General features: G+C 39.2%; 7 protein-coding genes and 2 long non-coding RNA genes across 13 annotated transcripts; 4 read left to right on the forward strand and 5 right to left on the reverse strand.

The window, feature by feature from the left end:
* The first annotated feature begins 5,517 nt into the window (after positions 1-5,517).
* On the forward strand, positions 5,518-7,385 carry LOC146321177 (homeodomain-interacting protein kinase 1-like). The gene is made up of 3 exons (XM_084725832.1): positions 5,518-5,688; positions 6,288-6,485; positions 7,200-7,385. The coding sequence occupies exons 1-3, from the start codon at positions 5,518-5,520 to the stop codon at positions 7,383-7,385; spliced, it is 555 nt and encodes a 184-aa protein (XP_084581958.1).
* Positions 7,386-8,553: 1,168 nt separating this feature from the next.
* LOC146321178 (uncharacterized) lies at positions 8,554-9,699 on the forward strand. The gene is made up of 3 exons (XR_014771374.1): positions 8,554-8,665; positions 8,792-8,875; positions 9,545-9,699. It is a non-coding gene; the product is annotated as an uncharacterized LOC146321178 (long non-coding RNA).
* A 15,815-nt stretch (positions 9,700-25,514) lies between these two features.
* mtcl3a (MTCL family member 3a) lies at positions 25,515-45,071 on the reverse strand. Of its 2 annotated transcripts, XM_084726229.1 has the most exons (8): positions 43,702-45,071; positions 43,175-43,342; positions 36,098-36,388; positions 32,601-33,173; positions 32,255-32,334; positions 29,474-31,334; positions 26,983-27,018; positions 26,764-26,900 (listed from the first exon to the last, which is right to left on the reverse strand). In XM_084726229.1, exons 1-7 carry the CDS (start codon positions 44,125-44,127, stop codon positions 27,001-27,003), a joined length of 3,417 nt encoding a protein of 1,138 aa, XP_084582355.1. In that variant the 5' UTR covers positions 44,128-45,071; the 3' UTR covers positions 26,764-26,900; positions 26,983-27,000. The 2 variants fall into 2 exon arrangements, with proteins under 2 accessions (XP_084582354.1, XP_084582355.1); XM_084726228.1 differs by lacking the exon at positions 26,983-27,018 and having other exon boundaries at positions 25,515-26,900; positions 43,702-45,069.
* A 3,237-nt stretch (positions 45,072-48,308) lies between these two features.
* On the reverse strand, positions 48,309-56,192 carry mtcl3 (MTCL family member 3). Its single transcript, XM_084726231.1, has 11 exons — positions 56,051-56,192; positions 54,177-54,989; positions 53,736-53,960; positions 52,877-53,035; positions 51,856-51,927; positions 51,178-51,497; positions 50,802-50,961; positions 49,880-49,949; positions 49,128-49,671; positions 48,779-48,908; positions 48,309-48,637 (listed from the first exon to the last, which is right to left on the reverse strand). The coding sequence occupies exons 2-11, from the start codon at positions 54,927-54,929 to the stop codon at positions 48,527-48,529; spliced, it is 2,544 nt and encodes an 847-aa protein (XP_084582357.1). The 5' UTR covers positions 54,930-54,989; positions 56,051-56,192; the 3' UTR covers positions 48,309-48,526.
* A 10,079-nt stretch (positions 56,193-66,271) lies between these two features.
* elovl4a (ELOVL fatty acid elongase 4a) lies at positions 66,272-74,777 on the reverse strand. Of its 2 annotated transcripts, none has more exons than XM_084726232.1 (7): positions 74,544-74,777; positions 72,402-72,484; positions 71,791-71,978; positions 70,641-70,721; positions 69,058-69,229; positions 67,615-67,742; positions 66,272-67,328 (listed from the first exon to the last, which is right to left on the reverse strand). In XM_084726232.1, the coding sequence occupies exons 2-7, from the start codon at positions 72,466-72,468 to the stop codon at positions 66,999-67,001; spliced, it is 966 nt and encodes a 321-aa protein (XP_084582358.1). In that variant the 5' UTR covers positions 72,469-72,484; positions 74,544-74,777; the 3' UTR covers positions 66,272-66,998. The 2 variants fall into 2 exon arrangements, with proteins under 2 accessions (XP_084582358.1, XP_084582359.1); XM_084726233.1 differs by having other exon boundaries at positions 74,539-74,777.
* Positions 74,778-76,844: 2,067 nt separating this feature from the next.
* Positions 76,845-82,658, forward strand: prelid3a (PRELI domain containing 3A). 2 transcript variants are annotated; one of them, XM_084726234.1, is made up of 7 exons: positions 76,845-77,212; positions 79,235-79,403; positions 79,685-79,774; positions 80,158-80,228; positions 80,401-80,503; positions 81,042-81,118; positions 81,276-82,658. In XM_084726234.1, the coding sequence occupies exons 1-6, from the start codon at positions 77,181-77,183 to the stop codon at positions 81,111-81,113; spliced, it is 537 nt and encodes a 178-aa protein (XP_084582360.1). In that variant the 5' UTR covers positions 76,845-77,180; the 3' UTR covers positions 81,114-81,118; positions 81,276-82,658. The 2 variants fall into 2 exon arrangements, with proteins under 2 accessions (XP_084582360.1, XP_084582361.1); XM_084726235.1 differs by lacking the exon at positions 81,042-81,118.
* Positions 82,659-88,477: 5,819 nt separating this feature from the next.
* Positions 88,478-97,920, reverse strand: fbxo32 (F-box protein 32). The gene is made up of 9 exons (XM_084726236.1): positions 97,685-97,920; positions 96,917-97,038; positions 96,511-96,560; positions 96,289-96,381; positions 92,103-92,196; positions 91,229-91,413; positions 90,951-91,133; positions 89,955-90,098; positions 88,478-89,812 (listed from the first exon to the last, which is right to left on the reverse strand). Exons 1-9 carry the CDS (start codon positions 97,795-97,797, stop codon positions 89,723-89,725), a joined length of 1,074 nt encoding a protein of 357 aa, XP_084582362.1. The 5' UTR covers positions 97,798-97,920; the 3' UTR covers positions 88,478-89,722.
* A 2,383-nt stretch (positions 97,921-100,303) lies between these two features.
* LOC146321184 (uncharacterized) lies at positions 100,304-103,487 on the forward strand. Its single transcript, XR_014771354.1, has 3 exons — positions 100,304-101,320; positions 102,501-102,575; positions 102,657-103,487. It is a non-coding gene; the product is annotated as an uncharacterized LOC146321184 (long non-coding RNA).
* Positions 103,488-104,586: 1,099 nt separating this feature from the next.
* klhl38b (kelch-like family member 38b) lies at positions 104,587-110,529 on the reverse strand. 2 transcript variants are annotated; one of them, XM_084726238.1, is made up of 5 exons: positions 110,131-110,529; positions 107,358-108,578; positions 106,497-106,638; positions 106,283-106,388; positions 104,587-106,108 (listed from the first exon to the last, which is right to left on the reverse strand). In XM_084726238.1, exons 2-5 carry the CDS (start codon positions 108,575-108,577, stop codon positions 105,819-105,821), a joined length of 1,758 nt encoding a protein of 585 aa, XP_084582364.1. In that variant the 5' UTR covers position 108,578; positions 110,131-110,529; the 3' UTR covers positions 104,587-105,818. The 2 variants fall into 2 exon arrangements, with proteins under 2 accessions (XP_084582364.1, XP_084582363.1); XM_084726237.1 differs by lacking the exon at positions 110,131-110,529 and having other exon boundaries at positions 107,358-110,116.
* Positions 110,530-123,749: the final 13,220 nt, after the last annotated feature.

Here is a 123,749-nt window from a genome sequence, read left to right on the forward strand (position 1 = left end):
TATTAAGTTCCTATGTAATTCCTGGGTGGTAATGGGAACAAGGGTTTATGTAATTCCTGTGTGGTAATGGACCCAGTTTCATATAATTCCTGTGTGGTCTTGAAACTAATAATGTAGAAAAAAACGGTGTACTAAGTTGGAATATGCTAAAAAGTCACTATCAGATATCAATATTGTTTGTTAATCACTGAAAGTTTAAGAAATTATGATGTGAAATTCCCAATATAATGTGTTGACACTTCGTGTCAAAAGGGGGGAATGTGGAAGATGAACAAATTTGATGAATAATCAATGTACTAACTTTGTGAGTCTCGGTATGTAAGTTGTGAAACAGGAAGGTGACTGTAAGCCTGAGTGAACAATCAATCAATCAAATCAGTGGAACAGTATACTCAGGAAGACTAGTGTGCCTACACATTGTTAAAGGATTGATTGAATCGACACTGTTACAGAATCAGCAACTGTTGTTTTGCATATAAGGCAAGATGCTTTGTAAGACCTTCAGAGAACACTGTGCAAGAGTCTTCTCTCCATGCTGCATGAAGTAAAGAGATCTGATTCATCACACTGTCTTGGTAATTCTTCAGAGAACTAGCAACTCTCACTATTTAGACGAAGAATTTTTTCCACAAGGGTGAGGAGGATTAAAACTATTCTTTATGTAAACAGGTTTTCTGTCTGGGAAAGAAACTTGGTTCAACGCATAATAATATCCTTTTTTTATATATTTTGGGGCCTTTATTATCTATATGTGTGCCTTTATTTTAGACAGGACAGCTGAAGTGAAGACAGGAAAGTTGGAGAGAGAGTCAGAGCTGAAGCAGAATTAGAACCCACAGCCTCAGTACATGAGGAAAACACCCTACCAACTGAACTATCAGGCCACTCTTAGTTTGAATTTAAAGTAGCAGACAACTTCATTTTTTGGGCTCTGTAAAAAAAAGAATGCTGCCTGTTAAGATGAAAAGAGTCTGCATCAGTGGTGGTGACATCATTTATTATGAATGGCTAATGATTGGGATGTGATTGGGATTATTGGATGTATGTTCCAAGTTGTCCAAGACAGCAAATCAAATCACGTTACCAAGGTCTCTTTCGCACACCTGATGAATTCATAGTTGTCACACCTTGGTCTAATTCTAATCCGGCCTCTATAGGCTCCCACTATACACTGCACTGCATTTGTGCAAACTACAAGAGTAGCACCTCTTTAGTGTCCAGGATTAAGGAAACACTTTGTATCTACAAATCTAAGTTCTGTGAGGTTACTTCCAAAGGATAAGTAATAAGCAGCCAAGAGAAAGACTGATTGTGTCCCAGAGCTTGTTTTGGGTATTAATTTCTCCCCCCTTAATGAAGAGACCCTCCACAGCCATGAGTGTGATTCCACACAGTTATACTCATTACACTGAGAGGGTGTATGGGCCAGATAAGAATCCGGTCTCTAAGTAGCTACAACAGACGACCACTAGGCGTCAGCAGAGAGGGAACTTGTAAAATCTCCCACATATTTAGAGACCTTTTAGACCTCTGGGTGTTATTAAGTTTGTCTGCTTCATAGACAGTATCATGATTATTATCATATGTTGTTTTCCAATATATTTCTATTTCACAGATATGGGGAAAAAACATTTTTAGGGGGTTAAAAAACAAACAAACATGGGAGTGTGGTTACAACAACTAATTTGATTGGATATGTCTGAAAAAAAACAGGAGGGGATTTCTGTTCTACCTGTCAATCATCCATTCATCCATCCAGCTGATCAGTTCTGTATTTATCTGCTGAGTAAACACATCCTGAGTTCTGGTTTCTGTTTTAGACGACAATCTGTTGTATGCTCAAGTCAACAAATGCAATAAAGGCAAAGCCAAGAAAAACAAAGGTAAGTAAAGTTTGCATTTGCCTGCAGCTGTTTTTGTCTAACATGCTGATCTTGGACACAGTGCAGTATGTGTTCATTTTTTTCTGAAACCAAAGTTGCTTTCATCATTTTTAATATTTCTTAAGGTTAAGTATCTTTTTTTAGAAATATTATTATTATATAGTATTAGTGGAGACACTGACAATGTACCTGTCAGCTCAGTACGTTATCTTTTTTATTTATCATGACATCAAACATTTCTCCATTTATAGGAAAACCACCTCCTGAAGGACCTGATGAAGCTCTTTATTTTGAAGTTAGACCACGGACAGATTTTGGTAATAATGCTGCCATAAGATATGCATACTTTCAAAGGATAAAAGTCAGAACAACATGTCAGAAAGCATCCTTACATCTTCAATAACCTTACGTCATGTTTGTTGGTGTGTGTTTTTTCCAGGTCCGTAAAAGAGATACGGCAGAAAACAGCAGAAACATGGTTCACTTAGTATTCTGTACAGTTAAACAACAACAGCAACAATAATAACAATAATATTGATAATAATAATAATAATAATAACTTTATTATAAACATAGAATTTACAAAGTGCCTTGACAGACAAAGCAAAAGAGCAGGATACCCAGGAGGCAATGCGACAACATGAAGCCAAGCCAAGGATTGAATTATAATATTATTTGTGATTATTATTAGAATTATTATTATAATAATGTTTTCATTGATGTATAATCACATCCGCAACTAGAAGGCATCTCCTCAGACGGCAGCTGTTGGTTGGGGCCCCTCCTCACTGCAGGCTTTTGTTTTTCTTTTCTTTTATCTATTCTTTTTTAGCCAAAAGGTCAAAGGTCAGCTTCACTGTGATATCATAATGTTCAGCTCTCTCTCTCTCTTTCTATTAGTCTGTGCTTCTCTTTAAAAATAGTCTCTACTCAGCAGAGCTTGAATGTTTTCTAATGTTTTATCTGCACTATAGAGTTTGTTAACATTAATCAGTGTTAAAAAATAATACTTGTTGGTGCAACTCAGCCTTTTTGTGTCTTACTGCATTCATTCGTCGCTGTCAGCCCAGCTACAGTTACTTTGTGCATTTTTAAAAACTATATTATAGTCAAAAAATGAAAACTTGAGGATATTTAGTGGAAGAAGTTCTTTGCTTTAGTAGCAATTAACACAGAAAAACGTCTTAATCACAAATAAAGATGCATTCGAGATGTTTCTCTATTAAAAGTCAGCAAGTGCCAGCTGAAAACCTTGCCTCCACAGCTGGAAATATTTCTGACACATTAGTTCTTTACTTTAAATTTAAAAAAAGTCAGTTTAAGGTTTCACTTTAGGGCCACATTGTTTATTCTCTTATATGAACATGTAATATTTTATCACAGTCTAGTAAAATCCTTGTATCTCCAGTGTTGGAGGATAGAGTGACCAGATGAAAATTTGGCTGCGGTCAAACACTGTCAAACAGATTGAAATGTATTGAATAATTTACAGTAACACCAGAATGAAGCACAGTGTCCTGGCTGTTTACAAGACATATGAACATTTACACACAGCTGACAGATGTGTTACAGTCATTTTAAACATCCTTTCAGCAACTAGGTTTGTCATTAAGCTGTAGGAGCTCACACATTTTTTAAATAATATATATTTTATATTAAATTCCTCCCACTGTAGCAGCTGAACTTTCTGTTATCTGGTTTAAAACAATTCGACAGCAACAATCCATTATTTATGACAACCTATCCAGTGCAAACGAATATTCCATATTTTACAAAATGTAACAGGACATTTTATTAAATAAAAGCAGGAATTATAACCTATATATAATTTCATACAGTATGCAGACAGCTCTTGTTGTAGCTTATCGATGTAGGCTAACAGACAATTTTCAGGACCAACTGGACAGGATTGGGATTCGGGACAACTGCTCAAAATTCAGGACTGTTAAAGATTATATATGGCATTATGCTTCTTACAGGTTGAAAGGGGTTTTCCAACAGCTGAGACGAACCAAAAAATGCTTTGTGATTGAGTGTTTACATATGAAAAAGTAGCTAATTAAATATGTAGAACCATGCTGAATGGAACACGGAACCTTTATATGACATCATGATGATGCTGTAGAACTCCTGTCACACATCAGACACTTTATCATTTCAAAGAGTACAAGTGGACAGAGAAGACGAGTTTATCCTCAGCCGACTGAAAATCATAGTTGATACAGGTAAGACATCGTTTGGTCATACTTTATTTGATAAATAATGATAAGATGTAACAAGCCGAACTTGGTATCAACTAGAAATAACATTTTTAGTAGCCAGTAAACACAAAGTTATACCCCTATAGGAGTTAACAAGCTGTACTTGGTATCAAATTAGACAAAAACAGGAAACTGTATTTTTATTAGACCTTAAACAAACACAAGCGTAACCCAAATAAGAGCTATTAAATCAAACTTTAATCTACATCAAATTACACAAAAATTAGTAATGTTTTTATTAGCAGTAAACAAACAGTTATACCATTATAAGAGCTGGCAAGCTGTACTTTGTATCAAATTAGACAAAAGCTAGAAATATTTATTATTATTTATTATTAACCACAGAGTTATACCTGTACACTGTTAAACCAAATGCTCAATTTAATTAATTGTAGTAAGTAGTCAAAAAGTAAAATTTACTGAATATGAAATGATGTCTTAAGTTAAAATTAATCAATTCTGTACTGTACAAAAAAGTTGAGAAAACTCATAAATTCAGGGCAAATGCATTCAACAGATTTTAGAGTTCTGATTCAAGCTCAAGTTCACAAAGCTCAAAGTTTTGAAATAACCTTAAAAGTTTTGCTGACCTATAATCTTTTGATGAGTTAATTTACTTTTCTTCTTTAGATAAAACTGAATCTTTGCTTTTCAAAAAATTTTCACGGTAAGTTATGAACCTGATGTGTCTTTATTTGAGCGCTTGAAAATTAGTTGCAAGTGAAAATTAGTATAAATTATTAACCATTACTAACTTCAAATAGTTTACTCTCTCTAGAGTTTATCTAAAGAAGAAAAATAAACTGTGTCAACAAAATGTCATTAGCTGGCAAAACTTTTCCAAAACTTGAGTTTGGGTTGTGCTCAAAACCCTAAAAGTAAATTGCCTTGAAAAGTTTTTCTGGTTTTTACAGTGTGTTAACTTTTAGCAGTGAGTGGTGTGAGTTACATTTACTGACAATATTTGAGTTCCCTTAATCAAATACTTAAATTTACACACTGTTATCATATAACAGTAACTATATTTAAATTCTGATAATTTCCAACTTTTAAGTTTATCAACTCAAAAAAAAAACTGGCAACAGATTTTTTGAGAATTGCTAACTTATTTGGGTTTACAGTGTATAAGAGCTAGCAAACTGTGGGTTATTAAAATCGAAATAGACAAAAACTATAAATAATATACACATATATATCTATATTTGTGTGCAATAATGTAATGCAAATGTAGTTGCAGGATCGGATGTCAGACACGCAGCTGAACACTGAGTTGTTTAACAGGAGATTATCACAATTCAGAACAATTCAAACTAATCCGCTCTTCTTCTTCTCTCTTTAAGAAAACTACAATGGATGAGAAACATTCATTTAACATGGGACCCCCTGACCTTGTTGAAATGGAGTTCCTGTTCCCTGAGAACTATCAGGTGGAGTCATATTTGGGTGGCGGTGCTTTCGGGCAGGTGATGAGGTGTCTCAAGAAGGACACCAACGAGGTTGTTGCTGTAAAGGTTCCTAGATGCAACTCCGACATCCGTGATGAAGTAAGTCCATTCTTTCATCAGCATGTTTACACTGCTTTTATCTAAATATCAGTGTTTATTAGGGATGTAACGACACCAGAAACGCTGAATACCGCAGTGAAAAGTCCATGATACTATCATGATATTAACACTTTTGAAGATTAATCTCAAGTATACAGCAGTTTTCGTTCATGTAAAATTTGTTCTTCCTTTTAAGTGAAAGCACTTCTGGTTTCCTTCCCTTATTAAAATAAATTAAAATTAGTCCCTCTTGACAAAAACAAAAACAATGCTGAGTCACTAGCAGTCCTTTCATAAAGAAATAAAATAAAAATTACAATTTTATTACAATTTTTTTTACAAATTAACCATGTTTGATACGGTATTAAGACAAGTTTTTATTGACGATATTCGAAATATTGTTACATCCCTAATGTTTATATAGCTTTTATCTAAATATCAGAGTTTATATTGCATTTATCTAAATATTATTGTATATATTGCTTTTATCTTAATATCAATGTTTATGTTGTTTTATTTGAACATCATTGTTTAATTTGCTTCTATCTAAATCTCAAAAAACTAAACATCAAACTTGTCATGTATTGTTTTATCTGCAGTTGAATGTACTGAAGTATCTTAAGTCCAACCACCTGGACGAGTACAACATCGTCAGGTTCATTGAAACGTTCCTGACGGAGGACAAGAGAATCGCTTTGGTCTTTGAAAATCTAGACATTACTCTACAGGACTACATTTTCAGAAGGGGTGACTTCAAGGGTCTGTATTTGCATGAGGTCAGGAGCGTAATACAACAGGTATGAATACAGGCAAATCAACACAACACTACAGTCACAGAGCTGTCAGTGGCTACATGTACATGCACACTCATTTTCCACTGTTATTCAAAATATGAAAATATTCTGAATTTGATAAAAGTCGTGTAAACGGTATATTCCTGCTGGATATTCTGAATTAGTCCTTATTCTGATTAGGACATGTTCAGTAGGTGAGGTGGGGTTTTTACAGCCTCGTCTTTATTCACAGTTAGTTCTGTGCTGTAAACAAACCAACTAGCTAATGATGAGACCAGAGTAGATATGCGTGCACAAAAGAAAATCCCCAATTTTTGGTCAAAGGGAGAAACAAACTTACTTTTAAACATTATTTGAAACATATGATATCAACGGGTTTTTGGATATGCATGAATATTGCAGTGCTGATCTTTTCAAGAGGGTGAATACATGAATGAAAGAGGGAGGCTGTGTTTGCACAGTCAAACAAGTCTGCCAACAGTGGCAAACTTTTAAAAAATCCTATTTTGATGCAAAGAAGCGTCCGTAATCAGAGTATGCACGGCTGCTTGTAAACATAATATTAGAGCAATATTTATTTACACGAGCCATGTGAACAACTTAGTGTGCATATTGTCTTTTTCAGAATAAGGACAAAAACTGGAATATTGTGTGCATGTAAACACCATCAGTGTTACTCTGTTGTCTGACTGTCATCACTGATCTTTGGATCTGCAGATGGCCACAGCATTAAACCTGATGAAGAGCAAAAGTTTGATCCATTCGGATATAAAATCAGATAACATCTTGCTAGTGGATGAGCAAGCGCAGCCGATCAGGGTGAAACTAATTGACTTTGGATTGGCTATTCCATCTGGTAAAGCAAGGATTGGCACCACTTACCAGGTTGCAGAGTACAGGTGAGCTACACAGAGACAGGATTCATGATTCCACTAATCTGTAGAATATTTCTGTCATCTGCTTGAATGTGACAGTGTTCCTCATTCTGTGCTCTACATTTGTTTCCCACCCAGAGCTCCAGAAATGTATTTAGGACTGCCATTTACAGAGGCCATTGATATGTGGGCTCTAGGTATTGTTATGGCGATGATGGTGCTTGGAATTGACCTCATCCCGGGGAATACTAGATATGATCGTGTGAGTAATTTATTTGAGTAATTTGAACTACAGATTTTGTGTTTGTGTATGTGTGTGTTTGTGTGTGTATGTGTTTGTGTGTGTGTTGTGACAATTCAAATATTTCTGATATAGAAAAGTAAATCACCTCAACAAAAGTTTATAGGTTAGCAAGAATTTTAAAACTTTAAGCCTCTGAAAACTTTGCTTTAAATGGTAAAAATGCACAAACGATATCAAAGTTTAGTTTCTTATTAAGCATTCACAAAGAGTAAACTCAGCTCTTGTATACAGTGTTAGACATTAACTATCTCACATAGTAACTGGTTTAAAAATTCTTTAAAAATAAAGTTTGCTTAAATAAAGAGGTCAAATAAAAAAAAAAAAAAAAAAAATGTGCACTACATAAACACTTTAAAACATAACAATATGGGAAAAGTATGCTGTCTTGCTAGTTTAGGGTCTTAAATAAGTGAGCTGGTCAAAATAGCACAGCATGTTCATTATTATGCTCTTCTGCATAATAAATCTCAGAGCACAAACATGTCCAATTCATGTCCAATACAGGAAAGTGTACAAAAACTTAGATGACAACATGAAGAATTTGGGTTAAATCCGATTTCTAATACTTTTACTTTTATGTACATAAGATCCTAAATAACATGGTTTGAAAACTACAGTGGATTCTGGTTTACAGATGCTTTAAAAGCTCGAGTTTAACTTAAAACTCAAAGCTTAATCAAATACAGTTACCTTAAAATTATGGGTTTTCTCACCTTTTTTGAAGTATACATGTTGTGGCAGTATTTCTAGCAGATGTAAAATAATTTGCACTTTGAAATATGCTCTACAACCAAGGTTTATCATAAATATTTTGACTGCAGTATAGGTTCTAGCCACAAAGAGACAAGAAGCATCTTATTGCATACCTTGATGTGACTGTGTTTTGTCTTCAGATGCGAAGATTAGTCGGGCTCTTTGGTGTACCTCCAGACCATCTTCTGAATGTGGGGTTGTACACACAGAATTATTTTACCAAAACATCTTCTGGCCACTGGAGATTAAAGGTATGAAAAAAAAAGTTCTCTTTCATTCTCTTTTCTTCAGTTTAGATTATATTTCCTAACATTTTCTCCAAGTTGATCAGTTAAAGTGATTCAGAGGTATTTGAAATATATGTAACCTTCTTTTAGACACCAAGGGAGTACTGGGGACCTCAAGTGACTAAGGATGAGAATGCAAGCTTCAGATTCCAAAGCCTGGACGAGCTGGAAACGGTAAGGTGTTCAAGTGCACTGTCCTGTAGAAGCTGAAGACTGAGACATAAAGCAGGGGGAAAAGGCCTTTATTCATATTCTGAGAAGGAACACGGTCACAATAGTAGTCAATCGATATGAGTTTTTCAACAGTTGATGCTGATGTCAGTATTTAAAAAGCATATCCAAATGTGAATGTTTTTTGTTTCCTTTACTCTTCTCTAACAGTAAACTGAATATTTTTGAGTTGTGGATCAAATAAGACATCTGAGGACTTGATCTTAAGCTTTGATCAACATTTTTCACCATTTTCTGACATTTTATGGTCAAAACAACTGCTTGATTAACTGAGAAAATAATCAACCTATTAATTGATGGTGGTGATAATCATTAGTTGCAGCCCCCAAAAACACTATACTAGGCTGAACAATTCATCATATTTTATACTGAAGTAATCCAAAAGGAACAGAAAAAAAGCCTTTTTTCTTTCTGTTTTCTAGTGATTCTATTTCTTGTTGTATGAAGTAGAAAAATAAAATCATTTTAATTTTTGTATTTTAAAATGAAAATCAAATAACCACTCTGTTTTTAATATCTGTTTCTGAAAGAAAAACTCAATGACCAAAAGACGCACTGAGCCAGAATGTTTACCTCACTGTTGTTGGATTTGCTCTTTGTTTCCCACATTAGTTATCTGTGGTGAGCCTGGATATGGTGGAGGCCGATGAGAGGAAAGAGTGCATCGACTTGATGAAGGCGATGCTTCAGATAGATCCCTACGAAAGGATTACCCCCTATGAAGTCCTAAACCATCCATTTATCACAAGGGTCACCATCCAGCATAGTTCTGAGTAAGTGTTTGTGTTTGGAGTCTTCATTTTACTGCTTTGTATTCAGATTATCAGACAATTGTCAATCAATGGTCAGCTATAAATATCTGATGCTGGGATTATGGCAGGTTTTTAAAATATTGCTTTCATTTAAGATATCTAGTAGGATCGAGCGGTGGAATAACATCTAGACATTTTCAGGCTACTTTGCAATATATAATATATATTTCAATATACACATTTTCTCTGATATAACTTGATGTAAATTCTCAAAGAGTGCAAACATGATGATCTTCTATTGCCGTAGATTAATCTATCCAACAGTATATAAAGTAGTTCAAATTAGCATAATTATAAACATCTACAGCAATGTAGCCATAATATTAATCCAAAAACATCTGATATAACACTGCAGTAAAATACTGACAGGGACCATTTTACTGCACCATGAGTATTTTAAGTAAATTTGGCTGTAATACTTTTATTATTATATTATATTTACTTCATATTTTTACTTCAGTAAGATTAAAAATGCATTTACTTGTAGTGGAGTACAGAAGGAGTTCCTAAACTCATAGCTGAGTCCTATCCTGTCTCAGATCTCATATCTTAAGTTCAGAACTCTTAACTAGAACTGTAAATTCATTCTTCAATCAGCATTCATCTTGTTATGTCTGTATCTGTGTTTAGATAACTGAGCTAACTAGCTAATGACAGCCACAGCACAGTTAGCAGCAGTGCAACAGTGATTTAACAGAAAAAGGTCTATGATGCAACAATAAGATTTTGAGGTGTTTTTACTTGTGACTAACGGACTCATAAAAACATGGTCCACTAAGACTCTTCTCTCCGGCTAACAATTTAGTCGACCGTAGCAGCCCCAGTTCCTCCTCAGCTCTCTGTTGTACCTTTGATGAAATTCATGTGTCTTAATTCCACAGCTCGAATGACTCCCGTGGATTTCAAGGATCGATTTCATCATCTCGGCGTGTTATCTTCGTGCAGCCTGCACCGCCTGACTGCTGCTGTGATTTAGTTGAGGACAACGACTTGCAAAGTGAATCTTGGTGAGTCGATTTCTTGGACATGTCAGGTGAGACACTGAGAAGTTAAGACACCATTAGAGCAGATCAGGGAGTGTGTGTGTACATCATCACACATTAGGAATTATTTTTTTCACTTGTCTATGGCCGATTCTGAGTTAAATTCCTATTCTAAGATAAGATGTTTTTTTCCTAAATGCAGTTAAGACACATTTTTTGTCAGACCAAATCATCCTAAAATGAGATTAGATAGGACTGCAGATTTTGGAAGTTTCTGTCATGAGGCCCTAGGTCCTAGTCCTAATTACCATGGTTGCCACATGTAAGATTGGATCTGCAAGTCAGGAAGTTTCTGTGATATGGCCAGTGGCCTCATTATAGAAAGATTTCTAAACTTCTTGTCCTATCTTAACTTAAGTCAAAGATGGGAAAATTCCTATGGTCCTATTACAGAAAAAAATGCCTAAACTGGCTGTGTCCTACCCCCGTATCTTATCTTAACTCAGGAAATTCTGCAAAAATTAGATTCTTCAATCGGCACTTGACCTCTCAGGCCTGTATCTGTGTTTAGATAACTGAGCTAACTAGCTAATGACAGCCACAGCACAGTTAGCAGCAGTGCAACAGTGATTTAACAGAAAAAGGTCTATGATGCAACAATAAGATTTTGAGGTGTTTTTACTTGTGACTAACGGACTCATAAAAACATGGTCCACTAAGACTCTTCTCTCCGGCTAACAGTTTAGTCGACCGTAGCAGCCCCAGTTCCTCCTCAGCTCTCTGTTGTACCTTTGATGAAATTTGTGTGTCTTAATTCCACAGCTCAAATGGTTCCAGTGGATCTTATGAACCAATTCCAGCATCATCATCTCCGCATGTTATCTTCGTGCAGTCTGCACCGCCTGACTGCTGCTGGGATTTTGTTGAGGACCACGACTTACAAAGTGAATCTTGGTGAGTCGATTTCTTGGACATCAGATCAGTTATGAGATAGAGGCGAGACACCAGTGTGTGTACATCATCACACTTCAGGAATCATGTATTACCTGTGTGTCTGTGTTTGTGTTTTTAGCTCTACTAATAAGCTGAAGGATGCTTCTGAAGATAACAGTGACAGCCCTCGCAGAGTCTTTTTAGTTAAGTCCTGCAACTCAGAGCCCAGTGCCACCACATCTGGTAGGAAATGCTCACCTCCAATTTTGTCTGACCTGTTAAGTTTTTAAGTGCTGTAAATTCCACTGAGGACAGCTGAGACACTTAATGCCCTTTTGATTTTCAGACCACACCAACCCCGAGAAGAAGAAGAAGAACTGCTTCAGCTGGATGAGGAAGACATTCTGCAGCTGCGTCGCCGCCAACGGAGACCAAGACTGAGTCATTCTGTTTTTTTGTTTTTTGTTTTGTTTTTTACACAGAGATTGTACACTACTGCTGTAACCATGGCTGGTCTTTATGCCCCCCATTGCATGTCCACAACCTTTATGCAAACGTAGAAACAGAATAACAGTGCAACAGTCCGACCTTGACTGTCTTCATGAGGTAGTCCCACAATTCTGAGATTATTTCTTCTTTGTGTTAGGCTTCCAATGTGCTAAGTTTTTCTTTGACTTCTTTTACAGCTGGGAGGACTCCATCTATTTTAGAAGACACAGTTTTCACTCATAACATCTCCTTTTTTCAGGTTGGCATTGCTGTTGTCCTACTGTTGTGTATTAGCCATGTTAGTGTCACATGCTCCATTGTCTTCCTTCAGGTTTTGCATGCTGAATCCTGACTTCTTTTGCTGTGATGTTTTTTGTCTCCACTAAGTAGCTACAGAGAATTTTAGAGTATTAAATGGCTTTTGACACAGCCTGTTCGAGGCTGGACTGTTGCACCTTCTGTACAAAACTTCTGGATATGAAATGGGGGGTCATTTTTATTACGCCTTTGATCTACTACCTAGTGAAGGCAGTTACAGAGCTGGATTGTCATCTGTGTAAAAAGGTGAGCCGGCCACATCGGACCGGACACTGTTTTTTAAATTATCCACTTTTTCCACCAATTTGTCAGATTACTTCATAATTTCATGAGGTAATCAGCTCTACATTTGAGCAGAGGAACAATCAGTCACACTAGACCCAGTGTTGTTGTATTACATCACACCTCTTTCAATTCCACAGCATCATGCTGTCTAAAATCACACACTGGGGCAGTTCTGTAGCTGCGTAGTTTGGGTCAGTTTAAAAAAACAAAGATGGCCCGTTTGCGTGGATTTTCTCCGGGTGCTCCGGTTTCCTCCCACAACCCCAAAACATACAGATTAAAGTGATAGTTTACCCAAAACTAAAAATTAAAAAAAAAAAAAAAGATGGCCCGTTTGCGTGGGTTTTCTCCGGGTGCTCCAGTTTCCTCCCACAACCCCAAAACATGCAGATTTAAGTGATAGTTTACCCAAAACTAAAAATTCAAAAAAACAAAGATGGCCTTCAGTGCACCACTATTTCCACTACTGTGATTTGCCGTTCTTGCTTTAATTCACATTAATTTCTTCTACTTTTCTTCTACTTCTTCTAGTTCTCTCCCTGCTGCAATCACAGCTGATGATGTGAGTGCACTTCTTAGGGCAGCATGGTGGCTCAGTAATTAGCACTGTGGCCTCACAGAAAGGTCCTGACTTTGACTCGAAGCTCAGTTCCTTTTTGTGTGGAGTTTGCATGCTCTCCCCGTGTTTGCGTGGGTTTTCTCCAGGTGCTCCGGTTTCCTCCCACAACCCCAAAACATGCAGATTTAAGTGATAGTTTACCCAAAACTAAACATTCACTCAATATCCAATATTCCAGTTCACGAAACACTTCCAAAGTTTCAGCAGAAAACAGCGTTGCAGCCAAATCCGGTACAATTGGAGTGAACGGTGAGCAGTTTTAAGATGATTTTAAAAAAAGAACAAAAAAAGCACAAAATGTCTCCATACTGTTCATGTGGTGTAATTCAAGTGTCTGTAAACTGTGACATTAAAATTTGACCCAAAAAGATGCCATTTACACCAAGTTTTTAGCCTAAATTTCATCTGTAGTCTCTCAGACCGGAGCTGCGTGCACACGTCTGAAGTGGGTACACAAGCTCTCGCCCAAAAGGCACATTTTAAAACTGGTCACTGTTCACTTTGTGAACTGGAATCTTCACCCATCCTCACATCAGCACAGGGGTGACTATATATTGAATGAATTTTTTAGGGGGTGATCTATCACTTTAAGTTGATTGGAAACTCTAAATTGACCCTAAATCTGATCCTCTTTTAAATCAATCAGTCAATAAACACTAATCAAATCAGAATTCTGTGTCATGATTTCTTTACAAGCAAGGGCAACTACTAATATATTTTTCTTTATATCTTGTCTTTTAATGCCAGGAATTATTATAATGTTTAAAGCTGTAGTAGAAAGACATGTTATATATAATAAGAAGTGCATCAAACTGCCTAAAATAAAATAACAGTTTTAAAATGTCTGATTTCTAATGCTGATGCTGAGCACAAAATGCTGATTTGGTCATTGGAATTCAATGGATTCCACATGTTAACAGTGCAGTATTCAGATTATGTGTTTTAAGAGAATAAATTACATGCTGCAAAAATCAACATGACATGAAATTAATTCAGACTAAATAAAATATTGTCCATTGTACTGAGAAACTACATCTGTAAGACACAAATCATAGAGAAAAAAATACACAGATGAGTACTGTAGTGTTCTCGTGCAGGGTGTATAGAAACTCTGACTAAACACCAAGGTAAACCGATGCCAATGAAGACAGAGTCGTAGCAAGTTTGACCATTTATTGTCACACTTCTTCAATGACAACTGGGGAAAACTGTAAATAAAACAATACAAAAATATTAAGTATCTGTGTTTTAAACTAAATATTGCATTGTACGTAAGAGTAAATAAGCCTGCTTTTAACTAACTTATCAAATCTCATTTTTAACGAAATAACTTCTAATATCTATTTTTTAACATCACTAAAATCATATAAATCAACTTATGGCATTGCCTCTCTGATATTTAACAGTGGATTGCTCCAGGAGCATGCAGCACATGTTTCTCCAGCAGGACCAGGTAGGCAGGAAGAAACTGAACAGGAAGTGACCTAACAGGATGCAGTGTAACTATGATACAAAAAAAATATAAAAATATACATTTTTAAACTTAATAATAAACAATAAACATAATAAACAGTGTGGTATTAATTCACCCTCTTTTTTTTAAACCAGAAACTAAGTTAAGTTGTAAACAAGTAAGGATGAAAGTGAAAGTGAACCTTAAAGAAACTGCTTTCTAGGCATCACAAGTACAAAAATTGTATTGGAGCATAAAGGTAAACACAATAGGTAAGTAAGTTTTTTAAGCTGTCACTCTTCTTAATAGCAACCGCTACCAGGAATGAATAAGACTTAACAAGACAAAAAAGACGTAACAAGAAAAAAAAAAATCCAAAGACGTAATGAGACAAAAACTGTAATAGATATAATATGACTAAAAAGATGTACTAAATTAAAAACTATGTAAATTATGCAACAGGACAAAAAAGACATAATAAAACAACTGGTTATATTTTACTTGATACTTTCAGAGCTTGTACTTTTTTTTACTTTTACTTGAGTAAAAAGTTGAATCAGTACTTTTACTTTTACAAGAGTCTTTCTGTACTGTACATATATATATATATGGAAGCATACAACATTTAAACCTCTACAGCTTTTTTTTTTTAACTTTCATAAAGAAATGACCCATTAATTGGAAAAAACTGAACCAAATAACTGAAGCCAGGCCAGAGATCTCTAACTTTAGTGGGGTGATGATTTAATCTTTGGGGTAAAAACTGAACTGAACCACTAAAACTTTCCCACAGATCCTCATTTGATATGTTTCAGTGAAGATGGTTAACTTGGGCCAAATTCTGAGATCCTGAGTTGAACAAAGAGTTCTGGAGTTCTTTTTTGCTGTCTATTGCTGAAGCCCTGAAAAGTTGTGTTTTTCTGTTGAAGTCTGAAGAGTTTCAGAGAAAATGACTTTCTCCCATGTCAAATGTGGTTTTTCATTGTCCCACTTATTAATACTGAACTGACTTGTACTGCATTGTCACCCTGATTATTTCCTGTTGGTCTGATGGTTCATTTTTATGAAAAGTGGGGTTGTTACAGAGTGTATTCATGCATCCATGTGGGGTATTGACAAAATTAAAAAAAAAACAGAATTATGAAATATTTTGCTGACAATCAGCGCATCATAGTAGTTTTGCTTCATCACATCTACAAGAAAATGTTCTGCAATAGTCATAGCGCCACCTACTGGTAACAGGAAATGACATGTTTTAGACTTTGACGTGCTCCAGTCTTGATGTATCATCAAACGGCATTGCCATGAGAACACTGCAAAGGTCAGTGTTTCACAAAAACACAGGAAGTTGCCTTAACCTCGAATTTACCTGCCTGAATCTGTTCACTAGTAGTCCAGGCCTGAATTGATTATTTTTGTAAAGTGTAGTCCCAGGAGCACATCTCACTGACCTGAACAAAAATCAGTACGCACATCTCATATGACCAGTCGCACAAAAAAGTCTCTTGGACCCATAGGCTAAACCCAACAGGAAGTCAGCCATTTTTAATTATGTGGTCAATTTTGGCATTTTACATGCACTGTATTTTAATGAACTTCTCCCACTGAAATAATCCAGTTGACTGCAAAATTGGCATGTGACATCTAGATTACTTTGTGATCAAAAGTCATTAAAAGATTTGGTCAGTGTGTCGTCAAGTTTTTGTGTCTCGCCATGAAACATGAAATTGCTATAACGTTGGGTTATATGATGCAATATGCACCAAATGTCACATATTTGATAACAGTCCCACCCCGAATACATCTACATGACAATCAGGACATAGTCATAGCGCCACCTAGTGCCTGTTGGGCCTCCGACCTCGCTGCGATGAAAAGCGGCCATAACACTGTGTATGCCAGAACAGCCTTAATTTTAACTCTGATTAAGGTGAACCTGCCAAACCAAAACACTTTAAAACATTTTTTAAAATGTATTTGAGTATAAAAGTTCCATGAATTGATTAAATAAATTAAATATTTTTTATTAAAGTATCTTCATCTTACTCTATGTATTTATTCTACAGTTTATTAATTTATAGTATTGAAATAATGCAGTGATGTATTTTACAGTAGATGAATTAGTCTTTTGATAAACAATACAGCGTGCTGATTATTACTGTAATATCAATTACAATACTATGGTTCTGTGCTTAGATTTACAGTAATCATACTGTGAAATGTATTTACAGCAACCTCCCAGGTAATTGCTGCCAGTTAAATTTTAACAGCATTCTTGTTACAGTGCAATATTGCCTATTTAAGGAGGAATGGCTAATTAGATGTCAATTATCAGACATTAATAGACATAAGAAATGCAAGAAGCAGTAATTGTCTTTCATTAGGGTTTTTTGCAAAATAAGTTCAAATACCTTGTTATTTAGTATTTAAGGATTCATGAATATGCAAACAGTCCCCACCCTCTCTGGACACCTAACACCCCCACCCCTACCCCTTAGAAGCTGCACCTGGCCTCTCTGTTTTGCAAGATGGAAACTAGTGGGGTGACGGTGACTGATGATTGATTAAATATGTAATTTAAATCAATTAACTGACTAATTACCAGGCAGAAGACTGAAAGCTCATTGTTATGTTTTAGTATTTTCTACATTTTATGTATTCTATAATTTATTTATTCTAATGTCAATATTCACTTAACTTAAAATTCTGCACAAAAAATTTCTTTTCAGTTCATATTGTTGGTTGGTAGTTTTTTTTTTTTTTTTAACCTCATTCTGTTCCATACAGATTTACTTATTCTTTGACCGACAGATGGAATAAAATGTTTGACACCCCAGTGCTTCCACTGCAATCCCTTCTCCTTTCAGATGTGACAGTGGCAAATAGTTTACGTTGCTCTCGGGTCAGTTTGGAGGGTCCCTTAGCAGAATTTTGCTTAGGGCCCCATGGAGGTCTGGGCCGGCTCTGCCAGACTTGGCCTGTGGGCATTGAGTCTGACACATGACTTGCACAATTTATGAATATACTGCATTTGATTTTTGCAAGAGGTGATTGTGTAATTGGGATATTGGGCCACATACATTTTATACAACACTCTACCAACCATTATTTATTGCTAATGAACTGTAATAACATTCATCATTGGCCAATGCACTGCAAAGAGAGATCTGTTCTTTGTCTGTCACAACTCTGTAAACACAGCATACTGAGCAACTGGCTTCACAGACATGTCCTTATTCAGTAGTATTGACAGAGCGCTTTCAGTAGCACCTACAAGTCATTGCACAGTGTTGGCACAGGCACCAGACAGTTATATTAACATGACCTATTGTCAAATAAAGTTTTTATTATTATACTGTGTCCTTGTGAAGGTAAAACACCAAAATGGCAGGTTCTGTTTGATTCAAGCAATGAAACACATTTTCTTGACACCAGTGAGCAGTTTCTTTAAGGTAACATTACAGTGGCAACTTCCAAGTCTAACACTGAGTCAACATCTTGTCAAACAAAAGCCTCCTCTGAGATTTGGTTTTATGCTGGGCCAAGTAAAACAATCAAAATTGTATACATATTTCAATGTCGGTGATGAACATAATAGGTATTTTCAAAGTAGTTTGGAATAATATAATTGAGGCTCAGGCTGGGGATAAGACGAGGCTGAGGCAAAATGTAGCAGACACTTGTAACTTCTTTTTTTTCCATTTTCCCTCTGAACTTATCCATCTTATCTTGATTAAAGAATATGTGCACTAATTATTAATACAGTTGATATATTTTGACAAATAAGGACAAGACTATAATATCAAATTTAATACAACGTCATAATGTTATATTTAAACAGTGGTTGGGAGGTAATTGCAATATTGATTTTTTTTTTTAAGTCATTAATCCACTGTATCTGAAATAGATTTTATTATTTTTTTAATATGGTTTAAAGTCTATTTCTACTTTTGTAGAGGACTAGGTAACTATTCCAGTGGCAACTAGATTTTAATTATTTGAACTGAGTTAAATGTAATTTTAAATTTAAATTTTGGGAAATATGTTTGTTTTCTAACATCAAACCTCAACACAGACAAACAAGGTGCTTACATTGGCCCATGAGTCTCTGTGGTAATTGTAACACAATGTTATAATTGTCCCTGATCTTGCAGCCATAATCAAGTCTTGTATACTAACTAGCAGCACTTATATTAGCATGGTTTGTTCATGTTCATTTTTAACCAATAACTTAGAGATTACATTGATTTAAGTTTAAATTCAGTTATTTAAATCTTACACAACAGAAGAAAAATACTGTACATTCAAAAGTAACTTTTATACCGAAACGTTTTTTTTTTTGTTGAAAACGACATTGTGAAATGATGCTGCTCCTGTTTTACAGGCAGAGGAAGAATCCTACTGAGCGTGTGCAGACTAAGTGTCATCATGCCCCAGTTTCCCCTACTTTTACTATTGATTTAAGGGCAATCAGAGGCACTGTTTTACACATTTAATACTCTATTTTATACTTGTATATACATGTATATTGATACATGATTTTTTTTCAATGAACTGTTAAGAACCTGCTAACATGTTCTGGCTTTGTACTTTTGCTATAAAAAAAAAGTCCTTAGAGGGGAGCTGGTTTGTTTGAGGAATGGACAGCTCCTCCTAGAAACATGTAATATCACACCAAGAGAGACTAGCACCTTTCTGACAGGCAGTAAAAAGTGTGAATTCCTCTGTAGTTTACATCCGTCTGTGTTTGTACTGTACTGTGGCTTCAGACTTGAAAGTGCATCATTAAAATAAATTAACACAAGTTATTTAAGAGAGTATAGCCAAAGCATCAGTTTAAATTCTTGATCTGTGTGTAAAGAAGACAGGTGGAAGGTGAAATATGAGATAAATGTAATGTTTGGTGTTTGAGCCGTAGAATTGAGGGCGTTCAGGCAGTGTGACACAAACAGGTGCGAACAAACAAAAAGAAGCGGATGATATAAAGGCCAAGAGATGTGCAGAAAAATGAGGGGAAATGTGCCAAAACAGAGGGAGGTTAAAGACACTTCCTGTCCTGTGGTCTGATCTATGGCTACTGGGAGCATAAATCCTTCACTTCTATCCGCACATCCTGTACCGCCATTTACTGCCCTGAACATGTCTGTGAAAACAAACTACGGAGCCAAAAATACCTTTCTGTTTCAGTTGGATCACTGAGGACTCCAGAAACATGCCGAATCAAAAAGCAAACAAGTTTTAGTGTTGTGAAAATGATGTGGTGTTCCATTTATCCTAACATCTAACATCTAAAAACTATTGTGAAAGTGAAGATTGTTTCACAATTACAACCCCAATTCAGAGAGTTGGGATGTGTAAAATGCAAAAACAGGCTGAAAAGATTTTGCAAATCATTGCATTCTATGTTCAATTGAATCCAAGTGACCTCTGACCTTTCAGTGGCACTGAATTAAGACTCTCCCATGCAAAGAGAAAGTAATGTGTCAACAACATCCAGAGGCATAGCTGACTTCTCTGGGCCTGAGCTCATCTGAAAAGGGCTGAAGGAAAGTGGAAAAGTGTGCTGTGGTCTGACAAGTCAACATTTCAGATTGTTTTTGGAAATCACGGACGTTGTGACCTCTGAGCTAAAAGAGGAGAATGACCATCCAGATTGTTGCCAGTGCTAACGTCGAAAGCCAGCATCTGCAATAATATAGGGGTGTGTTAGCACCCATGGAATCATGGGTAAATGTCACATCTGTGAAGTCACTATTAATGCTCAAAGGTATAGGTACGTGTTTTGGAGAAACATATGCTGCATTCCAGTTGAAGTCTTTCTCAGGGACATCCCTTCTTATTTCAGCAAGACAATGCAAAGACACATTGTGAATATGCTAAAACAGCATGGCTTCATTGTAAAAGAGTTCAGAAACTTGACTGACCTGCCTGTAGTCCTGACCTGTCTCCACTGAAAATGTGTGGTGCATTGTGATTCACAAAATACAACCAAGACCCCGGACTGGTGAGAAACTGAAGTCATATATTAAGCAAGAATGGGAAAGAATTTCGCTTTCAAAACTTCAATAAGCATTTCCTGAACGCTTACGGAGTGTTGGTTAAAAAAAAAAAAAAAGGTGGTGAAACACAGTAGTTAACATGTCCCTGTACCAATTTTTAGAACCTGTTACAATCATCAAATTCTGAAAATGTATATATTTACAATAATAATTACATTTATCGGTTTCAAAATTAAATATATTGTATTTGTACTGTCATCAGTCTAATATAGGTTGTAAAGGATTTGCAAATCACTGCATTCTGTTTTTATTTATATTTTACACAAGATCCCAACTTTTTTGGAATCATAGTTGTACATAGGAATCACTAATGCTAAATATTTGCATACATCCTTTAAAGTTCAATTATTTGCATGGATTGGGTATTTAAGACATAGTAGTGTATTTTTCCCACAAACATAAAAGGCAATCAACATTGATACACTCCTGCATCCAAGACTGCAATAGGCTCAACTAAGTTTAAAAGTACACACCTCTCCAGTCTATTTAAAAGTGGGGAAGGAATTCAAAAAGGTCGGTGGGACTCGTCCCAGGCAGGCATTCCAGACACGCTGACTCTCCTTCTTGCTGTGTACTGTACATTCAGCTGGGTCAGCCAGCCGGCAACCTGTCTCTAAATATCATTCTGTGAAGTGCAGCACCTGGACGACGTGGTGGCTCAGTGGAATTTACATACATACCGTGTGTGTGTGTGTGATCGACTGGCAACCTGCCCTGAGTGTTTATATTCTTTTATTTCATTCTCAAACCATCATCTCTCTTGCTGTCCACTGTCATTCATTTTCTGTTCCGCCCTCTCAGTCATTTTGATTAAAGTCAGCCCTGCTGTTTTATGATCCGTCCGGATATCAGTGATGCAGCCGCAGACTCCAGCTGATAATGGAAGACTGTCTGAAATTACAACCTGCCTAATGGGAGAGAGAGAAACACAGAGATACACATTTTGCATGTGTGTCTATATGCATGCACTCGTGTTGTTGCATGTATATCTGTGTGTGTTTCAATGTGTGGTTGTGTGTGTCCTGCATGTGGCCTCTAAAGTGATCCATCAGTGTCCTGATCGATAGGCAGCTGTCTGGGGCTCCACAGGAAGTCAGGGAATTCGCTGCAGTCAGCATGGCTCTATACCAACTTACCAAGATGAGAAAACATGCACACACACACACACACACACACACACACACAGACACACACAGAGAGAGAGAGAGATCAGATAAGTGCCAGTAAGGGTCTATTTCAGGGCAGGAAGAATGGCAGGTTGGCAGGTGCCAGAGGCTCTCAGGGACCTGGAGGTTTCCTGTGAGAGTGTGGGGAGGTCAGTGGAGCTGGAGGGCAGAGAGCCAGGAGACACTGGAGGGCCAGTGAACACTTTACAAGAGCTAGGCAGCAACAACTGGGATTTCACTCAGGAGAGACGTGAATGAAGTAAAGATAACTGTTTATTATACAGATTATATGTGAAAATTAGTCTTGACAGAAAGTCGTTGGCACTTTGACTCTGCAGGGAGACTTTGTAATTGAGGGGCATCTGCCCTGAGTGGCGACAAGATAAATACCCCCATGGGGTCCAGACACTGGTGGTGATGATGTCAGTGGGAACTGATAGGCTTATGAGGCTAATGAAATGATGAAATGATGAAGTGAATGAATCTGTGAACACTGGGCAGTGATGCGGGGGGTAAAGGGGCTCACATCACATACTAATAGCAAGAACAACTAAAGGCAGAGAGGGATGCATATTTAAAAAGACAGCAGCAAGATGATAGGTTAACGATTAAGCTGTGACCCTTTTCTGTTGCACCGAAGTGACCAACTGATGGAACAGCTGATATTACAATTGCCCCTCCCCTCTACTTAGATACGCTTTCTGTTGAAAACAAAACCAAGTTTTGAGGATGGATAAAAGATGTCGCTGTATTGGTGTAGAATACATGATGAATACTAATTTACACCTGTAGCTCCTTGGTAGCTAGGAGAAAAAAACTAAAAACCCCAAACAAAACAAATGACCAATACACTACAAAACAATAAAAACTTCACATAAGATGTTGTGTGTAGCTAGTTAGCTGGTTAACTAGTTAACCTGTTATAGCTGAGCAGCCTGATACTGTGCATGAGCTTTTTGCTGACACATTACTCTGACATACATTTATCTAATTTTTTAAACGTTGTTAAACATTGTGACAAAATATATGTGACCGAAAACAAGGAAAAGCCTAGCAGGTCCCCTTTAAAAATGACAGAATAAATCTGAGGCTGAGCATTGTATCCAAAGAAAAACTAGTGGAGGCTCTCTATGGTTCCTCTCACCCCTTATGAAAGTTGCAAAAAGGTTTAGTCTGCCTCACATTAGGATTTATGTCTGATTGCAAGTAATTGAGTTATGTGACCAAAAAAATAAAATAAAATAAAAGATGCATGAGAGACATGGATCAAAAAAGGAAGGAAGCCCACAGAGATGCATATGTATAGAGCTCGGGATTTTGTGCAGCACCCTTGGTTGAAACATCCAAAAGTGCACAGTGGCTAATTCACTATGTGGTATTGTGAGAAAAAAATGTATCTTGAAATCTTTTATTCAAGGCTGTAAGAGGATGGAGACTAAAAGGATATTTTGGTCTAGACAAATCAAATCATAATCAAATCAAATAGTGTGTATGGCCAATGGGTGCTTCGTGTCTGTGGATGAGGACTTTTATTGGAGCATCAATGGAAATGAGCTGCATGCAGCAGTCTGATTAGATTCTGGTCTCTGGCTGAAGATGTTTTAAACAGTAGAATCATCTGCTGTAGTGTTTAGCAAGAACAGAAACCAACACATGCACATAGCTGTCAGTGGTACATGGTTTTAAATGACAGCATAAAACAACCAAAGTTAAGATTTACAGACAATTATTATACATAAGGATGTGAACACAGGTGATATTAAATTGTTCTAAACTATTCTAAGTACGGGCAAAATAATCACAGAGAAGAAGCTGCTGTCTACAATTGATGGCATTCATTTCTTCTGTGTTTGCATGATAAAATGCAGATTGTTCCATAGATTCTTTCCAGTGTTATTGTGTTTTAAGCAGCACTGGAATCAAAACAGTTAGCACTGGTTATATAATGGTTTCAACATCTGGAAACCTCCAGACTTGAGCACAGGCCAGTACTGGGAATCTACGCTCCTGCCCAACCTTGACACAAGAAAACTGGATGAGACAGCCAACAGAGCGCTCAGCCAGCCATCAGGCAGGGATGACAATATTTATATTTATATCAGCGCTGGGGTAGGATTTCTGGCACCGTAACATTGTCGCACCTGTTATTTCAGTCAGCCTAAGGTGCCAGGTTTCAGGGTGAGGGGTTAGGTGTCCATCCCTCTCTGAACCAGGGGTGTGTATGGGCATGTGTGCATTTGTATGTTTATGTAAGTGAATGGGCACATACATGCGTGTTAAGATGCAAAACAAAAAAAAATATTTACCAGATGGTGCAGTAAAAATATGAAATAATACTGGTATTTTCAAGTAGGCAGGTAAACAAAAAGGTGAGAAGTGAGCTCATCATGACACCTGACAAACAAAATCACACACATTTAGAAAATGCTATATGCATAAAACATTTATGGAAGAATACATACACACTGTACACAAGCGTTCAGCAAAACAGCACAAACACACACCCACACACACACTATCAAAGTAATGGACGCTTCCTCTGCTGCTGTCACGTAGCTCTGCAGTCATCACTCAGAGGAAGAGATCACAGTGTCACCAGAGATGTCAGTCAACAAGATTGAAGGAGCCAGACAGTCATTTGGTTCTGGTGCTTCATCTTTATGAGTTGAACGGTCGCCTCAGACTCCTCTTGATGCACTCAGTAAAATATTTCTGTGTAATCTTTGATTGATGTTCAAAGTTAATTACATTTTTTGATTGAAGAGGCCTGCACTGGAGCATGGCAACCGCACAGTGGCAAGGCTGATTTAGTTTTGTAGTTTATGGCCTAAATTATTGGAGATCAGAAAAGATAATTACATGCAGGTTAAATAAGGCTAAAATGGTTTGTGTACAGGGTTGCTCAACTGCTGCAATAGTACTTTATAATAAGACTCCATGTATAATGGGTTATGTGGTACTGGTGCGTTCACAGTCACGCATCACAAATGGTTTAAGCTGCCAAGGAACAAATTTTAGGAAGTGATATTATTTGACAAACAAGTCAGTCACAGCTGCATCACAAAACCACATACAGTTAAAGCTGCAATGATTAATCAATTAAACAGTAATGAATCAATTATTAAATTAATCAACCATTATGAATGGTTATAATTAGAATTATAATATAATTGGTTTGAGTAATTTTTAAAGAAAAAAAGTTATAAGTCAATCAGTGTGATTTCTTTATGACAGTAAAATGAATGTCTTTGGATTGTGGGCAAAACAACACATTTGAGGAAGTCATCTTGGGCTTTGGGAAACACTGATCAACATGTTGCACAATTTTATGGACCAAACAACTAATCAATTAATCAAGAAAATAACTGATAGAAATCATTAGTTGCAGCTCGACATACAGTGTAGTGCAAATGTTATACAAATGTAGATCTTTTGGTATGTGATGTGAAAAGAAAAGAGAAATCATTGAATCCTTATGTTTATTACACAAAAAGAACAGCAAAGGCATCACCTTCATCATGATATGATTCACCACTTTGACCCAAAAAGCTGAGTAATGTCCTGATATGTGACCATATAGAATTAGTAAAGGTAGAAAAAAGGCTTTAAGTTTTTTCATAAGCATCATTATTTGTTATGCACAAAAGCAGGCTCTCGTGAGTGATGTTTAACACAAAGTTTCATTGAAAAACATCAGCAATGGGTGAACAGCAAAAATAAATGCCATTTAAAACAATGTATTTAATTTTCAAATCAGGAAAATGCATATAAAGAAACCAGCCTTTGGTACAAAGTTATAAAAAAGGAACACACGTTCACATTTTTGCATTACTGTAATCATGACAAATGTAAAACCAGTCATAAAGCAAAAATGTTTTAGTCACAGGCAAGGTACAGTCCAGGTGAGGCATGTACTGAAGGTAATATTCAAGAAGGCAGAAAACCACCACTGCTTTATTCATCACACTGAGAGCAACGCAAGGGAGGAAATCTCTGCTCCACTGCCTTTATGTCACAATCCTACATGATGCTGCAAATTGTGCACATAACATCAGAACATGTTGCACACAAAATAATACAAAATACAGTACATATTAAATACATCATTTTGGATTTAATTTGGCTGGAAGTTTTTAGATCATTTGAATATGTGCTAGCATCACTTGCAAGGTGTAAATAGAATATAGAAGGAGAAGTGAAGGGTCTGTTGTTGGCAGATCTGCAAGGCTACACTAGACGAGGCTAGAATCCAGACCTGAGCAAAGGACGTCCATTCAGACATTCAGATGGTTGGCATGAATGACTGCATGGGTTAATTCCTTGGAAAGTGATGGTTTGTCCTCTGAGGCTACGCATGATGTCTGGCAGGTTAATCTGAGCATACTGCTGAATATGTGAAGCACCTTCAGGTCCTTTTTCTTGCCTTCCTTGGTCAGTTAGGCTCCACATACATTCTATAGGTGAGTTGGTGAACTCACAGCTAAAGCACTTCTGAGTCTGTGGGAGTGGAGAAGCAGTCTGGGTTTGGTATGTATGTACAATAGTAATGAAAAAGCAAAAGTTCAGAGGTCATCACTGAAGGCTTCTTGTTGGTTCAGTCACACAGTGAGGTGGAGATCAAATGATGACTGTCTCTATGTGAAAGGCGTGTGAGTAGGTAAAGGAGGAAGTGTGTTTGTGTAGGGGGAAGGATGGAGGCACAACAGGGGTGGTGGAGGGAGAGGAGGAGGTAGAGGAGGAGGAAGTTGGGGAGCGGCTGGCCCATCTGGAGGGGAGGCGTCTGTTGGCTGGACGGGCAGGCCTAGAGAAGTTCTTCTGGATGGAGGAAGAGGAGACAGAGGAGTTTTCGTTCTGTGAAGAAACAAATGAATTACCATTTAGGATTATCACACCGCTCTATCTACGATCAGATTCACACACTCAGATACATTACATTTTGTCACGTGTTCCATCAGTAGTCTTCTTGACCCTACAGGGGAAACAACAGGCATATTTCAAACAGGACGCTCATGTGGAAAGGTCACACAGGTAGATCCCATTTCCATTTGGTCAAGAGAAAAGCATCTCAACTGAAATACAATACACATTCTGCTGCCACTTAAAGGGACAGTTTGGATTATTTAAAGCTATTACAATGAGATTTTAACTGTATATGAAACCGTTTCAATTTAACACTGATGCCTCTATATGACCTACATAAGCAAACATGGCCATCAGTGGAAATATCTGTGTAGTCATTCTTAGTGTCTGCCACCAGGTTAGAGTCTCCTTAAAATCAGGTGAAATGAGCCTGTGTGTTATTGTGTGACATCAAAAATAGTTCTGGTTCACCAAACTTACACAATAACACAAATAAGCTAACAGATCAAGGCTGGGATAAACTAGCAACCCCCAGGTTCTACAAGGTACGATGACTGATTGGAGTTTGGTTGGTTTGGAGTGTGAGATATTTGGCTCGTGTAACAGCGGTTTCCAGCTGTTTGATGGCAGGGTAAAGAGTAGTGAAAACAGTCTAAATATAGCATACACTTAAACTGATGATGAATTTTGTTAGGTCAGGTGTACCTTTTTTTAAGTGACTAAAATACCTTTTGCTGCTGACTCTGTCCACTGCAGTTCATTGCTTAGCTTCCATGCTGACATTCTCCCTACTTCTCCAAACAGGGGGTGTGCCAACTGTCATCTATTGTAGGTAATACACTGACTACAACCCACTTCAAGTGATTTGAACTATCCCTTTAACCAGAACTTCAGAATCTTCAGCATTTTTTTGGACAGTGTTCCTTCAGTTGAGGTTAAATCAAAGTGGTGCCTCTAATTACATTCTTTTCAAGAGGTCAAATAAAATTGGCTTGATAATTGCTCCCACAATTTCTTTAACATTTGCATGACTTTAAAGCAGCATAATCACTTCAGCTTTCTCGTTTCTCGTGCTCTGCCAAGGGCATTAAGTCAGCTGGCTTCTTGCAGATACTTCTGTAATTACCACACAAAGACCAGAAAAACACTTCCACTGTGAGGCCCTGTGGAGGGAGTGAATGATGATGAATGAGTTGATGAGGCTGATAGACCTCATGCCATGTTTAATCTTTATATTCCACACCACCAGTTCCTTTTGTTAGGAGCCTTTAAGCAATAGAATGGCCCAGATGCCCAGATTATAATGGAGGCTCTGGCCTGCTTCTGTCTCTTAGCACATACCAGAAATAAACAACATTCCCACCGGAGCTGTCCTCAGTCAAGGGCAACTAACGCTTAGTGTTTCAGACTGGAATGAAACGGAACAAAATGTGCAAGTTCATCCAGGTCCACTGGTGTGAATCGCCTTGAACATAAAGTCTGACTTATTGTATTTTAGTCTAAACAAAATGCACTCATAAGTCTTATTGGGACAGAATTGTTAACATCTTTAAAGTGAATAGTAGGAATGCAATAATATATCAAATATTCCAATACTGTGATTAAGAAAATGCCTCAATACCATGCAGACTGTGATGATATCTACTGTGATATTACATGTTTTATTTTTAATTTTATTATTTTATAAAAAGGATTGCTACTGAAGGCTCAGTTTTTTGCAGCTGTACATAAATAATTAAAACATAGGGCCAAACATAATTCATGCCAATTTTTTTCACATGATTTGGTCACAGCTGACTACTTTTATCTTGTTTTATTAAAGAAGGAAAGCAAACCCACTTTAAGTTAAAAGGAAAATGGAATTTTATACAAACAAATAATCCAGTACACATCATTCAATTATATTTTTAAATCTATTATTTAATGTTTTTTTCTAAGATTATTTTTTGGGCTTTTGCCTTTATTTGGATAGAGACAGCTGAAGATATGACAGGAAAGGGAGTAGAGAGAGGGGTAATGACATGCAGCAAATGAGCCACAGGCGGGAATCAAACCAGCGACCACTGCAGAGGACCAACAGCCCCAGCACATGGGGCGAACGCTCCACCAACTGAGCCACGGGAGCACCCCATTTAATATGATTTTTAAGCCATCATTTTTCTTTGTTTTTAAATATGATAAATATCATATTGCATTATATCGTATCGTACTTTGAGTTTTTTGATATAAGTACACCCCTAATTAATTTTTTTCAAGCTGTCATTACAAAAAGATTCATATGATAAATATCATATTGTAATATACTGTGGACATTTTATCATGGTATTTTAGTACCTTGATTTTTCATTATTGTGACATCCTTAATGATCTTTTTCAAGCTATCATTTTTCTATGTGTCTAAATATCACAATAAGTATCATATCGTATCATAACATATACACATTTGATTGTGGTATTTTTGTACCTTGAGTTTTTGGTATTACTACACCACACCTGCTGTGTGGCACAGTGCTGCTTACATGTGAAGGTGTGAAAACAGATTATACGTATCAGACTCTACCCACCTGCACTGTTGGATGAATCTCTTTCACACCCATGGCACTGTGGCTGCTGAGCTGTGCATGTGTGCTGTGCGTCTGTGAGGTGTGCGAAGTCTGTGTATGTCTCAGAGTGGGAGGTAAGGGCAGAGGGTCCATGTCCAGCATGTCCAGTTCTGTGAATGTCTCCTCTGGCCTAACACTGATGTTATGACTTGAACACACCTCATCCTGTTGGCTCTGGTTTTGTTGAGCCCGGGCGGCACTCTCATAATTCTTGAGAATCCTTTCCACTGCCCCATAGTTGGACCTGGATCCCTCAGGCCGTGGGTAAGCAGCCAGAGTGAGGGGCTTCCAGGGATGGTCATTCATCATTCGAGGCCCAGGTCTGGATGAGTCAGACTGTGAAGGAGGAGCAGACATATGCCTTGGCTGTGCCTGGTGCCCTGGCTGTGTCATCGGTCTTTGTTTGTTCTCAGCAGACAGCTGCTGGAGTGAGACACCAGCTCTGGCTGGCTGAGGCTTCGCTCCAGTGGGATTCTCATGCTTAGAGCTGGAACCATCCACATTCTGACCTGGCTGGATATTTGCTGGCAAGGCAGGCTCAGAAAAGAGAGCCTCTGTGGCTGCTCTGTGTTGTGTTTTCCTGGAAGGACTACTGCTTGCTGCTCTGACTTTGTGCTTGACCTCAGAATGGTGTGCGGGACTCTGAGAGGTTGTTGTTGTTGCCTCCCTGTGTCCAATCTGTGGCTGTTCAGATGAAATGTTCACTCTGACCTCTTGATCCTCATGACCACATCTCATTCGTCTTGGTTGGACCTCATGAACTGTGGAATCTGAGGTGGAGAGAGATAATGTGACTTCAGGATGCACTCCCATGACGCTGGTGGTGACGTCAGTACACTGTGGCTGAAATGTCTCCCTGGGAGGTAAAACCTCATCCGATGCACAAGTTGGTGAAAAGACTGGTTGGCAACCCACAGAGCAGGCATCTGTTACAGAAAAACTGTCCTGTTCGTCTACACCACGACCCATCTCAGCTTGAAACAAAGTTCTGTTGAACTCAGCTGTTTTTTGTTCCAGCATTATGTTTCTTTTGGAACCCTGGAGGTTGAGGCTGGCAGGTGATATCTCAAGAGAGGACAAGAGCAAATCGACAGGTAATTCTTTGACAATCTGAGGTATTTGTAGCTCTTTTAGATTCCCAACACCAGGCCTGTAATCTGAGTGCAAGTCCTTTCCAGCAGTTAATATGTTGACTTCAGAGAAACTTTTCTGCACAGTTCCATGTGTAGGCGACTTGCTGTTCACGAACTTGCTTGCATCGCAGGACCAGCGGTTGTGGCAGCAGCCGATGTTACATTTGGGGTTAGCAGGCACAGCACATGATGCTACCACACCGTCTATTAAAACTTTTCCTTCATTCTCTTGCAGCATGGCCCCAAACTTCCTCACAATAGATGGGCTGCTGCACTTTCTGTCCACCAGAACACAGGGGCTGTGGCACTTCCTCACTGTCGTCAGGGGGGAATCTGGGATGTGGAGTTCTGTGTCTGGATGGGTAGGAGAGCTCAGATTCCAGGAGGAGCTGCGGGGAGGGATAGGTGGAGCTGCTGTATCAATCTCAGAGAGTACTCCAGGGCTTGTCGGTGTTTCTCTGTAGCTGTCTGGTTCAGCTGTGTTTGCCCTCAGGGATTTGCTCATGACTCTGTCAGCCTGCCAGGTGTTATCTGGTGACAAGGTGATCCAGTTTTCCCTCTGCAAGGCTCGCAGGTCATCGTAAATCTGGTTGAGGTCGCAGGGGGATTCATTCACCTCCAGTCGGGTTTTATCAGGGAAAAACAGCATCTCACTCTCCTCAGGTGGGCACAAGGATTCAGATTGATTCCTGAAGGGAATTAAACAGTGAAATGCACTTACTCCAGTCACCTTAATTATTATCAATCTTTGTCAGAGGTTTTAAAAGTGAGAGGCACGCCTCCCCAGGGGGGCTCCAAACTCATGTGAGGCTCAGTGAATGTAAGTGAAAAAATATTACACAAGTTTGGGGTTGCAACTGATGATTACTTTCATTATCACTTAATCTCTCAATCTTTTTCTTGTTTGGTTCATCAGATGTCAGAAAAATGTGAAAAATTTTGATCACTGTTTCCTAAAGCCCAAAGTGACGTCCTCAAATGTATTATTTTGTCCACAACCCAAAGACATTCAGTGTACTGTCACAGAGGACTAAAGAAGCCAGAAAACATTCCCATTTGAGAAAGCAATAGTTGACAACTAACAGATTAATTGACTGGTCATTGCAGGTTTATATTTGTTATTACAACAATTACCACAAGGATGTCACACAAAATAGGTTAAATGTGTGTAATTTGGTTAAAGATATCTCACAGTAGTGTCTTTGGTGTAGTCTGAAGTTATGTAAAACAGCAATATAAGGATATCTTGGCTCAATTATTGAGTGTCTGTGAGATCAAAAAATATAATCATAATCCCATAGACAAACATCCAGGAATTGAGCAAAACTAAGCAAGTAAATTAAGGAGGACAAGTTTTTGCAAGCTTTTTACATACATACATATATATATATATATATATATATATATATATATATAATTATGTTTGTGACTAGTTTTCACAAGGAGCACGATTAAGTATGATTTATTACTTATTTGCAGCACTGAAACACACATTGGATTGAGATTACGCATCAAGACATGACAGGCAGAGTGTAGATAACAGTGTGGGTGATTATCATAGTTCTATGTTGGCGCCAGGACTTTAACATAGCAAAGGGGATTTATTTACCTCCTGTCCCCGTTCTTCTTTCTGATCTCATCCTGGTAGCTACAAAGCTCCTCGCTTACACGGGCTATCTCCTTCAGAGCCTGAGGCACCGGGAAGGGGAGACAGAGATACAGTGAGACATACTAGACACTGTGTATTGCAGTAGTACTATACAAATCAAACCTTAAACTGAGATAGATAAAGAGGATTATGTATTCAGAGAAACTGAGGAATGGCAACCACAGGTACAGACAGGAGCAATGGTGATCAAACAATTTGTGTCAGCTGTGCAAAAAGCACACCAATGTGTCTATACTGTATATAAATAGTGTTTTGAGCAAATACAAAAATAGTTTGAAATACTCACAGCGTTGAGAGCAGTAGTGTTCTTCTTCTTGTCACTGCTGTAACTCAGCTCTGACCAAAGAGGACTATCTTGAGCTCTAACATGGACTGGATTTATTTCATTATCTTTAGAGACATTTGTCTGTGACACTCCGCATCCAGGAGCTCCATTAAAAAATGCATCCAGCTCTGTTTTATCCACAGCTTCCTTGCTATCAGAGACAGAGTCTTGCTGCCAAGTGCTTCTGGATCTTAACTCATCCACCAGCTCTGATTGTAAATTCTGAGTTAACTGACCGCCGACATTAAATTCACAGAGGTTGTCCGCTTGGAAGCAGCTAGAGTGGTGAATATCTGTGCCAAGACAACCACTGCCACTGGTGTTTCTGTTGCGACCAAATCCAGGTAATGGTGAATGTCTGATTGGTTCTGACTGGCTGCTGCTGCTGAGTGGTTCAGAGTGGGAGTTGTCACTGAGCAGACTGGAGCCAGTGCTGGTTGAACGGATGCTGAGCCTGTGTGCAACCACATCGTCGTGCTGTCTCCCACTGTCCAGTCTGGTTCCTTCTCGCTTGGCCCTCACTTCACAGTATAGCTAGAAAAAAGAGAAGAAAAATATGAAGATGTCATATTTTTGCAGCCATACTGCAACAGTCTTATGCTGAATGAAGCAAACAATGTCCTTTTGTAATTTGAATTTAAAAATGGATTTTAATATTTAAATACAACAAATATGAACAAAATCCTTTATTTGGATAGTTATAATTTATCATGTAGTATTATTATATTATCTATTAGCGCAAAGAGGTAAGAGTGTTGTGTTCAGAAGGGCATAAATTATAACCCTACAGCCTTTCTCTATCATTAGACACTTACAATGAGATGAAATATTACATAATGGTCATGAATGAAAGAATCTGACAATATAAAGAACATCAATGGCATTATGTGTACTATACTGTAGCTACTGATATATGAGATGAGGGTAAGGCAGCATAGCAACAAATCTTATGAACATATTTAGACCACAGAAGATTAAAAATAACATTCAAAGAATTTTCTCAAATAAAATTGGATAACCTCTGGCCTCCTTCCATAGAAGCTCAAAATAGTAACTATTTCATGTTGACTGGGCTCCCATCCCATCACGCAATGTCTTGATGGGACTACTGCCTTTTAGCCTGCTTTATTCCTCTGCTATTTTCCTCTCTCATTTTCTGGTCTCCGAGAGGAAAATGAGAGCCACATGTTCTTTTCATAGCAAATTGTTCCAGTGCCTTCGCACTCTGTCCAACTACTTTTGTATGGCTTCCCTCATTAAAAACACTAATCTGCTCTTCGGGGCAAGTCAGGTTTTGACTCGGGTTTTGTCACTACCCATGCTAAACTATTATTCTTTACCTTTGTCCCTCTCTGAGGCACAATAATTTGCTCTGAATTACTTCCCTCTCTGGCCTGTCTTATCCTGTTCCACTTTCTTATCCACTAACTCTACCTTTTTAACCCAGCTAGGTGAGAAAGTTCAACCTTCTCATAAAGGATGCAACTAACATTTATTTTCATTATAAATAAATCTGCTGAATAGTGGTTGATGAATTGATTGATTGTTTGGTATAAAATAATGGAAAATGCTTCCCAGAGCTCAAGTTGAAGTCTTCAAATTGCTTTTTTTTGTCCTTTCTGCTTGTATGTAAGAAAAAGCCTGAGCACACATACCAAAAGAGTAAGTGATTAAGTCCAAAGCTTTACTGTGAAAAATTAACATCAGTCATGATTGATCCTTCTTACATCCCACCCTTTTTTGATTTGCACTCCAATAGCAGTTGAGCAAGCTTGATACTTTGTCAGCTTTCTCATTTTCCTGTCAAATCGACATCTTAACAAAACACTAGATAACTAGCTAACTAATGTTAGCAAAAATAATAACCAACTAGCTTCCTAATGATTGTTGTAGATTAGCTCGCTAGTTTGTTTGTGTGTAGTTAAAATTAGCTAACGTAAGATCTGAATATAGTTACTTTTACAAGTTCCCCAGCAATGTCTTTCAACCATCTTCAAAATGTGGTGTTCTTTGCAATATAGACAAACCTAGCACATAGCATATCTAAGTACAGGAAACAGAAAAGGAGAAAGTTGGTACCAAGGTACGAGACACCAAGCATACTCAACTGTCACTGGAGCACAGAGCTAAACAGGTAAATTGTTTCTATTCTTAAAAACTAGAAAATGTGTAATTTCTAGAACGAGCTTAACATTTTTTCTTTTAACAACCCAACAGAGTTGGCTTATACACACTCATCCTTACCAAAAGAATTATAATAATTACTTATCACAGAGCTTTAACAGTCACAGAGCTGAAGATTACTGGGTAACCTACTATTTTTGGATGAGGACAAAAAAACGGATCTCGAATAGTTTTGCATACAGGCCTTTGTTTTAATTGTGGTTTTAGTTAAGTGCAAATGTGCAAATCTAATTTTGACATCTCAAAAATACTTCGCTCAATACAAATTGAATAGGTGTAAACAATTAGAGCTTTAAAAAAAACTTGCATTGTCGAACCAATACAAAGTCTTTAGGGTGAACCCTTCATAGTGGGACGGTGACATTGTGTGCTTACTTCAGAGAATAATGCAGGGGAGAGCATTGTCTCCAGTAAGGGCGTGTCCTTTAGTTTGTTAGTGGCTGTACTTGCTGCTGTTCTAGCAACTACTTGTATTTATAAATCCCCAGAGACTATTTTTTGATCAGTTGATTAATTGACTAGTTGTTTAGCTGTATTTTTCACATTCCCCCTTGCACAAAGTAAGTAAACTGAAATTTAAATAAATATATATAATAATAAAATATCTAATATTTAGTTAGTTCAAATATACATGATCAAGCATATTTCTCAACATAAAGAGATCAAGACTTTCCTAAACTTTTGCTTATTCATTCATTCAATGTTTCATTCAAAACATGCATGCATAACTTGACACAGATGGCACAAGGGAGCCATAAGAATGCATTTCCATTAAAAGTCAAACTTTTGATTGTCAACAAATACATTTTTCTGTCAAGGTCTTTTGACTGTCGCATAAGGAGGAATTATTTTTATCTAATCATCTCTCTGTTGCATGCTAGCCTCTCCGTGTACATCAGTCCAGGTCACAGACTGTCTCAATCACTAGCTGTGTCTCAGGACACAGACATCAGAGAAATAGCAGAACCCTCACCCTCCTCCTTCCACTCCTTCCCTTCCTCATATTCTGCAGCTGTACTGATCAGGGATATTGTTTTGACAGTGTTGATGTTGAACAGGATGTGTAGGAGGGAAGTGTTACACACTTAAGACTGCTCAGTGCATAAGATGCCAAACATCATACATGTAGAGAATGTAGAGAAGTTTTGTAGGTTTGGAAATGGTTTCACATACTTTTGAGGGTCATTAACTTGCCTTTATTTTACCTAAATGTTCCTCAAACCAAGCCATGAAGCCTTGACAAAATGCAGAAACACACTCTCAGAGCACCTTACCTCTTCTATTTTCTTCTGCATATCCTTCAGCTGACTCTCCCATTCCCTCCTCTCCACGTCGAACCTCTCCAGCAGCTCGGCTTTCTCTCTTGACCAGTCCCTCTCATTGTGCTCCAGGCGACAGCGCAGGTCCATGGCTGTTGAGTGTGTGTCTGCCAGGAGCCTCCGCTGCTCTTCCCTCTCCCGGCGGAGCGTCGGGGTCTCGCCGTGCTGTTCTCGAATGCTCCGTGACGCCGCAGAGCCAGGACCTGTTTCTGACTGGACCAACCCGGCACCCTCTCTAGCCTCCAACTGAAGGGAAAGAAACAGACGGGGGAGTGCAGAGGACACAGAGGAGGAGAGAAAAGGGAGCAGGGAGATGGGAAGGGAACGAGTGGGAGAGTCAGTGGAGAAAATAGTTAGTGGTGATAAAGGATAAATTGCGGTTGGAGAATAAGAGGAGGGGAGCCAGATGACAAGACAAACAAGGCAGGAGAGAAATTAACAGTGGAATCAAGAGAATGAAGGAGTGGCAGGAAGAGAAGGTGGAGAAAGCGGGGGAATAATGCACCATGGGGACGAGTGTGAGTGGGTTCAGAGGAGGGAAGAGGGAGAGAATTGAGTATCCTGTAAGAACTGACAAACAGGGTTCATGGGTTCAGGGTTCAAGTCTCTTGTCTATGGTTTGTCACCAACACAGGATACAGTGCAGGATATAGCAGATTCAGGCACAGAGAAATGTGTCTGCATCGGATGCATGTGGCCTCAGGCAAATGATACTCTGAACTACCAGACAGAGCTCCCAACACAAATAAGGCCAAACTTGTGATTCCTTTCAACATGCACATTACTAAAATTCCAGTTTCATTAGGTCCAATTGGACATTTCTGTTTGAATGAGAATATTACTAAGTGCTGCTATTCAGAGCCCTTTCAAGTGAAATACCCTGGGCATTTCCCCTGGAAATTTCACTGTGCTGGGGCCAACATATGTCAAAACATGTTGTCATTTTAATGAGAATCAGTAAGAGATGCTGCAAAACTGTGCCCTGCTTTAGAGTTCACTGTCAAAACAAAAAGAGCTTGAAAAACTGACTGACTGACTTTGATGACACTGTAGATTTAAGTATTGATTGTGTAATTTGTACCTCTAGATAATGGATAATATCTATATTATACCAATATCAAGATAAAACTAGATATTGTCTTAGATTTAGGATATTTTTATATTGTGATATGGTGTAAATGTTTTCCTTTCCTGCTTTTAAAGGCTGCATTACAGTAAAGTGATGGTCTAGTTGTTCTACTGGCCTTTACCCACTTAGTCATCATATCCACATTGCTGATGATAATATATCAAAACATATCATTGTGTTAGTATTTTTTAAAAGCACCAATAGTAATCTGTACAATAGTGTAACAATTATGGTTGCAACTAACATTTTTTTTATTTTCTTTACTAATTAATCTGACAATTGTTTTTTTTTTTTACAATTAATTACTTAGTGTATAATATGTCCAGAAATTGTGAAAAATTGTCATTACAGTTTCCCGGAGCCTAAAGTGATTTCTTCAAATTCTTCTTTTGTCCAACCAACAGTCCAAAACCCAAAGACTATTCATTTACAGTCATAAATGACAAAGAAAAACAGCATTCTCTCACATTTGAGAAGTTGGAACCAGCAAATGTTTGACTTTTTTTGCTTGAAAAATTATTAATCGATCATCAAATAGTGCCAATTCTTTTGACTGACTAACTGATTCATCAACTCATTGCAGCTCTAGTTGCAACATTGATATACTATCGATATTGAGGTTCTTGGTCAAAAATATTGCGACATCTGATTTTGCCTATATTGCTCAGCTCTAGGAAAACTATTTTGAAAATGTACTATACCAGAGAGATATTGTAATACAAGGGAATCCTTGATTTAGAGGCTTTCCTCTTTTGTTGTATCTAAGAAAGGATGTGTTTAAGTACATACATCTGTACATTCTGTGGTAAATATGTGCACTTTTGTTGCTTATAAAAAAGTGGGGGAAATTGATGGCTTTGGAATTGGACAGAACCCAAGACAACGCCTGTGCATGTGCATGTGCTTGTGCTTCTGTGTGTGAGTGAGAGTGTGAGTGTGAGTGTGTGTGCGTTATGTAGTTTGTGTGTTAGAAAGAGGGAGAGAATGCATATAAGCATGCCTGAGTGTGTTATTTCAGTGTTCAGTCACAGACAGCGACCAAAGCCTTCTTACAAGCCTCGGTCATGGGGCTATTTCTGCCTGTGGCCTGGGGTCATGAAATTATGGTGTAGAAAAACAAGTCAACCCTTTCTGTCTGCCTGTGGCTCTCAAAGCTCTCCACAATTACAGATGGAAGATGATGGGTGCTGTCCACAGTCTATTTAAATATGCAAGTGTAAACAAATAGTGAAAGTGCAAAAACAAGATGGGTTGGAGTCAAAATCCAAGATATTTTTCATTGATTGAGACAGCAGAGAAAAACTGTCCTCTGGACAAATATACAACTACATGCAAACAGGGACACAGGTCACAGCCAGCTGAGGGAAATTGCAGTCACACATGCACACACAACAAAAATCAGTCCTAAGGAGCCATACCCAGCCATCCTTGGACACCCAGTCTGTCATCATATGGCACAGGGTATATGAAGGTAACTGTGTCACCGTGGTGACCCACTATAAATAGCGGACACAGAGCCTTGTACAATGTCACATTCCTTGGGGAGGTGGGGAGACGAAGTAAAGGCAGGAGGGGGACTTGGCCACTAAGGCAGAATGAGATGTCTCTTAGCTGCCAGCGGCTTTCATAAATCAGTGGCATGCGGAGAAATATGCCTGGAAATATCCGGCCTAAGACCTCTGCCTAGGGCCTTGGGTGCTTGCTTGGTATTTGGTGGTGGAAGTGCCCAAACAGGATGTAGAAACAACATACAGTAGTTACATTCACAGCCATAGCCTGCTGTAGAGACATGTGTATAATTAAAATATCAAGAAAAGAACAAGCATGCAATTCTTGATGAGCTACAACTATGTTGTTGCATAATTAACTCACTTGCAATTAGAACTCAAAATCTCTGGTGTGACAAATGACATGGTGTGATAAGCCAAATTCAAAATAAAGACTATACATAACTGCATAGCTTTCTAACCAATCAAATGACCAACAATGGGATGAAAACTTGCTGCTAACCACTGCTAAAAAATATGTTAAAATATGTAAGATGTGGAAATTTTATGCATGAAACTGTATTTATAAAGTAATTATGTAGCAGTTTAGTCCGTGGATTTTAAGCAGGCTCTCCTGGCTAAGTACAGATAAGGACATCTTTCCCATGACAATTTGCAAATGCCATTTCACTTACAGCTTCACTTAAAATGACCTCAAAATTCCAACTTACTGGACCCAGGCTCTTAAGTACCTACCACTTCATCCATTCACTAACTTCAGGTTTGTATAGTACACTTGACTGCTTGGATAATCCTCTGCAATACTCTGGCTACCACTTTCAAAGTGTCTCTACAAAGTGCAGTAATTAATGAACAAAAGCAAACTGTCTTGCTAGCAGTGGAATAATATCAAGTTTATCTCAGAAAACTGTAAGGAAGAGTTCAGTTCAGCCCTCTCTAATTGTATGACTCATTCAGTTGATTGCACCAAAGGTTTTTCTCAGACATAAATGCCAATTCAACAATTATTTTTCAAATCAATTCATTTTAACTGCCCTAACAACTACTTTCTACCTCCATAACACCCTCTGTTTTCACTCTGCCAGAGCAACAAAATTGGATCTCCTCTGCACATGTGGAAAATGACAGGAGTTTCTCACCCATGCCCAAAGTGTTAACATTTTACTTCTAAGTGAAATGAAATTACACCAGCATGCATTCTTGTCTATTTTTTAGCCTGGTTCCACACCTCTTAATGGCAGACCACGTCTGATTTGTTCAGCAATTCATATATAAATGAATAAAAGAAATGGCAATCGGTGTGATTATCAGAGCATTATTTTCTGTGTTCTGTATGAATGTAACATTTAAAGTGAATTACATGTATAATTAAAAATGGGGTTTTAACAACATTTGCTGAGATCAACAGCCAAATTACAATCAATGCTACATTTCTGAATTAAAGGCATGCCAAAATGTGGTCATAGACCTGCTATAAATTTAGTCTTAACTGCCAATGAGGGATACAAGGCAGTTAGAAGTCTGTAAATTAGTCATTTGATTACTGAGCTGTGAATGATTTCCGAAAACTTGACTTGATGTATTTTTAACCTGATGAGCAACCCTAGATTAGCCCCCAGTAAACACATACCCAAAACTATAAACTGTGGCAGGATGTGGCATCAAGACAAAACAGCTTTTACGATGAAGCAAACCCCTCCCAGCAGGGCTCAACTCCAAGTCACATTTCCCTTTGTCTGTTTGTGCAATCAATATAAACATGTCTGCATGTGTGTGTGTGTGCATGTTCCATTCAAAATAACTGTACACTTTCACACACATACAAACACACAGACTTACATGAGCACTTTAGAAAGACACAAACAAACTAGTCTGGTCTCCCTGAGTCTCCAGAGTGGCAAAGCTCTCAACAGTGGCAGGTAGCAGCTCACAGATGTCTGATATGCTCATCAGCATCTTAGTATGTCTATATGTTGGGGTCTGTGTGGGATTATGGTATAGCAGTAGATTAAGCCTCTTTCTCACACTGGGCTTTACAAACACAAAACAGAACAGTAAATGTCTCTGTTTTTATAAGGCTCTCTGTCACAGTGTGAGAGGGCACAGAGCCAGCAGGACAAAGAAGAAGCGCTTAACAGCAACATTGTGCCATCTCCGCATTCACAAAGAGGGAATCACATTCTGCTAGTAATACCATCTATGTGTGCGTAAAATCTGTGATGTGGTAAAACCATGTTACTATGTTGCACTCCTGTGTCATTGTGTTATCAGTGGTCTTGTCCAACTGCTCTGCAGCATCACTGTACCAGCTTGTTAATTTCCATCACCATATAATGGAATTTCTAAGCTTCATCACTTCACAGAGAATCATTTGATTTATCTTTTAGCTTTGGGCACACAAAAAGAGAGCTGTGTGATGAGTGAATGCATGACCAATCAGTTTTAAATCTGTGATAGGAATCATATGGGGCTCAACTGGCAGATAAAGCAGCTGTCATCACAATATCACAAAAACACTATGAGAACAAGCACAGAGCCACACAAAGAGAAATCAAACTAAGCAACTTTAACAGAATCAAAAACTTTCAGATCTGATCAGGTTTATACTTCTACATTAATGCTACCAAATAAATCCATCTTCTGATCTAACCAGAAAAAAATGCTAAATCCCCAAAGCCACATCGCTTTGAAGAATAACTACGCATGATCCTTCAAGCGATCTGTGCAGTGCCTGACACAGCATGGCACCGGTATGCAAACTTAACCCTCAAAGTATTCTCTGCCCATTTCACTGAACACTGAAAAGTAGCTGTCCACAGGAACAATAGGCTGATATTTCATCTACTCAGAGCTAGCTTTTAAAAGCCAAGTTGGATGTCTGTGTCTGGCTGAGAGGGGATAGCTACATTTGTCTCCTCAGTGCAAATCTTTTGTCTAAGCTGAGGCTTGAGTTGGACAATTGCCAGGGTGACTTATCACCCTGCCATGTGGGTGGCAAACATGGCAAGCACAATTTACACCAAACTGGAGGCCAGACGTGCACACACATGCACAGAACATGACAAAACACACAAATGTAATACACACAAGTAGACCTCAATCAATATGTTGCTCAACCAATATTACCAGCCCAATATTGGTCTATCACAGCAGTTTCATTTCATATCAGTACTGGCATATATGCTGCCTGATATGGAAACTTTTTTTTTTAACAGAACATAATGCAGATTGTTTTTATTTGTTAGCTTTATAGGCAGCATTTTTTGTATATTTGATTGTTTTATTTAATTCATATATAATATATACATATATTCTCCTCTAATTGTGTTTTTTTATTCATTACTATTTATAATTATTAAAAATAAAAATAAAAATAGTAAAAGATTACTGTTTCAGTGCCCTGATATAATTATGGACAATAATGTTTATTGTTCAACTGTAAAATATGTGTGTTAAAACACTTTTGAGGGATCACTGCAAAAATGTGTTAATGCATTTACTCTATATTCTGTATCTTATGTTATGTATAAAGAATGTTGGCTTATTATTTTTTTACTCCCTAATATTGGTACCAGCATTAGCCCCAAAAATACAGTACCTGTAGGACTCTACACACAAGAAACAATATAGATATTGATTTACAGGCATTACAAAACTTGTGTTGCTGTTAAATAGTGCTGAATGCTATGCCAAAAAAAGTCATATGGCACTTATTTTGACAGATATTGCAAATGTGATATGAGTCACAATTCTAGTGGGAATAGTAATTGCTGCATTTCCTTTTCACTGAATACGATATTGAAAAAAAAAATCACTGCACACCTGAATGTGTGACAGGTGTGTTGGAGGAAGGTACAACGCAGTCTGTACCAAACCAGCATGTTCCCTTATGTCTGGAGAATAAGATTTTTAGGCCCAGTGCATCATTTATAATGGTAAAGTGTGACACATTTTACCTTTTATCAGAAAACTGCAGCTCTTGCAATTTGGATATTGCATTTGGCCACACTGTAATTTCAGTAATATTTAAATTTGTTGCTCAGGCCTACTGTTAAACAAGATTAGTGTTTGTATTTGTATAACCACTCGCATACTATGCATGCACCTGCACACACACATAACAGACATGCATAGCTATATAAATATAACTCTGTGTGTGTGTGTGTGTGTGTGTGTGTGTGTGTGTGTGTGTGTGTGTGTTTGTAGAGCAATGTACTGTATGCAATACTTTACAATATATATACTGTTAAGTAATGCATACAGAAAATTGCTTACAGACAATAATACTATCTAAACCTCTGCAACTGAGAAGTTATATGTTTGCAGATTTCTTTGAATGCAGTCTTAAACCCCAACTCCACCAACGCATAACTGCCATCATCATCTTTGAGTTACCTGTGCAATCCTGCATTTAAGCTCAGCCTTCTCCAACTCCCAGGCACATCTGTCTCTGGTGTACTGCAGCTCTAGCTCGCTCCTCTTCTCCTCCTCTCTTTTCACCTCCGCCTGCACTTCCTCCAAAACTGTCTTCAGGTCCAGTAGAATCCTCCTGTTTTCCCCTCCCTGCATGGACATAGAGTTGGCAGCAGTCTTATCAACCAAACATGACTAGATGAAGTGGCATATTTGAAAGTTACACAATATCGCCCTTCCACAAGCTATAACTGAAGCAATTAGAAAAGAACTAAGAAGGAAGAGAAACAATACTTGGTAATAAACAGGTGCTTACTGGTGGTGTATCACATTAACAAATTTTATTTGAAGCTGTGGGAAATATTCTGGGAATCTAAAAGATGATACCACAAAATACAATAAAGTCAAAGTGAACTCATATGATACTGGTGCAGAAAAACAGTGCAGTGCTACAGGCATCGATATATAATGTATTTAGCGTTCGCGGGGTAATAAATATTTCCAATTACTTGTAAGTCAGCCACTTCTCTCAACAATGACTCCTTCTCTCGCATCCATCCTTCCTTGTCCTGTACGTGTCGCCTTTTCAAGTCCTCAAGTTTCTTTTTAAGCCTCGTGAGCTGTGTTTGCTGCTGCTGCTGGGATTCGGGACCCGGCCGCCACATTTGTCCCCTGAGGACCTCGAGCTGCGTCCCTGCTCCACCTTCTCCTCCTCCGCCCGACGAAGCACCACCAAACTGGGTCTCGTAGAGCTGACTGAAGACGGTGGGCGGAGAGGAGATCCTCCTAAGCGGGCTGCGGCTTTGGCCCCTGCCTCTATCTGCCCTATCCATCCTGGAGCAGGGCACAAACTCCCATCCCTGAGATGGGACGTAGCCCCCGCCAGCGCCGCCCCCACCGTGCAGCCCCGAGCCGTTCATAAACGCACTCCACATTCCTCCAGCGCATTAAAGTAAAACATAAACTTTTAAAAGCTAGTCAACAAGCTGTTTTGTAAGTATCCATTTCTGCTGTGTAAAGCATAAAGTATTTCTTTTGATTTAGTTGAGCACACTTTCCCATCTCCAGACTGTTTTTCAGTTCACTGAATGCACCAATTATCCAAACCCGGCCACATCCCCCGTCGGCCACACAACAGCCACCGCTGTGCTCATACGAGCGACGGGACTGGACGCTTTGGTCCCTTCCATATCCCCACAGAGACAAGGTCAAGCCGTCATTCGTGTGCCAAAGTCCAAGAGTCAATGTCCTGTTTTTATCTTTCAAAGACCTCTTCACTGCTGCACCCGCTGCGCTGTTTTCCTTTTACATGTTTATACCGAAACCTTAGGACGCGCTCTGCCTTCTCACACCCCTGCACTGAGTCGTTGTAGGCGACAATCCAGAGCTGGCAAAGGCAGACACCCAGTAACCACTCCGACGCGAATGGGAGAAGTTCCCAAAAATATCATGGAGGGAGCGTACTGATGTAAGAGCAGCCGAGTATTTTTACCCTCCTGTAACCATGAGTTTATTTTCCTAACACTAGAAACGTCTGAACGGCGTCCGGAAGAGGCAGCAGATGCACATCCATTAATCAATACCGGGCTGCTCTAATTACGTCGTAGGGTAACACCTTGCGCTGTAGCCATAGCAACGAAGCAATTTAAGCAGCGTGGATGCTAACGAGCACTTATTTTAGAGACAATAAACCGCTTATTGCGACACTTGTTACACCAAACGTCAGTTACCGTTTCAGTATACTCTTACCTTGCTATATATCCAGTTTGCCTACCTGTCCTCTTTTCCCATCAGTAACAGGACGATTCCTACCACATCTGGCTGCTTTAATTAAGCTAAGTCGTAGCACTTGCGCTGTAGCCATGGCAACGAATCAGTTTACGTCTCAAAACATCTGTATTCTTACCGTCACTAATTTTAGAGGCAAAAAAAATTACGACCTGAAAGCAGCAATAGTTACACTAAATGTCAGTTAACTTTTACGAACGAGTCGGTAGGTGTGTTACCTTGCTCGTAAAAATAGCCAGTTTCCCACTTTTTCTTCTTATCTGCTCGGTAGCAGGAGCAATCGGTCTCTTCTGCCATTCTCATCTGCTATCAAAGCACGAGAGAGGAGTGACTATCACGAGGAAAGCAACAGGGCTGTTTTTTTCATTTGGATTTGAGAGATAACTTAGCTGGCCACTATTTATCTACAGGAGCTAGTCTGTAATTAGGCCTGTTTTTGTTATTGCTCGCAACATAGTAGCTAATACAGTTAGTAGGATGCATAGAGACTCGAGAGTTAACGTAGCTTTTTACACGAAACTTGATTTTGACGGGTTACTCTGGTCTGTTTTTGTTAGACTAAATGTTCCAGTCGAGCACCTATAAAAAACTTGAATCGACCCACACATCTTTCCACTGTCTGCAGCCATATAGAAACACGTGTTATTTGTATGAACAGCCCCTTACCTCTTCCTCTACTCTGGTCCTGAATGTTGCAATCCTTAAAAAAGCCACCAGAGCATACTTTTCAGCCAACGAAGTAGCAGAATTGAAGTCTGGACTGGAATGCAGTGGCTTAGTTAAAAACAACTGGAGAGCGACAGCCTACAGCTGAAATGATGCTTTCATTAACAGGAATAAAAATCTCCTTTCTCTCTCTGTTTTTCTCTCTCTCTCTCTCCCTCCCTCTCTCCACAGCTGGCCCTAATATGTGACGTCAAACATCCCACCGGTAGGATGAAAGAAGAAGTGGACAGGTTCCGCCCCCGTCCTGGTGGTCAGGTCCTCTGGTTAAACAAATCCGCCATCCATCAACGCATTTTTGGCTCGATATTTCAGACCCACCCGTGGACATTTTTTATACTGTCATAAATGTCACATAACCATTATACAAACATGGGTAATATGCCAACACTCCTATCATATTCCCCGTGGATGTTTGGATGATTTGTTACAGATTATGTTGACATTTTATCATGACTCAGACAGTATGGTTGCATAAGGAATTTAGAAGAGACATAGGCCTCATGTTTGTTTCTACGCCAGATGGTGTGTCAGTGTTATTACAGTGAGTGTGTGCATGGTCTCTGTGTGCATGGCCCTAACAGTCATAACACAAACTTCAGTATTTACAGTGCTGCTGATAGATCTGGTTATAGGCCCATTTTACTGCAGCGGTATTGATATGAAATAGTAGGGTAAACACAGGTGTTACCAATGATACTAATCAAGATCCTGTTACATTTAGTGTAGCAGAGCCTTTCCAGTCAGCCAACATGCACAATAGCACAATAGCAACACCCTGACTCTGTTTGACTGAATGGAACAAAACCTTAATTAGTATCATTGGTAACACCTGTGTTTACCCTTCTATTTTGTGTCAAAATAGCTGCTGTGAGAAAAGCTGCTCTCATGTAAAAAAAACCTTTACAAATAGGCGAACCTATTAAACACTCCACTAGAGACACTGAAAAAATGCCAACACTCCTATCATATTCCCCTAGATATTTGGATGATTTGTTACAGATTATGTTGAAATTTTACCATGACTCTGACAGTATAGTTGCACAAGAACTTCCAAGAGGCATAGGCTTAGTGTTTGTTTCTGTGCTAGATGGTGTGTGAGTATCTTTTTTTTTTTAACCAAAATGCACAGTAGCAGCACCCTGACGCAACTTGACCTGTAGTGAACCGAACCTTAATTAGTATAATTGGTAACACCTGTTTGCTCTACTATTTCTTGTCAGAATGGCCTCTGTGAAAAGTCTGTTGCTGCTGTCACATAAAAAAAACTCACAAATAGACACAATAGACATCTAAAACTTCACTAGGTATACTGATAAATATTGAGCTCTTCAGATCTAAAGAACATGTTGTAGCAACATCATATATTCTTAGCACTCACACTGGTTAACAGCTACATTTCTCCGTGGCATTTTTTTATCTAATATAAGGCCCAGCATAAACAGGGGTTTAGAGTTACCATGGCTGATTAGACCTCTGCTCAGGTTTAAATTGGACTGTTATGCCAGGAAGTGCATATCTTGCGTTCTCATGCTGTCGCAGTAATAGGAAAAATGAGTTCCTGGCACTGAAAATTCATGTAAACACCCCCTTAAGTCGCAACAACATCATGGAAAGTTGGCCAAAATTTTGGTACACGACTTGCCGAGCTGTTGTTTCTTTATGTCATATACACATGTGGCAGATGAAAGTAAATGCTTGGTTGTTTTAATCAATTAATGTATTGCATATCTAGTCTTTGCTAACATTTAATTTACAATATGGTATTAATTTATGGCTGTTAGTTGCAATACTTTAGTGCAGTGGTCCCCAAACTAGGGGGGCTGCGGATGTTCATGGGAGAAAGATAGAGTAAAACATTTAAATGAATATGATTTGTGTAGGAGAAATAAACGAACAAGAGTTTGCTGATACTATCGTGCTAACCCATATTTCACTAAAAATCAACTTGATTTTTTTTTTAACAGTTGCTTCCCCCTTATTATTAACAATTTGAAATAATTGTCAGGTGAGGATGGCCTGAAGTTTTTTTGGCTTCTGAAGGAGGGCATGCCAGAAAAAGGTTGTGCACCACTGCTTTAGTGGTTCTAGGTGTACTGGTGCAGCAACGAGTCTGGAACAAAATCACTGTGTGATATAAAGCTTCAGATTGTTTCAACATTCTCAGATAGCAACATCAATCTTCAATGGGATGCTAGTCTCAGCCAACCCATCACTCAGGCACTACAACAAGTACAACAACCCTGCCCTTTATAGCATCCATGTTGTTTCCACATTATGACTTAAAAGCTCATGAACACACTGAAGTCGGGAGAACGACTTCCCAACTCGGGAAATGGGACCACGTGAATGCAACATAATTACCCCAATTTCTAGCTACTACCATCATTTAAGTGTAAACTAACAAGAGAGTGTCACAACTATCAATCAAGCCCACACAGTTGTTAAAAGCCTTTAATTAGGCATAGTAAGTGAAAAGACTTGTGTGGGTGTGCAATGGGTGTGTAAGGCCTTGGAGACTGCAACATTTTCAAAACAGCATCTTAGACTGACAGCAAAAAGCTCATTACTCACAGTCATAGAGTTTAATATCATACTCACCTAACGCTCCACTGTCACTCCAGAGTGTTTGGTCTCCAATAAATGTTGAAAGCATTTGAGTACGTGGGCGGTTTGGATCATACATGGAAAATGATAATGTCCTGTACCTTGAGTGACCTTGTGTGACATGTTCAACATAACAGAAATGAAATGAACAAATAAGTAAAATAAATAAAGAAAGAAATAATGAAAATGTACATAATATGATATTGAGTGTGTGCTTTACAGAACAAAGAACAGGGTGAAAAGGAATACCAATTTAAAAATGGTGGCATAAGAGAGTGAAGAAAACAGAACAAGAATGAGGATCAGCAAAATAATGGGCTGAAACATCTTGATGGATGACAGTTAAATGAAAAGGGAGGGGGTACAGAGGGAGTGACATTGACAAGCAGTGAGTAAAGTGAACCATTAGAGAATATGATAATTACAATCATTAAAGTCAATCATATTCATGTGTTTGCATCGCCTTACAGACAGCGGCTCCTCTGCCTGTTTATCCTCCTGCTTGGGGACGTCCAGCCGGTCGATGAAGCTCTGCAACTCCTTCCTGAAGGCTTTCATCTGGGCGTTGATGCGATACAGAAGCTCATGCTCTCTGATCCTGTGGAGTAGAGGTACATATAAGAAACAGGACAAGAGAAAGTTGATCGAGGTACTAAGCTAAGATAAACACACCCGATTCAAACCCCAATATCTGTGTGGAGAAACTTAAACTTAAATGATTATTTTATTGATTTGGGTTTGAATTGGCTTTAAGGAAATAAGGTTGAGTGGAAGAGGGAAATTATGGGATTTCTAATCACTTTCATGTGTTTATTACCTGCCACCTTCCTCGTCCTCATCCAGCCTAAACAGCTCCCCATTGGTGACGTATACCCGGGCCTCAGCGATGATAGTGCTGGTGTCAGTGATAAGCCTGTCGATGGTCCGGCCCAGCCTCTCTGCCTCGATGCGGATGTCTATCATCTGTTGCCGGTCCTTCAGGCTTCTCGATAAAAAACGGCTGTCTACAGGTGAGTAAAGGGAACGCGTTGGGGTGAGGCAGCGGATGTTCCTCACCTCATCTGAGTCACTCTCCCCTCCAATAGGGCCCTCACGCTTGCGGTGTGGCGGGAGGAGACGGGGGGAGGAAGCTGAGGCTGATGGGGTGTCGTCATCCCGCCCTCCATCGCTCTCTGCATCACTATCCCGAGGGCTGCCGCGGATGCCCAGGTGGGACGCCAGGTCATAGCGCTGCATGTTGGACAGCAGCACACGGTTCTCATACTGAAGCTGCATAACTTTGCCGCTCAGTTCATTGATCTGCAGACGTGCCGCTTTCAGCTCCTCCTGGAGGGCCTCCACTTTAGCGGGGTCAGCTCCTCCTGGGGTTGGAACAATGAAAAGTGGAACACCTCTGCAAATGAGACTTTAATGTGCAGCTCCTGGAGGCTTTATGAAACACATCTTTAATCAGATACAGATTTATTAAGCTGAAATAGAACACACATCTCTTGCTCTGCAATGCAGTTGTTTAGTCTCCTGCAACAACAGCTTACTGACAGACAATGAAAAAATGAAAGACAAACAAACCTCCTCCATGTCTTGATCCAGCTTCATGGGATCCAGCCTTGTATTTCAGCTTATTGAGTTCACCTGTCACCTAAAGATCAGACTGAATGTTAATACCATGTGTACAAGTGTTGCAAGTATGAATAATTCACACATTTGAATTTCTTATAAGAGGCTTGGATAACAGACAGACTCATAAAAGACCTCAAAGTCATTGATGATACTAATAATAGCCACAAGAAAATAGGAGATACTGATAAAAATTACATCTTACATCACTGAGATTAAAGCAGCACTGTGTTGCCAACTAACATCAGAAAGCATACGTAATATATTATTTACAGTGTGTTGTCATTTTGATGGAATTTAAATTTCAACAAAGCTTCAAATAGAGGGTGGACAAAACGGTAAGCAATCCCAGACAGAGAAACTAAAGGCAAGTATTTGGGGAGGAGGATGAGATGTGGGCTGCTGGATAATCAGAGCAGACTCTTCCGGGATGATCACAGGTCAGTTGGTCCGGCTGGGTGATGCTGCACTTAATCTAATCCCTCCACTTCTTTCTCTGATATTAATAAGTGTGTTTCGGTTATGTTGTATTTCACTGTCTGATCAATGTTTGCTGGTATTTATTAAGAAATAAAAAGTCCACTGGTGACAGACTCAAGGACTTTGAATATTAGCATTAGCTTATATTTGCTAGCTACACTTCTACTACAAATCTGCTAGCAAGAGTAATCTTTTTAGCTGACAAAATCCACAGTCATCACCTAGAAATTAGAAGCCTGCTTTTATTTACTTATCTCTGAAATTGGAGACCAAGTATTTAAAAAAATATGACATTAACTAAGGTGGATGGGGCTAAGGCAGGGATCAGTTATAATATATGAAGTAGTTTGTGCTTGGATCTTGCAATAACAATGCATTGTTATTGGCCATTTACCTTTTTGTTCTCTTCTTCCACATCTGCTAAATTCCTGCGTAGAAGTTCAGCCTCATCTTCCACCAGCTGAAGCTGCTGCCTCAGCTCTGACAGGGCCTCACCCTGTTCTCTGCACTGCTGACCTCCAGTACCAGAGCTGTCCACTCCTGCTGCCGCCAGACTAGGGAAGGAGAGGTAAGAGACATTGATAGCTGTGAACTGTAAGTGTACAGACCCCTCTTTTCGATTCCATTTTTGTTCATGAAAATACTATTTTTCACAGATTACTGATTGAATCTCCTTATGGTGGGAATATAATAATTTTCCTTTCAACTATCACAATCAGTCTTGCCCTCTATTTCAACCATCAAGAATCTGATGAATGATCGCAAAGTACCTGTCCTCCCTCATGTCGTCCAATTCAGCCTTCAGCCCCCTGTTCTCCACCTCCAGCTCCACAATCTTCCTCCCCAAAATGTTCGCCTCCTCCTCCACCAGACGTAGGCGGAGTTTCAGCTCTGACTCACGGGTGGTAGGAGGCCCTCCAGCCTCACCTTTAGGCAGAGGGCTGTCCACATCCCCGTAGAAGGAGCGGTACTTTTGCAGTTCCTGCTCCAGTCGGTCCTTCTCCTTGTCAATCTTTGCCATTTTTTTCCTCATCAAGATGGCCTCCTCTTTGATGAAGGCAAGCTGGCATTTCAAATCGTCATTTTCTTCCTGTGAGGAGAGGTTGTTGCTCATTACTTTGAGTCTTCTGAGTAGTCAATTTATTTTCACAAAGTCAACATGGAAGAAAATACATTGCATATGTAGTTTTTCTCATCGTTGGTATTGTGCTTAAAAACTGACATTCGTGGGAACAGTTTCATTGCCTCTGCACAAATTGTAATTGTACTGTTTTTTTTTCTTTTCGTAATGCTACTTTCACTCATGACAAATTATGACTCTCTGGTGTCTAGTACAGCATATTATGTTTTATTTTAATTTGGAAGGCGCATTGAAAAACATCCTCATTATTAAACATCTCCACTGAAGTTTATACCTTTATAATCTAATAATATAAAAGCTGACTCACCTCAAGCGGAGTCTGTGGAGCTTTTCTCTCTGCTTTCTGTCCATCCTTACTTCCTTTTCTCTTCAGTGAGAGCTGCAGGGAAACAGTGGTTACATCATCATCAGATCACTGTTTTCTTACTGAAGGCAGTGATATCATCCAAATTTATGGAACACTGAAGGCTCAGTAATGGAAAAACAGGACGGCTTACAGTCGCTCTCAAGAACGTTTCTGGTAAAATATTCAAAATCAAATCACAGAGTGCTCAGTGCAAGTGTGATTTTATAGTGTGGAAGTGCAAAACAAGCCCAAAAAGAACATTAGCTATTTCTTTTATCATGTTTATGAGTATCTCACAAATCTTCAGAAAAATATGCTTTCAAATTCAAAGTCAACCTTGCCAACCTATCATCCTATTTCTTAAAGGGGCAATGTGTAAAATATGGTCACCTGTCAAAGTGGAAAGACAAACTGAGACATTTTTGTGTGTTTTTTTCTTGTTTCTGTCAAGTTTGAAGTGTGTTTTATGAACAAGCTCGTCTTAGTTTAGTTAAAGAGTGAAACTTGAATTCAGAAGGTGTACGGTTTATTACAGAGTATAAGTGTAAGAATATTTCCTTTCATGGCATTTTGTGACACATTATGTGTTTATTTTGTTTATTTATTAGACAATAAAAGCCAAGAGAGTTTTTGAAAGCAAATTCACCGATTGCATACATCTCCCAGCTGAAAGTCCAAGGGGATCAAACTATCACCTCTTGAGGCACAAAGTGACATTACTATACCAGAGGGGATGGGACTAGCTGGTTAGTATGCTAACTTCACTTTATTTGGATATATCTGCAAGACAATACAAAGACATCTCTGACATAAGATCAATATTCTTGCTTGTTCATATTCTGGCCATATCTTACACATTCCACCTCTAATATCTTCAACCTGGCCTTTAATATGGTCCAGGCCATTGTTTTCATTGCACATTCATAAGCACACACGGAGTAGGCAAAATAAACACCAAACACACTCCCATCAGTCCCCTCACCTCTTTGGCTTTCTCCAGCTCATTCTGCAGAGCCTGCTTGGTGACCTCCACCTCTATCAGCTGCTGCCTCAGCTTCTCATTCTCATCCTCCGTCTTCATCCTCTTCTCCTCCACATTCTCCAGCTCATGATGCAAGCGCACTGACACATCCTTTGCCACCTGGGAGATGGACCCAAGACAGAAGAGACAGAGACAGAAGGAAAAAAGAAGCTGTTATGAATCATGAATATGATAGAATATAATCGAATGATGCTCAACTCGCCACATATTCACTTGGGGGGACTTACCCTTGGGCTAAGGTCAGCAATTGCCTTTAGCCCCAAGCTACCAAGAGAACCATAAAATACCTCATAAACTTAGTCAGTTTTTTTTACTTTTCACTAATTGATTTTGTCCTTCTATAAATCCATGTATGAGAATGGTATCTGAATGCTTAACCCCCACCCCCACCCCTTACTTGGACTTGGATGATCCAGGAAGACAGTAGCCAACCTGTGTGAACAAATGGCTCAGCATGGTGTACAGACAGTTGAAAAATAAAGTGAACCTACCCCAGCAGTGCTGAAAAAAAGGGGGAGTCCTAAGGGAGGATACTGAAAGATAATGCCCACTCCAGCCACACCCTGTTCACCCTGCTGCCTTCTGGCAAGAGGTACAGAAGTATCTGTTCCTGTAGCACCAGATGTCAGAAAAGCATTGCTCCTGAGGATGAATTCACATCCTCTATAAATAAAAACAAATTTTTAAAACTCATTATTTATTCAAGGATTGAAAAGGGGGGAGAAGTGGGGGGTGTGGAGGGCCCTATGCCTGTGTTTGCCATAGGCCCCAAAATAATTAAATCTGCCCCTGGACTCACTTTGAGGTCTTGCTCCAGACTCCTGAGCAGCTCTCCATCCACCTGCCCACTCTCTGCGAACCGCAGCCTCTTCCTCTCTGCCTTCTTCAGGCGGTACTGAAGGATCCGACAGTTCTTATTGGCTCTCTCCAGCTCTCTGCGCATGTCCTGCAGCTGGCAGGCGTCTTCCTCATAGAAGGTGTCCCGCATCTCATCCATCTCTGCCCGCATCTCTTCGATTTCAGTCTACAGCATGGAGGAAAAATAAAAATGCGTCATAAAGTAATTAAATCAGGGCCTTAGTCAGGGCCTTTTGATAACACGTTTTTCAAAACAAAAGCATGCAGCTACGTGGTGCAGTTATTATGTAGCCTCTAGGTAATTACAACAGGTGCAACCATTGCGCACACTATCACTGATACATGATTTTATGATGGCAGGGTATTAATGTTACCAAATTACCCTGAGATCGTCGTTTTCATCCTCCAGCCTCTCTATCTCCTCTTGCAGTCTCTGGTCTGGCTGAGGAGCCGGCTGAGGACTGTCGGGCTCGGGGGACAGCTCCGGCTCTGAGGCCGGCGGTGATGCTGATTTTGTCTGCATCTTTGTCCCTTTCTTCCCCAGGCTCTTATTCAAGTGAAACTGTATCAGCTCGGACTGTAAGCATCCCTCCTTCCAAAAGCCGGGTCCGCAGCCCACCGTGCCTTTAGAGCTCTTCTTGCTGCTGCTGCTCGTCGCCGCGGCGGTGGCCTCCCCTCCTCCTCCTCCTCCTCGCGGGTTTTTGCTCCTCAGTTTGGGGGATTTGGACGCGCAGGGCTGGTCGGAGACGACGCGGTTGGAGGAGGCATCAGAAGCGAGGCGGGGGGAGTCCTCTGTTCTGTCTGCTCTGCTCAGCGTCGGGCTTTCAGCACCAGCAGCCTGGACAGCAGCAGCCGCGCCTCTGACGGTGGCAGGAGCGCCTCCGGCCTGCCGCTCCCTGCCCGCTGTGGAGACGGGAGAATGACCTCGGCTGCTTCTTCCTCCACCTCCTCCTCCTCCTCCTCCTCCTCCCCCTCCTTGCTTTGACGCGATGGGCTTTGACGAGTTGCTGCCCTTCTGTGTAGCTTTAGATCCGCTGTCTTTGAGCCCGGCCGGAGACGACGAGCGCTGCTGCTGCTGCTTGCGGCTGCTATTGTCTGGCTGCCGAGGCGAGTCGGCAGAGGATGGGTTCATCATGGTGTCAGAGGCTCAGCTCATCCTCAACTACATCCATCACCACCACCAGTAGTCCTGCAGCTGGAAAACAATTGACTTTACACACCTATAAAAACTACACAGGATGGACAGGATCTAATAAGAAATTTGTATCCTCTACAGGTCGACTAAGTAACAAACTTGGACTATACTAAAAAGGAATGTGATTTTTATAAGTAAAACAGGTGCATCGGGCCGCACCTTTTAGATTAGTTCTTTTTTTTTTTTCACATAACCGAGGCTAATTAGGGTCCTGTCTGTGGCAGGCGCCCAGAGACAGGTTGGTTTGTATACGTGACCACCAGTGATTATGCAGTCGGCCATTAATCAGCCTCAGTTTGATGAGATGTGTGAGATCAGCTGCAGATCAGGCAATTACAGACAATCATTTGCGTCATGTGCTCAGCCGAAAGGGCAATGGGCGAGAGAGCAAAGAGAAGAAGGCAATGTCACTGGCTATTAAAGCTGGAGTAGCAGCCATCCAGTTAAACCGGATTCAGCCTCAGTTTGATAGAAATAGGGTTCTGAATGGAATCTGAGCAGATCCCAAAAGAAACAAAGGATGCTCCAGCTTCCTGACACTATCTGAGCCACATCCAGGCTTAAAAGAGTAATGAGAGAGCCGTTTCCTGTCAGCCATCATCTTACTCCTCACATCCAATATTAACGATGACTCAGTACTCAAATGGATGGAAGATGATCCATAAAAGTGTTAAAGGAAAAAGAAGCAACGTTTCTTTTATCTAGTCCACAGTTGGAACACTTTGTGCATTTTCTCTCTTTTGTCTCTGCTTTTAAAAGCAACAAACATCGACTGCTTGCCACACACTCCCACACAGTCCCTGACTCTGCTGATTAAATTAAGAATATTAGGTTGAAAAAAGGCTGAAAAAAAGCAAAGCTCTGAGTGTTTTCTACATAAACAACTAGAAGCAGCAACAGTAAATCAAGCCACCTTGGAGGCCTGAACGTAATGTGGAGCACAGTCAGACATTTGCCCTTCATACAGGTTACTGTTGCCTCATTCATCTCAAACACGCCTCTGTGCTCAAAGACAAAAGATTACCACGTGAAAAACATGCAGCTCCAGTTGAATTTCTTACCTTTTCTGGCTGTTTTTGTCGGATGCTGGAGGGTAGTGGTGATGGGGAGGCAGAAGGGATGCTGACTCGAGCGCCTCCCCGACCACCAAGCAACCTGTTTCAATATTCATGACATTACATCATCGCTGGGAGGGCCAGCTGAGGCTGCACGGAATGAGCTGCACGCAGTAGGCTGCTCTCATTGGAAAAAGACAGACTCCTCTCTCTCTGTGCATCTCTCTCGCGCTCAACAGTGATTGGATGGAGCCACTTGCAACTATACACTCACCTTGTGTTCAGACATTTAAATTGACCTTGGGTATATGGATTTGGCTTGACCACTAGAGAGAAGTCCTCTAAAAGTTTAGGACTTTTTTTTCTCCAAGGGTATAACAATGCACTTTTTGCCAGGGGGACAATATGGCTTTGGACACTATTCAACAGCTGCCATTGAATAAGAGCAAGTACAGCATATTTATTCAGATATTAAGATTTTCAACACATATAGGAGCCTGAATGTCACAAAAATTCAAAGCATGATAACGTCATGATAAAAAGTCCATGATACAATATTAATCACAGTATTAAAAAACAAAGAAGAAGGATGACATGAAGAAAACGTCCTTTATCAAATAATAAATCTGATGTGTACAGCATTTTTGTTCATATAAAATTTGTTTTTCCTTATAATTTAAAGTACACCTGATTTTCCTTTTTTAGAGGGAAATGCTGCACTTTTCATGTGGATATACAATCAGCATTGATGGTAAATGTATTCAACTGAATTGTGATATTGACCAAGAAAGCTGTGTTCTCATGTTGCGGAGCCGTGTAGTAGTGCCTATATATACCAAGATGCATTGTGTGTACATCACCTTCCTAGCCTATTGGTATTGGTTTATTGGCCAGAACATAGTTACGTGACAAAAATATTCAACATGCCCCCCGAGCTGACTTCCTTAACACCAACTGCTTCACTGTGACATCACTGAATGCAGGAAGAACAACAGATTTTGCCACAGAAGAACTCACCACTGGTGGATTTATTGCTTCAAACTGACTATATTTACCATCAACACAGACCAGACGTCCATATGAAAAGAGCTGAATTTTCCCTTTAATGATATAGAATAAAAGTAGTCAACCATTTCTTTAGAATGTGCCAAAAATTGGCATGAATTGTCTTTGGTGATTAATGTTTGAAAGACAAAAACAATGCAGCAGTTGAAGTTCTTTTATGAAATAAAATAATAAAATAGAATAACTAACCATGTAATATCACAGTAGATATTGTCACAGTGCGCTATAGTATTGAGTTTTTTTTATTGCGATATTGCAACATTCAATATGTTATTAGATCCCTGCTGTCTCACTTTTTTGAATTTTGCAATAACGCATCTGCTTACTGTAAGTTTTTCTTCTTGTCCTCTTCAAAGCACACAGCAAAGTTCTTCAGATTAAAAACATATGTAAAAGTCTGTTTTGCCAGTATTTCAACATTTATATGAATTTGCTTCAGTGATCAGATTCATGGCATCCATCTGAGACTTAGATTTCAGTGAAAATGTTCCATCATAGGAGGATTTATTTACAGCCCCAATGGCTGTTTCAAAACATTCAAAAGCGTATTACTTTCTATATTATTGTTTCTTGGCAGTTGCCTTCTCATCTCTCTCAAAACTGAAGCTGTTGCACAACATTTTTCCACGAATGCCCAGGAATCATTCATCAAAGTATTTAGTGTTTGGAGAGAGGAGAACAGGCTCTAGTTAATGTTGTCAGGGAATAAATAAGCTACTTAATTTGGAGTTCAGCCCACCATTCATTTTTCCCGACAATTTATTTGAATCTGTGTTGTACAAGAATGGAAACATGAAATTAGAGTGGATTTCATTTAAAAACAGGTTCATGTGTTTTTCCAAAGGAAATGGTTGCTGAACAGAACCCTGTACTGTTTGAAAACAGGCTCAACTCTTGTGAGTTTCTCATCAACTCAAGACATCTTCACTTTGAATAAATCACATTACAGTGGGCCAGACCCATCTCACCAGTCATTTGTAGCTTTTAATTCTTGGACCTGTGCCGACAAGATAAGCACACACACATCTGCAATGGCTCATGGCTGTTTAAAGATACATTGCAGAGGAGGCAGACTGGTGTTACGTGTATCGTCCCCGTGCGGGTAAAATAACAAATAAGTTTGCAGGAAGTGCCAGGGATCGACTTGGATTGGAAGCTGGGATTCGCTCTGCTCTGAAAGTTTTATGGCAAGCAGTTTAGATTCTGTCAAGGCTTCAGTAACCACAGCTCTTATAGCCTCCTACTGTCTCTCTGTGTAATCCATTTGTGCCTGTCACTGCAGGCTTTTACAACACTATGTCTTGATCCCTTCGGAAGCAAGACTGCTCTCTATTGTAATCACACTTTAATTGCCAGACAAGACGAGGGCCAATCAACCAGCTTTGGGCTACAGTGATGATCCATTTTCTCTGAATAGGATAACAGATGTTTGGGGTCTTGCACTCCCTTTCACAGTGACACACACACACACACACACATTCACCACATCCCCCACCTTTCCTCTCCTTCTGCCCCAGGACTATTCAATCATTTCCTTGCATTAAAGTGACAGATGTCTGCATCATGGAGGCTCCCATGTGCCAGACAAGATTACTGATTCTGCTTTGTCTCAAGTAAAACAAAAGGAGGCGATGTTTGGCTCAGAATGTGTCATTTCATGCTCTGAGAAGACACCAGTCTCTTTAATATGAAGGAAATGTTGAATCCTCATATTGTGTATCTCTTTTAAATTTAATCTATCAGTTTGAATTAAAACATATTTCAGTATGAATCTGTTTGAATGAGAAATACGAATTGATTTTAATACTGGATTAAATCACCTTATGTCTTTCTGTGAAAATACTTTACCTTAAACACGAAACATATAAAGTCTGCCACTAGGGGTCTCTCCCCCATTAAAACAATAACATAAGACGTACTTTGATGACATCCAAAGTAGCATGGGATCATGGGAGCTGTTGTCTTCATTGTTAAATAACCAGATTAAAATCTAAGGAAGTTTCCTCATTCACTGATATATCTGATGTATCCTGTGTTTTCATGGAGGTTATAGCAAAGAGCAGCTAATAGGAAACACATCGCTACCTTGCATAAATTATGAGTTTCTCTGAATTTAGCCATTGTTCAAAACATTTGGGATAAGAAGAAATGCTGTTTAAGACTTGACATGAGACTAAATGACTACTTAAGATGGACACTTTCTCCGGCCATAATGAGACACCTCACTCGCTCACTTTTTTTGTGTCCATCTTCTTCAGTAGTAGATTTATTTCTTTTTTTCTCTTCTCAGTCCTTCGTCCCACACATTTAGTGGTGAGGGTGCAGCATCAGCTGAGAGAGAGAGGCACTGATGAATCTAAAAATATCACCCTCATTCATTTCACACTCCCAAGTTTCTCTCTCATTCTCACTTTCTCTATTATTCACAAACACCCTTACCCCGGGTGGATCATCACAGTGTGTAAATGGGGATCCCTGGCAGTGAACTTGTCACTGTTTATACATTATAACCTGCCGTGTCTTGTTGTCATGCTGGGTTTCATATTTTTTCAGTTGCAAATGCAGTGTATATTAGTGTTGTTTAAAATGGCCACATATAAGATTTGTGCATCAATTAATCCATTCCACATGAGGTTTGGTACATTAGCATCTTTGCCATATTAAATGTTCCCAGTGGGGAGGGGGCTTCTATGCCTTTAATGTGACAGGACAGCCAAAGATTTTGGGGGTGGGGGCTCTCAGCATAGGGCTGTAGGCAGGAGTTGAATAGGTATAATTTGTTTGTAGTGCACATTCACGCACATGCATACACAAGAGCACACAAGAACACAACATAAGTCCTGCCTCAGCTGTCTGTGGCAGGAAGATGCCAAATAATGTAGTAATGTTGCTACAAAAGGCCATGAAGAAGAAAATTGCTACAAAACTAAACATAAAGAATTCAAAACTCTTGAAAAAGTAAATGCATTCAGTATGTTTATTATATACGGATGTGTTTACAAAAAACTCCACTGGGTGCCTTTAAAAGTGACTGTGATAAAGAGGGCTGACAGCCATAAATGAATTTTTCATTGAGTGAAAAAATGTGTAAACAAGTTCTTTCCGCAAAAGAAAAAACAACAACTGGGAGAACAAATCACCGAAGAGAACTCGTATCCAGACATTTCCATTCCTTCATTAATCAGCATTCCTAAAATAACGTGACTGAGGTAATGAGAAATCATGGGTCTCTAAGATATTCTTACAGCTAAGCAGTGGAGGGCTTTGTGTGCCTTTTTAGTGCAATACATTTCTCTCATGAGGCATAAAAACACACTTGTCTCCGGTCTCAGATGTTGTGCTCCAGATATCAACTGAGCTTCTGACAGGCAGGAAAATTGTTAGTTTGCTGTGAAATCCACCTGGGATTTCACTGAAGGAGGCACTTCTTCACAGATACAGACACACATTCAAACTGACATGTAGAAATGCTGATGTAGTCGTCTGAATCCTCTCTGTACTGTATATTGCCATACAAAAACATGTACAGTACAGATGTATATACACGTTCTGTATTTCGAGCTGTGGCTTTGTATTTAGCAGTGTGGGAGACCAGGGAGGATTGTAACACCGGGTTAGCTGTAACAGTACCAGTTTCACCAATCAGAAGGACATCAGCGTTGATTTTGACCAAAGAAAATATGTTGCACTTGAAGTAAGTGTGTGAAACTTCACTAAAATAGAGCCAAGATGAGCGTTTTAACCAACAAGTGACATGTAGCTCACCCTGGTTGCTGACACACAGATCAGGTTAGGACATCCTCACTGAAAAAAAATGAAACAACTGCTTGCTCGTTCATTTGCATCACTTCCAGTTAGTAAGCAGTGTGATGCTAAAACAGTGTTAAAAGTGTTGCTCCCATGCCCGGTCTCCCCTCCTTATGTTCTGTTTGTGTGATGTGTGGGAAAATAGTCATTTTGTTTTTATTCAAGACCAACATTTGAATAAAAGCATTAGACTGACTGACATGAAATTGAAAAGCCACACATTAATGAGATTACGCTAATGAGACAGAAAACTGACACACAACACATGAATTGGCATACTGTACTTACACTAAACAAGCCAAATCTGTTTTTGTGTCCTTTAAAGATGTGTAATGGCTTACTGTTTAAAAAGCACTGCAGGGCATTGGAGTGCCAATATAAAATCTTTATTCGTCAACCAGAAGAGACTGGAGGAAAGGGCTGAAACAGTTGGAAGGATACGGGGCGACCATCTAAGGGCAAAGTTTCTGATGAGGTTATAAATGGTTTTCTGTTACTGAGTTGTGAAATGATTGCTGCGAGCTGAAGAATAACACAAATCTCATCCATGTAATACCCCTCAGCTGGTGGAGGCCTCCCACTCATAAACTCTGCAGGAGGGGGGCTGCACACACATACAAATGTGTTTCTCAATCCTCTCTACCTATTACACAAGCGCACACACACACACACACACACACACATATGAAACCTCCACTCAATAATCCACCCACTCTCTCTCTGTGTGTCTCTCTCTCACACACACACACATACAATAAAACTGTTTAATAGTTTATTGCGCTGTTTTCCCACATATACCCAGCTGATTCAAAAAGAAGCAGGAGGAGGGGATACAGTGGGTGGGGGTGGGAGGTCTTGGGGAGGATGAGGGGGGTCAGATAGCAGCTGTGTACAGTTACCATGGAAACCTTTGTCTAACTTGTGAATTCAACAGGGATGAGTAGCGTTATAAATTCAATTTTAAGATGTTTTTCTCTTTTTGTTTACAAGAACATGTTGCCAGAGCTTTTTCTTTAGCACAGTTATTTTATTTTTTTTAAAGTGTATCATACAAGCAACATATGACTCAAAATGTGGCAGACATGACCCCACCCTATATTTGAACCACACCTCTAGACTGCTCTATGTTTTGATGCTTATTTGCTATACTCTGGTAGGGGTAGGGGACTTTTAAAATTTAATGTTGATAATTTCAACTGGCAAACAGACATACTGCAGATGGTGAAGAGAAAAGGTGAAACTGCACTGCAGCAATACAGAAATTTCACACCAGGATTCAGTCATTGCTGAATGGTTTGGGAAAACCTATGACAACAATTTTACAAATTAAAGTCATGTTCTTTATTTTGACTTCAACAGTGGTAGAAGAAGCATTCAGGTTCATTGCCTAAGTAAGAATATCTATACGATGTTAGTACAAATATTCCATTACAAGTCAAAGTCACTATTTAAATGAGAGTGTTTTTGGATACATGTACATGTACATGTACAAATGTTGATTTCTTTAATTTCTTTCTTTCTTTCTTTCTTTTTTTTAATAAAAATGTTTTTGTATCACTATCCTTCTGATTCACAATGCAGGATGCTGTAAATAACCACATTGGCTATTCCAGCCTGGGTGCTAACAGCATTGTCAGCTCACACCCAGATGATAAAAGCATCAGTCATAAAAAATAATGATTTGTGGTTATCAAAAACAACATTTAATGTATACCTGAAATGAGAAGGGGTTTGGGTAGCTTGTGCATCAAAGGGTTAACATTAAAACACTGTTTTAATGTTGCAGTTGGTCGAGGTGGAGAATATTTTAATTTCTTCATATGTATTGGGTAGTTTAATCTGTGACAATACATAATATCTTCTGTTTGTCTGTGAAACCTTGAACCTCCAGGTATCTCCAGCTGTCCAATAAATGTTGTGGAGTAAAAAGTAAAATATTTCAAATGTGGTGGAAGAGAGGAGAAAGGAGCAGAAAGGAAATACTCAAGTAAAGATGTACTTAAGTACTGCACTTTACTTTCCAACACTGGATTTCAACCAATTTTACAGATAACAAAATATTAGCATGTTAAGATTAACTCACACTTGGGGCTGTCCGAGTGAAATGACTTTTGATAATTCACCAAACTGATAACCACAAATTGAAGCTGATAATTCACAGATCTCCATTAAAAGTTTAGAGCTTACGTTGTTTTCCTCAAGTTCTTCATCTGGAGGTGAACTCATTTACGTTATTACAGTGGACAGCTCAAAATGTGGGGAACATAGTGCATATTCTGTTCAGCAGACCTATTGAACACATTTTTCCTCTTTCATGAGGCTGCCTGCAAAGCAAGCTGGTATGTATGTGATATGATAAATAAAAGTGAGGTACATATGTTTGTGCTACTCTGATACATCTCAACCATGGACTGTATGATCTGAACCCATATGTCACTGGTTACATAAAGCACATATGTGCTGTGATTGGCTACAACAGGATTACACCTGCTCCACACCTGCCATTCACTAAGTCAAGCCTCATGTTGCACTCTATGCACTCAAACTATGTTGAAACAGCAAAATCAAGGCAGAGTCATTTCTCTCACTGACTCAAACAAGATGAAAATAACAGAAGTCTGATCTATGGTAGGTCTATCACAGAAATTTGCCTGACTGAGGTGCATAATGCTCTGTTAGTGAAAATGCAATACAGATCTGATTTGTGATGATTCAAACTGAATACTGTTTTCATGTATGACAAATAGGGATATGGACCTCTAATAAGCACCTCATGTCTGTTTACAACTGTTGTTGAGGATATTATAAACTGTCCTACTATTCTGGTTGTCTTTCCATCTTGTTTTTCTTACATCTGTGAAATGGATCTGTCAGAAAAAAACACTGCACGTTTTTAGATGCAACTTTGTGCACTTCTGTATTAAGCCTTGTGACCATAACCTTCCTACTGTTTTGTATGAAGTGACTGCTGTCTGGTGTTCAATGTAATGATACCATTAATTGTGTGACTATTCAGTGTCATAACACATCTAAATAAGAATTATGTGTAGCTATTAATTTACTAAGAATTCTGTTTGGCCTACAAAGCTCCTGTGAATTTTCTTTTTTGGCCCACTTGCTATTGAAGTTGTACACTAACTTACTGTAATGTAACCATAGTGCCCTCTAGTGAGGGAAACCTACTCTGCACATCTGTTACCAACATCTTTTCACAATAGCTGTACCACGCAAAGTACTGATGTCAAAACATTGCCACAAAGTATGAAAGATAATATCCTTTTTAAAGGGACAGTTCACTCCAAAATCAAAAATACATATATTTCCTCTTTCATGTAGGTCAGTTTATCCATCTAGATTGTTTTGGTTTGCAGAGTTTTGGAAATAGGGCAAGAGATGAGCTAGAGGCTGATGCTTGTGACAGCACAAGCTGAAAACATGAATGACAACCTCCTCGGCTGAGCTGTGAGCTACTCATCCATGAGTAGATGCATGCCTCCTTCCACATGATGATACAATTGGCAGGTGTAGTACAGTGGAAAGAAAATAGTTCCTATATGAGGCTGCTCACAACAAGTTCTCTGGATTATCTTGAGAAACTGGGTCATAAAGACCACAATCCATTATATTAGACAGATGGCAGACATCTCTTTGGCAGGTATCTCCAAAACTTGGCCAGGCCAGAGAAAAATAGGTATTTTTGATTTTGTGATAAACACCCTTTAAAGACCCATGATAATTATTACATTATGAACCAGACACTTAAATAAAGTTGCAAACGATTTGTAGAGGCATTCAGTTTAATTCAATTTGAAGAGAGTTCAAAGTTATGATAGTTAAAAAAAAAAACAAAAAAAAAAACACAGAAGCAATGTAGACGTATAACTGTCCAAGCTAATAAGCTGGGAACATTCCCAAATGCGCAGTGTACAAAATATCACAATGTAATATGTACAACACAAAAAGAACACAAATACACAGACAAGCACTCTCAACTAGATGGAAACTGGTATTTACATGAAAATAAATAGAAAGAATCAATAAATAACATCAAAATGCATTGGTTGGTGAATGAGATAAAGCTGCATTTGCTGATATAGAGCCCACGGCTGATTTATACTCTATATACTACAGGCAGAGCAAAGGTATTCTTCATAGTGGTATAATAACATACACAGTCACTATAGAGGTTCACCAGCTCTTCTTGTATATAAATCATAATCTTTATCTTTTTAAACCCAAATTTTTCCCCTGATAAATTTACATTCAAGCCAGCTCAGGACACGGACTAAGCCTGAAAACGTAGACACAAAAAGATTTTTGATTGATATGGGAAGAAAATGGTGCTTAAGGTAGGCTTAGTTAACTTGATAAAAATGGGCTGTTAGCTGGTTCTGAACCCAGAACGCCGCTGCCTCTTTGTTCGGCACACAACATTTTCACCAGCGTGTAAGACAAACGACGACATCAGAGAGGATATAATATAAAAAGACGGGTAAACATCTGCAAAGACGAAATTCCACCAGCTTCTGTGTCAAAACGGGGAACATTGAGATAACCATCAGTTCTCTGGATAATATTCATCACATTTCATTGCATTACATACAAGTAGGGACATATAAAACCTCTCATGGTTGTATACAGATATAGAAAATCTAATTTTAACCATCTGTGAGCTGCAGTTGATGATTATTCCATCATAAACCTGCGATGGAACAATCCCATCCAAGTCTCAAAGGGTTAGAAATCTATTTATTTCTATTTCTATGTACATCTCACCTCTGGACATTGATTTATTTTCCTTCTTTAGAACTGTGCGCTAATGGATGAAAGCTCAAAAGTGAGTCCACAACTTGAAATAAATAAGAATAAATAATTCAACTCCATGTTCACAAATAAGTGGATAACTGCAAAGTGTAAAACAAAAAAAGTTAAGTAAACTCACAATTTCAATGCAGCTGTCTTCACAAAATTTGTGAGTTTTCAGTCAAATTTAAACTTATTTTGAAATACACTTCTTTTTGGAAACAAGAAAAAATGTCATTTAAAAATTGTTGAGTAAACTCAATAAAGTGAGGGTGAATAATGGATAATAATTTAATATTTGATAGTTAGAAATCAGGTTCACAGTCAACTGTGATCATTTTTTAAATAACAATTTTTTTTTTCTGTTTCAAAAACTCAGAGATTCAAGTTTTATAAGAGGAAAAGTAAACAATTTCAACAAAAGATGAGAAGTTTTAACTTTAAAAAAAAATTTTTTTCTTTATTGCAAAACTTGAGAGTTGAAGTTTGACTCAAAACTCAAAAATCTAGTGAAGACAGTTGCCTTTAAATTATGTTTTAAGTTTTCTCAGCTTTGTTTTTTACAGTGCAGAGGTGTCTATTCAGTAAGACAAGAACTGTAAACTTAAGTCTCTGTCATGTAACATCAATAATAACTTGAATAAGATGAGGACAGAAATGACATGGTTCTGTACATTATCATCGGTTTCATATCTGTAAAGATGAAACAACAAAAAAATCAGTTGACGTGTTTGTGTGTGTGTGTGTGTGTGTGTGTGTGTGTGTGTGTGTGTGTGTGTGCGTGTGTGTGTGTGTGTCATGATGTGTATTCCTGTCTCAATACAGCAGTGATTGCTATAATAACAATGGGATATAATCTTTGTCAAGCAGCTCAGGCGCATTTAATATAGCTTTCCAAGCATGCCAAATGGACCTTGTAAACTCCTTTTCAGGCTCAGTTTTTAGTCACGTTTTGAACCAGATCTACAGTACTTGGCACCACAATAAAGAGAAGGAATACTAGGATCTATCCCATACCATTACACTACTGTAATTTGGGTTATTTGTGATATCAGTCACCTCAGGCAAAACCTTTGACACCTCTCACTAACAGAATGATCCTCTCTCAACACAAATCTGTCTCATATTTTATCTACAACAACTCAGATCATGGCTTAAATAAACACATCACACCTTAAAGCATTCATCCATCTAAATCTTCCTCAAATTAAGTCTTTCACGTTTTAGCACTATCAACTTAGACCCCGAAGCAAGGCCCTACCACCTCACCTCCACCTCTCTAATCTCTTTTGGCTCTTCCTTTCCTCTTTCTCCTGCCAGAGTTCTCCTGGGGCTTCTCCTCTTTGCTTCCCATCACCACCGCTCCGTTGGCAGCCTTGCTCAGCCCGTTGAGGGTCCCGTTAGAGAGGGCCTTGCCTGCTTTGGAGGAGGAGGAAGCGGCGGCGTCGCGCCTGGGCTGCTGGCGACGGTAGGTCTGGTAGTAGAAGTTGCCGAAGAGGATGATGAAGGTGATGGCGTAGCAGATGAGGGAGTAGTGCATCCAGTGGGGGAAGTCGCAGTTGACATAGAGGGACAGGGCTGTGTGGCCGATGGTGACGTGGAACTGGATCTGAGATGCAAAGAGAAAATCAAAATCGCATTTTTGCAATGTGACACTGTTTTACATCCTTTTCAAAATCACTAAGATTCATTTTTTCAGTGAGAGATTCAATGGAAGACAATAGGAAATAAACCTCCCACAAAGTCAGGACATTTTACCGTCCCCAAACATCTGCAGTGACGTCCTGGGAATGTCACATTGTAGTACATTTACAGCCAGCTCTGACAAATCCTACTGATTCTACCTTTAAAAAGGAGACATTTCTCTTGAAATTAGTAGCGAGGTAATATCGTACCATCTGGATGATGGTCAAATACTTCTTCCACCACAGGTACTTTTGGATCTTAGGTCCACAGGAGGCCAGGCCATAATACAGGTACATCAAGACGTGGATTGCTGCGTTCATGTGTGCACCAAAGAATGCTGCAAATGAATGAAAACAAAAACAGTGATATTAATTTTGTCATGCTACTTGTCAGGCTAAAAATACAGGTTTTTTACACAAGAGTAGTTTCTGTAAACTTATATAGAAACTCATATATCCCGAATCAGTCCGATACTGCCCAAAATCAATGGATCTGATTTTTCCAGATCAGAAAAAAGTAAAAGTGCAATTTCAAAAAAAAAAAAAAAAATGCTGTGAACAGGTCTGTGTGTGGAAAACTTAAAAAGGCAGCAGCAGTATTACATAACTGAGTCATGTTGTGGGCTATGTATTTATTCCTTCATGGGAGCAGAATACTCCCATGTAGTACTCTTGTTTCACAGATTGAGCATGATGTTATTTAAGGCTACATAAAGCAAAGTGTATTCATACAACTGTATTATTCACAGCTTAGTTGTTTAAGAGAGAGAAAGATGTATCAGATTGGTATGAGTACTGGTAGATACTAAAGGTTGTAGTATCAGTATCAGACATGAAAGAGCAGTATCCCTACTTCTTTCCATTTAAGGACATCAATGGCAGCTTTTCATATCTTATTTGACACAATTGACAATTATTTTCCAGCGGCATTAACACAAACAAATTGACAAGAAATATTTCTTCAACTTGTCCACTGTGTTGGATCATGTATATTATGTCTCTGGATTTTTTCATACTATTGGCACAGACAGATACTGGCACAAAGACCCAATTTTTCCTACCTTCCAACCATAAATTGACCAAAAATGCTCAATATGAAAGGACTCAGGAGCTCAAAAATATGCATGATAAAGAAATCCTTTTGACTGGCTCTGCAGAGTTTCAGCCCCCTTGACTCCTGTGGGTCTTTGCGGTTAAGTCTGTTTTACCATTTGTCCATGACTGTTAGAAAATAAATGGAAGCTAATGGATCCCTGAAAAAAGGGAAATCAACTGTAGAACTAATGATACACTGTAGAAGTTTGTGCAAAGCACAGTATGGGTTATTAATAGTTAACTGGCTCAAACATAATATAGTAGAAAACTAAAGGACATAGAGGATAAAGATCATAAATATTTTTAAATATCTTTTTCACAGCAGCCATTTTAACATAAAATAGTAGGATTCACACAGGTGTTATTAATGATAGTAATTAAAGTTTATGCACGTTGGCCTTAATTAGTCTCATTAACAACACTTGTGTTTACAGAACTATTTCATTTCAATATGGCAGCCATGAAAAGATCTGTCGTTGGTTGAAAAATATATTTCTTTATAAGTACACATAGGCAAAGGGCATAAAGTAGGATTCTATTGCAGCATGAGCTACTCACACTGTCCTCCTGCCACCCATTTGATGCCGATCCACCAGAGCGTGAACATGGTGCAGTGGTGGTAGACGTGCAGGAAGGTCACCTGGTTGAATTTTTTCCTCAGGATGAAAAACACAGTGTCCAGATACTCGATGCCCTTTGAGATGAAATACCACCACAGAGCTCCTGCCACCTGTCTCAAACACGAACATGACACATGGGTTGAAGGGAGCAGACAGGCACAGGTGGAGGAAGGAAATGCAAAAGAAATACGGAAACACAGAAGAACTACTGTTGTCTCCAACTCTTTTCTACTTTATTCTATTCTGCATCCTAATCCTGACGGTCACCTGAGGCCAATGTGACTGAGTCACATGTGTCACTACGTCATGGAGCAGCAGGAAGGAAGGTGAAACCGAACACCTTCCATGATCCCTCTTCCAGCTCGCACTTTTTCTGATAACAGGAGCAGAGTCCAAATGAATGGAAGCTGATCATGTTTCTAAAAGCAATGAGACTGAAGCTTCACTGGCTTGCTGACAGGGGTTTTCTTAATCATTTGGGTACAGCAGAGCACTATGGTGAAGACACATTTATCACATTAGACACATTTATCTGTGAAACATGTTACATTGTAGCTAATTAGCAGCCGAATCTTGTTGCTTCTGAAAATAAATTATTGCATACACATAGACCACACAAAAGAAAGTCACATTATAGGGAAGGTGAGGTTCCATCCATTATGTTAAATGTTGCATTTTCATTTAAAGGGATAGCTTGAATTATTTAATGTGGGATCTTATGAGCTACTAATCAGTGATCGCCATATTACCTACAACACATGTCAGTCAACACACCTGCAGTTTGGAGAATCAGACAATGTCACCAACATGGAAGCTGAGCAATGTACCGCTGTGGCCGCGATCAGCAGCAAAACGTATTTTAGCCAATTAAAAAAAAAGTCTGTTTAAGTGTACGCTTTGTTTAGAATATCTGTACGACTTTACTTCATTATCAAACAGCTTTTTCCAACATGAAACTGCCTTTATATAAGCCAAGTATTGCGTGGGAGTTGCTGGTCTACTGCTGCTTCAGTTTGTTAGTCTGCGTTATTGTGTGACTTTGGTGAATCAGAACTATCCGTTTAAAACACAAAAATCACACAAAAACACTAATTAATTCAAAGCAGCAGTGGACCAGCAACTCCTGTGTTATGAGAGGTAACATGGAGGTTTGGGTTTGGGTGGTTTAGAGAGAGTGATATTTGGTTTATATAACAGTGGTTTTCCATCCAAAAAGGCTGTCTGATGGCTAAGTAAAGCAGTGAAAATATTTTAAATATAGCGTACATTTAAGTTGATACAGATTTTTTTTTAGTTAGGCCTTTTTTGAAGTGGCTAAAATACCTTATGTTGCTGAACCCATTCACACCAATGGCTTAGCATCTGTGCTGGTACTCCTCTCTCCCACTCAAAGCTGGGGGCATGCTGACTGGCATCTATTATAGGTAACTAACACTATTGATAAGTACCTCATACAAGCCTACACTAAATAATCTGAACCATGCATTTCATATAAGTGTGTGTGTGTCCTGCAACACTCACCCTGACTTCATTTGGATCGTCTGAGTAGTCCACCGGTTGACAAATGTAACTGTAGCTTGCTGCCCGCGCTGCCATAAACAACTAAAAAACAAGAGAAGATCTCTATTGAATCACTGATATAAATGGATAAAGGCAGAGCACTAGAGTGAGAGTGACTGTAAAGAGATAACTGGAGATCAAGTGCAGGCAGAAAGCTGGATACACTGTAATAAGGTTAGTCTAAACCCAGGGGGCAAAAACTGCTACTGTACTGTACTCATCTGGGCCCATATTACAGAAACTTATCAAACTACAGAAACTTTTGTAGATCCTGTCTTAACTGTTTAGTAGCCATGGTAATTATATTTAGGACCTGATTTAGGGGGGAAAAAACACTACAGATTAACTGTTCCTAGGTCAACGTTCCCATGCCAGCTTAAGCTAGGAAAAGTGTATTACAGCATCCCAATTTCCCAAAATCTTAAATTAAACTCTTACTTTGAGTTAGTTGTTTAGCTGTCGGAATTTTCACTTCTCCATTTGTAGTAGTAGTAATGGTAACTAATGGCAGAGTTAGCTAACTGATTTTTCGTATGGCTGCACTTTTATTGCTTTTCAAAGAAGAAGACGGGGCATATTTTATTAATCTCCTGGAGGAAACAACATTTTTCACTCTGTTGTCATTTTTATACACACACACAGGCCCAAAATACAAACAGGAGCTACAGACATGCATCAGAGTGAGGGGGCTGCACCACATACATAGAGATACAGTCACACGACAGATGCCAGTTACATGGCAAACTTTGTTTGCTCTTTTAGCCCACTCTCCGCTTTCGGCAAGTCAGCAGTGCTGTACATGGTGCATTCATATGCGTGTTTACCATGTTTACAAGATGAGCTCATCTGAACGTCCCCCTCATGTCGTATTCACAACATCGAGGGCTGGGAGTTCTCTGTCAGCTTCAAGTTCACAACGTTGTCTTCACGACTTCCGTGTCGTAATTCTGAGTTCATGAATTCCATTTGAACACAGCAAAATTTCCTAAACAGTTAAAACCTAAAAGGTTTGGGATAAGACTTCCACAGATTCACTGTACTCCCTACAGTTTCTTCACACGTGCAAGTAAACAGAAAAACATCTAGTTTTTAGTCTCTAATAGTAAGGTACCTCTTTAAAGATGAAGAAGTTGAGGAAGACCATGCTGAAGTTGTAGACAATAAGTGTTTTGCGGAGCTGGAAGGGCTCTCTGTTCTTCATATATTTGGGCCCCAGCCAGAGGAACAGCAGGTAGGAGGTGCTGATGGCCAGCGTGGGCAGGGGGTTGTCCATCAGAGGCCATTTCTCCACTCGCTTGTCTGTAGGACAGATGTTCTCAGAGCATTACATAACTATTCTTAATGTTCGCATTACACTGACACAGTGTGGGTTCAATGTCAGTTTATTTAAAGGAGAATGCAAGTCAGAACAAGTGCTGAGTACAGACGCCAGTGTCCTGAGGTGACCTGTCTAGAGGACAATTGAATGTAGACGCCATTGTTTAATGGTGCATGTGATACATTTAGAATGTTCAACTGTATATGACTGTGAATTTTTATTCACAGAGGAATCAAAGTGAAAGCTATGGTCCTAACAATCCTATAAAAAGCAGGTCTGTGACTCACTCTTTATTAACTCATACCAGGAAAAATGTAAATATCATGTACATATAACTGCTCACAAAAAAATGTACATTTTTCTTACGCTGACTCTTAGACATGACAAAAGTACAAGTTTATTACCTGCAATAGTAAGGGTCCATTTGTAGAATTCTATGGTGTCATTAATTAAATGTGTGACAATCTCCATGGCTGTGGCCAATGACCTGAAATTAAAGAGGCAGGTGTGAAAATAGAGACCTCAAAGTTGCATACAGACCTGTGCAAAATACAGCCCAGAGGCCTGATCTGCCCTACTGAAAGGTTCCATGTGGTCTACAAGGCCATCGTAAGCACTTGGAAATATTGTAATTAAAATCTAACAAAGACAGTCAATATCATTTTTCTTACAGTTAAACAATTATTGGCCCTTTATTCTGAGAGGGGTCACCGCTGTATTTATTGGTAATGATAATGAACTGACACCTTAGTACTTCAGGACCTTGGTACTCAGTACCAAAGTCAACTTTCTATTTTTCTACGTCTTGTATTTTGATACGCTATGCTTGGTTCCTCTAGGTTTAGTTTTTTTTTTTTTTTTAAAAAGGGTTAAAAGATGTTGCTGGGGGAGGTAAAAGCAATATAGTCACACCTTTAATTGGTCAATGCCAGGAAAACACTAGCTAACTAGCTAGCTAACAATTTTTGTAGATTAACTGGCTAATGTTTTGCTAACATTAGTTATCAGATATAACTAGCTAGGTAATGATTGATTTATATTAGCTGGCTAGTAAGCTAGGATTTTATTATGGAGCAAAATCCTAGCTAAGTAACTATCTGAAGATTGATGTACATTAGCTAGTTAACTAGCATTTTTGCTTACATTAGCTAACTTGACGTTACTGTATGTCGCTTGCGACATCTTTTAATCTAATCAAAAATTGGCTTTCTTTTCAACATAGATGATCCAAACACAACGTACAGGAAACAAGAAAGGAGGAAGTTGACAAGGTTCCAAAAGGGGCGGGACTTATGAAGGGTCAATTCAGAAAGGTGAGCAACAGTAGAAACCCATTACTATGTAAGGTCAGGGATACACTTTCTTATAACTATGCGTTTGTGTAGGTATAATGACTACCTCACATTTCCTGTTCCCATTTTTATCAACACTACATATATGCATGTTTAAACAGTATACAGTAGTATATCTCCGGCCTAAGCCAGCTCTTGGCTCATAGACATCTGTGTGCTGTGTGCCCCATATAGAACACTTCTGTCTGTTTCATTATCAGAGTTCTAGCCAGGAGCTTGTCTGGACCACAGCAGCCTGATCAATTTCTCATGTACCCCCACCCTGTGAGAAATAAATTGCCCACCCCTGATAGAGCTGATCCACTGAGAGTGTCATCCTCCAGGAGATCAGGTATCAACAACCTCACCCTAACAACGCTGAATTAAACTGGAACATAATAATAATTCAATTAGAATAAATAATCTTTTAAGAACTCCTAAAAGAAACGCACCCAGGCCATCAGAAGGCCAGTTTGAAGCTTATATGAGTGTGTGGCCCCATGAGGCCATGATAGATGGGCTATAGGCTTCATTGCGCACAAAGGGTGGGAGCAGCGGCCGGCAGAGCGCATGTGTCAGCAGATTTTTGGCTCGAGCACGACCACCAGCCAACCTGACGGTGGCCCTTATAATGAGAGGGGAAGCCTTGTGCCCCACTTTTACACTGAAATGGGTCGTCTGCTATACCGTGGCAGACTGACGCATATGCTGATGCACAGTGAGACACACATACGGGGTGATTTAATGATCCTGTGGAAAGATGACGCCCCCCTCTCTCCCTCTTCTCCTCCAGCCTGGAGCGGATCAGCGCTACTGCAGCATCTGCCTCTCCTGCACACGCTCTCCAAAATAACTGCTCCAAACAAGCCAAATTTACTAACAGGATGAGAATTTAAACGCACATGTTATATTTATAAAATGTTCACGGTGATATATCTGAAATATTACGGTTAAGTATTTGAATGGCGGATTTGCCTTCTGCGGCATGCAGTCCGGCCTCCACCTCGGCTGTATGAGCGCTCCTGTTATCAATATGATTTCTGTAAAACGCCTGAACTCCTTACATGTTACACCTGTAAAATAACATGACTACAGCGCATGAAAGATTGCATCAACATCCAGGCGGCTCACAGGCAACACACAGCATCCCTTATATATGGATATTAATCTGTCTCGCCTTCTACTCCGCACGAATGAGGATGCTTATTACCTTACCGTGTCGGTGCTTAAAAAAAAAATCCGTCTATGATGACATTCAATGCAAGGTCACGCAGTGTGCGATATTCCGGCTTCTACTAGACTGAGCTTGTTTCCTGTGAGTTGATTAATCGCTCCGGATCCGGTGTGAAAGAAACGGGCCGCTGAACCAACGGCGATGGCATGAATTTCTCGTTAAGGGACCACACTGGCCTCCACTGCGCGTCTGCTACAATGAATTCCTCCTCTGATCCCCACAACACCAGCGTCAAGGAGCCGCAATACACCGCACGCTTCCGGTCCAAGTTTCAAAATAAATCTGCATCGCATGCCGTTCATGCATGATGAAGAAGAAAATGTACAAAAAAGGTAAAAAATATTTCATGCCCATAAGAATCAAATACTATTTATAAGAAAAAGTAGAATACAAAAACAATAGAATGATATAATTATAACATTATAACTAATAATATGCTTGTAGTTTTTGGTCTGCAAATAAACATTATTGATGCTATAATTGTTGTTGTTGTTGTTGTTGCTGCTGCTGCTGCTATTATATCAATACCAAACATGATTTATTCCTAAAATCTTTAAAGATGAAATTTCTAGCAATTCAAGGGGGTTTGCCAAATATAATTAATTTTATAGATAGATTGACAAAACATTATTTAAATTAATTAATTTAATTTAATTAAGTTTAAATGTATAAATTCATATAAAAAAAAAAACTATATTTTTAATGTAGTGCATTTTTTAATAAATGTACTAAATCTTATCAATATGCTTTATAAGAAAATACTTTGAATAGTTTCGTTGTTGTGACTTTTTTACTAAATACGTATTTTGGACTGGAGACCTACAAAAATGCACTGTTGCTTCAACACAAGTAGAAATGTACTTGTTTAAACTTCTATCTCACTTTTTATACTCAAAGTATTATTTACGTACAGAAAAAATACTTGATCCAGTTTTAGCTCCTGTTCTACTGATTATTCCTTGGGTTTCCAAAAAAAAAATCCTTTCATTTGAAAGCGGTCTTACTCTATTTCCTGTTTGTTTCTTGCTGTCTGTGTCCAGTTTGATGCAGCTCCGCTCCTTTCAGTGACACTTGACGCGGATGATAGAAAGATGCTATGCGCACGCGCACAAATGGAGGCGGATGCAGCAGCAGCGCTACATCAGCTTCGTCAAGTCTGCCAGACACAGCCAGAGTGCGACAGGAAAAGCAGGGTTCTTGCCTTCAAAATAAAACTGTAAAAATATGTCGCCAAATGTGACAATAATGATCAGATACACACGTTATTGCTGGACTAATACAATAAATTGAGTGAATACCACTGTAAAATAGATTAAGAAAGAAAGACCTCTGGTATCATAGTGCAAAAGATCTTAAAATGAAAGTCACTGATGGATATAATTAAAAAATAAATAAATAAATAAATGACGTAACCAATTAAAGTATTTTTCTTTTATCACCAGTTGTTCCATAGTGTAGCCTAAACTGTACAACTTTGTGCCACACAGAAAAAGCCACTTCCATAAGTGCCTCATAATGTTTCTAAAACTTTATGCTCTAAGGCTGGGTTGGACCGACAAGGATTATTTTTAAAATATCATTAACTCAGAGTTTAACTTTAAATTAGGTGCGCCAAATTTTAAAACCAAGATCTAAATTAAAACTGTATTCAAACCAGTTTAGTTTTTACTCTAATCCCGTGTTAAATTTCATTCTGTTGCACCAAGAATTGACTGTGATACAGAATTAACTTTAAATTTACACATGAGATGGTTTTAATGAGGCTGTCTTTCAGTCTGCTGGTTGCTGCCAGATTCTCTTTTTTCCTTGCTATGTTGGTGAGTCTTTCTAAATCGATATTCGCTAGGATCCTATGTTGATCAGGAGTTGACCAAATTGCTACATTTATTCAGCCAACAAGTTTCTCACTTGAAGGGAAATCAGAGCCATTATCAAACCAGAAAAACTAACTTTTTAGCTAACTACCAAACAATGTATAATTTTGTTAACTTTTAGCTAAAATGTAACGCTTGATTTTAATTTGGGCAAACAAGCATCTACATGTTCATTGCACTCTAACTTTAATTTCATTTATGATTCATCAAATAGGGATTAGTTCTTAATTGCGCAACAGAGTTCTGCTTAATTTCAAACCGACTTCATCTTTATATCTAGCTTTGCTAAACTATGATTAAATGTATCTTTGATGGTGCAGCCCAGTAAGTGAACAGGTCATTACGGTGGAAGGGTTTATTTTGAAATTCCTGTCCACTTTCCTGTATGTCATTGTGTCTGTCTCGACACTTGGTGGCCCTGCTGCTGCACCGGCTTCTGTCTTGTCCTTTGCTGTACGAGCTCTTTGTTGTTACCTATAAACTACATGTTTTCTGCCTGTTGTTGTGACACGGTGACCAGCAGCGCACATTGTACGGTGTTGACGCAGCGGTGATATGCGGAGGAAAGCGGAGATGCGCTCTCTGGACTCACTTCATCGATGGTCGTGAGCTTCCATCTTCGGCCCTGTTCTCTGACCATTGGAGCTAGTTCCTCATATGAAAATGGTCCGGTGAGATACAGTGTGAGATCACGGAGGGGTTTCTTTTTTTTTCAGCGATAAGGTCAAGACTGTCTTTTGAAAAATGAAGATTTGGAGCACGGAGCATGTTTTCAGGTTGGTCACACAGGAGTTCATTGATTGGAGGATTCGTAAAGCAGAATGAGCTGGTCTGTCACTGCAGAGCTATAGGCTGATGGGACCTTTAATTCCATTAAGTGTAAATACATCTGATTTTTGATGGTGGCTCAGTGTATGAATCCTGAGTCAGCCTCCACAGTCACAATTTCCCATAGAGAGGTATCTAAAGGAAGTGTTTTATGGTTGATTAAGCAGATTTCAATAATCCTGTGTACTTGACTTCATAAGGAGATGACCAAAGAGTTTGCCTGCATGTCTTAGCCGATAGTGAAAGTAAATAGTTGAGTTGATCATTAAGTGTTTTTCACAAGAAATGAAAGAGGAATCCACCAAGGAACTGTCTTGGCTCTCACCATCTCCAGTTTCTATATCAACAAGCTTCCTGAAATATGGTTGATAGAGGTCATTACTTGTATCCTACCAACACATTCGCCCATGTATCTAGCAAAACCTGATGCTGTTGCAGATAAGTAATAATAATAATAAACTTTATTTATATAACACTTTTCTTAACAAGGTTACAAAGTGCTGTACAGAAAAAAATAAAAAAATGAGCAGCCAAAACAAAGAAACAAGAAGAGACAGCAAGTAAAACAACACACCATGAAAGCAAAAGGAGATAAAAATGCATAGGGTAAAAGTCACCAAATAGAGACATCATAAGTACAGAGATAAAAAAAAAAATTGGTTAAAAAAAAAAAAAAAGTTAACCAAGCCAGAGCAGTGTGGAAAAACCATTTGACTTCAATTAGCAGGTTGCAAAAGCCTTCCTATAAAGGAAGGTTTTCAGCAAAGATTTAAAAGAAGCTAATGAAGTAGCCTGTCGATTTCGATAGGGAGACTGTTCCAAAGCCTGGGGGCTCAGACAGCAAATGCCCGGTCACCTTTGGACACGACAACCAGGAGAGCTGCATCCATAGACCTCAATGACCGCTGAGGCACATAAGGGATCAAAAGGTCCTTCAAATAATTCTGAGCAAGGCCGAACAAGATAAGCAAACCAAAAACCTAGAAAAAAAAGTATCAGCTTAGCCTGATGCCCTGAACACTAAGAAAACAAAGTATGTCTGTTTTTCCATTAAAACGCTTCTTGCTGCAGAATCACTAAGTGTTGTCAGTGAAACTGAGGCGAAGTATTGAGGAATAATTTTAGATTCTCAGAAATTGCTGGACATTTGACTCTGCCTTGTTGTTTCTAAATTCAGTGATATTCTCACACTTGTCCTATGGTTTGATTACCTGGTCCCAGGCAACTACGTCAGTAATTAAATCAAGAGATTATCTTTATTACCAAGCTTGAACAAAAAGACATTGCCGCATTTTAAGTAAGTATGTAAGTTTTAAGCTTCACAGACTTCATTGATTTTGAATACACAAAGCCTGTGTGTACATTTGTAAGTAAATTTGCCCATCAGTCTCATCCTCTCTGTGAACACATCAAGAAACTACAGAGGTGCAGCAGATCCACCAGAGGAGCCTGAAAATGCAGTTGTAAAGTCAAATTCTATAAAACTAAAGGTTAAAATTTTAGTATTTTCAATTAAAACTATTTAATTTTTCAGGCACTAAAAAAGACAAATCAGGTTCACAGCTCCCTGTGATGAATTTTTGATTATTATTTTTTTTTTAGTATCTAAAACTGAAAGATTCCAGTTTATCTAAAGAAGCAAAGTGAATTATCTCAATGAAAGATTATAGGTCAGTGAAGCTTTTCAAAGTTTATTTCAAGACTTTGAGTTGGGCTCAGAACTCAACTATTTGTTTTACAGCGTTCTTTTTTTACCTCAGTGTTTCAGTCTCTCATTTTCATAAAAGCCCTGCTAGGGGAGAGTGTTGCAAATTAGTATCCGCCATAAACACTATGAGAGTTGCATCACATGGATGTTTTCAGTTTGTGTACTGTATCTGTCCCTATCAAATACACCATTATTATATAAACAATGTGTTCCTTCTCCTTCATATTTCTTTTGTTTGTTTCTCTTTTTTTTTTTTGTATAGTTACCCATGGGAGACAGTGATCAAGGCTGCCATGAGGAAGTACCCCAACCCCATGAACCCTAACGTGGTTGGGGTGGACGTGCTGGACCGCAGTCTGGACGAGGAAGGACGCCTGCACAGTCACAGACTCCTCAGCACAGAGTGGGGCCTCCCTGCCATTGTGCGAGCGGTCAGTCATCAACTCATACATGCACACAAACACACTGTTGTGAATGTTAGAACTATACAAGCATACATGGTCACATGCACGTATACGTGGGGAACACAGAGATACATGTTCCTGTTCTGCAGGGGTTTGGAAAGTGTTGCAGTGTTTCATTAGTAAATTGAGCCCCTGTGTTATTATTTGTCTGGAGCGAGTACAGTCAGTGCTCTAAGAGTTGTGTCATGCATGTAAAGTGATATTTGGGCTCGTTTTCCTGTACTTACAGTGTGTTATTGTCTTTATAGATACTGGGAACCAGTCAGACGCAGACGTATGTGAAGGAACATTCCATAGTCGACCCAGAGGAGAAAAAGATGGAGCTGTGCTCAACAAATGTAAGTCCATCCGACAGCTGTGACTTCAGTCAGAATTGTTACAAAGTCCATTTTGCAATGGTGTTCCACAACAGCATTAAAATCTACCACTGCTGTTGGACAGAAATCAATCAATCAATCTACTTTTTTTTTTTTTCCAAAAATCTGCATGTTCATAAGCAACAAAAAACAAAATTTTCACATGGAATACTGTGGTACATTGTACAGTGGAAACCTCAAAACCCTTTCTAAATACAGTTTTGTCCCAATTCTCATGAGTGCAGCATATCCGTGATCACTATAAGCTGTTTCCACTGTCATAGCAATTGCTATTTCCAAATCAATAGTAGCTTACGCACTGTTTTCATCATATTAAGATAATCCAAATGTATTTTATCTTCCAGATTACTCTCACCAACCTGATTTCAGTGGATGAGAGACTTCTTTACAGACCTCACCCAGACAACCCTGAAGTGTAAGCGCATTCGACAATTTATTCAACTCTGCATTTCATCACTGAAAACATTTCTGGGCACGTGATGTGTGTAACAGGAACCACAGGAAGCCAGACAGTGTTCTGGCAGGTACACAGTTGTTTGTTCATGTCTTGCAGCGATCATGTTCCCTCTTTCTCTCCTGCTCCTCAGTACCGTCCTGACACAGGAGGCCATCATCACAGTCAAGGGAGTGAGTCTCAGCAGTTACCTGGAGGGGATGATGGCGAGGAGAATGTCAGCTAACGCCAGGAAGGTAGAAGAAGCACATTTATATACTTATTCCCTCTTTTGCATGTAGTCTGAACTTGTATGCAAGTAATAAAGGTACTGGTGATTTCTTTGCATGCCGTCTAACTGGGACTTTACTGTCTCTGTTCATTTCTCAGCTGTTCCAGGGCAAGTTTACTGGACAAACAGCCAAAAGCTCAATTCCCAGTAGAGCCTGACCAATATATTGGTTGACTGATATGATCGACCGAATATTGGCCAATAACAGCTATATCAGTCTCTATCGGTATCAGCATATGTTGCCCCATATGTGCCAACAGATTGGTTTTTATTTACTAGCTTTATAGCCATTATACAACAAACTTAGATATCAAGATTTTTACGTAGAAGAAAGAATATTGGCTGATACATTGTTAATGGATTTTTTTCCCACATCCTAATATTGGTATCACCATTATCCCCATAAAAATCCAGTATCACTCGGGCCCTAATTTCCACTGGTGTTCATCTATGTTTGGCCTTTGTCTCTCTTTAATCTCTCGTTTCTCTGTGTGAATCTGTAGGGTTGGGATGCTATTGAGTGGATTATTCAGAACTCTGAAAGAGAGAACGTTCCTCTCTGTGACATTTACTAACTCTGGTAACTTCTCTTTGCTTTCCTCTGCCAGTTTGTCTTTCAGTCTTTTCAGATTATTATAAGAATGCCGCAATTTTTTCTCTCTCAGTACCACAAAAGTGTTATATTTGTGTATGCATGAGTCGCATAATGCTCAGAGCTGATTTGTTTGCACACACAGAACTGCAGTTGCACGGCGAGGACTACTTTCCCTGGCTGCACCTCATGAACCACTGGGGATTCTCAGCATCTCGGGATCCTCTGCAGCTGGTACTGATGCCATCTGGGAGGTTTTGTCGGGTTTCCACCCCACACTGCCTCTCTCACCTCTGGAGTACACCCACTGGAAGCTCAGACATACCCTGAAATGCTGCTAACATTGAATGGTTAGCACGTTAAAGTTGGATTTAAGGGTTGTGGGTCCATTTCTGGTATGTAGCTCAATGCTAAGTCGGTTCTCAATTACCCCATTAACAACTATTCTAATAAAGGCAAGTGAGAAGAAAAGGGTTGTTTCCCTCCATGTGTAGAACAAAAGATTTAGCATTCAAGGGTGTTTAACCATTGAGGGTTTGCACCTACAACATGAGCCCACCAAACTTGAATATTACAACCACAAATTTCCTTTGCTCTCATGTCATATCTTAACAGAAGAGAGGGATGCAGGAGATACACGCACACAATTTTTAGAAAACGACGTATGGTACAATGACAATATGCAACAAACGTTGGAACTTTTATTTTGAAATTATGTATGTCTTCTGTAATGTCAAACACTAGCGGCTCCTACAGCAGGAGTTCAAATCCGAAAGTTGTTACTGGTGCTTATTTTGTGTTTCAACAGGCACAAACTGTAGATGATATGTTTGCATGATGAGATAGTAGTCAAACAAAAGAGTAGGAGGGTTATTAAAGAAATGCTAGCTGTTATGCTAGATAGTTAAGTAGCTAGCTTTAAAATTGCTAATGCAGCTTTATACAGATAAAAATTCAATGAAAAATATTGTTTGTCTCAGAAAAAAAAGATATGAATGTAAGATTAACTTCTGCTGTCACAGCAATGATACCTTCGCACTTTTTGGCATAAAAATTGATGGGAAATATTGCCTTAAACCAGCAGATTTGTAACTGGGTAAATGAGGGAGACAAGGATGACAAATTTTGTGATCAGTACATTGACTGTCTTTGTGGGCAGAATTACCCATTTATAAGAACTTAAAATGATGCCTGTGTATTATAGCTTTGACAGCAAAAAATACACATTCATGCCTTTGTCAGTCATACACACATCATGCTCCCAAATGTTGAACTAAAAGCTACCTATACAGCCTGAGGAGCACGGCAGTACTGTATGTGCAATGCTGCAGTCAGAGACGCACACAATACAATGATTCATGTGCTAATTCATATTTCTTGGTAAAATGAATAATATTTACGTAATATTTCTATAAATATTATTTATTTACAATACTGTGCAACCAGCAGTGAATTATTATATTGTTTATACTGTCATAAATATCATGCAAAATGAGTTGCGTTTGCTTTGTTAATTTTACTTTCAACTTGTTGTCCATCTGCAACAATTAAAACAATTGTTTGAGAAAATAACATTTTGAAACTTGTGAACACTGTTGTTTGTTGTTGATCAGACTGAGCTCGCTGTTTAACAGCCTTGTGTTATTATACGACAGGCCTTCCTTATTAACACTAATGCACTGGAGTTCGTCTCTCTGATGATACTGGAGAGGTGCACTTGTATTTTATTTAAGGTGATTTCCAGCATATAAATGGGGTGAGTCATAGGAGTGCTATAAAATGCATTAATCTGTAAAAGAATCAGAAAATTAATGTGGAAAATACAGAGAAAATAAAGAGGGATTTTAAAAGGAATAAATAAATTAAAACTGCAAACAAATAAAAATGAATAAAATGATAAGTAAAAATGTGGAAATATGAAGACAATAAAAGAATAATTAAATGTAGAATGTTTATTTTCTCATTCTTTTACAGATTTATTCTTCATTATGGCACTCGTGTGATTCCATACAGTGGAGTGAGGCGCTTGCTTTTTCTTTTTTTTTTTTTTATTGGATAGCCTCATCCTTGTGTTTCATCATGTGCTCCAGTCAGAAACCCTCAAATATGAACAGTGATGGAAAACACATCATCTCTCACTAATGATATGCAGTAAGAATGCCTTGATGCTGCCAAGTACAAGCAGTACTCATACCAAGATTTTTTTTTTTAACTACCACTGCAGCTCATCATTTGTCCAACAGAGAGCACAATTTTACTGTCAGCAACAGGCAAAGCTACAGAGCAGCTCCTTGAGCGTGCATTTTAAATCTCGGAACAAAATGTGTAACAGGAGACGTTTTTCACAGCAGTCATTTTGACATGAAATAGTAGGTTAAACACAGGTGTTACCAACGATGGCAATTAAGGTTGTGTGACATTCAGGTCAGGTTGCTGCTATTGTTCATGTTGTTGGTCAAATTCACTATGACATCATAATATTCAGCTCTCCATCTGTCCTCTGTAAAATACAGGGCATTACCACCGGCACTTTTGGCTGTGCCAAGACAAACCATGCCGTATTTCCATTCCCTGAATTGTCATTGCAACTTTTATCACACTGGACTATGATGCGTCACGCCCAAGATGGGCCTACTGTGGAGCAGGTTCAAAGCGAACCTGACCCGCCTCCAGGCAGACTGCGGGGATGTCTCACTGACCGTGGTAAACCCATGGAGACCCCCTGAATGTCTCCCTCAAACAAGCGAGCCTTGTAACACTCAGCTCCTTTCTGTGCAGGACAGCAGACAGATGTTTTAAAAAGTGTGACTGTGTGTTCAGCTCTCATTTCTTTAGAGATATAACTCTGTTTTCAGCCATACAGCAGTCGTATCAGGTTACCGCTGATAAAAACCATAAATTTCCCTGTTTTTCTGCTTCATAATTAAAGCCTCTGAATAACACAAAACTAAGCCAGCACATGTGTATGTAAAAAGCGTAAAAATCTCTAAGTGAAGACAGTATCTTCGTCACTGCATATCATTTCCTGGAATCAAACATGTATAGTGATTCCCCCCAAAAATACTTTATATACCTTTAATTGAATTGCTTAAAAGTTACAGGTCAATATAGTGGTAAGTTCAATAATAAATCCCCTCAGTCTTCACTACATAAATTATATGAGTCTGAACAGACATGGAGACTCATGATCCCCAGGTTGAGAACCAGTGATAAAGAATATAATGTCTGTAGCCTTTTGCCTGTATAGATACTTTGCATTCTCTCATTTGACACACATTATAGATCAACCAAGACTGCATTAACCAATAAGCCTGAACTGACAGTAAATAGTTGTGAAGCTGACTCTCTCAGTACAGTGATTGACCACTAGAGGAAGACAAACACCAAGTCATAGTTTGCACAGAGAAATAACTACAGATCCCAAAGCAGCAAAGAGGGTCATGATGCTTCAAATGGCCAACAGGAAGAAGAAAATTTACTTTAATAGATTTAGAACATATTGTTCTCTACCTTTCTCCTGGTGAGACGTAAATCAAAGTGCCAGTGTCAAGGGAACACCCCTTTCAGTCCCTTATTTCTCTGCCATGTTCCTGTCCATCTACTGTCCAGATGAGACAGAGTCTGGAGCAGGGGCAGACTCAGGCTTTCTGAGGGGCAGGAGCGAAAAACACCAAGCCGTATGTGGTGGGGAACCAGCATGCCAGAAGTCGTAATACATTTATGGGGAAACAGTTCCAATCCCTGGTTGTTTCATCATGTATAATTTTAGAGGCATGAACAAGCCAACTAATTTCCAAGCATGTAGGGTGGCTAATTGCACTGCATTGCATTTTATCCACTATAAGGATACCATAAAAGAAACTTAACCACACTATATAAGGAGTGGAAGCAATTACAAATACTCACTTTACTGTAATCAAGTAGTTTTCTGGGTACTTGTATATTCTTAAATTTGCACTTTTACTCACACTTTACATTACACAGTGTAATCCAAACCTTTCATCTGCCATCTGTTTGTAGTCAGTAAGGTTATCTGCTCTCAAACAAGCCATAGAAAACCCTGACATATAGAAAAAAAGAAAAGAAAGAAAGAAAAGAAAATACTGCAGCAGGCACAGGTTCTCAGAAGTGACTGTGACCACTGAGCAGAACAGTGCGACTAATTTAGTCTAAAGATTTAGCAAAAGCGAAACTCATTTGAATGCCTGCTACTGATAATACATTAAACACTAACACTGAAAAAGTCACTTATACTACTTTACTTTTAAATATTTTTAACAGCAGTGGTTTTTGAGTAATATTTTAGTAATATAACAGTACCTGTACAGATTTTCAGTACTTTTTCCACCAATGCATTTTGGACAGTGAAAGGGTGCTCTAGGGGGCATTTTACCAAGTTTTATCTACTTCAGGGGCAACCAAGAGGGCATTTATGCAGCGTTTTTTCAAACACGGGACCACCCGAGGGAGCCATCGCCCCCTGCCTCCTGGCCTCAAACCTCAGAACTGTACTTGAGTAAATATACTTTGCTCCGTTCCTACATTCCACCACTGGTGACATTTATATTTTATTACAAGGGGGCTGTGCCCAAATATTCCAACATGGCACTGCCACAACATGAATCCCTGCACTTTTTTTGACAAAATAACTGAATCTAATCTGCTTTCACAGCCCATCGTCATAGCAACAACACTTGTCAGGGCAAGAAAAGCACAGGTTAATAATATTAATAATGGCTTCATTCCTTTTCGGTGTGTCAGGCACTAATATCAAATAATGGCTCTGTTCTATTCAAGTTTTCTACTAAGTCATGACAGGGTGACAGTGGGTCAGCATGCAAAATACCAGGACGCTGAGACTGGAGCAGCTAAATGGAGTTCAGCCATTGTTAAATTTAGTATTTACGTCTGTGATTTTACTTTAATGACATGTGAGAAAATGCTCTGACTGACTTAAAATAATCTACAGCAACTGATGTTCAGTGAAATTAATCCTCAGTAGTCTAATGTCCTAATTATCAGTCGTTCGTTGATATACCAGTTGGATTTTGTCTAAGCTGCCAAGTGATAAGTATTTCTATGATAAATACCATTCATTTTACAAAGTACAAGATGTATTTATTGATCATTTTACAACACAGGGTTGTCTAATGAGATACTAGTAGTAGTTCTCGTCATACTACTCACAATAAAATAAATTATACACAAAAAGTATTTACAGTAAATAGATGGAAAAAATAAGTCATGACAAATAGAGCTATTTTTCATGGTGGAATGCTGAGAATGACAGAGGAGTGTGAACTCAGAAACTTGTTCTACTGCTTCAGCCCACAATACTTTGACTCACACATAAGCGCCCAACACATTGTGATTAATCCTAATAAACACTGGAGGCTGATGTCAAGACAACATTTAGAGTTTGACAGATACCCAATTGTGATTTCAAACCAGATTTCATTGCCTGCCCAACACTGGAGGCTGACGTCAGGCCAGCATTGAGTCTGACAGGCTGGCCTGCCAGCCAGCCATCCATAGCAGTGATATAAGGTAATATTATAACACTACAAGACTGACTTTTCTATTTTTATTTTAAGGGAAATCTCGCTTTGAGCCACATCAAGGTCCAGGGCAGGACGCTGGCCCACTGCAGGTCTTTGCTTTCTCCTCCCCTTGGACCACTCCCAGACCAGCAAGGCAGGAGTCAGTCTGCTGCAGGGTCTTGTTCATGTCTGTTTTATTTTTGTTTGTTTACATACATATTTTTAAGCTGTCAATAAAGAGAGAGACCCTACCAACCCCAGCTCTGTCCACCCCAACCCAACCCCACACTCCATGGCCAAAACTGCACTACCATAAATAACATCAGGTGAAGATAGCAGAAGTAATTCCAATTCTTTGAGTCTGGAAGAATAACAGTAAAAGAAAAAGAGCTACAGCATATCTTACAGTAACAATAAATTTACAATAAAGCTAAATTGTCAGCAACATGTCAGCAACTCATAAAGTTTTTGTGATTTAGCTAAACATTTATTTGAATGACAAACTTAGTGGGATGATTTCATTCAGAGACCTGATGATTATTCTGAGTTGTCTCCCCCTGGCTGCCTCCTCCCCAGACTCAGGGAGCAAAGTGAAACATTGCAGGAGCAACATGGTCAACTGACAATAACAAGTATGAACCAGTCCTCTAACATCAGTTGATCAGCTGTTTATAACTCTGTCAGTTGATGTAAAGTTCAGTCTGTTGTCCTGAAAATAAAAGCCCACTGATCTGAAAATACACACTCTGGAGTTTGAGTTCAGTGACTGTCTGTCTGACTGTTAGACAGACAGTCAGACAGAATCAACATTTTGTTCAGTTTAACTATTTTAAACATCTCTGACTTCTGCAAGATTATAAATTATTTCTTATGACTCATGAACAGACACTACCTCATTCAGAGAACATTCAACATCAATTTGAACTCCGATTACTGTGAAACAGGCAAACAGAACAGTTAATCTGACACAGAAGCTCTGATCTGATGACATCTGCTGACATATCATGGTCACATTATGAGTTATTACAGTAAACTTATTACAGATTTCTCCTTTAACCGAACTTAATTAAAAGCAATCAATGCATGAATTCTAATGTTCTGATTGTAAAAAAAATGCTTCAAAACATCTCATTGACAGGTTTCCACAATGTGCTTTTTTATTTATTTATTTTTTCACATTGAATCAAAACATTAGAAAGATTAACCACTTCTTCATTTGAAGATCAGCTTTCACACTTTTCATGCGTTAATCCAGTCAGTATTGATGCACAATGTAGTCAATTGAAGCAATAAAGTTCATCCTCCCTAGTAAAGTACATACAGCAAAACTTAGTAATTGAAACTTTAAAATCCCAAGTATATGACCAGTGCTGCACAGTGATAAACCAACATGTCCTTCTGTCTAGATTCCATCGTTGATCATAATACAGAAGATGCGCACGCAAGAGAGTGAGTTATTGTTATGCGTGCGAGGTTTAAGTTGCGTGAGACGAAGTTATTGTGCGCAAGAGGTTGAAGGTACGCGCGAGAGAGATCAAATTAATATTGCACACGAGAGGCTGAAGGTGTGTATGAGAGAATTAGTTATTATTGCATGCAAGAAGGCAATGCATATTAGTTGCTGGTTTACAGCCTAATGCAGATTGTATTTTGTTTATCCATGCGTAATATTAACTTTGGTCTGCTGTGTGAATTGAACATATGCCACTTTGATATGTCTGTGCCTACCCAATCCAAGCAAAGATTTCAACTGCATGTTAATGTGCTTCACTGCGTGCTATGAAGTGAAGTGAACTACAAATAACTGACAAGTTACTTTCTTTTATTTATTCAACAGAACATGAACAGAACGCATTGCATAGCATGTACATCAATCCTCACTGTCTGAGCAGTGATAGAGGAAAGTCTGGGTCAAATTGCACCTCTATAGCAATATTTTCATTCCTTCAAACGCAATAGTGCAAGATGAGCCACTTGCAAGAATCTCAATAAATAAATAAGTAAACTCAATCAGCTGGGTGTTTTAAAAAATCATGCAAGAGGCTACAAAGAAATAAGATGTTTCAAACACTCAACTTTGGTATCAAGCCTCAGATCTTTGCTAAACTGTAAATGAGACATTTGTTGCATTGATTAAACAGCATCAAGATTTGAAAACATTGCAAACAAGAATTAAGGATTATTGTACCGGTTTCAAGTTTCATGATAAGGCACACACCATTGTTATAGTGACTTTGATATCTTTGGTAATACTGCACTCAGGTGCTGTTGCTATAGCAGCCACAGCAGAAAACAAACACAATTCATTTTTAAAAAAGTCATATCAAATCTTTATAAAAGTGAAAAACAACAAAGAAAAATAGAAAACATACTGTGGTGTGTCAATATATCAAAGAAGTCATAACTCAATCTAATTATCAATTACTGACTCTGTAACTTACATTCATTTTCCCTTAGGTACCGCAGCAACCCAAGATTTACCTCTCTGTCCCAGTGCCAAACAGATTATTACTGCAAACTTCATCTGAATGTCAAACACATTGCATCCCCCCATGTGAGCAGGCCTTGTATAATATATTAAACAAATTGCAATTTCAAACAATAATCTTCCTAGTTCCTGTGTTGAGAAAAAAAAAACCCAAACAAAACAAAAAAAAACAAATTCTTCAAACTGGGAAAAACAAGTGTACACATCAAAGGTAAGGTTTACTTCAGAGGTGTAATTAAAAAAAAAAAAAAATCTAAGACTAAACACTGACAGATGAGTGTTCCCTTTATTCACTGCTCTTCCCTCCTCCAACCACAGTTTGATTTCTCCAACATCTCGGTCACATTCACTCACTTTCAACAGCGAACTCTTCCAGGAGCCTCTGTACTCTTTCAAAAGAAACATGATTGCATAATTGTCCCACTGCCTGAGCCCCCTCCGGTCTTACCTCAAACTAATTACACATCCAGGAATTTAATGTCCTATTAAACAAAAACAATATTGTACATTTTATATGTACAGTATGTACAGTCAGTCCATGTGGATTTTCAGGGGCGGAGTGGATCAGAAGTTGAAAAGATTGATAAAGTCTTGTGGGGAGAGGGACATGGTGCAACTTTCTGGGTTGTTGGCTGTGCAGGGATGGTTTGTGTCCTGAGAAAACAAAGACATAAAAATCAATATTTTTTTTTCTGTTTTATCTTTTACGTGCATCTTTACAAAAGGTAACATTTTAGTTTCTTATCCACTTTGATCAAGTGCAAAGTGAAAGGAGAGAAAAACACACACACGCTACCTTCCAGAAGAGGATGTGGCAGTGTGTGCAGAAGTGCAGGGTGTCACTGTATTGCTCTCTGTGAGGATAGCAGCGGCTCAGCTTAAAGTACATCTTCTTCCACTCCAGGTGACCTTTATCTGACACCATCAGGCGCTTTCGGATCTGAAGAAGATGACGAACAGACTTTAGAGACATGAACCAAGGAAAGAAAAATACTTTGAAATATCGACTTTAATCTCGGCTTTCATGAGAATTTCGCCCGTACTCCAGTTCACTACTACACACAAAGTAAATACTCAAAAGAACGGAGGTTTTACGAGCATTAGCGCAGAGAGTTTTTCCCCCAAACACAAAATAAAGCTGAACCTGTAGGGAAGATTTACCGTAACCTACTTTAGCTTAAAGTCTGAGCCCGACTCACTCGCTTATCAAGTGCATGCTTTTAAACTCGGTGCTAGGTTACTGTAGTGTCAGACAGTTAGCACACCCTGCAGCCTCCCATTTTCCAGTGGTAAGTCTTGTTTATCAGAGAAGCTTGACCTGCTTGTGGAGTGATTTAAATGACACGTATGTCAAGAAGAGCGCTCTGTTATCTTACTTTAACTGTCACAAGTATGTAACTGGCAGGTCATCTGGAGCAGTGACACAGTTTGAGGACGGCGAGGAAGACAACTAGGAAGAGTATATCATTCTCACTCTTTTTTGTAGTTGGGTAGCTTCTTGAATAAAACACTACAGCAGATAACTAACTGGATTAAGAGGATATGTGCAACAATTTCACATTCTATTATTTTATTTAGACATTCTGTCTTCTGCTTTTTAGCATACATCTTTTTTTTTCAACTTTATCATCATTTAGCTTGATTTTTTTTTGGGCAGTTTGGCTTCTGTTGAAGGGTTGCTTCTTGACTCCCTGCCTTGCTTTGCCTGTCAAAGCACTTTGCAAACTGTTTTTAAATGTTCTATATACACTGAGCCATTACTATTATTATTATTATTGTTATTTCTACATGCCTGTCTGTCTGTGAAGTGGTACTGGCAGAGTCTCTTCCACAGCAGCCGGTCCTCAGTGAGGGACCCCAGGTCAGGGCACACCTGGCCCAGGCTGACCAGGTCCCTGCCATCAGACAGACGCTGCATGATGTTCAACTGCAGACTGGCGGGCAGGTCGGTCAGAGTCATGCCTGTAGACGTGGGCTGAGGGAAACGGGATGCAGAAAAAGTCATGAATATAGTGGAAACTTGCATTTACATCCCTAAATCTTTGTCTCATATTTTGGGCAGGAGCTTACCCTGTTGATCTGGATATTGTCCAGCTGCTGCTGCCACTGCATGATGTTCTCCATGCGTTGCACCCAGATGTTGATGTTCCCCACCAGGACGGACTTGCCCATGTCCTGAACCAGACCACACAGCGAGACATAGAGTGTCTGCAGCAGCTCCTTGATGGGACGGACGTTCTGCTGATCATCGAGAACTGAGGAGAGAATCAGGGGATATTCACTGAACTCCATTTGTTGTTCCAGTCATGACCTGAAAGTGCTGCTTTAAAGCCTGTGCACTACAGAAAGATTAGTATCTACCAGGCAAATAGCCAAACAGAACAATATTTATTGTGAGTCATCGAAAAGAACATTATTAAACCAAATGTTCTGGAGTGGCTGTACTCTCTTGCTGTGATGCTCACAATATTTGAGGTTTCATAACACCACCTAAACAACCTGAATCTGTGTTTAGCAGAGGGAACATTTAGTTTACACTGTGGCCTGCAGAGGAGTCTGGTGACTGTCAGTGTTTTTCACTGTGCCATTAAAGCACTAAATTCACTCCCCGGCCCCCTTCAGATGTGGCCAGGGCTCATTTCCTCACCTATTGGTGCAAACAAGAGCGCAGGAAGGCTTCATTTTTGCTCTACTTCTATTATGCAAGAAATGAAGAGTGTAATTCTCTGTATATTTGCACTAACAAAAGGGAAAATGAAATAAAAAGAATGAGTGGCGAACTGAGCATCTGAGTATTTTTATACATGTAAGAGGAACGTGTGTGTCTGTGGGTGTGAAAAAAGAACAGATGAGAGCAGAAAGATGAAACCCTCGGGCACATAAAGGAGAGAAACTGAGAGGCAAACTAGCAGAGTGACTTTAAATGAGCGACGACAGGGCTCACCTTTCTGTACCACTCTCTCCAGAATATTCATGTAGTTTTTCTGCGCCACTCCACTGAGCGAGGGGAGCTGGGACTTGGCGATAAGCTCCAGGAGCTAGAGCAGAGAAAGAGACAGAAAGAAAGAAAGAAACACAACATAAATTTCAGCCCGTCAGCCGTGGAGACTCTCTGTTCCTTCGCCTCATTACTTAATGTTTGTTATGCTGCATTCTTACAAAGGCACTCGTTACAATAAATGCTGTCTAGAACTGAATCTGGAGCCGTTCCACCTGGTCATTACTCTGAACCGGAGCTGGATCCAACAACCATATAACAGCATTCTTGGCTCTCGGTGTCTTTAGGGGGGAAGAAGAAGCTACTGGAAAGGTGCTGGACATCAGCCCGGGCTGTCGACAGCGTCAGCCTCCACAAACAAGCTTTTAATCATTTGACTCCTGATCCTCTCATCATGTGAATTAGCTGAATCATTTGACAGAAAGTGTGTGTTGGCACTTGTGTGTCCATGCATGCTTGTGTGTGTTCTATGTCTGCGAGGTTGTTGCCGTTGGCGAGTGGACAAACAGCGGCTTCCAGGCTGGCATGTCTGGCATGTAACAGATGCTGTGACATCATGGAGAAACTCAAGTTCCCCCCTTGCTCAACTCTGCCCCAGAGCATGTGACCTTTGTCATAATATCAACATCAACATATTGTGGGGGACTTTTGGTAAACTGGAGGGGATATTTAGTGTTAGGAGGGCTGCCACAACACCATATTGGTATATTAAAAAAAACACAATTATACTCTCTTGATACCATATCACTTAGGCACACAAAATACTTCTTTTCCTTTCTTTTTTTTTTAAATAACAACTTGCACACAGTGCTGGTACAAAAGTCACTGAACACATCTGATTTCAGTATGCCTGGATCATTTTGTATTGCTTTGGTACTATAATTAGGGCCCAACCAATCCTGGATTTTGGGGCCGATGTCGATACTGATATTAGGGTTTTATAAATTCCTGAATCTGAAGGATATGTTACAATATAACAATGAACTTTATTTACAAAAATGTTTAATAATTAGAAATAACTATAAATTAAAAAAAAACAAATATGTGTATATTAAATCTGAATTAAGAAAAAAAGATCAAATTCACAAACAAAAACAATCTGTATTATATTCTGTTAAAAAAAAATTGTCATATAGGTGCATACTGGAGAACATGCCGATATCTACAAATACCTATGTAGCTGTGATAGGCCAATATTGGGCCCATAATGTTTGTCAACTGATAAGTACTAAAGGACATAGTATCACTTTACCACATGGTATCAAAAAAGTATTGCTAATGGAAACTTTTGATTTCAGTCAGACCAATTGTTATTGGCCTAGCACACCTATATCAGTCTATATTGATATTAGCATATCTGTTCGATATTTGTTTATGGAACATAATGAAAACTGTTTTTATCTTTTAAATTTTATAGGCAGTATTTTACATATATTTGGTCTTTTTCTTGATGTGTTTTTGTATCTGTAGTTACTTATATTATTAAAAAAAACAATAAAGGTTTACCGATTCAGTGATTTTGGGAATCTTATTAACACACTCAATAACTTTGAGCTAAATTACTTCTCTCCTTCATCCTCAACCTCCCTGTCTGTTTTTAAACCAATTTTAAGCTTCTTCTCCCTCCCTGGCACCATTTTTTTTTTCCATTCTTTCCAGTTCCATTCCTAAAACCTAATCCCATGCCCTTCTTCTTTTAGCAGCTCATCAAGTGTTCCTCTCTTTGTAGAGCAGCCGGGCAGAACAATGTGCGTTTCCGTATCTACTTTTAGCCCCCACTGTTCGCTAAACTGCACTTCATAGCTTGGCGTGCGGCTCCTACTTTTTTCCACAAACACACCGGCAGTATTCAAAACCCTGCATCTTAACACACATTCATTTTAAGGTTTCTGTCTCCTTGAAGTAACCTCTAATGTCTGCCCTGTGAAAAAAAACAAAACAGAGAGGACCACTTGTTGTCTCTTTGTGGACGAAACTGATCTGTGTAACCGAGACGGAGTTAAATGAACCCGCAAATGCCATCAGACACAACCGGTGAAGAGCAGTGACCTAGGACACTGTGTCCAGACTAGACGCTAGTGTTACACAGCCATATTGTTCTTTGGGCTTACCACACTACACTGCACTTGTTAGCTGAAGCCTGCGCTAAAAGGTCAATCCAAAACTTCAGAGACAGACACAAGCAGCCAAATATCTGTGGAAAGTTATTTGTGAAGAAATTGAAAACTTAGATTTCTTGTGGAATACCAGAATGTTTTGTATTCTGGTGCCTCAGGAATATTATTATAGTGGCAATACCTTATACTGGTGTTTATGACAGGAGATAAAAGAACAAAACAGCCGTAACCTCCCTGCAGTATCACTATATATCTCTTCCTGACCATGTCTGAATTGGTACACCCCATCACAAATGTTTGGATAGGAAAGATACAGGGCGGCTAAAGTGAGGTGAAAATTGTGGCATATGATAGAACGGAATAGAGAATAAGAGACAACACAAAAGGAGACGGCCTGTGCTTGGCAGAGACAAGTGTGTCAGTATGTGTGTGTGTTTGGGGGTCTGAATCACCTGACAACCACCAGGTCTGGTTTCATAAACCCCTGTCGGGTGGTCGCACCTCACCGCACAGCCCCCCCCCCCCCATTCCTGCCCCCACCAGCACAGGAGAACACGACCACATGCAGCCCTCAGCTCACATGGGAGAACATGTGGGAGAGCTGCTGTTCACTGTGGTGACGCTTTGATGTGGAGGAGGAAACGCTCCAAGTTCAACTAGGTGACTTTGTATTGATGTCCCACAATGCAATTACATTACTGATAATGTTAATTATGTCTCACACACAGCCCTCTAGTGGGCATTTTTCAAAGAGCATTTGGCTTGGTGTAAAAACTACATACAGACTACATATAGACAATGTGGGAGTTTAGAGTTCAACATAGTGCATCAGTTTTACACTTAGAACCCAGACTCATAAATGGTGAAAAATGTTGATTACTGACGTCCTCAGATGTCTTGTTTTATCCATTACCCAAAGATATTCAGTTTAATGTCACAGAGGACTAACAAAACAAGAAAATACATGCATTTAACAAGCTGGAATCAGATAATCTTGACTTTTTTCCTTTAAAAAGTTACTCAAACAGATTATCAAAACAGTTGGCAATTAATGTAATAGTTGGCAACTAATCAATTAATTGTTGCAGCTCTAAATACAATTACATTATTGATAATGATCTACTAAAATGTTGATGAGGTCATAGCCTTCCTGCTAGTTGACATTTGTCACAGAGCCATTTGGTATCCCTAATTACAACTGACATTGTGGGACATTTTACGGGTCCATGCATCAGCCTTACTCTTAAAAAACAAATGTATTGTGCAACAAATAGGAACTGATTTTAAATACAGCTTTGTTTCAACTCAGTGCAGGGATGCAAAATGGCTTTAGCAATTATATTATCAGCAAAGTGTCATGCTATATAAACTTTTTTTGCTTGTGGGCTGACGTATTTTTGTTTGGTTTGTTTTTGTTGTTTGAAATGTTGGATGGGCAGACACTGATGTTACCTCGGACATCACTATTAAGTGGTCACTATTTAAAAGATCATGTTGTTTTTGAATATTTGAATTGGTGAAGGATAAAAGATAGGGGTACTCAATAAAGAGGAATGATATTTGAGTTGTATGTGTTGTATGTGTATTTTTATTTACATATTTTGGAAGATACAGATGTTGAGCTTATGCATTTACTTGGAGTATGTGTGTTATTGTTGGCTTGTTTTGTTGTTGAGATTGTGGGTCTTTGTTTTGCTGAAAAGTGTTTAGTCTAAATATTGAGAAATTAATTCTAATTTAATCCTATTTTTAAAAAAAATCTAAAAATGTCATTCTGTGTTACACTCCTATCCTACCACAAACACACACACATACACTCCCTGAGTCTGTATCATCACCACTGAGAGACTCTTGTCTGCAGAGCATTGATAAGAGCCTGGCAAAAGTCTACACACCCTCTTAACCTTAACCCCTTCTCCGCCACTAACAAAACACCTCCTATTGACAACCACAGAGGAAAAGCAACAAAAGGTACACAAAAGAAACTGGAAGAAAAGAAAGAGATGTGAACTCACTCTGACGACGTAATTAAATCTCCTTGTGTCCTTGATGGCGCTGCAGAAATCTAAGCGGTTGAAGGCCTCTCCCAGTGTACAATATCCGTGGCGCTGGGAGAATTTAATTATCAGGGTATTAGATTGCGATCCTCGGCAGGAGTATAGACTTTTCTCAACATGTTTACATTAGCAATGATGATATGAAAAGTTGATGTGAAACTAAATGAGACGGTTTGTTACCTCCTTGGTGCTTCCTTTATGAACGTAAATCCACTTTTCCCTGTGGAAATCTGTGAGAAAGCAGAATGTTTATATTAGTGGCCTGCCCTCATTAAGCAGCTTAGGAGCACTGTGACAAATGCACACGCACACACATCACAAATATGATACGATTCCAGAGTTGGCATAGTTATTGAAATAGAGTTTATGAAATGATGGAAAATTAATCATGAACAATATTATTAGTTCTTCCTCATGAATGTTACATAACATCCTCATGAGCCTCCCCGGCTAATATTTTTGGTCCAGAACCTGCCTTTGGTGTATTATTACGTGATTTATAACCCCACACATAAAATAACAGAATGTTATCCTTTGCATATTTATACAATAAGCTCGACTGTGTGACTCTCTCATTGTGACTCACAGGGGACCTTGGTGTTGTTGTTCATTAGGTCTTTTTTCCTCTTCTTGGCAGCCATGTCGTAGCTGAGAGAGAGCAGCAGGTTCTCCTTGTTGAAACACTCCTCCTCCTCGGCTTTGCAGAAGCTGGAAAAACACACAGACCCCATATTTCATTAAAGGCATCATTTCACCACTTTATCTCACTACTCACAGTAGTGCAGGCTTTATATGCTGCAGTTTATAGGCTTTTTCAGTTTTTTTTTCCTTCTGTGCAGAGAGCACACTCTAACATCAAAACAAAGGCATCAAATATATTTCTGCTGCCTTTGCTATGCACGTGATTTAACTGTATTTGAAAGGGGGGAAACGTGATTTAACTGTAACCTGAGGCCATGTTAAATGATTTTCCTGGTACTACAGAAGTCAGTGCAGTCATGTTGGAAAGTGGACAGGCTCAACAGACGTTTGTTAATCCACTCACTTGTTGTGAGGTTATTAATAGCCTAGTGATTAGCCTGTAAAAAGGAACATGGCCCCAGAAAAAACAAAGACATCGAGGTTAATGAGATGGAAACATCTTGAAAGTGCAGGCCTCCACTCTGTAACCCTGCCTTTCTTTGTTCTAAGTGCTGTTTTGGACTTTCTGCACAATATCTCCCCCTCCTTCTCTCCTCCTCCATCTTTCTCTGACTAAAGAGAAGTGGTGGCGCATTTAAGAGTTGCGCAATTTCAAAACAGTAGTGATGGAGGCAGCGGTATCTCTCAGGACATGTTTAATTTAATGACCAACCTCTCCACGGAGACGTTGTTGTTTTTGTCGTCAGCTGTTGTCTTTTTCCATCCCTCCTCCGTTTTAACCCAACTCTGACCCGGTGACCTCCAGTCCTGTCCGAGGAAAGGCATCCTAGCTCGATGAGTCTGAGTTAAACAAATCTAAAAAAGTGTCAGAAAACAGTCCCGGTTTGAGTTAAGATGTATCCCTTCTTGAAAGCGATTATTTCTGGTCTACTGTTGACATTGCGCAGCTCTTCTTATATCCTCAGCTCAGAACCCGGAAATACATGAGGTCCGCCCACTTTGGAAACTTCCTTGCAACACGTGGCTTTGTTTATCAACTCGAGCATTGCAAAACGTCTCAGAGAGAAGAGCAAAGAGGTAACAAGTTTTCATGTCATGGGAAGGTAAAGTCAGAGAGCACAGAGGAAGTTCATTTTTAACACGAAGAATCTCTCAGGAAAGCACATTGTAAAAGTCACACAGCTTGGGAGACAATTATGTAACTGTCTCTGCCATGAGGTGGAGAGTACATTTACTCTTATACTGTATACTGATACTCAGGTATATACTTGAACATGTCCAATTAATATAACCCCCCACCCCCCACCCCATAGATTCAAAGAGACATAAAATGATTGTCATGCAGTTATTTTGCATCTCTTTGTAGTGTTTTAAGTTACTTTGTAGTTATTTTGACTCACTTTGAAGTTTTGAGTCTCTGTAGTTATTTTAAGTTGCTTTGCAATTGTTTTGAGTTTCTTTGTAGTTTTTCAGGTCTTTGTAGTCGCTTTGAGTCTCTTTGTAGTTTTTTTGTGTCTCTTTGTAGTTATTTTAAGTTGTTTTGTAGTTATTTTGATTCTCTTTATAACTTTGAGTCTCTTCATAGTTATTTTAACTTGCCTTTTGGTTGTTTTGGGTCTCTTAGTTGTTTTTATCTCCCTATAGTCATTTTGTGCATCTTTATGGTCTTTGTATCTTTGTGGTTGTTTTTCATCTCTTTGTGGTAATTTACATGAAGAAGCAGTCACTTCAAAGACAGACTCTGGTTAAAAAACGTAATGCATTATTGTTGACTAAATGTCCTGCCTACTTACACCGTGTTTAGCAGCTGATCAGATGTACTCAGGTTGTGCAAAGTTATGTATGCTAATGAGAATGTTAAAGCTGGAACTTCAACAAAACTAACAAGAACCCCCCCCAGGGACTCAACATATTATAGTTTTCATTTTGTACAGACAACAAAAAGATTAAAACTGTAGCTGCTTCTCCTTGGTCGTTTGCATTATGAGTACTTTTCCTCAAGTAGAATTTTTAATGCAGGGCTTTTACTTGTAGCAACGTAATTTTCACATTGTGGTATTGCAACTTTTACTTAAGTAAAGGATCTGACTACATTCTTACCCACATCCCTATACACTCTATGTATGCTATTATAGTGAAACTAAGAGTCAAACTGCAGACCACTTCTGACTTTGCTTCAGACCCCACTCAGAGTCTCACAGCTTATATTGTTATGTACTATAACACTATTGTTTCTCGCTCCAGTTTTTAATGGCTAATGCATTGGTGTTGATAAAAGTAATTACTGTGTTTTGCCCAGGCTTATCAGTGCTGGGTTTATGTCACTGTAAATATAAAGGGGAAAAATAACATGGCTGTAAAGTCCCCTGATTCTTAGTCACTCACAGTATTATAAATAGATCAAGTCATCCTTTGGATTCCTCCAGAGTATTGGGTTGCATTGTGGATTTAGTGAGTGTGTGAGTCTGTGTGGTGGGTACTATTGTATTTAAAATTTTCCCAAAACAGCACTAACTGATCCATGTAGACTATTTATTTTGGACTGTGCTATTAAAGATAATGTGTAACTAAGCTCGTCCGGGCTAGTGGGTTTGGAAGATGAACAATTCTGATGAATATTCAATGTATTGATTATGGGATTCTTTGTCTCTAAGTTGTAAGGAAGGAAATAACTGTAAGTTTGAGTGTAAAATGAATGGAACATTGTACTTGGAAAAGTTACTGTGCTTACACATTGTTAACACCTGAAGAAGGAATGATTGAATCAACATTGTCACAGAATCAGCAACTGTTGTTTTTGTAGATAAGGCAAGACACTATGAAAGACCTTCAGAGAACACTGTAGTCTCTCCATGCTGCATGAAGTAAAGAGATTTGATTCATCACACCGTCTTGGTAATTCTTCAGAGAACTAGCAACTCTTACTATTTAAACAAAGAATTTTTACAACATGGGTCACCTCTTATCAGCCTAATTAAACACTTGACATAGTTACACACTCATCTATGAATCTTTTGGGCATCAAGTTCAAAATTCATATCTGTTTTGTTTACGGCTATAATAGCTTTTCTTGTGTCGTCATTTAACCTTGTGCTTTCAAAAGCAATTAGCATGACACTGATTACAAAGGTAAAAGGTTCTATGTCCACTGTTATTGTGAAGGATAAGGAAGTGTTGTGTATTGGATTTATCATCACCATAGAGTAATAAGGACAACAAAGGCATCGTTGAGGAAATTCTGTTAATGTCTCACCTCAAACATGCAACACTGGTGTCATGTGACTGCTGATCTGAAGGGCTAGAGTTCACTTCCTCAAATCTTGCAGCATGAGAAACACTCTGTGTATTTATTCTCAGTGAAATGACACAGTGAGGATGTGTGTGTTTATCTATAGCCATGTGAGTGAATGAGTGCATGCTTTGTCTGCATTGAGGCAGTGGGAGGGGGGATTTGTGAGCCCTCATAATTCATGACACACTATACAATCTGCACAACATGTCAGCAGCAGCAGCACATGGTGCACTTCTTCCAAGAACCAGCAGGACAGTGTTTCAGCTCATCTAGTGCTTCTGCTGGGACACATCCTGTGTGTGCAGCATGACCAGGCCTGCTAATGTGGTTGATGTGGTCTTTATGCTGCAGACTTATCGCTGATGGTTACAAACTACTCAGTAGTCGTGCTATAAAATTAACTCATTTTTTCCTAGGGCTCTGTTGATTCCTTTTCTTCTCCACAATTAGTTGTCTTTTGGTGACATTCACATAGAATGAATATGGATCTCACTCAGCAAAAGTGCGTTTCAGTCTCAGTTTAATTTGAATCATTGACATCGTTCAAACATTACTACTCTGCTCACTACAGATCATGTGTTTGCTGAATCTTTTGGAACAGGTGCATCTATGGCTTCATGTCTTAGGTTTTAATGTAACACCCTGATATATGCTAAAGGTCAAAGAGCTCTACACATTATGCACATTAAATTTTGTCAACAAGACGTCATGTGAGAATGTATCAAAGCACATTAGGCACATGTAGTCTGATTAGCTTGATTGATCATGACTTAAAATTGCAGCCACTACAGAAGTGACCAGCACTGAAATAGCTCAACAGTTCCCCATGTGGTTAACCATGAAGAGCTATAGTAGTGTTTGTAAAAAGTGGAAGTTTAAGACTAAAAAAGTATAATTGTGTGAACTAGAGGGTATTCAGTAATGTGCATGGTGTTGTGAGTCCCTGAAGTCTAATTAAGTCTATTTTCAGAGTGGGTCAAGCTACAGGATGACATGGAAAGTCCCAGCAAGTGCTCGGTCAGTTGGAGACTGACCGACTAAGAAGGAAACTATGATGTAAGGCTTGAGATTCACAAACAATGATGAATCAGATATGTCCTCTGTTAGTGTTTAGTTTAGTTTAGACTTTAGTCCAGCTACTAGGAAGATTAAGTCGTTTACTCCTTCACTAAAAAGGAAAGATAAAAGTCCTGGATTTTAGCTATGCAGCCTGTTTGGCTTTAGGGATGGCAGTGTTGGTCAGTAACTCCACTACTCCACTCCATTTTGCATGTCAGCACATTAGCAATTAGCTCAAAGCATTGGCTAGTGTGGTTGTAATTTGCATACTGTAAACAATGCCTATCAATATAAAATATGTTTCATCCTCTCTTTAGCAGAAATGCTAATTTCACATGAAAATTTACCAAGATATACTCAACAAACATATAAATGCAACACTTTTGTTTTTGTTCCCACTTTTCAAGACTTGAAGTAAATCATTTAAGACCTCTTTTGTTATTTCTCTCAAAATTTGTTTAAAATTTGCTAAAATCCATCTAAAATCCGTGATAATATCTGACAAGATAATTGATCCACCTGACAGGTATGACAGAGGTGATGATTAAACAGCATAATTATTGCAGAAGTGTGCCTTTGACTGGTCACAATGACAGACCAATCTAAAATGTGTAATTTCATCTTGAAAGAAGACATTTATTAGGCTCTGAACCATGGCTATTTCACACAGGGCTACACATAGCAAATTATTTCCTAGGAGGGCAAAGTCATAACCTGCCCTATTCTGCCTCTGATTGGCTGGTTCTCATCATTGTTTTTGTTGGTTGTATCTGAAGCCCTATTTGAAATAGTCACAGTTCGATGTCTAATAAAAGTGTTTTGTCAAACTGCAGATTATAGAGTGTCCTTTTACTGTGATCAGTCCCAGGCTGTCAGGGTTAGGGTTTATTGTTGGATTACATTGGGAAAAGACCAATTCTCTCAAGCACAGATTTTTTTGGGGAGGAAACATTTGAAGAAATAAAGTATAATAAACTTTTTGTGTGCATGGATGAAGTCTTTTTTACTTAATAAAATCATGAAAAATTGGAGCAAAGAGAAAAATGTTGCATTTCTATCTTTGTTTAGCTATAAATCTCATTCATCTTTATATCAATATGTTTGAGGCAGATGGACATGTGAGACATCACTGTATCAATCCATTATCTATGACCACTTATCCTTTCATTGGTCACAGGGGGCTGGAGCTGATCCTAGTTGACGCTGGGTGAGAGACGGGGCTTATTCTGGACAAATTGCCAGTTCCTCACAGGTCTGACACATAGAGAAAAAGTCATTTGCACTCATGGGCAATTTAACCAGTTAACCTAACCTGCATAACTTTGCACTGCAGGAGGAAGCCAGAGCACCTGGAGCAGTCCCACACAGACACAGGGAGAACATGCCAGCTCCACAGAGGAAGGACCCAGCCAGCCATTGGGTTCGAACCCAGAACCTTCTTGCTGTGGGGCCTCAGTGCTGACCACTGCATCACTCTGCCAACTGGCATCAAATTAGACAATTTAAAAGGTCATTAAGTGAATCATCTCTCTCCCTCCCTCTTCTCTGTGCCTGTTTTTGTTGTGATGTTTTGACTGGATGGGACAGCTGCTCAGTCCTGCTCGACCCTCCAAAGATCTTAATCACAAACACACACGCTCTCACACATACACACAGTCACTCACACACACACCTGTTGCTGCTCCTCCTAGTTGAGTTTCATCACTGGCTCAGATGCTCTGTTGTGAAACCCTGCTCATCAGCTTCTTGCTCTCTAGTTGTCTCTCACATCTGCCAGCTTGCGTGGCAACCGACAGGACCACATGCCTCACGTGGTGTAACATTCGCCCCCTTGTTTGTTTCTCAAAATAACACCAGATCACCTATAGTTTCCAGTCCCCCACCTTTTTCTCACACACTCCACCCACTGTCCCCTGGACTCTATTCGTTGGCAGGGAGCGACTGAATCATTTGACCCAGTGACTTTTGGTTTCAAAGAAATGTACATAGACTCCTGTAACACCTCCTGGTCACATTCTGTTTACTCCACATGACACGGCTGACACTTGTCTCTGAAAGTCATCGATGAATGAAATTATGTAATCACTTTAGCTGTTGCTGATCCTTACTTTAAGAAATCATTTTATCTGTATATTTACTGTAATAAATCTTAAAATGACCATGACATGTCATCTGAGATTAAGGAAACGTGAAGTTGGATAACTACACTACAGCCATAGTGTCCTCCTTCGAAATTTCTATTTCAGCCCGTAACTTATGTTATTATTTGCCCATTTCACATAAATCAGAGTTCAAATTAATGCTGAATGTTCTCCAAATGAGTAAGCATTTGTTGGGGTGCAACAAATGATTAATAATCTTTTAGAAAGAGTAAATGTTTCTAACAGTTAAAATGAGCAATATATTTATGGAGTCTGGCAGGTAGTAAGGCTGGCAGTCACTGAACTCAAACTCAAGAGTGTGTTTTCACAGTAGTGGGCTGTTTTGTTTTCAGGATCAAGTGCTTTATATTGACAGCTATTACAATGTTATTATATTACAATGTTGCACTTGTCTTGTGCTCCTGCAACCTGCCTGAGCTTCCTCAAGTCTGGGGAGGAGGGAAGGGGGACAACTCACTTCAACCATAGATTGTATGTTAAATAGGATTTCAACCTATTTTATATACCGTCTATTGCTCCAATTTGCTGTCTGGACTGCAGTACCCATTTTTGGATGCACAGTTGTTGTTCCTTCAAATGTCATTTTTGAAAAAGTCCCAGCCCTCTAAGCTTTGGTTCCAGGAACACTTAACTAAATCCCCAGTAATATTCTATCTTGCTGGTTATACAGGCATTTAAATCTAGCTTTAATGTCCTCACTACATCTGGGTCCCGTTTTGTTGTTCATGCCATGTGCTTTCTGTTTGAATAGAAGCATAAAAAAATCACGTTAGCCAGCTGTCATTTCTTGGGGCACCCCTGGCTTCAGTTTTACCTGGAACAGGTGGAACAAGCACATTTCAACATGTCCCCACTGGGTGATATTTAAGGCTGTTCTTTGTAAAATGATACCTTTTCTACAAACACTATCTTCTGTGCCCCCCTGTGTGTGAATGTCAGAAACCTGTCTGGGCTTGTAAAGGTCCCGTGTGGACAGGAGTGTGAGTGGGGTCAAAACAGACACATGATGACACTAACAGGACACATGTGCTGCTCAGATTGCATCCGCTGTCAACTTACTAAGCACTGTTAAGACATGCGATATAGAGATGGAGAGAGGTCTGATGTATATGATGATTTTTTATTGTAAAAAAATTCAGTACAAAACATTAGAAAAACATTTTAAATGAAGTAAAATTTAATTTTACTAAATATAGAATTTAAGGCTATTATTTTATCCACATGTTCAAAGCCAGTTTTTATCTGAATGCATTACATGCAAAACTGTGTTGTGCGTTATAACATACTAGGGTAATAGGTCCAAAGCAGTAAAACAAACCACAAAAACTAAAAACATTAGTAATTACTGTATTCAAATGCAATTTAAAGCAATATTTTTACATTCAATTTGTATGCTTTCATTTTGCACTGTTGCACAGAGTTGGGAAAAGTACACATTCTTTACTCCTGCAGAGGTACAGATACTTTTGTAAAACAAAAAAAAAAAGACTGTTGACATACTGATTTAACTTCTACACTGAAAAAAGTGAAAAACTATGGGCTCTGAAATGTACTCAAGTTTAAAAAAAAAAAAATAGCCTTCTGAGGGAGTTTTCTATCAGCTCTAACTGTGCAAAGCTAGCTGAACCTCACCTTTTCTCCACAGCTGAGTCTCCCTCTTTTGTCTTTTCTGTCATTTTCGTCTTGCTGTGCTTGATGTACACCAAGTAATCATCTTTTCTACATTGTTCCATCTACTTAAGTTGAAATCAGTCTGGATGCTGGGAAGGTAGAGCACAATGATGCAATTTAAAAAAAAAATCATAATTCCCCTCAAATGCATTAAAACTTAATTAACAAGCCTGTTTTGTAAGGAATAGAAAGTACAAGTGTTGGGTTAAAATGTAGGGAGTAAAACTTGTCAGAAATATTCAAGTATAGGTAGTACACATACCTGAAAACTTTACTTAAGTACTCATATAGTATATGTAGCCTACTTTGTTACTTTGTACCTTTGATACTGCATGGAATATTTAGTGACAATGGTATCACAGTAATTTCATAATTTTTCCTTGAAGCAACAGGCCATGACCCAAAAGTTCACCAGACACAGCAGCAGGTTCAGACCTAACAGCTGAGCACCAAACAGTACACAGCCCCAGGATTTAAACAAGACAAGTGAAATCTCATGATTTAGAGCAGGCTGAAAATAGCACTTTCCCTCTTTGTCAAGTCAAACAGGTTAAGGAGGGGCTGCGCTGTGCTGGTTGTTTTCATAGGTTTGTTGTTACTTAAAAACATTGAAAAGATATGGAATATAAAAAGGACGACTTTCAGGTATGGAAGGTACACAGCTATGACTTTGCCCATGTCTGTGAGACATGCGTCAGAGTCAAGGAGCCATGGTCAAACAGTTTATACGGCAGAGTTCCCTTAGATGTCCAAGTGTCTGTCTTTGCGTCATAGCACTCAAAATTGTCTGAGTCCTCGATGACATCATGGCCGTTGATGTAACGTCCACCAGTGACAAAGAGTTTGTTATTGAGAACAGTGGCGGAGTGATGCATCCTCCTCTCCTTCAAGTTGGCACACTTGATGAACCGGTTGGCCTTGGTGTCGTATGCGATCACTCTCCTGGTGTATCCTGTGACAGCGGAGGCATTAATTTGAGATGGGCGGCACGAGTGGCTCAAGCAGAGATGCAGTGATGTAATCCTCTTATCAAATTCATCAAGGAATAAATCAATAACAGTTAATTATAGCAAAATGGATATAGCGCTTTTTCTCTTTATAAGCCGTTATCAAAGCTACTACCTACCACCAATGATGTAGATTTTGTCATCCATAACGGCAGCAGGAGCAGACACATTCTTCACTGTTCTGTTCTCCATCTTTGACCACATGTTCCTGGCAATGTGATACACCTACGGAAGAAGAGGGGGGGGGCAGGGGTGAGGAAAAATAGATTGAGTGCATGGCTGAATGAGAACAGATAGATGAATAAAAACGTAAGCACAGTAATTGTATCTTACCTGTATTATTCTGACTGGGTTCTGCATGGCGTCCTCTCCTCCAAACACATAGATCCTCTGGTTAGTAGCAGCCACAGCAGGGTGCAGCACAGCCTCAGGCATGGGTGCCATAGATTCCCATTGGTTGAACATACTGTTGTATCTGTTTGCATTATGAGAGATGTATTATTATTTGTCATTCTTGAGTGTTTTATGCTGTATGTGTGGATAATTGACCCTAAAATATCGCGTTAACACACACTCCAATAACAGTTGTGCAAACTTGGTACTTGGCAACTATCAACTATCTCCTTTCCTGTTTCCTGTACTTAGATATGATATGTGCCGCTGGGCTCATTTATGTTGAAAGGAAAAACAAATTTAGAAGATGGATAAAGACATTGCTGGGCAACCTGTAAAAATGACTTGTGTACAATCATACCTTAGCTAATGTTAGCAAAATGCTAGCTATCTAGGTTGCTAATCTACATAAATCATCAGCTAGTTAGTAAGCTAGCATTTTGCTTTGTAGCAAGACATTGGCTATGTCTGAAATCACTCACTACTCATTATATAGTCCAATATATAGTTAGTTTGCCATTTTGTAGTTTCAAATGTATGAGAATTATTGTTGAAATGTTGAGAATTATTATGGGCTATGCTATATAGTGGACTTAGTAATAGTAAAGTATCCCACAATGCATTGTGAAAAGTAGTGTAAAACCAATGGTCCCTAACCAAGTACCACAAATAGCATGTCAAAGTGCAGGAAACAGGAAAGGAAAAAGTTGACTAAAGTTTTGTCCGGTACTAAGTTTGCTCAACTTTTAATAGATCACAGAGTAAAAAAAGGCTGTAAGGGTCAATTATGGTCCACCTCACCTCTCCACACTGTTTGTCAGTTGTCTATTAGGCCCAAGGCCACCCAGGACAAAGATGAAGTGGAGGTAGGAGACACTCTGGTGGGCAAAGCGTGGCTCCATCATGGGCTCTGCCGTCCGCCACTGGTTGGTCTTGAGGGAGAGGGTGTAGACGGCTGTACTGACCTGGCTGTACTTTGTGTTTGTGGTCAGACCTCCGATAACATACAACACACTGTGAAGGCTGACATAGGAGGCTTTATACAGACGAATGGGCAGCTTGGCAAGCCACTGCCATTTTTCACTCTTCTCATCAAAGACGAGGGCCTCCCTCGAGGTCTGCTCGTTGTTCTTCCTCCCTCCTACCACCACCAACATGTCGTGGTAGGAGTAGCGCCTCGGTGCCACCCAAAGGGGTTTGAAGTCAGGTGGTGTGTCACCAATGCATTTTGTGGTGACGGAAAACATCAGGCGTCTCACAGATTCTATGAGCTCAGTGCAGAGGGTGGATGACTGGATCAGAGGGTCATTGGCTATGAATTGGAAGAGGTAGGTGGGGTGGATGTGGCGAAGGCGAACCTTCTTGAAAAGATCGCTGATGGCACCACGCCTGGATAAAGGATCATAGTGGATCCAAGCAACAAGTGTCTCAAAGACCTGCTCCTCCTCCGCACAAAGACTATCATCTTCCAGGTATCCCATGAGCTCTGGTAAGGAGAGCTCACACATATCCTCAGACGCCGAAACATCAGAGAAGCTCTTCATGGCCATCTCCTTTGCTTTTTCTCTCAGACTGTTACAGCTCATGATCTCAGAGAGTCTAATCATGCTCAAACAGTTGTCAGGACTCAGTTGGTCCTGAAGGAAACTTGAGCAGGCCTCAAAAAGGTGGCCATATTGCAACATGGACGCCGCCTGCATCAGGGGCAGTACAATATCCATGGTGATACTAATAAGTCCTGTGTAAACATAGTCAATGACCCTACTCAGAATGGCTGACGTGATGCCCTTCAGATTAATCTTCGTCTGTTGTCTCTCCAAGAAGTTGTTACAGAACATGGCTCTGAAATAGGGGCTGCTGGACACCAGGACGTTACGATGACAGGGGATCTCTGTGTTGTCTGAACAGAGTGACACATCAGTCAGGATGTTCTCCTGTCTCAGTCTGTTGAGCTGCAGGAGCAGGTTGGAGGACTGCTCCTTGTCTTTGTAATGGAAGACCTTGACTGCTGGTTGATCCATGCTGAGGACAAAGACCATGTTGTTATTGTCAAATCATTTGACTTTCAGGCTTGTTTTAATTTGGTGGGTTGTGTTTTTTATTTGGGTACAAACCTCCTCCATCAACTTGTTTAAGCAGTCACATACTCAGCACAATTTAGGAGCTATTTGAGGACTTGGTTTAAAGTAATCTATCACATAAGTGACTAAGAGCTCTACTTTAATATGGCATCCACTTCAATCACGAAATCATGATTAGATTTAGCGGAGCAATAAAAGGAAATTGAGAATAGTGATTTCTCTTATTCAGGGGACATCTTAAAATTGATTAAATGGTGATCCTGATCAGTAAATTACTGCATTCTACAGTCTATTATTCCTGAACAACAGACTGCTGCTATGAATGTTGTTATGAATGCCATTTTGATCACGACCATGACCGTGATGTGTCATCATAGATTAAGGAAACAAGTTAAGCTGAAATACTCACTTCTCTGACAACAGCGCTACAGCTGTGGTGTCCTGCTTTGAAATTCCCATTCCTACCCGTAAGCTGTGTTATTCATTGCCCATTCTACGTGAGTTAGAGTTCAAATTAAGGCTGAAAGTTCACAGAATCGAGGGTCATTATTTCAAAATGAAATCCTTCAGGGTGGTGCAGGACCCACCTCATCAGAGTTTCTTATGCAATAATGAGCTGCTCACTGTACATTATCCCCTACTCATTACCCACCTTGATTAAAATCCCTAGAGTTGAGGTGCCCTGGTACCTAAGTTGGTAGAGGGCACGTCCCATATACAGAGGCTAAGAGACCTCAGCAACAGCCCCATTTCCTGTCTGTTTAAAGCTTTATCATCAATGAAAGGCTAAAAGCCCCAAAAATCAAAATCTTAATAAAAAAAAAGTCCCCTGAATTGACAAAAAATAATAAGGCTAGTGAAACAAACACTTAAACATATTACCATACAGCTGGGTCACTTCAATTCATGTGTCTGAAATATTCTTAGTGAGTTTCCCCCAATATCACAGCCTAAATGTCTGGTTTTCAGAAGCACTTTGAAACCTGTTCAACTCATAACTACAGCACTAACTTTGTTATATGGCTTGAGTTCATTGCCTTTCGACACATGGGCCCAATTCAGCACCGCTGCACTCAGACATTTTAGGGCCTAGTTTACTACCCAAACCTGTGCAACTATTTCTGCTGCAGGATTGGAGCTCATTGTCATGGACTAAGTGCTGCTTCTGTTGTGCGATGGTGTTTATGTAGAGCCAAAATGTGTTTGTTTCATTTTGGCTTTTAAGCTGGATGAATGTGACTGCAGCTTTTTCTCCTCTGTAGGATGCAGGGCTGAATAACATATATAATAGTACTAGTTAATCTTCAAAGCAACATAATATGACTTTAACAGATGTTTTAAAATTATACTTCAGTATGAAAGACAAATATAAAACAAGCTTATTTTTTTAATATTTACATCAAATTACATTTAAGCTATGCCTGCATCATATACTGGATATGACAAGTCAGATTCTCCTGGCAGCTCGTTCCTTACTGAAATACATCACTTACCTGTTCTCTTCTCTCTCTTTATGTGTTGTCTGGCGGTCCCACTCTGTATTCGAAGCGAGATCTCAGCAGAAAATCTGATGTCTCGACATTTTCCTGTACTTTGTTCCTCTTTTCTCTCGTGTTGATGGTGTGTGACTTTATGTTCCAGAGGGGGCTGTCTCTTTGTAGAAGCGTGTTGCGTACTGTTGTTGTTATGGTCTCTTTCCACGAGGCCTCTGTGTACATTCCTTCCCTAAAAATAGAGCCTCTTTTTGGCAACACCACCGCAGACTCACATGTGATATGTTGCACATGTTAGAGTGCTTTCTCACTGAATGTCTGACTCCCTCGCTTAATCTCTTCTTTCCTTCTATTTTCTCTCCTTCCATCTTCCTCTAATATCCTGTACTCAATTCAGTCCTTCCTTCTGGTCTGATCTTGCCTTTCTTCGCTATAGATTTCATTCCTATTCACTCCATCATCTCTACCTCTGTCTGGCACATGATTGTAGCAGTAAAAACAGCACTGATACTTGATAACACTCATTTTGTTGGCTGCTCACACTGGCGGCTGGGTGGTTGAAATCAGAGATACAAAAACAGGATTAGGTTACTGTAGAAGCACACAGAGATATGATGAAGTCTGCGTATGAAGAAAACCAGCAGCCATATATGAAAAGTTACAACAAGTTCAGTGAATATGTTTAAGATAGACTTGTTGACATATAAGTACTTAAATTAATTAACTGCTATTTTCTAACATATCTATACTAAAATGACAACTAGCACTGCTGGTATTCTATTAGACATTTGTGTGAAAAATAGTTATTATTGTTATTACTGTCATACTGCCAGGCCTGAGCCCGGAGGGATCATGTAATCGCTTCTCTCTCTCTCTCTCTCTCTCGCTCTCTCTCTCTCTCTCTCTCTCTCTCTGTGTGTGTGTGTGTGTGCATGTGTGTGCATGAATGAGTGACTGTGTGCGTGATCACTGGACCTACAGTTTGTCCGGAGCTAATCTCGAATAATACTGGACTTGCCAGCCTAATTTCTTTTGTGTTATGTTTTCAAGTAATCCCATTCTTGTAAATGTGATATCTCAAAAAAGGTCTTGAGGGAATTTCTTCATGGACTCAAGGAAGAACTGATTAGATTTTGGTGGTCAAAGGTCAATATCACAGTGACCTCACTAAACACATTTTTGGCCCTATTTCGATGTTTTTATAAGCCAATTAGCACAAAATTTCACATAAATGTCTAAAAGGGTAAAATAATGAGGTGTGATGATGAGGACATTTTATATCCAAAGGGTCAAAGGTCAACTTAAATGTGACATCATAATGTTCAGTTCTCTATCAGTCCCCTGTACTCCTTGGTACAAGTCACCTCTAAGCATGTTACTCTCTGGAATCACACATGTATAGTGAGAACTTCCATTTCGTCAAAAATGCACTTAATACCTTTTGTTAAAGTTGCAGGTCATTATAGAGGTAAGTTTCATATTAAATTCCTTCAAAGTCTTTTATGAGTTTGCATAGACATCAACTGCTTCAGTTTGAATTCTTGTTTCAGCTCGGGACAATGGATGTGAAGGTTGTGTTAATGTTGGCAGAACTTTGCAAATCTCTGCTGGCTGCACCTGGCATTTGCGGTGGCATTGCACCAGGTGTTTCACCAGCTGTTGACCGGATCTGCACTTTCCTGAGTGCACTCTTCTAGTTAGCATATAAATTCTTGAGTTGCAGCCAAACACAGAATTTGTGAGGTCTTATCAGTTCATCCCTGAGTCCAAGTAGACATTTGCACCAAATTTGAAGAAATTCCCTCCTAGTGTTCCTGAGAGTTCACAAGAGTTGGACAGACATGAGGTCACAGTCACTTTCGTCTGTTAACCGTGAAAATATAATGAGTTCATCCATGTCCAGATGGTCATTGTGTCAAGTTTGAAGGAATTCTCTTAGTGTGTTCTTGAGATATTGTGTTCACGAGAAAAAAAAAAAAATAAGTTTCTTAAATTTTTTTTCAAAACCTGTGAGTCACAGAAGTCTTTCGGTGTACAGTCACAAATGTACATCTAACAGAATCAGGCTGATGGGTGGAGTAGTATGTAAGATTAGCTGCTGACAAGCTAAACACAAGCAAGTGATCTCATGGTACCCTCGAGGCTTACACCTGGTGGAGATACTAAACAACAAGCTTTTAACATTTGCAAATAAAACATCATAATTCTGTTTTTATACTACAGACCTTAGTGGGGTTACCTAACACTTGCAACATCCTATCAGGTAGCAAAAGCACTTTTTTAAGACTTTCACCTCTCTCTCATGAACTGTAGAAACTGTTAACAAATTGCCTGAATACATCTAAACATTGGTGAATTAATCAGTAGAGTAAAGTTTTAAGAGTAAACTAAAGAGTAGTGAATATTTCACACCTTCACATTATTGATTATCTGTAGAATACAGGCCACAAAACACAAGTATGTCAAGTATGTCTGTGAGTGATTACTCCTGTTTTATGCCCTCCTCTGGGCAGTATATCCCCCAGGATACAGACATTCATTGCCAAAGTTGTGAAAATGTAATTAATGATTTTTCAACAAGAACATAAAATCATCCTTTAAAAAAATATTGTCTAAAATGAAAATTCTCCCCAGAATATAATAAACATGAAAAAATACAAGCATCTACATAATGGCCAGTGTCTTTGTCCACGAACACTGACATCCAGGATTTTAATACAAATTATGAATAAATGAATAAAGTCACATGGACTGAGGACTTGACCCATCTCTCCTTCAGTGTTTTCCGTGATATAACTTAATGCACCTGCCTCCACAGCTTGTCAAGTTACTGAATCCCTCAGGACACAGAAACCATTAAGAACAATTTTAGCTTTACTCTGGCCGTGCAATGCACCACTGAATGTTTTTGGCTTAATTTTTGCAGACGGTGCTCATCTTTTGATCATAAGAAATGTAACTGCTCATTTCCATCTCATTTGTTTCAGCCTCCCGAAAGAGATAAAGCGTATTTACTTCCAGTTTTCATGGAGTGCATCCCACACGGTAACAATATGATGTTTGCCTGTTCCTTAAAGCTGGAGAAGAATCAAATAAGCCTGCTAGGCTGGTTCACGTATGTGGGTGTATGAAAACAACAAAACTGCAATGCATTTTCAGTTGTAATAGACAGAGATGTGACATGTTTTTCTTGTACTCAGGTTTGTTTCCAGAGAAAATAAATAGCTGCTTGAGCGACCATGACCACTAGAGTGCAGTTCAATGTGGATTGCACAACATAATCACCAGTTTAGACCATAAACTACTTGAGCTCACTAGTCATCCATGTGGACAGTTTGTCATGTTGTTGTTTTTGGGCTGCACTGCAACAAATGCAAGTGAAGAGAAACTCTGAAATACTTAATAAACATGTATGAGGAGCATCATTTTTTTTTTTTTTTTTTTTTTTTTTACAAAAAGTAAGATTAAAAACCTAAATATGATGTTGAAAACTGAGCTCATAATATTCCCACATGTGACACCATGAAACCAGGGCTGCTGACATGTAGTAAGCAGTCATAACTAAACAGCACCATCTAGTGTTTGTGTGTACAAAAAGTCATTTTGACTATTGTGAAAAACTGTCTGCCTTTCTATGGCTTTTTTAACTTTTCATGTGAATGTGTTCAGGGCTTTATTTCAAAGTAAAACACACAACAAACAGGTCAGCTGAATTATAAGGTAATAAGTTGTTATCTATACCCACAGGGCAATCCTGACCGTATCATTCAACTAAATGTCAAAAACAAATATCTGGCCTTTTTGCATGATACTGGCATTTAAGTTATCTCATCGATCCATGTAGTCAAGGGCAAAAGCTCCACTTGTTTGCCAAGAAGATTGCGGTGTCATTTTACAACTCTCATATTCCAAGCTGTGATTGCATCCTTTAAAGTTAAGCACATTGTCTGCTATCTCTGTTCCTTCACCTTGACAAAAAGGACTCATTAATGTCTGCCTTTAGGCTACAACTTATATTAAAAGTTAAGGCTCTGGCGGCTCACAGTTTGCAGCAGAGCATTTTCATGCAGCAGCGTTACTGTTGCCACCCACCGCCCGGTGCTGTGTCTTCATATCACCAAATGATTATCTTCTCATAAGCACATGGTCTAATAGAGCCTATACCCAGGGGATTTAGATTGCGCTGATTAGTATTGTGTTTTGTGTGTCTGTGTGTGTGTGTGTGTGTGTGTGTGTGTGTGTGTGTGTGTGTGTGTGTGTGTGCGTGTGTGTGTGTGTGTGTGTGAAGGGCAGACAGCTCTCCTTGGTCAAATAAAAGACTATTTGAAAGCAATCTGGACAGTGAGTTCACATTGAGTCTATTTTCTGTCTTCATTTGATTGCGCTCCACTCATCACAGGACTGCAGGTAGTATTTTGTTTTGCATATGGAATGATTTTTTACCACATGACCCTAAAATGTGAGTGGTATTGAAATGACTTAAAAGGCTCTGTGATACATGGGCTAAAGCAAACAAAAAGCGCTGGGAAAAAGGGGAGCACTCATCCCCATGCAAGCCTGGATAATGATTGTCTTTCATCTGTGTTTGCTCAATTAAGGCCCTTTTTATTAAATCAATGTGAACGTGAATCAGAATACTGAATGGTCAGTGCTATTCAGGGAAGAGTTAAAAACCAATAAGGTATCATGCAGACGGTCATGTTTTTTGAGATTATACTGCTCACCAGTACTTCATCCTGCCCTAAAACTACACAAAAACCAACTATGCTTCCTGTCTGACTCATTTGGTGCTCGTTTCCACCCGTTGGTTCCTCCTGAATCCCTTTCTGGTTTTTCGATGATAAATCTGAGGATTGGTCTGAGGTATACTGGTTTGTCACTTTTTCTCATGTCTGTTTAGAAAACTTGCCCTTGCGCTGTGGCACTGATTTTGTGCTTGACTAAGCTTGCTGAGCCCAAGCAAGACTTGCTCCCAGCAAGACAGCAGAGCCAAAGAAGACTAGTCAGGGCTGGTGATTTGTGCCACTGACGTTTTCATAAAAACATTACTAGTGATTTCAACTGCATTTTTATCTGAGCTATACAAGGTAAATATATAGAACTTTATAAACAACTGAGGTTGAGGCATAAATGTCCCATTAGGTTAGGTTCTTTTAGAGTTGTAATCCTGAAGATTTCACTTCTCCTTGATTTGGTGATACCTGCAGTTTTACTGCACTAACACTAAGAACATCATAATAATACCAGTCCTAGAAGTCACGATGTTCAGTTCACAATAACACATTTGGTCATCATCCTGGCCAGGAGGAAATACACTTGAAGCAGCCATTCTGTCAGAAATAGAACAGAAAAAGGTGAACAGCTCCTGCAACGTGTGTGTTGCAGCAGTAATACTTGTATGAACAAAGTGAATACTATGCTGCACTTCAAAGTGACTGGGACTGGCTGTTCTGCTCTTCCAGATTATGTCATTACCTAAAACATGTGCACAACTTACATGCAGTGTGTGCATGCACTAGTCATTGTCTTCAAAATTTTGTGCAGAATGAACTAACCCTGAGCCTGAGATTGCACGCCATTTCATTCCAGCACAGTAGTGGTGGACTCCGCCACTGACATGGTAACTACAATATAGAGAGGAAACGTATGAGTGTAAATACATCTTGGAGATATAGTAGCATAAATGCCTTCCTGGGATAACATAAAAATTTGTTTTGATGTGATGAAAATCTTACTGATGAAAAATTATTATTAGAAATATTTTTAAACATTGAGTTTTCAGTGACAGTCATGTGTATGTGGTGAGTGGAGTTGTTTGCTGACTCACAGATCTGATATGGCTCTGGCTGAAGGTGTTCAATATTATCTAAAAGGTGTTATATGTCCTTGATGATTGGTATGAATTTAATTAAACAATCATTTCCCATTTGCAAAATATGATCAGCTCAAGTGAAACATTCAAGACATTAAACCGGACAGACAGCTCTTCAAGAAAAAGCCAGCTCTGATGTCATATTGCAGCTGAATCAAGTGTGAGACTGTTGGTCAAAAAAACACAATGAAGATGAGAAAATTCAATTTAATTTTCAGTGTCTTCCTGATACCCCATTCAGACCAGCATTGGTGTATCCACTAGGTGTCAGGCCAACGTTATGCAAATTTCAGAGCAATGAAAAGCTGACTTTGTCCCCTGTGACTTCCAAGAAGCTATCAAGACTAAACTCACATTCGGTGAGTGAGTAAACAGATGCATAAACGTGGGTGAGATGAAAATTGTTTCTCTATTATTTTAGTTATTTTTAGGAAAGCCTGACAGAATATTTTCTATACATACAAAGAAAGAAAATGGAGCTATTAATGCACTCAGATATCTTCAAATTGTTTTTTTACTGCTGCAAGCATGCACTTTAAAATGTCCATTTACTCACACACAGATAGCAAAACAATTGAAGCAGACAGTGAGAATCATGTGATAACCTCTTGAGTCAATCTGCTGTGGGGTTTTTACTCCCTGGCGCAGAGAGATCCATGCCAGGCAACAGCGAGAGCAGTAATCTAGCTTTGATGGAGAGACGTCCATGTGTAAATCAACAAAGAGCGAGGGGGATAGAGGGAGGTTTGAGGAGTAGCCTACAGAGACAAAGACAGAGAGAGGGAGAAAGCGGGGTGAGGCGGTTTGTAGTGGGAAGGTAAGTGTGTGTGTGTGTGTTTCTGTACATACACACATGCTCAAGCAGGGATGAGGTCTTAAAGGGCTTACACTTAGCTGCTTAAAATTCTTCTGATGTAACCAACACATGCAGGACATGTTATTTGGAAGGAAAAAAGTGCTTTGTAGCAACAAAAAAATGTGGCAGGGGAGTGGGAATGCTTTGTGTTCACTCACTATGTCTCCACTGCAGCCCTCCCAAGGTTCCTCTCTTGTTGGTATGGCAGTCATTCGGTCGTCAATTGTATGCACTTTGTGTGTGTATTTGTTTCTTTATTTATGTTGATGTAAAGCACTTTGTCCCTTGTATTAAAAAGACTATATATATATAATTAAAGTTTTACTTTTATTTACTGTGCAACATGACAGAGTGTCCCTTTAAGTCTGCTCTAATACACTCTTAGAAATAAAGATGCTAACTAGAACCATAAAGTGTTCTTCAGCTTGTCCCCACTGGAGAACCTTTATTGCTCATGGTAGAACCTTTAATAAAGGTTCCACTTGGAACCCTGTCCAAGAGGGTTATACCTAGAACCCAACATAAAAGGTTATACCTAGAACCATCTGTGAAAGGTTTCACCCAGAACCACCTATAAGGGGTTCTTCAGAGAAACTTTCAATGTTTTCCCCCAGAACCCTCTCTGGGGGTTCTATTCAGAACCTTTCCACCTTCTGGGTGGTAATAAAAACCCACTGAGGGGGTTCTGCTGAGAACCTTTTTATATTTCAAGGGTCTTATCATTAACCCACACAGGGGTTCTACCAAGAACCCTCTTGTATCTTTATCTAGAACCCACACAAGGGGCTCCACCAATAATCTTTCTATATTATGGTTCAAAGATCCTTTGACAAACAAGTTTGAACCAGAACTTTTTCTCCCAAAAAAGTTTGGGGTTATTTGGATCAAAAGGGTTCTTAATGGAGCTTTTAGACCTATAATGAACTCTTGACAAAAAGGATTCTTCAGAAGCAAATAGTTCTGGGTAGAACCTAAGTCTTTCGCCTTTAGAACCCTTATTTTAAAGAGTGCAGAGGTAGCTACAGTGTGTGGGTTGTGCGTGGTGTGTGGATGGAGGGGTGTGTGTGTGTGTGTGTGTGTGTGTGTGTGTGTGTGTGTGTGTGTGTGTGTGTGTGTGTGTATGTGTGTTTTCCTTCATGTGTGCTATATGTTGCTACATGTGTGGGAGGGAGGGGTGAGTGTGTGTGTGTGTGTGTGTGTGTGTGTGTGTGTGTGTGTGTGTGTGTGTGTGTGTGTGTGTGTGTGTGTGTGTACAGCAGATATTGATATTCCACAAGCAGCAGAAGCTGGAGCCAATGTCTTTAAAGTGTCAGCCCTCAGCAGCCAGCCAGGTGTACCTGAGGTACAGAAGAGAGAGGGCGAATGAGGAAAAGAGAGTGAATTGAGCAATGGAGAGAGATAGAAACACAGAGAGAAAGAGAAAGGCCATGAAAGACAGCAGAAATACAAAGGCAGAGGAGATAAAGAGACAGACACAGAGAGAGGAAAAGTGCTACAGAGGGGGAGAGGAAAAGAGAGAAAATATTGAGACGGGAGGGAGAGAAAGAACTCTTTGGCGGGTTTTCTGGAGGTGAAATTGCTCAGATGTCTTTGAAGGCCTCTATGACGGTCTTCGCCCTCTGTATTCCGGGCGTCGGGCAGGCAGACAGAGAAACAGATGGACAAAGGGGGAGTGGTGGATGCAGGGACAGGCAGTGGAAATGTCAGGTTTCAAAACAGAGCAAATGAGTGGTTTTAAAGGTGCAGCGAGGGTCAGTGAGTCCGTCATAACACAAAAGAATAATTCACACAGAGATGAAATGGCATTTGCTGTCATTAAACGGACCACAATCAAAACTGCTGCAACATTCCTATAGGGTTTGATTGTGAGGCATATTGATCTTATAATACCTTACTCTATGGGATTTTCTTTATTGTCACTGGTGATGGCCTTTCAGACAGCAGTTAAACATACTATTTTCTGCCAGTCTTTCTCTAGTACACTGTTTTGAAAGGTAAACAAAAGGTGCTTGGACAGCAAGAACAAATAGCAGCCATCTTTACAAATGTACTGATGAAAAAGAAGAATTTGCTTCCTTATCACCATTGTTTGATGCATGGCCAGACAACCTTTCTTTTTTTTTCTTTCTTTTTTGTAAAGCTGTCAACATACTTTTGCAGTTCCTCTCAGTTATGTGAGGAGGAGTGAGTGAATGTTTTAGCATCTTTAAGTTAATGATTTTGTTTTACAGACAGAAATGTTACTGTTTTGGTTCACTCACATGGCTCTTCTCACATATAGTAATTCTTAGAATAGCAATTATAGTCATTTCCAGCAACACTGGGCGGCTGTTTTCAGCAAAAACCTCTAAAAACCACACTGGTTGCCTAGCACTGTGTTGACAGTCCATTAGTTATCAGCTAAGCAGTGGTGGATTTCTGGAAATCTGTACTCCCATAAAAAACATACTCAGGTAAAAGTGAGAATTATAACTTGAGAAAACTGCTCAAGTAAAAGTAAAAAGTACCTGGTTGATAATAGTACAATTTCTCTCCATTTTAATATTATTTTAGTGTGTACTGCAATTATGAATGTAATATTAACAATGAAGTTGTCATTATGTGCTTTCTAAAACTCAACACTAATTATAAGATAACATCAGATTAACATTACCCCTTAAAAATTAACATGGCTAATGTAATTTTCACCTACAGTATATGCAACTTACTCAAATCACTCTCCCTGCCTTCAATCAATTCCCACATTTAGAGTAGACTGGTTCTATCAAAGGTATAAATGGCAAATGTAGCAAAGTAAAAAGTAGAATAAAGGTTCAAATAAAGAGTAAAAGTAAAGCTTTTAAAAAAGAACATGAAAAGCACTTGTTCTTTAAAAAGAAAAGCTACTTTTTTACTTGTGCGCAATACTTGTAACTCATTGCTACCATTTTCAGAAATAAATAACATTTTCAGAAATATTGTGTTGTTTTTTTTTTGCTGTACTTGAATGTCAAAGTTCCCACCCCATGACATTAAAATACCATCAGTGGCCCCAGGACCAATTTGAGTTTGAGACCCCTGTTATATAGTATGTCAATGTTGTGTTAACGGCTTGTTTATGCTGCTCACAAATAGCCAACAACATCAGTTAATGCTGGTTTAACCTTTATTTATCAGGGGAGGACTCACCAACGTTATCTTTTTAAGAGCATGCTGTTCACACACACAGAGTTTACATTCACCAGGAAGCTGCCCAGTACAACCCCAGTCTGATCCGTTGGCCCCTGGGCAGCTTGGGATTAAAGGGCCCCTCAGGGGTGACATTACTTTCTGATGTAGAACTTTGTTTTTGTTTCTGGCTATTATTTTTGATCACACTCTCATTATGCTGCTCTCGTCCTTCTCATCCTCATCATATCGTCCACTTTCCCCTTCAGTTTCTTCTTGGTTTCACTCTGTTATCACTCTTGCCCTCACAGTACCCTCCACTTCTTCTTCTTTTATGCCTCCCCATCTCTTCCTGGAAACCTGTTACTGCTCGTCTACTCCCTCATTCCTCTCGCACTCCTGTCTCTTTCCTCCCCCTCATTGCCCTCCCTCACATTTCCAAACACTGTCCACTATAATGGACTGTACTGTAGCAGCAGATAAAGCAGGTTGGAATGATGTTTGTTGTGACCTTGTTGAAGAAGTGTTTTGTCAAACCAGACCCACTCAGTGCCTGTGAAAGGATTCTCTTAAGAGGAACATCAGATGCTAATCTTCTGAACATTGATATAAAACCATCTGGAACATTCCAATGAGCCAAACATGCCTCCTACTTGTAAAAATACTGCTCTAAATCTGGTTTGGACACATGTATCTATGGCTGCATGTTGCTCCAGATAACACTACCTCAATATAAGCAATCCAAATACCAACCTTTACATGTGATAACGGCAGAAATGGTGTGTATTCAAATAAAAAACTAGGAGAATAAGGGTTTTATTCTTAACATGAAATTATTTATCCATACTACTACCCTCTATACAGTCACAGCCCTTTAACTCCAATAGTGCCTTGAACTTCAAAGAAAGATATCCTTAAAGGGATAGTGCTGAAGTGGAATTGTATGAGGTACTTATCAATAGTCAGTGTAGGTGGTGGTCAACACACCCCCAGTTTGGGGAAGCAGGAGTATCAGTATAGGAAGCTAAGCAATGTGTTGTTGTTGTGGATACTTAGACTTATGTGTAGGTTTACTCTGCCATCAGACCACCTTCGATTTCCAACGGGGAACCAAATATTACTCTGTTAAACAGTGTTGGGTGCCATCACTTTTAAAATAACTTAAATGTAGTGACGCCCGCAAGTTAGTTCAGGCAGTCAACACAAGCTGCACCACAATCACATGTAATACGCCTCACACTCTGCAGTATATAAGCATACCCTTCCAATCTGGTGGTCTATTTAAACTGCTAATCTGTTTAGGTGGTAAAAATACGTTTTGCTGTTGATCTTGTCCACAGCAGCACATTGCTACACCAGTACTGCTGCTGCTTCTCCACTGAAGGTGTGTCGACTCCCATCTACTGTAGGTACACTGACTATGGGTAAGCACCTTTGAACGTCACTTAAAAAACCTGAACTATCCATTTAACACTGTTGTGTTCTTTCATGTTCAGTATCAGCCTCTTTGGCCTCAGTGGCTGTTGTCAAGTATGTTTCATCGAGTGCAATCAGCTCAGTGAACTGTGTCAGTGGGCCTACATTTGCAGTTTTGTTCCTCCTGACCTCTAAGTGTATAATTGAGGACTGAGAAACTGAGGTACTGAGGAAAACAGAACAGATAATTGCTATTTATCTGCATAAATTTTATGCAAACATTTGAGTGGAATAAGTGGCTGAGCTGAATGCTAGTTTTCAATAACACTCTTTCATTCCATCCACATGCTGAGTTAGCCCTGACCTTCACCCGCTGTGGGAAAGAGGCCTTTTGATGACAAAGATATGGTTTATGCAACATGTTGACATTTCCGTTCAGTTCCTTTTAGCCACTTAAACTAAACAAGATTTTACCAAATAGATTTCAAACATATGGAATATTGCTGAAATATGTTGTTAACTATCTCAACTAAATAAATAACATCAATTTATACACAAATCAAAAGAGAATCCTAGATTTAAACACCCAGACATTCAGTACAGGGAAACCAGGGAATGTTAACATTAATCAACCATGGGAGTAATTAAATAAATACATTTTCAGTCAACATTCATCTCTTGAAGGTTTTAAGCCATCCATCCATGAAAAAAATCATTAAATCTGCTGCGATCATTTGGAAAATAAAACAAACGAAGAAAAAGAGAAATACAAAAATAACAGGTTTGGAGACGGGCCTGTAATTGTTGTGAAACTGTTGGTCCAGGTGTTGGTTTCTTTAAAAATGGATGAAGACACAGAACCAGAGGAAAGAAAGCGATCAATAATGGCATGCAGACACTGCTTCTTTTAAATAATGAGTTGGTAAAATATCCACAGGGCAAGTGGAGATTTTCATGCAGTTAACCATGTCAATAAGATGTATGAGCCAGGTGGCTTAAGCGTGGACAAGAGCTGGGTATGTCAATGAGTCAACAGGAGGACTCACAGGATGAATAGAGTTTATGTCTCTACAAAGAATAAGGCGACCTTGTCACATTCCTTTGAGGAAGTAGATGGAGCAGGAATGTATGTAAATATGTCACATACATACCCACAGAGAGCTCAACAAACCTGACACTGGAGTCTCCGATCAGCAGACATGTTGGCTAGTTATTGTACCTGCTATAAACTGAGATTAGCAGTGGTGGTTATATTACTGTTGTCGGCACAGATTAAAATATCACTTTCTTTCTCCTTTGAGTTACCTTCACTTGGTTCACTGTCTGCACTGCAGCCTCCCTGTTGACTTCACTCCTTGTGTGTGTGTGTGTGTGTGCGTGCATGTGTGTGTGTGTGTTTGTGGAGGAGCTGCCTCCACACAGAGAGAAGGACAGAGGCTGCAGCATGATGATAAATTGCACCAAAACATTAAAAGTACAGATAAACCAGTAATGTTGCAGCTATGCAAAATTAATTAAGCTTCACAGTTAGATTACATACAGACAACTTTGGCTGTAGCTTGTTTGCAACAACTCGTTGCAGAGCACACAATGAAGAGGATGATCTTCCATTAAATAGACATGGTTCTGGTATAAAAAATCAGACAACAAGCAGAAAATAATAATCTGCTAATCATGTTGGCAACAGTGGTTACAAAGGCTAGTAATACTGCATGTACTTGAAAAAAAGTTTTGAATATTTTTATATCTATTATTCCAGTTTTTTACATTAAAAGTTCTACAAAATACCTCTGTAATGTTTATATAATATGTACAGTAATAGCTGTCATGCGGATGTCGTACCAATATTTATCATGAAATTTTAAGAAAGACAAATATACTGTGATATACTGTCTGTCCTCCAATTTATTATGTGATTTACATTTTAGGCCATACTGCCCAGCCCTACTTCCTCTAACAGTCAAAAATGACAAACCTGCACATTTCACACAAGCAATGGCCTGATGTGTGAAGGTGAGACAAAATGTAGGATTTTAAATTCTATTTATTTTTATTTTTCATAACTTGTCTCACTTTTCATGTGTAAAAATAAGTGTAACACCGTAAATGCCTTTGAGGAGAGACTGTGAAAGTGTGCACACTTATCCCCATTTGAACAACAATCACAGCAGGCTTTTTGCCTTCAAGTGTGGTCATTCAGAGCAGGTATAAATGCTTTGGCCTTTAGATGTGATTGGACAGCACTATTATTTTGTACTATTAGCACGAAATAGTTGCCGGCATACAGATGGGAAGTTAGGGCTGGAGAGATGGACTATGTGGATTGTT

This window comes from Lutjanus erythropterus, chromosome 9 (assembly GCF_056507025.1).
Source record: "Lutjanus erythropterus isolate fLutEry1 chromosome 9, fLutEry1.hap2, whole genome shotgun sequence".
Lineage (NCBI taxonomy): Eukaryota > Metazoa > Chordata > Actinopteri > Lutjaniformes > Lutjanidae > Lutjanus > Lutjanus erythropterus.

Bases quoted from the DNA above. Each gene is read 5' to 3' on its own strand.
- fbxo32 (XM_084726236.1), bottom strand. From the start codon at position 97,797: ATGCCTTTCCTCGGACAGGACTGGAGGTCACCGGGTCAGAGTTGGGTT. The intron at 97,039-97,684 runs GTTGGTCATTAA...GTGTTTTTCCAG, and splicing joins AACAACGTCTCCGTGGAGAG to CTTCTGCAAAGCCGAGGAGG. The intron at 91,134-91,228 runs GTAAGCTCCTGC...CGTTTCCCTCAG, and splicing joins ACAATATCCAGATCAACAGG to CCCACGTCTACAGGCATGAC.
- mtcl3a (XM_084726228.1), bottom strand. From the start codon at position 44,127: ATGTGGAGTGCGTTTATGAACGGCTCGGGGCTGCACGGTGGGGGCGGC. The intron at 43,343-43,701 runs GTAATTGGAAAT...ATGTCCATGCAG, and splicing joins GAGAAGTGGCTGACTTACAA to GGAGGGGAAAACAGGAGGAT. The intron at 32,335-32,600 runs GTGAGTATTTCA...CCGGTGCCTCAG, and splicing joins ACACTACTGCTCTCAACGCT to GCTCTGAAGGAGATAGCCCG.
- prelid3a (XM_084726234.1), top strand. From the start codon at position 77,181: ATGAAGATTTGGAGCACGGAGCATGTTTTCAG. The intron at 79,775-80,157 runs GTAAGTCCATCC...TTTATCTTCCAG, and splicing joins TGGAGCTGTGCTCAACAAAT to ATTACTCTCACCAACCTGAT. The intron at 80,504-81,041 runs GTAGAAGAAGCA...GTGAATCTGTAG, and splicing joins TGTCAGCTAACGCCAGGAAG to GGTTGGGATGCTATTGAGTG.
- LOC146321177 (XM_084725832.1), top strand. From the start codon at position 5,518: ATGGGACCCCCTGACCTTGTTGAAATGGAGTTCCTGTTCCCTGAGAAC. The intron at 5,689-6,287 runs GTAAGTCCATTC...TTTTATCTGCAG, and splicing joins ACTCCGACATCCGTGATGAA to TTGAATGTACTGAAGTATCT. The intron at 6,486-7,199 runs GTATGAATACAG...TTGGATCTGCAG, and splicing joins TCAGGAGCGTAATACAACAG to ATGGCCACAGCATTAAACCT.
- mtcl3 (XM_084726231.1), bottom strand. From the start codon at position 54,929: ATGATGAACCCATCCTCTGCCGACTCGCCTCGGCAGCCAGACAATAGC. The intron at 50,962-51,177 runs GTACTTTGCGAT...CTCCTTCCCTAG, and splicing joins GACGACATGAGGGAGGACAG to TCTGGCGGCAGCAGGAGTGG. The intron at 49,950-50,801 runs GTAAATGGCCAA...TCTGATCTTTAG, and splicing joins TGGAAGAAGAGAACAAAAAG to GTGACAGGTGAACTCAATAA.
- klhl38b (XM_084726237.1), bottom strand. From the start codon at position 108,595: ATGGTCTTTGTCCTCAGCATGGATCAACCAGCAGTCAAGGTCTTCCAT. The intron at 106,639-107,357 runs GTGAGGTGGACC...TAATGCAAACAG, and splicing joins CTGACAAACAGTGTGGAGAG to ATACAACAGTATGTTCAACC. The intron at 106,109-106,282 runs GTAGGTAGTAGC...CCGCTGTCACAG, and splicing joins CAAAATCTACATCATTGGTG to GATACACCAGGAGAGTGATC.
- elovl4a (XM_084726232.1), bottom strand. From the start codon at position 72,468: ATGGAGATTGTCACACATTTAATTAATGACACCATAGAATTCTACAAA. The intron at 69,230-70,640 runs GTGAGTGTTGCA...TGTTTGAGACAG, and splicing joins ACGATCCAAATGAAGTCAGG to GTGGCAGGAGCTCTGTGGTG. The intron at 67,329-67,614 runs GTACGATATTAC...TTTGCATCTCAG, and splicing joins ATTTGACCATCATCCAGATG to ATCCAGTTCCACGTCACCAT.